The sequence below is a fragment of the Mustela lutreola genome, chromosome 7 (genome assembly GCF_030435805.1).
Source record: "Mustela lutreola isolate mMusLut2 chromosome 7, mMusLut2.pri, whole genome shotgun sequence".
Classification (NCBI taxonomy): domain Eukaryota; kingdom Metazoa; phylum Chordata; class Mammalia; order Carnivora; family Mustelidae; genus Mustela; species Mustela lutreola.
The window spans coordinates 145,323,473-145,467,651 of record NC_081296.1 but is presented as its reverse complement, the minus strand read 5'-3'; the positions used below and the strand labels follow the sequence as shown (position 1 = coordinate 145,467,651).

Below are 144,179 nucleotides of genomic sequence, written 5' to 3'. Positions count from 1 at the left end.
TCCGGATTTTGAAAGGAGGGAACAAAAATATCCTGGGAACCTCAGAGAAAATAAATCACAGGATGGGCTCCTTCCCACAGATTTGTTGCTCTGGATACCTGACCAGATGCTCCCCAGACGAATTTCAGGCCAAAGAGAAGGCAGCGTCCCAGGAGGCAGCGTGGTCCCAGTTTGAATCCATTCTGCAACACTTATTGGTTCTGACCTGGAGCAAGTCACTTAACCTAGCTGCGCTTAGATCTTCATCTGTGAAGTGAGGACGAAATGCCCACTTCACTGGGCTGCTGTGAGTTCCTGGCACAGAACAAACGTGCAGTAAAGATTTTGGAGGAGGTCCCAGGAGAAGTGGAACTTGGTGTGAGAGCATCAAGAAGCTAGGAACCTGGCAGAGGCCAAAATGGGCAGTGAGTCCTTTCCAGCCAGCAAAGTAGAACGGGCATCATCCAAGGTCCAGGCAACAGTGGCTGCTTAGAACTCCCCACCGAGGGGCACCTGGATGGTTCAGTCTTTAAGCATCTGCCTTCAGCTCGGGTCATGTTTCCAGGGTCCTGGGATCCAGTCCCCCACTGGGATCCCTGCTCAGTGGGGAGCCTGCTTCTCCCTCTCCCGCTCCTTCTGCTTGTGTTCCCTCTCTCGCTGTGTCTCTGTCAAATAAATAAATAAATAAAATATTTTTTAAAAAAATAAAAGAAAAAAGAACTCCCACCAAAATTAAAAAAAAAAAAAGAAGAGAAAAGAAAAGGGGGAAAAAAAGGAAAGGAAAAGAAAGGAAAGAAAACCATTGACTTAATTGAAAAGACTTGAGTCACAGTTGTACCATGGCAGGGTCCTGGGGCCTTGGAAAGACTTCCAGCCACTCCATGTGCCTCAGGTTTCCAGTTTGGTCAGGCAAAGAGAAGCCTCACAGGAGGAGTCTACAGGGCAGATAAATGGATCAGGGTGGTCACACGCTGTGGCAGTTGCTGGTGGACCTGCATGGGCTATTCTCTTTAATGCAGGTGGACGAGTAGATACGGAGAGGATTACTCCGGGGCCTGAGCAGGTCAATAGTACTGGGGAGGCACTTATCCACCCAGTACACATCTTCTGAGCCTTTGGTCTGTTCAGCACCAATGCTCATGTTTGGGGCACAGAGATTTAAAAAAAAAAAAAAAAGCCAGCCCCCTGCTAGGCACATTGTCACAATAGAAAGTGACAAGAAATTTAAGTAAACATTTTTAGGAAGCATAAGACAGAATGATCAGCTCTTCCTGAATGCAGGGAGAGCTTTCTGGGGACTTTCAGGCTGGGCTTCGAAGGATGAATCAGCCTGACTGGAACATGAGGGCCTCATGTCAGGCGGGGGTTCAGGAGAACAGTCCTGGACACGATGTACAGCATGTGAGTGACCTACTGGGAGCAGCACAGTTCCCCTTAATTCTGAGAGAGAGGGAGAGAGAACTGTCTTGGCAACTGCAATCATAGGAAAGGCAGCTTTCTCTGCCTCACATTTCTTTGTGGTTAGACTACTCCAGCAGCCGCTGCCCAGCTGTCTCCCTGTCTTGACACCCTGCTTCTCTGCCTTTCCACCAGGCTAGAAATTCCTGAGAGTTGGGTCAGAAGTCACCAGCAATGAGAGACACCTAGGGCTGGTGATGGGTCAGTACCATGGACAGAGACATGGGGCACACCGCCTGCCCCTGCACCACCACCGCCCACCCTCCCGCCCCACCCCAGACCTTCCTTGGCCCCTTGGGCTTCTGTGAATTGTCTTCCTTATCCATGTACACAGGATATTCAGATCCACTTTCCCCGTTTATGACATTTTGCCTACGGTTAACAAACCAGGGTGTGAATTTTGCTGGAATTCATTTGAATTTACAGGTGTGCCTTTGGAGACTTTCCTGGTGCCATTTTATTTTTTTAAAATTTTTTTTTTTTTATTATCGTGTTTTTTTTTTTTTAAGATTTTATTTATTTTATTTGACAGAGAGAGAGATCACAAGTAGGCAGAGAGGCAGGCACAGACAGAGGGGGAAGCAGACTCCCTGCTGAGCAGAGAGCCCGATGCGGGGCTCAATCCCAGGACACCGAGATCATGACCTGAGCCGAAGGCAGCGGCTTAATCCACTGAGCCACCCAGGCGCCCCATCCTGGTGCCATTTTAGATCAAAACTGGCAGAAGCTTCACAGATGAAAGTGCGCTCTAGCATCCTCTGTGGGTGTGGGAGTGGAAGGTGGAGCGCACCAGCACTCTGAGCCCGGGGCCAGCAGGGGAGGAGAGGAAAGGGGCAGGTGTCTAATTGAAGGCAAGGATCTTGGGACTCCCCTGGGCCTCAGTCCCAGGGTGACACTGCATATAATCTCCCCATTATAGCACGGAAGCCCAAGGGGCCTTTCTCCGTCATCTCTGACTCCTTCCTGCCCCTGGGGAGCTTCTCCCGAGACTGACTCTCAAGCCATGGCTGACATGGCTGCAGAGAAAGTCCCGAAGGAAGGCCACAAGCAAGGTGATTCCACAGAAGAATCCAAGTCCACTAGTGACAACTCAAAGTCAGCCTGAGGAAGAAAGATGAGCCGACACCCTGAAACACCAATCAATCTTGCCTGAGCCAGACACCTGGTTAGGTATAGCCAACAGGAAACGGTGGGGTTCTGCACTGAAACCAAGATTTCGCTGGCAGCCCTGGATTCCTGCTGATGAGCAGGGCCCCCTTCAAGAATCACCAGGCCGGAAGAGAGAGCAGGAAAAGCCAGTCTGAGGCTGCGGGAATCCCTAAAATTCTACTGCTGCCAGGATGGAGCTCAAGGGGTCCAGAGTGGTTCAGTTGAGCCTTCCCAGGCACAGAGGCTAAGACCTCATGAAGTCACCACTGGCTGAAGAGTCAGAGCCCTGGTGCTCATTCTACTGGTGCCACTTTCCTGATAACCCATTGCCACTCCGTAAGACACTCTGAGACCTTAATGCATTGGACTCATAAACAGAATGTGAAACCTTACTGACCCTACACCTCACTTCCCTATCTCCTTGTGCCTCGTGAGAAAAAGGAGCCCATCACCCTCTCAAGACTCTCCTTACACAACCACTTGTCTTTAATTTGGCCACTGGCAGAGCTTCCAGGAAATAGTATCTAATTATAACACCAGCTATGTGCCAGGCACTGCCCTAAATGCTGAGGCCATAGTGGTGGATACAGGACTCCCAGACAGTCATTTATCAAATGCTTACAATTTATCACAAATGTCTGATGACCCATCCACCCCACCCAGTAGACAGTGGCTTTTCGGTGTTCCCACCCCACAGCATAGCATGATCAACACACCTTAGGTGTTCCATCTTCGCTAAATGAAGACAATGAAAACTATTTTGAAAATACTCTAAAGTGGGGCACCTGGGTGGCTCAGTTGGTTTCAGCTCAGGTCATGGTCTCATGGGTCATGGGACTGAGCCCTTCGTTGGACTCCACTCTCAACGGAGAGTCTGCTTGAGGCTCGCCCTCCGGCCCTCCTCCCACTTGTATGCTCCCTCTCTCTTTCTAAAATGAATAAATAAATTCTTTTTTAAAAGGAAATGTTCTATGGTGCCTGGGTGGCTCAGTGGTTAAGTGTCTGTCTTCAGCTCAGGTCATGATCCCAGAGTCCTGGAATCGAGTCCTGGCATCAGGATCCCTGCTCAGCGGGGAGCCTGCTTCTCTCTCTCTCTCTCTGTCTGCCTCTCCACCTACTTGTGATCTCTCTCTGTCAAATAAATAAGTAAAATCTTTTTTAAAAAAGAAAAAAAAAAAGAAAGTACTCTTAAGCACTATAAGAATGTAAGTCGTTATTAACAGAAACAATACAACATGTCCTAGCCATTCGGCCAGAGGTGAAAACCAGAAAAAAACAACAGAAAGGGAAGATGGGGGACACCTGTATGTTCCGGTTAATGGAGGGAGAGGCATCCTGACAACAAGGAAAAGCCTCATACAAGACTTTGAAGGGCTATGGGACTGGGGGGAGGAAGAGATTCTTTTTAGCCGGGTTAGTCAGTGGAGGGGGCATTGCAGCGTGGAGATGGGGTGATGGGCTGAGTGGTGGCAAAGGGAACACCAGGGGAACAGGGCTTGAGCCGCCCAGCTGGTCTTGGGTCCACAACATGAGATCACGCGGGCTCTTCTTAGCGAGCGGGCTCCCAGACGCCTCCAGAATCAGGACCCACAGGGAGCAGGCTCGTGAATGTCTGGCCAATTCCCGCTCAGGTTTCAGCTGCAGAAGCAGACCTCTGGCGGGTTCATGAAGAGAAGGGAGAGCAGGGGGTCAAGGACAGACCACGGCGGTCCTTAAACACTGGACTCCAGTCTGAAGGCATGAGGGAGCCACAGAAGGCTTTAGAGTGAAGGCAACATGCCACTGAGATGAATACGGAGGAAGGCTGGGAAGGGGAACTGGAAACGGGAAGTCCTCCTGCGGAGCTGCTGCGATAATCCTGGCACAAAGTATGACAGCCCAGGCGGCAGTGACGGAAAGAAGGGAATTAGAAGCCTGGAGTAGAGGTGACAGGACTTGGCAACCGACTGGATGAGGGGGAAGGAGAGGAGGTCAAAGGTGGCTTACTCCAGATGCTCCAGGTGCCTTTGGTGTTTTTAATAGAAGATAGAAAAAGAAACACAAAGATCTTATATTCTCTAATACTTATCTGATTTGAAGAAACAGCTCCCTTTCTCTCAGCTCCTGAGGACTTACAGTGGCCTGAGACAATATTAATAATGATGTATTTTATAGTGTATGAACTCTGCCCTCTGTGGTGCGGGCATCAAGAAGTCAATATGAGTAAATTGACAAGCTTGTCAATGAATGAAATTAATTTTCTTTTTCTGTTGCATCACTAAACATAATTTCAGAATGTCATGTCCATTATCGTGGCCACGTGATCGAGCGACGGGCAAGTTAAAATATGGGAAGAAAGGCGCTCTGGTAGTGTCGAATGCCCAGGGGCACACATCGCAGCTGTAACGGGCATGTGTTTCGGTGGGCACGCGGTCCCCCAGTATCTTCTCTCAGAGGGTGTCACATTTGCAGCTGGGACACCACTGCCCTTTGAGCGTGAGAAAATGGGTTTTAACACATTGCCCAGATTAACCTAAACCCAAGTGTTCTCTAAGCGGAACAGATGGTCAGGCCAAGGAAGAGGTCATAGTGGATCAGAAAGTCCAGGCTCCTTGCTCAAAAACACTGGAAGAGAGAGGTTTATAGAAGATGCCACTCAGCCAGGCCAAGACTAGCTCCCAAGGCTTCCAACTCGCAATCCTGCCATAATGGTGGGCCCCGCGGGGGCAAAGGAGATAGGAGGAGGTCCTGAGAGCAGCAGTAGATACCGTGCTGAGGGGTCGCCACTGACCCACGGAAAGAAGGCAAAGACCCTTGGTCGGTCAACAACGTGCAGGAAAGATGCCAGTTCATCCATCCAGTCCCCGGACAGCTCATCAGGGAGCCCCGACCATGCCGAGCGCTCTGTGAGCCTCGTGGATGCCGCAGAGAAGCAAGCGCGCACCGCCTTGCCCTCGCTGGGAGAAGCCACGGTGCGCAGTGAACAAACGAACAAGGGAAGTATCATTACCCCGAAGGTAATAAGTCGGGCGGTGGGGAGAGGACAGCTGGGGAGGGCGGCCTGGTGTGGATGAGGGGCCCCTCTCCAAGGAGGGGCTCCCAGGTTGGAGTCCCTTGAGCCATTCTTTCCAAATCAACAGAGAAGGAAGAGACAGCCACCATTTTCAGGCTGCTTCTTGGGTTCCCTTTGCTGAACAAAAGCTTGTTTAGAACTCACACATCCCCCCCACACACCAAAAAAAAGAAGAAGGAAAAAAAAAAGAATTCACACATCCCAACAGGGCAGGTCCTGCTACCCCAACTGTGCTCGGAGAAGACCTGTGACAGTCCAAGTGGGTCCAGGGTCCACCGCCAGCCGACCGGGTCCCAGAGCCTCTGTCCTGGCCCTGCCTCACTCAGTCAGCTTTGCTGATGAGTTCACATCCCTTTGGGGTGTGCTTTCCTCCTGGCCCTCAGCCTTCCAGAACACGGGCTTCCTGAAGTGTAGCTCCCGAGCCTGCATGGAACATCAGAATCAGTGGGGGGCGGGTGGGGTGCCTCAGAACCTGGCAAAACCACCACTGTGGCCTCCTGATGTGAAGACCGAGGCTAGCGGGACAAGTCTTGAGTGAATCCATGGCCCTTACTGGGTCTCACTCCCTTCACCTCTGAGATGGGAATCATGGGCTCTTGGGACAATGGAATGGATAGGAAAGTGTATCAGAATGGCAGCCTTCCATGACTTTGGTCACAGCGTATCCTCTTGGGGTGTGTGTATGTGGATTCACCTGTGTATAGTAAGTGCCAATAGGACACCAGCCACTAAAAGCATCCATGTCCCTGTTCTGAAGATGGGCATGTGGGGACCCAGAATGGCTAACAGACTTGCCTGGGCTATCGTCAAAGGTCAAAGCTCTACCTCCCCCAGGAGAAAAACCCCTTCTCCGGCCAAGGCAAGAACCCCCAGTGCCACCTCTGCCACAGACGATGGGGGAAGTCAGCCTCCCCCAGGTGCCAGCGGGGGCTTCCTCAGAGTGCTGGGGCAGAACAAAAGCAGGAACCCACAGGCAAAACGCTTAGATGACGTGGCTTAGTCCACAACTGGGGTCCCACGGCTTCCCACACTGCACCAAAAGGCATCCAGAGCTGGGGCACACTCAACGGACTTTTTCTCTTCCTTGTTGAGGGAAGAAATTGCCTCGTGAAAGCCAGTGGCTTTTTTGATTTTCTCTAAATGGTTGGAAGGGGTTTTCTGCCTTCTGGTTGACACCGTGGATGACTAAGATGGATTTCCAGAGAAAATATTCGTGTTGTTTGTGACCGTGTTTGTGCAGCAGAGAGCAGGCAGCTGGATAATGGAGCCCCTTTGGGAGAGGGGCTGAGAACTGTGTTTTTTGCACCTTGGTCCTTTTGGGCCATGCCACTAATTGGAACTTACTGTCCCATTAATGAGTTCTCTCTCCAGAGATTCATCTGGCCATTTTGACTCTCGAGTCCCTACCTAATGGACTATTGAACAACAGAAAACCCACACAGCTTTGTCTCAGAAGCTCTCCATTAAATATACAGCAGTCCCCAATTAACCCCAGGCTTAAAAAACAGAGTGGCAAAGCAACTCTCAGGCCAGCTCGGAAAGCTAAATTGGCATGATGCAATTGCTCTCCCTCCCTGGAAAAGGCCAGTGTGGCCACCATCTGAGCAGTGGACACCAGGTCCCTCAGCGGCCAAGAATCAATTTCCATCCTCAAGATGCCACCTGTCCCTTCCAAGTCACTCAGGGTACTGTTGGTGACCCTGGAGGCTGAGGCTTACAGGACCATGTCTTCAAACAGTCTGCTGGCTGGCTGGAAAATGGGTCCATGGTAAGAGGGCGGCCAAGCCGAAAAGGGATCCCTAGGGATGCCCACGGGCATTTGCAAAGAAATAAGCCCCTCCCAGCTGGGCTGGGATAAGGGTTACTTCTCCAAAACATTCTGGTTTCATCATGAGTGCAGTGCAACAATTCCTAAGACCTCTCAGTCTAGCATAATGCACAACAGATGGCAGCCCGCCATGCTCACAGTCCTTCGATGGCTCCCTACTGCCCTTAGCATAAAACTCAAGCTCCTCTGGTGGTAATAGAGACCTCAGGCTGCACATCCATTCTCAGCATCCCCACGTGCCTCCTCAGACTTGATCTCAGGAAATGCCGAGCTGGGGTGGTCCCCCTATCCCTTCCCCATTCAAGACTCGGCCACACCCTCTCTCATATCCTTCTGCTCCTTCCTCCCCAGGCCTGAGGTCTCACGCCCTTAAAGAAAGCTTCCCCCATTGAGCCCTCTGCTCCCCCAGTGCAGCCAGGCCAGGGTCTAAGTCCCCTTCACTCTGTCCCCACAATAGCTCATATTGGCACCATGTCCGCTGCAGAGACCTGACCTCGTTTGTTGTGGCGTCTCTCTAGCGGGAACGGAGTTTCTCCATCTTGACTCTACTGACATTTTGGGCTGCATGTTCCTTTGTTTTGAGTGTGCTTCCCGGGCATTATGACAACAAAAATGTCCCCCTCCATTGCCACATGTCCCCGAGGGCCCGAATGGCTCCTGAACGAGCACTGCTGGGCTAGACTGTCAGCATCTTGAGGGTGCTCCCAGCAAGGGCAGAAGACTATGGGGCCAGAGGCATGAGGGTGAGATACTCACTGCCCTCCTTGCCAGCTGAGTGTGCCCCCAAGCAAGCTGCTTCTCCTCCTGAGCCTCCGTTTCTTCACCTGTGAAATGAGATGATGGCGTAGAGCTCGCCTAGCAGTTTGCTACGGTGTTTGATGTTGGCAACCAATACCTATTGTTCTACCATTTGACTGGACATCATATAAATACAGAGAAGACTTAGGGTTAGAGTCTGGCTCCCCAACTAGCCCTGAGCTCTGCCACATACCGGGTTCTAGGCCATGGGCACCCTCCCATTCAGCTCCCACCATGATTATTTTCATCATTCTACAGATATGGAAACCAAGTGCTTAATGTCAGCCGACCCACTCAGGATCAGATACCTATTAGAGTTCAGGCCGGAAGGCTGTCTTCTGTCTGCAAGGTTGTCAGGGGCCCTTTCCTCTCCAGAACCTGTTAGACGCTCTCCTCTCCGCCCGCCAAGCTCCCAGCCCAGCCTGTCTTGTGGCCCCTGTGCGTCCTGAGGCTTCAGTTCCATGTCAGTTACGCTAGGATTTTGTGCCCACAGCGTCTGCATTTCTTATTATGACACCATCACACACCTCCACGAGGCTGTAGGCTCCAAGGAGGCTCAGTTAGTGCCTGAGCGCCAACCACTTTATCCAGTGCCTAACACAGCATTGGCACTTTCTATGTGATGAAGGAATGAATGAAGGCGTGATGAGTAAAAAAATAGTTTTAAAAGGTAAGCTCATAGGACTGAACAAGTAGGAACGTGGCAGCCAGGAGACCAGGGAGAGCCTCTTAGCTCTTGAATGGTCTTTTTCCTTGCAGGTGTCTCCAACTTCTTCCATGGACATTGCTTCTTTATAATGAACCCAACACGCCACATAAAATGGGGACCATCATATACAGGTGATATCAGAGCCTGCATTTTTTTAGATTGTGGCTCAGGCCCATTGACATCTAGTCAAGAAGAGGTCAGTGCCATTGGCAGAGCCTCCCACAGCCTGTAAAGTCAGCGATATGGAGGAGCTTCGTCTGAACGCCTGGTCCCTCTTATCTCATCCAGTTCCTCCACGACCCCTGTGGACACCTAGCACCTAGCCTTGACTTTTACTGTTCCAGCTTACCCCAAACACCTGCAGTCATTTTCATACATCTGTGCTCTCCTATGCTTGAAGTCTCCACCTAGATGCGGCTTCCAGGTAATGCCACCCTACCCTTCCACTGACTTGGTTCCCATAATGCCTTGCACTTCCCTGGCATCAGCCTCCTTCATCTGCTCCACTCCAAATAACACTAACCTTACTCAGTTCTCAGCCCTTTCCTACAGTGTCCCTAGCACTCTGCACTGCACAGGGGCTCACTATTTGATGCATCAGCAAATGCATTTTGCACAGGTGCGTGCACTCGGGCTATGGTGCTCTGGTACCACCGGACATTGAATTTCTGTAGGTCCCTTGCTTGGTTCCATGATCACCAAACAACCCTCTGATGATGATTCTGCCTCTCCCGTGAAGTCTTCCCATAAGAAAGAACACCTTGGTGAGAACCCAAGAATTCTGACCCGCATCACTGTTTATAATACTTACTGTAAACTAGCAAATTGGATTCTGGCTTCATAAAAACAGAACCAAGCACAGAGGGACTCCCTCGCAGGGCGTTGTCTCCTTGTTTGCCCGCTGTGATCCTCACTCCCAGGACAAACACGGAAGTGGTTCTCCCATTGTCTCCTCCCACTCCCAAGAAAGGCAGGCAAGGCGGGAAGGGGAGAACATCTGTACCAGCCTTCCATCGCATTCTCATCTCTTTGCAAAAGGAAAGCCATGTTTTAAAATATGGTACAAAAGAATCTCTTCCCACAGGGAAGAAAATACAATCATCTCTTTTGGGGAAAAAAAAAAAAAAAAAAAACAGCTCCTTAAAAACCCAACCATACTCTGCATATGTTCTGTTTAGATGCATTTTGTTAAGTTTTATACCACTTAATGATGGCTTAAAGAAGCACTACATAAACAATAGTATTTTAGTGTAAGAGGGTTGGAATATTTCTAATTCAAGCCAGTAAAACCTCACTCCTCTGTGGTTTATAAGACTCGAGTACGTTGATGTGGCAGCACTCAATTAATGTCAGGCCGTATGGATTTCAATCTGGCCTGAAATATATTTAAACAAATGAAGTAGATACAAATGTTGGCTCTTTGGCCAGGCAGAGCTAAAAAAATCCATTTTCTATCTCATTTATAATAAGAACTAATTTTAATGTAATTTATCTAAAGCACAATGTTTCCTAATTTTTACATGCAACCATTACTTATAGTTTAAGTAATAGTTATATCCATGGATCTTAGTGCACTTAATTGAAAATGCATGTTATTAAAACGCAGGACTTAATCCTTCAAAAATAAAAGCATTATCCTAAGGAATAATGGAATACTCAGTCTCAGAGCAAGAGAGAAGAGGGGGCAAAAAGCTTTAAAAAAAAAAAAAACCCTCCCCTTTAAATACAGCACTTCTCTCTCTTTACGTGGTATTAGAATTATGTCAGAGTGAAATTAGCCACTCTCGACCCGTTATTTCAATTCAGATTACTACTGCCTCTCATCCGAGTGTCAGACTTGGCATCAGAGTCAAATCCGTCTGCCGAGGAGTGACATGTCAAGGGTGACAGTGACAAATTGTCACTAAGTGAGGAATAACACATGACAGGGCATGTGTCCGTAATGAGGCATATGCATGCCAGTAAGCCTCGGGACGCGCGAGGCTGAGGGCGGAATGCTGGGAGCACTCCTGATGCTGTGAGTTCTCATTAGGGCTCCTCGGATGGGGTTTTCCATCATTAAAATAAATAAATAATAAATAAGCTTGAAATAAAATAAGGCCTTCCTTTCTGACCTCTTCTTCCCCCACTCACGGTTTGTTTGTTCCTTTTTTAACTTCACCGAGATCAAGGAAACCCGCACTCCAGAATAAAATGATTCTGCCTCTGTGTGTTTGTACAAATATTTCTATGAGCACTTTGAGAGACGGTCCAATTTACCAAGAGGAGGCCATCACACAGACATTTCACAAGAGCACCAAAAGAGCAGATTTCATATTGGTCTCCAGTGCAAATGACTGTATTTTTACCCCAAGCAAAATGCAAACAGCTAGAGAGAGAGAGTGGGTAAGAGGTATCATTATGAAAAATTAACTCAAGAGGCCACAAAAATAGGAAACATTAAGAAAGGGAGAGAGAATCCCTTATTGCTTTGTTTTGTTGTCTTTAATTTCACATATGGGATCTCCAGGATTGTTTGTCCAGATGAAAAGTGATGTTTTTATACCCCAAGTCAGGTGGATACATAAAGACATGTTATTGGATTTTATTGGATAGTTGGATAGATGGGGGGGGATGTGGATGGATGGGGTTATGGGGGATGGATGGGTGAGGGGATGAGGGAGTGGACGGGAGGATGGGTGGGGAAATGAATGGATCGGGGATGGATGGATGGTTGGATGGATGGATGGATGGGGGATGGATGGGTGGGGAGATGACTGGATGAGGGATGGATGTGTGGGGGAATGGATGGATAGGTGGAAGATGGATGGGTGGGGTATGGGGGATGGGGGATGGATGGGTGTGGAGATGGAGGGATGTGGGATAGATGGGTAGGGGGATGGATGGGTGGGGGGATGGATGGATGGATGGAGAGATGGATGGATGGATGGATGGATGGGTGTGGGATGGATGGGTGAGGGATGGATGGATGGAGAGATAGATGGATGGATGGATGGGTGTGGGATGGATGGGTGAGGGATGGATGGATGGATGGAGAGAGTGATGGGTGGGGCAATGGATAGATGGAGGATAGGTAGTTGGGTCAGGGGATGGATGGGGAGATAGACGGATGGGAGATGGATGGGTAGGGGATGGATGGATGGATGGGGGATGGATGGATGGGGGATGGATGGGGGATGGGGAGATGGGTGGGGGGATGGATGGAGAGTAGATGGATGGAGGATGGAAAGGTGGAAGATAGAGGCGAGGGTGGGGGAATGGATGGGTCAGGGACAGATGGATGGGGGTCGATGGATAGTGGGATGATGGGGGATAGATGGGTGGGCACAGAAGTAAGACAAGAAGTGATGAGTCCACAGGTGTGGCGGGGGCAGCTCAAATCCCATGTAAGAGCTTGGAATGTCCAAGGTGGTCAATAACTACTGGAAGGTTTCAACTGAGAGTGAGTGATCAGGTCTGCACAGGAGCATCAGTGTGTGCGACCGATGGGGCCGATGAGAGTGGAGGCTAGTGACCAGGGAGGAGGCTGCTGCAGTCTTCCAGGCATGAAATGGTTAAGGATGGGCCAAGACAAGGTGCTGAAAGTGATCCAGAGCAAGAACAGATAGAAGGGACGTTAGAAACAATAAGCAAAGAAATTGGTTAACTGTTAATTTATTAAACAGAGAGACCCTGGATGATTCCCAGGGTCTGGTGGAATGGTGGAACCAAGGTAGCAGCACAGAGAACGAGCAGGTGTGAGAAGGCAGTGATCACGTGACCATTGGGCAGATACTGAAACCTTACCAAGGAGCCCGGGTGGAGAGCCCTCAGAGCATTGGTGGGAATTGAAGCTGCAAGAGAGGAAGGAAACTGTAATCAAAGACCGTATTCCAGCAAAACTGGAGAGGACCCCGGGGGCAGGGTTCGCACGTTTCTACAGGACACATTTTCTACACGCAGATCTCTATTGGTAAGTGGGATTACACGTTAAGTACTAGTTTGTAATAAAAATATCATGGACCGGTTCTTTTATTTTTTTTTCTTTGACCTCATTTTTAGTGGCTGTTTCAACTCATGTCATAAATTACTGACTATATTCTCTATTGTGGGCATTTAGGCTATTTCTGGATTTTCACGATTATATATTCCCTCCTGTGATGTTTGACTCTACTACAGCTGCTCTTGGCAAGGGCCCAAGCTCCACTGTGATCAAAGAGAGGGAGCAGAAGAGGACAGGGATGCCCAACACCTAGGTGCTCTCAGTGAGGCTGGGGACGAGAGGTCATTCGGGGACCGTACTCCACCTTGGGTGACAGGTAGTTGCAGATACCCAGAGCAACTCTAAGAACTCCTGTCTGCACCCGCAACTCCACGGGTTCCAGGGAGCCCCTCCAGGAAACTTCTTGTAAACCATTCATTTAAAAGTCACTTATTAAATTCAATGTCACAAATACCTGTATATTGATCCTTGCTGTGACTGAGATAGGCAAAAGCCAACCACCTAAATGCCTAGTGTCTGATTTTGCTCATGAAAACATCATCATGCTTGCTGTAGGTCTGCAGGAGACTCTGCTCCACAGGGTCCCTCAGGGACCCAGGCTGGCAGAGGTTCAACCCTCGTGTCGTTTTGCCACCTGGAACATTCGGCCTTTTCAGCCACCATGATGGAGGGAAAGAGATTAGGGAATCCCATGTGGGCTTTCCAGGGCTCCTGTTCCCAGTCGTGCACTTGGCTCTACTCACAGCCCCTGGGACAGGATGGTCACATGACCACACCCGCTGCAGGGGAGCTGGGGCAGAGGTGGGGGAAAGCCCCCGGATGGTTAGGTGAGCTTCTCTGACCCTGCCACAGCTCACCCCGCAATGACAAAATAAAGTCACTCTTCCGCTCCCTGCCCACTGTATCACGACATCAGACGAGAAACAACCAAAATGTTGCAACAGGAGCAGATGAAGTCGATTGCCAGACTCACCGAGAGATTCTATTTTGATCTGGAGAAAAGAGAACGCACTGGCACGTCCATATGAGAGGTCATCACCAAACAGAAGACGGAGAGAGGAAAGCCTGGAGCAGAAGGTGCAGGGCACGGCGTCAGGAAGGAGGGCTCACATACAGCTGACTGTGTATTCGCCATGTTCGACACGCTCCTGCCGCGGGAAGCGGGGGCCACTGCTCGTCTTTAAGGAGAGGCTGTGCGGCTGACAAGCAAGGGAGGGGAAGGCAAACTTCCCTGCCGCCCTTCACCTCTTGAATGTGGGACCACCGGAAACACGTGACCAGTTCCAATAAAACACCTCTCAATTATTTTGTAAAAACCTTCATTAGCGGGGCGCTTGGGTGGCTCAGTGGTTAAGCCGCTGCCTTCGGCTCAGGTCATGATCTCAGGGTCCTGGGATTGAGCCCCGCATCGGGCTCTCTGCTCAGCGGGGAGCCTGCTTCCCCCTCTCTCTCTGCTGCCTCTCTGCCTGCTTATGATCTCTGTCTGTCAAATAAATAAATAAAATCTTTTAAAAAAAAAATCTTCATTAAAATCGACATTGAGCCTGCACATACTCACTCAGGAACTTGTACACACACACACACACACACACACACACGCCACAAGCACACCCCAGCATTTCTGACAAGCTCTCAGCTGCTGTGTCATGCCTCTTTGGGGCTCCCGGAAAACCACCACGTCACAGCTGTGGCTGCCAGTAGCATCAAGGAGGTCACTTTCCTCCAGGCAAACTTTCCCCCTGGTGGTCACTGCTCACAGTGTCCTCAGTCTCGGGGATGGGGTCCTGTCTTGATTCCATCTGACTACAGCTAATTCCAGGTTTTTGGCTCTTTCGAGGGGGCAGGAAAGCCCCAGGCGAAACAGAGATAACTGAAGATCTGCTATGAGCTGGTGGGACCTTTGTGCCACCGACCTTGCTGAGTGCAAGCCCCGGGGGCCGCCCGGCCCACACTGGGGGAGAGCAAGCCACCCCTCCAAGCCCAGCCCCACCTCTCAGAAAGCCCAGGGAGAGCAAAGACCTCAGTGGGCAGCACAGCTCTCCAGCCCTCCTGTCCTCTCCAAGGTGTGTGTGTGTGGGGGGGGCTCTCTGCGGGATGTCTAACAGCGGGAACAGCCGCTCCCACCAGGGACACAGCCCTGCCCTCTGGCCCCAGAAAGACAGGAGCCCAGAACCGCCTGACTGCTGTGCATTTGGCAGGTACAGGTGTCCAGGAGCCCTTCGCGGGAGGAGAGCGGCGAGGGGCAGGCAGAGGCATGAGACAGACCAGGGCAGCGCGAGGACCCGGGGCTCCTGCCATAGGCTTGCCAAACTCAGCCCTGGCAGGGGTGAGACTCCAGCCGAGAGGGGCTTCCAGAGGCTCTGGTCCACCTAATTAATTTCAAGTGTTTGGGGAAACCAGAGAAAATTTGCTGAAGACAAATCCCAGACCTCCCATTGGACAACTGTTCCCCCTGCTCATTTCCCCTCATGCCTAGTTCGCATGCAAATGTACCCCCAGCCAGCCGACCTCCTCCTGGGGTGGGGGGGCACGCAATCTCCCCTCCCTGCCACCAGCCTGCCACTGGAGGAGGTCTCCCCTGTCAGGCCTCAGCCGTGAAAAGCACGGGGCCCCAGGCTGCCCGTTCCTCCCGCTCGGGAACAAGTGGGTTGACGTATTTCAGTTGTGTGCCCGGGTATGGGACGAGATGTGCTGGCTTGGAGGATGAGAACCCTGCAGGACACAGGGGTGCAGGGCTGCTCCTGGGCAGCGGGTGCCAGTGGTGGTGGCGGGGGTGTGGCTTGCCGGGACCCCAGGGCAGACACTGGCTGCATGCAGGGCACTGTTCTGGGCACTGGGGAAAGAGTAGGGGGCAGACAAAATGGTCCCTTGTCCTGGAGTGGGTGGAGGAGACACGCCGTGGCAAACAGGTAACAAGTGACATTAATCACAAGGATGGTGACAAACTACGATGACATAGAAGCCGGGAGTCACAGGGCGGGGCAGGGGAGGGCTGCAGCGGAGGGTGAAGGGCAGAGTGGGTTGGGAAGAGGGAGTGGGCAGAGGTGAGCTCCCAGGAGGGGCAGATCCAGGGGAGGAGGGAGCTGGGAGGAAGGTGGGGTTGAAGAGGGGTGCGCTGTGCGGGGGCCATAGGTGAAAGCGACCTGGGGCGTCCAGCAACGGAACACCCCAGCGTGCCCGGGGCACAGTGAGCCTCGAGGAGGGAGGAACCAGAGAGCTGGGAGGGCTGGGGAAGAGTCGGGGTGGCGGGCTTTAGCACGGGCACGACCTGATCGCGGGGGCAAGTGCCGGAAGAAGGAGCCCAGCCTGAGCTCGGTGTTGACGTCGCCGGCCGGCCGAACGCGAGAAGACAGGACAGGTTGGGAGACAGTATTTGCCCCACGTATGACCAAAGGAGAAAATCAGAACATATATAAAGAACATCTACAAATCAGTGAGGAAAAGACAGAAAGGATGCAGGAAGGAAGACTTTGAACCGGCTCTCCCAGAAGAAGAAACACCAAGAGGCCACACGCTTATAAAAAGATGCTCTGCTTCGCCAATCATGAGGAGATGCAAATATGGTGCCCACGGGGCTTGGCACATGGTGTGGGGCACGACGGGGCACACAGTCCCAAAGGAGGTGTTTGCGATTCTTTAAGAATAAGATAAGAATATATATTTTTAAAATTGATATGTATTATTTCTTTCAGATGGTCACTAAGCCATTAGGACATGAATATGTACCAGGTCGTCTGGACCTAATACTTCATAAACAGAACCATCGGGTATTCCTTTTGGCAGAAGAGTTTGTGAGGGAGTCCTGAGACATGGAAGGTGCCATCGGCGGAGGCAGTCTGGGGACCTCAGGGTGAGAGAACACTGGGCTGTCCTGGAAAAAGTCTAAGTGGCCCCTGTGTGGTGGCCTAGATTGTGTCCCCAAACGGATGTCTGAGTCTTAAGCCTCAGAACCCATGAGTGGGAACTTACTTAGAATTGGGGGTCTTCAGAGATGTAATTAGGTTGAGGCTGTCAATGTGAGGAGATCCTGAATTTGGGGGCCCTAAATCCAGGACTGGAGTCCTTATAAGAGAAAGGCTGAGGGAAAGACCTGATAATCATCAAGGCACAGGGAGAGAAACAGGCTGCAGAGACACCGTCCTAGGCTGGGGAAGGCCAGAGTCTGGAAAACGCGAAGTGGCGTCCCCCAGAGCCTTCACAGGGAGCCTGGACCCTGCTGACACCTTGATTTAGGGCTTCTAGCCCCAGGTCTGTGAGAACAAATTCTCATTGTTTTAAACCACCAAGTCTGTGGCAGAAGCCACGGGCAATGAATACGCCCTGTCAAGCCACTGCAGCCGGCCCGCCGACATGGGACCCACCTGCCCCCCAGAAGTGGGGACTGGGCTTTGCCCACTATTCAGAGCAGCTGTCACATCGTAACCGCCAGGAACAAGCAAACCTGTTTGCCGGGCCATCTGTTTCTTTTTTTTTTTTTTTTTTTTAATTTATTTTAATAAACATATAATGTATTTTTATCCCCAGGGGTACAGATCTGTGAATCGCCAGGTTTACACACTTCACAGCACTCACCATAGCACATACCCTCCCCAATGTCCATAACCCCACCTCCCTCTCCCAAGCCCCCTCCCCCCAGCAACCCTCAGTTTGTTTTGTGAGATTAAGAGTCACTTATGGTTTGTCTCCCTCCCAATCCCATCTTGTTTCATTTATTCTTCTCCTGCCCCCCAAAAGCCCCCATGCTGCATCTCCACTTGCTCATATCAGGGAGATCATATGATAGTTGTCTTTCTCCAATTGACTTATTTCGCTAAGCATGATACGCTCTAGTTCCATCCATGTTGTTGCAAATGGCAATATTTTGTTTCTTTTGATGGCTGCATAGTATTCCATTGTGTATATACACCACATCTTCTTTGTCCATTCATCTGTTGATGGACATCTAGGTTCTTGCCATAGTTTGGCTATTGTGGACGTCGCTGCTATAAACATTCAGGTGCATGTGCCCTTCAGATCACTACGTTTGTATCTTTAGGGTAAATACCCAGTAGAGCAATTGCTGGGTCATAGGGCAGTTCTATTTTCAACATTTTGAGGAACCTCCATGTTTTCCAGAGTGGCTGCACCAGCTTGCATTCCCACCAACAGTGTAAGAGGGTTCCCCTTTCTCCGCATCATCGCCAGCATCTGTCATTTCCTGACTTGTTAACTTTAGCCATTCTGACTGGTGTGAGGTGATATCTCATTGTGGTTTTGATTTGTATTTCCCTGATTCCGAGTGATGTGGAGCACTTTTCATGTGTCTGTTGGCCATCTGGATGTCTGCTTTGCAGAAATGTCTGTTCATGTCTTCTGCCCATTTCTTGATTGGATTATTTGTTCTTTGGGTGTTGAGTTTGCTAAGTTCTTTATAGATTTTGGACACTAGCCCTTTATCTGTTATGTCAGGGCCAGCTGTTTCTGAGCACCACCGGCTACTCTGGCCTGGGCACAGTGGCCTCCCCGTGCGGCGTCCCCCGCAGGAGGAAGGAAGGAGCAGAGCACAGCCTGTGAGACACAGGAGATGAACATCGGCCACTGGGGAGAATGAGGCTGGTTCCCACCCGGGTCCCCCCATTCTGGGCTGGGCTGGCATGGGTCTGTCATTTCCCCTCTGGGTGTCCACGGGCCCACGTGCCATGCATCTTGTTGAGAAATCAGTTTAGCGTTGGGCCCTTAAAAGCCATCCACCAAGGGCCGTGTGTGTGTGTGTGTGTGTGTGTGTGTGTGTTAGACAAGATGCTCTGAGTCGAGTCACCACGGTGACGTTTCCCTTCTTGGTAGGTGGGGCAGGTCCCGGCAGGTGCTGGCCAGTTAGCACTGTTCTAGTCAAGTCCCACACTGCAGCTTCAACAACGGAATGTATCGTCTCCAGTCCCAGAGGCCAGAGGTTGGAGATTCAGGTGTCAGTAGGGCTGGTTCCTTCCACAAGTGGTGGAGGGAGAAAGTGTTCCAGGCCTCTCTCCCAGCTTCTGGAAGCCTCCAGCCCTTGGTGTGTGGACAGCCATCTTCATGTATCTTTACATTGCTTTTCCTCTGGGGACATCTCTCAATTCAAGCTTCTCCTTTTTATAAGAGACTCCCATCATATGGGTTGAGGGGCCTCCCTCAGGACCCCCTTAGCTCAGTTACCTCTGTAAAGACCCCATCACCTGCTGAGGTCCTGGAGGTTCAGACTCGGGGGGACACAATTCAACCCACACACTGGAACAACAACCGGAGGGCATGGATCCTTCCAGAAGCCACTCAACCATTCATTGTTGGGGAGGTGGGTGCGGGATCAAGCAGAATCGGGGGTGGCATTTGTTGGCTTACCGTGGTGGGAGGTCAAGTGGATGGACACTCTGCCAGGGGTTGAAGCACCAGCTTTGTCCTCTACTGACTCTGAACTTAGGGAATTTTCTTAGCCCCTGTAAGCCCTGGTGGTTTCTTCTGTAAAATGAGAATAAAATCTCCGTACTTGGCCCGCGACGTATCCACGCCAATTAAAGGAGAGGAGCCTGTGAAGTGTGCGCGTGCGCCCTCAGCAAGCAGCGCGAGTCATGACTGTCCTAGGTCCCCACCGTCTGGCCCATCGTGGACGTTTAACTCATGTGTGGGAGTAAGTGAGAGAATCAGAATATATAAAAACAAACCAATCCGTGAGCATAATTTGGACAGGCTTAGGAAAAACCCCTAAGATTTCCCCTTTGGGAAGAAAACCAAAGTGTCCAGTGAGTTGCAAAGACAGCCCACGTCCCTACGTGTCCCCAGCTGGGTGTCTTCTGTGGGAGAAGACAGCTTCGCGGTTTCTCCCACTGTCGAGACTGGTAAATGTTTTATACTTATTTACAAGGCAGAGCAATTATGTATAATTATTCCATAATGCAAACACATTATGAATACTTACAGCACCATTTTCCCCCTCCTCCTAAGGAATCTGGCGGAACTGTGTGTTAAAGATATTTTGTGTAATTGGAATTTGGAACAGGTGTGGGAAGGGGAAAAAAGAGCCTTCCTGACAGAGGTGAGGGAAAGTGCCAGACGCGCTCTTGTTAGATTAAGAAAGCCCTTCCAGGAAGGACTGGGGACGGGCTCTGCTGTGGGAGGTCCCGCAGATTAGAGCATCAGACTTCCGAGAAGAGGCCAGGTGCCAGCCCTCTCTAACCTCTTCTCACCTCTTCTTACCCACCATCGCACTCACCACCTCCAACTGTCCTCCCCCGCTCACCTGTCCATGGCCTGCCTCCCCCCGGAAGGGGAGAATTTGGGGTCTTGTGCACCAGTGGGGCACACAGTTGGCACTCAGCAAATTCCTCTCAAATAAGCAAGTGCAGATGTGAAGAAGTCAGTCCCAAGGGGAAGGAGTGGGAGGGAAAGGAATTAGAATTCAATGAGCACTTACTATCTGGGACAGTCCCAGGACAGCACTTAGCCTTCAGGATCTCACGGGGCTCGGGGCTCGGAGCTTTACCCCCGAGGCCCAGACAGCGAGATCGGGCAGGGACAGAGCTGCTGGGACGAGCTTCTCATGCGGGCCCCGCTCCCACCCCTCCAGGACAGACACCGTCTTCCACATCTAACACCGGCCCCTGATAAAAGGAGCATTTTGTATGGGCAGCCAGTGGATCATAAATCACCCAACTGAAGAGAGCTGCTGGGATCAGACACAGAACTGTTCTTAAAAATGAAAAGGGAACCCAGTGGCCGGAGGCGGGGGGGCCCTTTAGTAAGCATGCTCATTTTTCCCGACAGCTGAATGGAAACTTGAACCGCGGTCTCTCAACCTGAACTTCGACTTGGCCTAATTCCATATCAAGTGACAAGTTTGCCACCTGTCCTGGGTCTGGCCCATGGAAGACCCAAAGGGCAGCTCTCCCCTCACTTGGCCTTGACGTACAGATCCTATCTGTTCTTAGTGAAGAAACAATAACAGCCTTTATGCCCCGTCCCCTCACAGATGGCTGGACAACTGCCTGCTCCCGTGTCTGCCCCCCATCTGGGAGGGTCAGCAGCATCGGGGACGGCCACTTTAATGGGCCGTGGGGTTGACAAAACCACCTGCAGGCAGAGAAACCACTTTAATGGGGGCAACAGATGAAACTCGCCCACCTTGGCCCTAAGTGTCAACTTGAGGACACGACATGAACCCGGAGTCAGACAGACGGTGGTCAGGACCCTAGTCCCTCACATACTTGCTGTGTGACCTTGGGCAGGTCACTGAACTTTTCCACTTGGCTGTCTTAGCATAAAAAGAATCCCTTTCCTGGGGAGTGACTATGACGGTTTAACTAAATGGGCAAGCGTATGTAGATCACTGCAGATCTGACACAAAACGAGCTTCTCAGACAGGAGGCATCATTCTTAGATTACTGAAACTCTCGGCAAATGTCTCCTGAACCAACCAAGTCTCCAGGAACACAGCTGCAAAATCTGGTTCCCTATTGAACTCACTCCTTCCCAGAGCTCATCTGGAAAGATCTGTGAGAGAACTAACACATCATTTGATGTGCCCATTTTACTGATAAGGACACCAAGTCCCCCCAGAGGAGAAAAGAATTGGCCAAGGTCAACCAGGGAGGTGGTGGCAGAGCCAGGAACAGAACCCCAGATTGCCAAGTGTTTGCCCTTAGCTCCTCTTACTCCATATGTTCTGTGTAGGTTAGTGTTGCTGTGTAACAAACCCCCAGAACATAGCAGCCTAAAACAATGATGATTGCCTTCTTGTCTCTGTTGGTTTGCTCAGGCTGCTGTAGCCCCCCATAGCCTGAGAGCAACTTAACCAACAGAAATTGATTTCTCACAGTCCTGGAGAGTAGAAGTCCAAGATCAAGGTGCTGGCAAGGTTGGTTTTTCCCAAGTCCTCTCCTTGGCCCACAGACAGCTGCCCTCTCTCTGCAATGGCCTTTCTCCTGTGCATCTGCATCCCTGGTGTCTCTCCCCTTCTTACCAAGAAACCAGCCAGATTGGGTTAGGGCCCACCACCCTTAGGATCTCATTTAACCTTAATTTTCTCTTTAAAACCCTTAACCCCAAAGATCACCACATTCTAAAGTACTGGGGGTCAGGGCTGCCACATACACATTTGGAGGAAGAGGCCAAACTCAACCCCTGACCTTGTCTGCCACTGGTTCCACAGACTGGGAATTTGGGAATGCTCGGCTGGACAGTCAGGCTAAGGGTCTCTCTTGCAGGTGCATTCAGATGGTGGCAGCTGGACTCAGATTGGTGGAGGGCTGGAACCAGCAGGGCATTTCTCTCTGTCTTCATAGTCTCAAGACTTCTCTGGGAAATCTGTCCACGTGGGTGGGTCTGGGCTGGTGCAGACACTGGGGCTACTCCCAGGACAGCACGGAGCTCCAGCACGTGCGATCCAGCTAACATGTCAGCCACTGGGCAAGCAGGCAGAGAGAGCATCACTCCCACCACCTTCTTTGAGTCACAAGCTGTACCGGATTGAAGAGGGTCCCCATAAAAGCCAGGTAGACCCAGAGCCTCAGAAGCTCCTTTTATTTAGAAATAGGTTTGTTGCAGAATCAGTTAAATGAGGTCATATATGAGTAGGTTGGGCCCTCAGGCCAGTATGACTGGTATCTGTGAATGAGAAGGACAATCAGACCCAGGGGCAGAGGAGACACAGTGGGAGAAGGCCACATGAACATGGAGGCAGAGCCTCGAGCAAGGCAGCTACACAGAAGGTCAAGGACTGCTGGCAGCCACCAGAAGCTAGGGAGAGGCAAGAAAGGCTCCACCCTGAGCCCCACAGAGGGAGCACGGTCCTGCCAACCTCGAGCAATGAGGGAATAAACTTCTGTTGTTTTAAGTCTCCTGGTTCATGGTAATTTTGATGGTAGCTCTAGAAAACTAAGACATAAGCCCAGCCAGATTCAAGGGGAAGGGAATCAGACTTCATCTCCAGAATGAAGGTAGAAATGTTCTAGAAGACAGAGACTGGAGAAACTGCAGTGACCACCTTTGAAAAAGGCCATCTGTCACCAACTCTGAGGTGAGAGAAGAGGGACCTGAAGTCACTGGTCTGCAGACCCTCCCAAGCTAATCCGTGCCCTCTGGGGTTGACCAGCTCAGCCTGGAGAGCCCCTGAAGAGTTTAAGATGAGCCCGACCTACAGCAGGAATGGAGCTGGCTCAGATGGCCCGAGAAGCTGGGGAGGAATGGCCCCTGCACCAGCAGGAAGCAAAGTGAGATCCATCACCCTTGAAGCCTGAATAGGGATGCTTACGAGGCAATGCCAGGAAGCCATCTGAGCTTTAGGGAAGTTTTGTGTTTCCTGGGTTGACTGGGGCTTGAGGGCACAGTCTTTTTTTTTTCTTTTTTTTTTTTTTTTAAAGATATTACTTATTTATGGGGTGCCTGGGTGGCTCAGTGGGTTAAAGCCTCTGCCTTCGGCTCAGGTCATGATCCCAGGGTCCTGGGATCAAGCCCCATGTCGGGATCCCTGCTCAGCAGGAAGCCTGCTTCCCCTCCTCTCTCTGCCTGCTTTTCTGCCTACTTGTGATCTCTGTCTGTCAAATAAATAAATAAAAATCTTTAAAAAAAAAAAAAAAGATTTTACTTATTTATTTGTTTATTTGAGAGAAAGAAAGAACAAGCAAGCACGCACACGATTGGGAGTAGGAGGGACAGAGGGAGAGGGAGCGAATCTCAAGCAGACTCCCCACTAAGCGTGGAGCTCGGGAAACCAAGAGTCGCTGCTTAATCAACTGAGCCATGCATGTGACCCAAGGGTACAGTCCTTCTGATTCTGGAGGCACTCTGACAGCTGCCCCTCCAGCTACTCCAGGCCACCTGGCCCAAGCCTAGGGTCCTGCACTCCCATGGCCACACCCTTCACTGAGACCACAAGGACTTACGTTTTGCTTTTCAAATACCAACCTCGAATCAGAGAGTTGGGGTCAGGGTGGAGGGAGGGTGGTGGGAGACCTCTGGTTTCCCAGGACTGCTCACTAAGATCGCTCCCCAAGGGTCTTAATGGAAGATCCTAGAAATCCAACCACTTGGGATGCTAATGGTTGCATTAAACCAAAGCTCCATTTTGAATGGCCTTAATCCCAAAGGTAAACTCCAGGAAGACTCTATTAGTTAAAGAAATCCTAGCAGCAAACAAAAGCAAACCCACAGTGACTCATGGATCCAAGTGTAATAGAGGCTTATTGTTTAGTCCTGTAAAGTCCACAGCAAGCTTCTGGCTGGCAGATGTCTCCTCTCCGAAGTGTGACTTGGGGACTCAGGCTCCTTCCACACTGGGGCTATTCTGCCCTCAATGTGAGTCTTCCAATGTTTCCATGTTCAACTGTGTCACATTTGCCGAAAGGGGAATATCTCAGATGATGGGTGTAGGTGAAGGGGTTGCTTATTTCCCATCGCCCCTACAAGGACACATGCAAGTTCCATAAGGACAGAAATTTAGGAGGCATGAATCCCCAAGTGTGGGATTCAGCACACTCAGTGAATTGGCTTTTGTTTTTAGAATTATTCCTCATGGTTGCAAAATGGCTGCCATAGCCCCAACCATTACATCTTCATACTGCAGCAGCCATAGCAAGAAGCCAAAAAGGAGACTCTAGCAAAAGGAACTCCTCATATATACCTCCCTCTTCATGTCAGACAGGAAAATCTTTCCCAGAAGCTTTCTTGTCCATCTCATAATCCCAAACTGGAACATAGAACTACTCCATTACATACAACACAAGGGAGTCTGGCAAAGGGAATAACGGGATTTTTGAGCCTCTAGCATGGAAGGTAAGCAAGGGTGAGGGAAGTATAGAATAGGCTTTCCACATAGCCTTACTCAAAACCAACCCTGAAGTGGGATATCCTGGAGGCTGCATGATGGAGATGTCCAGGCCCACCTCAGAGGGGCGCCAGGTAAGGACAGAAGGGACATGTGCAGCATGAGGCTTATAGAGAACTAGAAATGGGCCCTGCGTACCAGCTTCCCACACCACAAGAGAGTATCTCTGGCTCAGCCACATGGGGAGTGAGCTGGAAGGTCCCAGAGCCAGCCCAGGAGGTCAGATTAGAGATGCTCCCCTCGCCATCGGAAGAAGTGCGAGGACGGAAGTAAAGCAGATGCCTGTGAAGAACCGTCCCTCAGGTCAAACCCTGCATTTCTGCAGTGGCTTCTGTCTGAAGTCAGCAGCACACTGACCCAGGCACAGGGCTCAGGAGAAGACGGCATGCATGCTAAACTCCAAGCTGTCTGACTTCTCAGAAGGGAAAACTAGCATGGGATGGAGTTCATTCTTTCTCCTAGGTTTGTGCTCAGACCTTCTGAACCCCCAGTTCTCCTCTGCTCACATGCCTAAGGGGAACAGGTCCCCCAGGGGCCAGAGCGCAGGCTCAGTCTTCACGGTTATCCCAAGTGTTGGGTCTCGGGGCCTGTGTGTGCTCAGGTTCAGGACAGACAGGGTGTGGTGACCCTGAACCCTCAGCACCAGATGAAGAGAAGGCCTGCTCAGGGGTTTGGTGACTCTGGACCTTCAGACCCATTGAAGAGAAGGCCTGCTCTGGCCAAGAGAGTAGGGGTCACTCCAGCACCCCAGCGAGTCTGGGGGTGCGTGCAGAGAGTATATTTTCTTTTTCTTTTTTTCTTTTTTTAAAGATTTTATTTATTTATTTGACAGAGAGAGATCACAAGTAGGCAGAGAGGCAGGCAGAGAGAGATGAGGAAGCAGGCTCCCTGCCGAGCAGAGAGCCCGATGCGGGGCTCGAACCCAGGACCCTGAGACCGTGACCTGAGCCGCAGGCAGAGGCTTTAACCCACTGAGCCAACCAGGTGCCCCGAGAGTATATTTTCTGAGTGAGTGACCTTAGGAAAGTCACTGATCTCAAGAGAGCCCCAGTGAGACTCAGCTCGATCTTTGCAGAATCATCTCCAAGGGCTGGGTGTGGGCCTCCGTCTCTCCTGTCCTTGTGCTTGGCCACCTCTAAAGGGTAAGGCTCTCTCTACATGGGAGTCATGGTTGACCTTCAGAAGAAGCAGAACTACCCAACGTGCTCACTGCCCTCAGGACATTACAGTTTGGGAAGGAAGAAAGTCGAGAAATGCCTCTGATCCTCTAGGCACCATCCCAATTCTGTCTCCTCCAGGAAGCCTTCCTGGTCTCCCCAGCCCTGCTCTGTCCCCTGGGGGCACGTGATGAGCAGCTTCTCTCACATTTTTCTTTGTGGATCTGTAAGCTTTAGTTATGCCTGAGCCCCCCCTCCTTTGTCCCTGAAAGCCCAGAGCCTAATTTCTACTCGAAGATGCTCAGAAAATAGTGACTTGATTGAGACAGCCGGGGGTACAGACAAAGGTAATTGTGCAGTTAGGTGGCATTGGTCTCTGCAGCTGCAAGTGGGTCTCATGAGTATTTCCTCAAAACACAGCACCTGGAAGAGCTGATTCAGAGGAAGGTGAGGTGCACTGAAGGGCCAGGCCATGGCCAAGTGGTCATTCGGAAAGCTGAGTGTCATCATTTCAATGTGACAGTGAAGACCTCTAATTGACCAGGCACAACCACCATTTCCAAAGAGCTCCAGGGCACAGGGGGCACACTATGTTCCTAAGGTCTAGCCTGGAATGGGTTAGCAGTGAGAACGTGCAAGAGATTCCTACAGATCAAGAAGAAAAAGAGAGCAGACCTAATAGAAAATCGGGCAAAAAGAAAGAACAGGCAATGTACAGAGGAAGAAAAGAAAGGGACCAGCAAGTATGTGAAAAGATGTTGGAACATAGTAGTCATCTGAGAAGTGCTATTTAAAACAGCACATAGCACATACTGGACTGGTAAAAATTAGAATGCTGAGTCACACCAGGTGTTGGCAAAGATGGGGCTGTGGCAGATTATAAGCCCCACAACACAAACACACCCTGCAAGGGCACCCGCCGCAGCCTTACAGTATTTTCCCGAAGCCAAGTGTCACGGTACTCCGAGGAGCACCAACCAGTCTTGGGTCTCTCTAAGAACCGGCAAATGGCCGCCATTGATGACAAAATGCTTTCTTATTAGTTAGGAATTTTATACTCATCGAAAGGGTTCTTTTTGATTTGTTTAGACACAGCTCTTTTTAAGAAAACATTTTCTGCTTGTAGGCTCACAGAAGAAAGAGAGGATTCGTAGTCTAGAACTAGTCTTCCTAGTTCTCCTTCCCGCCGGGGCCCAGTAATCATGTGCCAGGTTTTGGCGTTTGGCAGTGCTCATCTTTCCTAAACAGCGTTACCTTTACAGCAATAATCATGAGCGTTTCTTGAAAGAGCGCTTGGCCTTCAGCCCCCAACGTTCTCCCAGGCCACAGCCGCCCACACAGGTGGTCCCAGCACCCGTGCTGTGACGTCCACGGCAGGCGGGCGGGGGCACCGTGTCAGTGGCCAACAGCAGGCACAAGGGACCAGTCAACTTCACGATTTAGAATAACTAAGAACATGCCTGTTAGGGTCCCTCAGACGGTATTTGAGGACTGGGAGCCCATCTGGGAGCAACAGGAAGACCGAGACACAGGCACCACGGAGAGCCACGTGCCTAGGAACATCAGACAGGGTGTGCACACGCACCTGCTTATGTAAATCAAGGCAGTGTTCTTGTTACATTGTGGGAATGGTTGTCCACGCGGAGGGAAGGACAAAGGGAGTGGGGAAAAGTGGAGCAGCTCGCTAAATATGCAACGTGAGCTAGAGTGGGAAAGCCAGCGGGCCTCGCACACACTGAGACGTCGGCTGTTGAGCTCATTTAGTCCTCATAGCTCTGACCACTGCCAGGAGGCTCTGAGAAAGTGGGAAGGAGAATGGGGTTGGGGAGAGGGGGTACTCCCATTTATTTATAGTGTGTACCCAGCACTCGCTGGACCTCATGACGACCTGCCAAGGCAGGCATGATTGCCCTTGCTTTGCAGATGCAAAAGCCAAGGTTCAGAGAGGGAGCTCTCTAGCTTGGGGAAACACAGCTCAGAAGGACCAGGCTGAGACTCCAGAACTTTGTCTTCCCACACTTTGCCTGTTTCCCCCACATGCCCCTGAAAGTCTCCATCCAAGAGAGGGAGGCAGAAGAAATTCGGAAGACTTGGAGCCCAAAGCCAAGCCAGCTCTGTACCTTGTCGAGGAGGGGACAGGGGAGCACCTGCCAGGGAAGAGGCAAATTTCTTCTCACACCGCGAAGCTCTGAGCTGTCGGATGGTGGCACTCGCCTGGACGAAGCAGGAATGACCACAAGGGCAGGCTTGGTACCCAGACCAGCAAGAGAGTCTTTCCCACGTTCTTCCTCCGCCTGGACCTCCAGGCGAGGTTCCGAGCATCCGTCCCCGAACCCTCATCCGCCCTTCCTTCCGGCCTCCTAGACCCGCATCTGTGCCCAGTCTAGGGAGAGAGATGGGGCAGAATAGCCCCTGCGGCAAAGGTGGTGTCCCAAAGGGAAGCGGGCTGGGAGAACCGCAGACCTCCCTCCGGCTGGAACTCGGAGGGAGAGGGTGGAAATGAGGCCATGGCTGGGCCGGGCTGTGTTCACGGCTCTGGTAAGGCCCCCCACCCGCCCCGCGGGAACCGCAGCCCTTCTCCCCTCCTGGCGTCTCCTGCTCCACTTGCAGCGATGAGGGGGTGAGGTTCCCACTCCCTCCGTGAAACCAAGTGACGAGCAGACAGCTTTGCAGGCCCTTGGCACGTCTCTCCTTCCAACCTACTCTTCGCTCCGCCCCAGCCGAATGTAACCTCCACGGGGGCGGGGGCTTTGCCCGCGTTATTCTCTCCTGCACCCCGGTACCCAGAACGGTGCATGCATCCCGCAGACCCCAGTAAAAGCTTTGCTGGACGAATGAAATCAAGAACGTCTTCCATCCCACGCCAAGGAGTGCAGTGGCTTCCTCCCTGAGCTGGCGAGTCTGAGCCGGGCTGTGACAGGCTCCGGGTCTGCAGAGGAGCAGCCGCAGGCCGGCTGTGCAATCCCGCGTGAGCCACTTAGCCTCGCCGCCCTCGTGCAGAATACGGGGATGACAGTAGCACGTCCTTCACAGGGTTTTGAGGATGAAAGGAGCTCATGCCTGCGGTGTTTAGAACAGTGCCCAGAACAGAATAACTGCTATGTGTTAGCCCCGTACCAGTTAGTTTCCACTGCATAACAAAGCCACCACAATTAGGGACTTAAAGTGGCAGTCACTGGTCCGGCCGACGATTCTGTCCTTTGGCAGTTTGGGCTGACCCCCGCTACAGGGTCTTCTGGTCTGGGCTGGCCTCACTCTTGTGTGTGCTGGTGGTCCATGACCTCGCTCATGTGCCAGTTAGCTGGATGTCGCCGGGGTGACAGGGGTACGGGCACCACGAGTTCCCCTCCTCTCTGCAGGCCAGCTCGGATCTGTTTGCACTGGTGGCAGTTGCAGTGACCCCAAAAGCGAGAGTGAAAGCAACCCCCGACGAGCAAGCACCACCAAGCTTTGGCCTGCTTCATTCTGCTCATATCCTACTGGCCACAACTGGCCACGCTGCCAACCCCACTTCAAGGAGAGAGGTGGACTCCCCCCTTGATGAGAGGGGAAGAATTTGTGGCCATTTGCACAACCTACCACGGCCCTGGAGTTTTTCAGAAATGCTAAAGACATCGCACAGGAATTCAGAAAGCCTGTGCTGATGGCCAGATTTGCCAAAAGGCTAGAAGCCCTCCTGGGGTGAGTAACGGAAAACCAGCCTGCCCCATCCCGTGTTCCTGCTTCCAGCCCTCGCTGACAAAAACCAGTCATTTCGAGCAGGAAGTGAGACGATGCCAGACATTCCATCTCCAATGGTCCTTGAACTTTTGAGGATGGGGAGGGAGCCCCGGCTTAGGGCCGACTTCTTCAGGAGGCGGGCAGAGCTCTGCCCGCGGCATCCTTCTGAGTGTGGCGTTCCCACCCCTCAGACCTCACAGTCCTGGCGGTGAAAGCCTGGTCTCCCCGGCTGCCTTCTCAAACAATAATTCGAAATCAACGAATTCTGCTCCGACGTCCTCCTCCTCCATGATTACGGAGCTCCAGACACGGGGAAACAGACATTTCTCAACTGAGCCCTCGATCCGTGATTACCATTATTGCATAATTGGGGACATCAGAAGCAAGAGTGCCGCGAGCTGCCAGGCCCAAGCCCCCGCTCAAATGACACTCCAAGTTCAGCTGCTGGAAGACGGGGAAATGTGGCTAATTGAGACTAAAGACTGTTCTGCATAGCTTTCTAATTTTCCACGGTTAGTTCTTTTTTATTCTGCAGTGGTATCCTTTTGGTAATTGACTTTCAAATACTACTTGTTACATATCGCACTTAAATGGGACTATTTCTGGCAGGGTTGAGCTGCACATCAAATCTAGAGGTGGATTTCATTAGGGGAACCAGCTCTGTAGATCTAGGGCACCCCCAACAGTGCCTGCCACACATCAGTGCTCAAGAAACACAAGCCCATGGGATACACTCACACAAGTATCAGTGTAAAGCAATCACAGGGTCCCGTGCGTGTACACGCAGCAACCACGCCCATAATCACACAATTCCCACAGCTTTTCTCTCATTCTACAAGATCCTGCAAGTTTAGAAGGACACGTGATAAATGAGGCAATGGGTTCACCAAAGTTGGAGCGGCCATTCAGAAAGCATTTTATTGCACATCTGCTACAGGCCAAGCATTGGAAATACAGGTGTAAGTAAGGCAACCGCCACCTGCCTTCAGATGGGCCCGGTCTGGGGGCGGGCGTTCGGGAAGACAAAACGCAAACAAACTTTAACAATGCACTGGGAGAGTCTACAAAATGGAGATGTACACAAATGCGAAATGAGGCAGAGAGTGGACTATGCAGGGATAGTCAAGTTGAGTCTTTTTTTTTTTTTTTAAAGATTTTATTCACTTATTTGACAGACAGAGATCACAGGTAGGCAGAGAAGCAGGCAGAGAAAGAGGGAAACAGGCTCCCTGCCGAGCAGAGAGCCCGATGCGGGGCTCGATCTCAGGACCCTGGGATCATGACCTGAGCCAAAGGCAGAGGCTTTAACCCACTGAGCCACCCAGGCGCCCCAGTCAAGTTGAGTCTTGAAGGATGTCTAGGAGCCAACCTGGTGGCCAAGGGGGTAAAACGCACCCGACTTAGAGCAGCAAAAAGTGCCTGCTGCAGGGGAGGAAGAGATTCTCCAGGACCATGTACCCGGGGCATGGCAGAGTGTAGACTGACCGCAAGACCCTGGCCTTGATTCAACATCCGTCATTTCTGTGGTTGTGGGCTACCTAATCGCTTGGCAAATACATCCCCCTCTGTGCCTGCCTGGGACCTTTTAGTATGTCCCCTGGAGAAGCCACATACTCACAGTTTGATTGGGACTGTCACTGCTCCAACCTCATTTGGATTCTTATTTTAGAATTGCCACTGGAGCCCATTTGTAAAGCATATAATGGCTTTGTTTTTATGGCCATACATTGTTTTTGATTTTCCAGCGCTGAACTCCTCAGCGCCACTGCCCATTCCATTGCTAGATCTGCCTCCAGAGCGTCTGAACTATCTCCAAAAGTCAAATCTGGCCCCAAAGGTTGGGGATGGCCTCTGCACTGTGTTCAAAGAGACCCACTCTTGTAGATAAGACGTCCCTCTGTGGGTCACCCTTTTCACCCTTGCCTGGGGGGAGGAATCTCTGTCTGACCCTTGGCTCCAGGACACGGGCTGGGCAACTCTGGGCAGAGAACCAGGAGCCCAGAGGCCAAGGACCCTGAAAACCCATGGGTAGCACCCTGTCTGCAAACCCACCACGGACCCTGAGATTTGGAATGTAGAAGGCTCCGCTGGGGCACCTGGGTGGCTCAGTCGGTTAACCATCTGCCTTTGGCTCAGGTCATGATCCCGGCGTCCTGGGATCGAGCTCTATGTCGGGCTCCCAGCTTGGTGGGGAGCCTGCTTCTTTTCCCGCTGCCCCTCCCCCTGCTCATGTGCGTGCACGCTCGCTCTTTCGCTCTCTCTCCCTCTCTTGCTCACTCTAACAAAATTTTTAAAATTAAAAAAAAGGCTCCGCTTGTTTTGAGAGACAACATACTCATTAAGATACAAACAATGTGGAATGTTTGTTTCAAAACTTCTGATGATTAATTAAAAGCCATACCTCGCACGCAGTCAATGCTAGGAGGGTAGCAAAGCATTTTCCATTAGAAATGTCGGCAAAATCTTTTTCAAGGGAGCATGACTCTGAACCCAGACAGATGATGGGAACGGAGAGCCCATTTCACAGACCAGAACGCTAGTCACAGTGTTCTCCTTCAGGGCCTGTCCTCATGCGCAGGGCACCCCCCCGCGGGCTGTGGTGGGGGTCCCCGGCCCAGATCCATCACCTCAAGGAGGACGCCGCGGTCCTACGGCATCCACCTCGGCTCTTGGAATTACATGCTGTGAACTATTGAAAACAAAACCCCGGGCCCGCACAGGGCATCCGAGAGAAGGACTGGCATTTCTGGGCTGGGAATTAGAGATGGAGGTGCCCTGGCGGGGTCTGTGGCTCCTGCTCCTGAGGGCGACCAGGGCGGCTGGCTGCCCTGCTTTCCCCGGGAGCTGGCGAGCAGTGCGACACCGTCACTCACCGAGAAAAGTTCACTTCCCAAAATACCACATGCTGCAGGTAAACGGGAGAAAGGTCAGAATGATGTAGGTGTGCATGTTATAAACCACCTCGTACATAAAAATTGCCTAATTACTGGGAAGATATGGAAGAGCATATATTGCTCTGAGCAGCTAACCCGAGGGCTGCACACAAGGGGGAGCACACCGCGGAGCTGTGTAGACCCGCCAGACCTCGGCTAGCTCCAGCTGCATAGGAAAGAGCAAAACCTTTAGCCCCCACCCCCACCACATTATTACCTATAAGGCCGCCTCCGTAAAAATAGCATGAAAACGTCATTTGTATTAGAATCTTTTGTATTCCTTTCATACTTAAATAATGTGACTAATCATTGTTTTTTACTCTTTGTCCTTGAATTTCATTATGAAAATTCAGGAGGTATAACTTTCACCCATTAGGCTTGGAAGCATACATAGTGTGTTATTTGAATGAATTATATTTTGTTGACTTCTATTTCAGCCAGATATTGAAATAAGAGATGGGGGAACATCACGCCCGCCATCATGTCCTCCTGAGTTCCTGGTATCCAGTCTCTCTGTGCCCCAAACTTTGCAAATAGGGGTTTTTATCATTCGAGGATCAAATGCCTTTGGAAGCAAGACAACTACAATTCCCTTAAAATAACCGTAATTCGTTTACCCCAGTAAAAATTATTTTGTTGGGAGTCCCTTATGTTCCAGACATTGTGCATTAAGGATCAAGTCAGCAGACAATTACTGCTTCAGTATTTCTGTAAGCTTTTAGAAAAAGACAACCTATAGATATAAATATAAAAATAGCTGTTTAATAGACAATGAACCAGCAGGATATTTAAACCAGGTTAGTGGTATCAGGGAAGGCTTCCAGGAGGAAGCAGAACCCACTCTTAAAGGATTAATAGGAAGTAGTTAAAGGGGAAAGAGGAGAAAGGGCTTTTGGAGCAGAGGCAGTTTCGGGTGCAAAGACAGGGAGGCAGGACAGGGCAGCTCACTGGAGGACCTGCGCTGTGCTCCTCCACGATGCCGGCACCAACACGGACCAGGACGAGCCAGCCCTTCGCTTCAGCTTGGTTTTCCTCTACAATAAATAGGACACCTCCTCAGGTCTTCCTTCTTTTTCTCTCGGTAGGACCATGAATCAGTGCCGTAAGTCTATACTTTTTTAGAAGAGAGCCAGTAGGAGAGAGAAATCCCTAAGCCAGGGTGACAGAGATTTCTGAAGAGACGGCTGGGAGTGAGGGCCGTGAGGCTCTCGGACATCCCGGTGAAACGCGGGTCCGCAGGCCGCAGGAAGCGCCTCTGACCGCCACAGGCAGAAATGGTAGACTCAAGTCCACCTCTACAAAGGGCTCTGTTCTGCCCTCCCGCCGCCCCGCAGGCGTGCGCCTACGCACAGGTGCCCCACGCACACAAAACCAGAGGCTGTCTGGGACGGCTCCGGGCCACTTATTCGGGTGGATGGAACCGGCAGTAGTGACTGAGGGGCCTGGGTGAGAAAACCCAGAAATAAAGGCAGACGCTTGGTCAGAAAGGAGTGACCGCAGAGCCAGAGTCGTCTGCGTCCCATGAATCACCAGTCACAGATTCAAGAGAATCCTCCAGACCCCCCGTGTCCACTCAGGAGGGACAGGGTCTGTGGCTGTGGGGGAGCAGACGACTTCGACCTCTTGCAGCCTTCCAGAAACGCTGCTTCTCTGCAGTTCCCCCAACACAACACACAACGCAATTTCCCTCCAGGGCTTTTTCCACTCCCTGGAATCCCGTAACCCTGTAGGAACGTGGAGCTGTTTTCTTAACTTCTTAATTTCCCAATCTTTTTCCAAAGTGAAATATAAAACCAGAATGCTTCCAAAAAGTCAAGTTGCCCAAGGGCAATTCCTGATCCAGTAAATTGATCGTGCCAAGGCCCTGGTTCCCAGACTCACCCAGTCTCTCCTGAGAGCAAGCACTGCTAGGGAGGCGAGCTGCTCTGTGGCTCCCAGGAGAAGCAGAGGGCTCGGGTTTGGGCCAGGGTCTCACAGTCTCCTGTGGGAGAACAAGATTTCGCACACAAGAGTCAAGAGCACGTAACAGAATCCAGCCAGGAGCCTGTGCTCAACAGATCTCGTCAGCAGACCTTTACTGAACATTCACTGGCTCACACGTTCCCCCATCTCTCGTCATCCAGTGCTCGCCAAGCACTAGCCACATGTCCCAAAATGTGGGGGGGAACAGGGGAATCAGAAGCCAGGTGTTTCTTGCCAACGAACGGTAAGAAGAACGTTGGACGTGACTGCCACCCAGCCTTGGAATTCACGAGGGCCACAGGTGAGGTGCTGTGGATTGCTCTTCGGAGCACCGTGGGCAGCCCAAACCCAGTAGCAGGCAGAAGTGGGAGAAGGGCGGACAGAGGCACAGCCCTTCACCTGAGTGTGGGACCACCCTGCAGGATGGTCCCGCTTCCCTCCATGGTGCCTGCACCACAGTGGAACGTCCCCTCTGCCCCGTCAGTGTCCATCTCTTCCCCCGCAGGCTGCCAGGAGCCAGTCTTAGGCAACTTGGCCGTCAGGGCAGCTTGGTAATGAGGAATCAGCCACCGTAGAAAAACGGACACCATGGAATTGGCAAACCACAAGACAGGACTCTTCCCCACCAAGAAATTGTTAGGAAACACTCACCAGCGCAGCACACGGCTGCCCATGCGACCGGCCCCGCGACATGCTTCATTGAGCTTCCTGAGCTCAAGACTCCTCCCCATGTCAGGGTCTGTTTCTTGGGGACCCAACTGAAGGCGCCAGCTGACCTCAGGCGGGGCCCCTCTTTAAACCAGCCCTGCCTCCACCTCAGGGACTGGGGTATTTCACCTAATCTCACTGAGCCTTAGTTTCTGCATCTCAAGTGAGAGGCTTGGCCTACATATGTGAGTCTGGACCGTGCTACGTGGAATGTGGAGATCATCTCAGGTTGTCACAAGGAATAAATGAGACCAGTGAACAAAAGGTTCCAAGCTGGCACCCAGCCTGAGATAGTCTCTCTGCACACAAGCGGAGAGTTCCCGGACGGTGCTCCCACGAGAGCAGGGTTCCTTACTCACCCGGACCTGGTGGCTCAACAGTGTGTCCAGTGATCACACAGCATGGACAGAAAGGCCAGCCAGCTACCCCACGCACCAGTCTCCTCGGCTGCCGCCAGAAACAGAAGACAATCGAGAATTCTAGGAGCGGCTTGTAACGGACAGATAGTTAAATCAGACCTCATCTTTAGAACCCCTCTGTTGTGTGTCCCACCGTTAGGCTGCTGGCTGTTCCGTTAGGAAGGGTCTTGGGTTTCGGTGTCACACTCTGGCTTCGTAAAAGATTCGTTCTGCCCCCTCTACCCTCGTCCAGCTTCCGGGGAGGGCTGATCATCACCTCGCCGTGCGTTTGCTACAGAGTTCCCTCCTTGGGGAGGGTCAGCAGGGGGATTTCCAGTAACCCAAGACATAGACTCATGCCTTCTTGGAAGCAGATGAAAGCCACTTGTCTTCAGCATTCTTTCGTGTGCCTTACCAATACTCAAACCACGTGTACCGGGAATGAAGTCGGAGACACTGCATCCGTGTAGCTCTTTGGCAATGTGCTTGCCTGAATGGTCTCGGAGTATTTAAGAATTAGCAGCACTTGTGTTTCGGGTGGGGTTTAGCAAGCAGAACACAGAACACCCAGTTACACTTGAATTTCAGATAAATAATGAAAAATGATTTTAGGAAAAGCACACGCCAGGCAGTATTTGGGACAGATTTATACTACAAAATTATTTGTTTATGTGGAATTCAAATTTCATTGGGCACCCTGTTTTACCTGGCAACCCAAATTTTAGGGAACTTTCAGAAATCAAGAAGAGTAAGAGAAATCTGTGAGCTTCAACACAAAGCTGTGCCCATCCGTCCCCTTATTTTATGTCACCGGAGATGTGTGTCATCGTCGACGGTCCCCCTGGCCCACCGGAACCCCTGCACCTGCGGCCAGTGGGAGGAGACGGAGTACAGCAATATTCTCAACTCGGAATTGAACTTCCCAGCTCCGAATCATAAATTCTGGAGGAATCACGGAGCAGTGGGGAATAAACAAAGGAAAGCGTGCCCCAAACCGCTCACTGAACACAGCATGGGCCGTCTGGAATGCCCTCTAACTGACCTCAGTTCCTGACCCAGGAGTGGTTAGCCCGAGCCCTGCCCCTAGGTGCACCCTCTCCACGCCCTTCGGAGAATGGAGGGGGCCTGAGTCAAGATGAGAACTTCTGTCCCTCCACAAGGCAGTTTATTTCTGGGTTTGGTGCCTTCCTTTCGGAGCACCATAGGACTAAGCCACACCTGGGCAGGCGGGGGGAGGGAAAGCGGAAACCCAGTGGAGCACAGGACTTGCCCTCCGCGGCAGACGGAAAATGCCTTGATTCCTCCAGTGTTCTCAGACCAAATTGCAGGGGAGAGGCTGGGTGCAGACGGGAGTCTGCACACCTCTGCCGACTACATGAGCCGCCAACGCCTACACCGCAGGCAGCTGCTGAAGGAGAGTCCCCACAGGCCCTTTGTACCGACAAAACCACAAGCTCCCCTTCCAGGAGCCTCACGTCAAGTCTCATTACGTGATATTCGTGACCTTTAGGTCGCGCTCTGACACCAATCATTTGTTATTTTTAACTTCCTATTGGCCAAAGTGAGAGCCTCTGTCGGTCACCAAGTATTTCCAGATATCCTTTCCAGGGCAGCCTGGGCCCTAAAACATGGGAAAGGACAAATCCCTGTGATTTTTAAGGCCCTGGGATTCCAGAACGGTTTGCTGCTGCAGAATGACCTCTGCCGCACTGCCTGACACAAGCAGGGTTGAAAATATTTGGGGGCCGCAAGGCCAGGGCACAATGGCTGAGCATGGGGCATCGGGTCACTCACAGAGATGCTGGCCACCGGGGGCCGTAGCAGAAAGGGTAGCTCTGGACAAGGTTCGCCTCATACCCCATTGTACTAGTCCTGCTTGTGCCTCTGGGAGCCGCCTGACCTCAGCATCGAACTCCTGGAAAGTGGCAGCACCGGTCATGGGCTCTTTACGAAGATTACAGGGTAATGACGCCGTACACAGAACACGGGAGGCGCTCAGTGAAAGTGAGCTGTTAGTATGTCTTCATATTTATCCTTTCGAGACGAGGGTCTGACAGTACCCTCCCCCACGCACTACATTTGGCAGGCGCGACGGGAAGCCGCCAGGGGCTGCTGGTGCTCTTTGGACCGCGTCCCTCGGTCACCTCTCTGCCCGCGGCCAGCTCCCTTTAACTCCCGCCTCCTCAGGCCCTCGTTCTGCTTCTCTGGCGACTCAGTTGGCGACTCAGTGAAGTCTTATTCTCTCACAGCACAGACTTTCACATGTTCGCACACACGGACCTTCTCCTCCACATCCAGTGACCACTTCTATTGTCTTCTCCAGAGTGAACAGTCCTGGCTTTTCCAGCGATTCCTCACGGACCCTCTCTTGGAAGCCCCCCGATCTGTCCAGGGCCACGCAGGTTGGGGCACCAAGATATGCTACCGCGTGCAGACTAGTGGGTCATAAGGGAGCCTCCCAGTGGCCATCCCGCTCTGCTGACCTCACCTAGGGGATGGCGATCAACCAAACCCCCTGCCCTTCCCCCGGCATCTGCTACTGGGCCATGTCTCCTTCGTGCTGCTCCTAGGTAACGGGTACTTGCTCCCCTTAATACAAATGCCTGCTGGATTAATTTCACTTCCCGGTTTTCCTTGTCCTCCAACCACTCATTCATTCGTTCAGCAAATATCCATCCCCCATCGGCCATGTGCCAAACACTGTGCTCGGCACGGGGGCTACAATGACCACGACGACAAGATGCTCCCCGGCGGCTGCGGGGACTCCTCAGCAATCAGCAGTACTGCCCCGACTCTTTACACTCTTGGAATCATCCAAAGTATAAACTGCTAGTCCTAGTCAACTATTTTATCTGCAAATACAATAAGCAGATTTTTATGTCTTTATATAAAACACAATTAGAATGTGGAGAGAAGGACTGAGAATCACAGCAGGATGGAGGGGACTCCGGCTGAGCTCCGTCGGCCCGCCAGGACTCCTTCTGACAGTGTAAGGCCCATCTTCCTGCACTTTTCCCAGGACCTTCTCCCTTGCTAAAATAGAGCTTCCCTCTGTTTTTCCTTCCAGCGGCCAAGGAAGGAGGAGGGAACAAAGGACAGAAAGCAAACTTGCTTCAAAACAGAAGAGGTTAGCACCAACAATCTGAATAACTAGATCCAAATTTGGAGAATCGCCCATTCCAACTCTCTGACGTTTTTCACTTTTTCCATTTCTCAAAAAATCACCAACATTGGTTCTGCCACACACACTAGGACATCCTCACTGCCCACTGGGGGACAACAGGGCAGTGCCTGGGATTCATCTGGGGTGTACGCCTCGCAAGTCCGTACTTCTCTTCAGCGTGGCGCATCCCTTAGGAAAAGTTTCCACCAGGAAAACTGAAACGAATTAACACACTAATAGTTCTGTTTATGCTTTCATTGGAAAAGACAGTGGGTATGAAACAAGCATTTGTTAAGTAAGTGAAGTTTTTGAAGAGGGGATGAAAGGCGGTAACTGAGCCAGCAGAGCAGAGGCCCCCCTGCTCAGCACAGGACCCCCATTCCCAGGGGCTGCGAGGGAAGGGGCAGGGCTGGAAACAAGGGCGCTCACGGGGACCCTGGCCTGCCTTCCCCACTCCGCATGGCCTAACAGCTCCCCCCAGATTTAAAGACATCTCTCAACATGTTGAAGTTTAAAACAAATTTCTCAAAATAAAGACAAAAAAAAATAAGATAAAACAGAGGTCTAACAGAAGTAAGGGCTAAGAGGTTCAGAAACAACAGAACAGAAATCAGGAGGGAAGAAACAAATCGACGATGCACGAACATTTCTCGGAAGTGAGAAACAAAGTCCTCTGGTCTGAAAGGGCCACCAGGCCGTGCCGCGCGGAAATCCGGGACAGTCCACTCCTGCTCCTCTCCGGCCTGTCCTCCCAGCACAGCTGGGGTCTTGTAAAGGCCAAAATGGAGCCCACGGCCCTTTCCCAGGCTTCTCCCTGCAAACCGGACAGAATCCTTATTCCTTCCACCGTCCTGAACACGAGCTGTGGCTTCTGCTGTGGCTTCTGCGGATCTCGGCGACTTCACTTTGCAACCCTGCTTCCTCTGTGCACACCTTCCTGGCCACACTCCACACCCGCTCCTCCTCCGAGGGCCTCTGCGCTAGCTTGTGCCTCTGCCTGGAACTGCTCCCCGGGGGGCTTCCTCCTCGCCCTCCACTCCTCAGCGCCAACATCACCTCTTCATGGAGAGCCTCCCTGGGCCCCGACGTAGCACGCACTGCCCAACAGACCTCCTCCGATATCGCTTTTCTGTGTTGTATTCTTCATTGTACTTGTCGCTATCTGAAATTATTGAGCTATTTTCCCATTTCTTATCTTTACCCCCTGCTGGATTATAAGCTCTGCCCACTGCGAAGCTCCAGCAACAGCACCTGGGACAAAGTAATAGTCAATTATTTGACAAACATCTGGGTTCCCAGTATAACAAATGACAAGAAGCCTCACCAAGGCAAGGATAACGAGAAGATCCTGAGTTTCAGAGAGCAAAGGGCATCAGGATGCCTTACGCTTGCTCTCAGCAGTCATCAAATGCTAGCGGATACTGGTCCAACACTAAAAAAATCTGAAAGGAAAGAATTTTCAACCCAGACTTCTATACCGAGCCAAACTTTCTCTCAGATGGGACAGTAGACTAAAGATGACATTTTCAGACAGGCAAGGATTAAAAAATTAAGAACCTCCCATGCACGTTTTTAAGGAAGCTCCTGGAGGATATACTAGTGGGAAGCAAAAGAGGAAATAAAGAAAGAAGCTACAGAAGTAAGGCACAGGAGACACAACACAGTCAAGTGGTAAAGAGGAGCAAGTGGTGCAGGGAGAGGAGCTCTGGGTGGGGGGCAGTGCGGGACCAGGACTCACTGACATTCGAGGGAGCAGGAAGGAAGCCTCCAATATAAAAAAGGAAAATAAAGAAAATTGATGGATTTTCTGGTATGACTGAGCATAGAAGAGAAAACAACCAGTGACAGATCTTAAGTGTAAAGGATCAAAACTATGTAGAAATGTTTGAAAATAACAAAATTTAGAGAGGTCCTTTTTAATGCCAACAGAGACAACAAGTTTTACAAAAGAAAGAGGAACTATCCCAGTACATTGAAACAAATAATAGCTACCTCGCCAAAATAATATAAACACCAAGTACCAATTCATGTAACAACGCAACTGTGTTGAGAGGATGGAAGAGGGAAAAGACCTAAGAGCTCCTCTACCATAACAAGAACACAATACAAGAGTGTTAAGTTTGACAGTAAGCTCTTCAATGTCACAAGATTCAGGATGAACGCACAAAACTCAATCGTGTTTCTTTATACTCACCATAAACATGTGGAAACCAAAAGTAAATACACACCAACATTTACAACTGCTTCAGGGAAGTGGGGGGAAAGCCCCAGGTATACACTTAAAGAAAGTAGAGGATATGTATTCTAGATCTGAAGGAAAAATCAAGACTTAAGTAAATGGAGAGACATATGGTGTTGACAGATCAGAAGACTCAACAAACCAGAGACAGCAATTCTCCCAAATTGATCTATGGTTTTAATGCAATTTCTATCAAAATCTCAGCACGTTGTTTTTGAAGATACATGAGTTTATTCTGAAATTTACAGGGGTCCTGGCTGGTTCAGGCAATCGGGCATCCAACTCTTGGGTTTCGGCTCAGGTCATGATCCCATGGGTTGCAGGACTGAGACCCACAACGGGCTCCTTACTGCGTGAGTGAAGAGTCTGTTTGAGGATTCTCTCCCTCTGCCCCTTCCCAACCTGTCCGCAGTCGCTCTTGCTCTCTCTGATAAATAAATCTTTAATACATAAATTTTACACAAAAAGGCAAAAGTTCTATAATAACTAAAACAATCTTTAAAAAAAAGGGGGGGGGAGAAAGTGGAAGGAATCACTCTACCTAAAGTGAAGGCGGACATATAGCTACAAGAATCCCAGCTGCAAAGGGACGGCCACACAGATTAACTGAACAGAAAATCCTTACACAGAGGACCTACATATGTGTCCAACTGATTTCTGACATAAGTGCAAAAGCAATTTAATGGGAAAAGGGTGGCCTTTTCAAAAAATTGTCCTGGAACAAATGGACATCTATTGGCAAAAAAATTGAAACCTGACTTAAGTGTCAGACCTTAAACAAAAATTAACAAAATGGATGGCAGATGTACATTAAAAAAAAAAAAAAAACTATAAAACTTTTAGGAAAAATGGAAAATCTTTTCAATGTAGGGCTGAGTTCTTAGACTTGACACCAATGGCACAATGCATTCAAGGCAAAAATGGATACACTGGATGGGTGTTAAGAGTGAATGTTTGTGTCCCCCAGATTCATGTTGGAACTCTGGCACACAAATCTCACGGGCCCTTAATTACCCCCACTGAAATGTATCTCACGGCACCCAGTGTGTAGTACCAGGAGGTGGGGCCTTTGGGAGGAAACGAGCGCGAGATGAAGTCAAGGGTAGAACCTTCAGGAATGGGATTAGCGCCCTTGTAAGAGCTGTGAGACAGATTGCTTATTTCCCCTCCCTGCTTGCAACTATGGGAGGATAGTAGTCAGCAGCCTACAACCCAGAACCCTTACCAGGACCATCCTGGCCCGCCGATCCCGGACTTCCCGCCTCCAGAACTATGACAAGTACATTTGTGGTGTTTATAAGCCACTGAGGTCTATTACATTTTTGTCACAGCAGCCTCAGGTAAGACAGTTTGGCTCTCTTAACACTTCAACCTTCTGAGCAAGGGACAGGAAGAATCTTCTCCAGAGAACCTTGACCAGTCCAAGGGCAAAGACTAAGATAATCAGATGGCAGGGCATGGGGTCCCTCTTGTGTTGCTTCAAATCCTCTCATTCCAGCCCAAGCTCCAGGCATGGACTCTGCACAGGCTTCCAATGGCTCCCGGGGAGAACCTGATAGCCCCTCTTGTTTCCTTCTCTGGAATTTGCAGGGAACACCTCCAGGCACAGTGGGCATTCCACCTATGCAACTCAGAATTGTGGGAAGTTAGCACCCAAAGAAAGGCTGTGAGAAGCATTTCACCACATTATTTAGAAGGTCCTACGAAGTCTGAGTGCCAGTCACTCTGTGTTCACAGCCAGCCCGATGATGTATCCCTGTACCTGGGCTCCCTTCCTGCCTATCCCTCACCGCTCCCAGGGACCACATTCACAATGAACCACCTGCACAGAAGTCCTTCTCTTGGGGTGGCTTTCTGAAGGTACCATGTTAAGAAACAGGGTTCTTCTAAAAACAACCCACGCTACAGGGAAGCCAAAAATAAATGACAGCTCCAAACCCCTCCCCATCACACAGACTCGGACTCCCAATAACCTTTTTAGTGGCTCTATATGAACAGACAACCAAGAAAACCAGACATTTGAGAAAACCATCTCAAACGAAAGACAAAGACCAAAACAAACAAACAAGGGGAGTGGGAATGCAACTTGGGAGAACAAGAGACTAGGTAAGGACAAGAAAGCTTCCAGATCTTATAATTAGTGTCCTCAGAGTCAGAAGATCCTGCATCTATAAACTAAGACCAGACATTTTAAAGAAAGTAGGATGACTAAGGAGTGCCTGGAAAAAATTTAAGAACTAGAAGAATAGAAGAAAAGATTGAAGAAATCTCCCAGGGAGTAGAGGAAAAAAGACAAAAGCGACAGAAAGCAGGTGAGGGGGAGGGAGGGCATGTGGAGAAGAAACGGGCTGAGATCAGCCCAGGATTCCCAACATCTGCAGAACAGAACTTCCAGAAGGACAAGACAGGTGCTCAACAGCAATCCTGGAACCCAGAAATCATCAGAGTGATGCCTTCAACACACCAAAGGAAAATGATTTCCAATCTGTAATTCTATGTGAGTCAAACTATCAGTCAAGAGGAAGGAGAGAACAAAGACATTTCTAGACCTGAAGATTTCAAAACAATTACCGCCCACACATCTTCTTCCTCAAGCGACTAATGGAGGAAGTGCTCCACCAGCTAAGAGGAGTAAACCCAGAAAGAGGAACACGCTGGACCAGGAAACAGGAGATCCCACACACAGAATGTGCAAAGGAAGCCCCAGGTAGGGGAGAAGGTGACCAGGAAGACTTGTGCAGACCGACATGGTGGCTCTGCGACTCTCTGCCCATGGTTTGCACTGGGCTCCAGAGCCAGAGCCATTTGTGTGACAGTGTGAACAGGCCAAGCCAGTCACCTCTGTTGACAGGTCATTAAGAGATCTTCAAAGATAATGATGTAAAACTGAGACCAAATGATGAGACAATTATGTCCCCTAACATCACGGGGAGTTACATTAAAATCTGGCATTTGGCCCTATACCCTGACTCAAAGGCTTTCTCCAATAAACCACTATATAGAAAATATAAGAACTTTTCATCTACCCCAACCCTGCCTCTCTCCCTCTGTCTCGGTCTGTCTCTCTCTCATACACACACACAGATATATGGACTGTGGCTTTGGAAAACTATCCAAGCCTGTAACAGAGGGCAGCTGGTCCTAGGAGGAAGGAAAAGGTCTTGATTTTTCTGCCATAGATTCTTTCACAGTTTTTAATGCAACAAGTAAGACAGGATTATTCTCCATCCAGACCCCTTGGAGCGCCATGATCTTCAACGGAAGATGTCTATTTGCTCTCTCCCTACTGATTTCTGTATCAGGTGTACATGTATCACATACATGTACTACCTATTCCAAAAATGGGAATTTCCTAATGATTAGTTTCAAATGATGTATGGGCAGGTGAGGTCCAACATACATTCCAGACATTCGCTTAAAGCCCTCAAAGTTCACCCATAAATAGCAAGAGGAGTTCCTGAAAAGCCAGCAGCAGGGCTGGTCCTGACCTCAGTCTTCCAAGGGAGAGGCCCTTGGGCCCTGACCTTTTAGAGCGTTTGTGATCTAATCTTCAGAGCCAGTTCCATCTTTATTAAAGGCTAATTAGTCACATACACCTTTTGAACAGTGTGTTAATTTTCACTTCAACACATAATCTAACGCCGGACAAAATGGCCTCTCTTGCCTTCTTCCATCAGCTTCTGGCAGAGAACAAAAACCACCGGAGAGGCCCTCCAGCATTTCCAGCTTGTCCTTTGCTCGGACAAGTGGAGCTCTTCACTTTGTCACTGAGGCCACACTTCCACGGAGGGCCCCCCGGCCACCGTGCCAAAGGCTGGAGAAGCAGGTCAGGACAAAAGCGGCTATGTGAGGCGGGCCACTGGGGCTTCTCACCCGGAAACCCAAGTATGAGGAGCAGTTGGCCTTCGCTAGAATCTGCCTGCCAGGCGGCCTCCGGTGAGGACGGCGGCACCAGCCAAGCGGAAGCCGGACAGTAGTCCTGAGGGCCGCAGAGAGCCAAGGAGAATGGCCAGACACTGCGAAATGGAGTTCTCAAACCCACTCACTGCTTTAAAAAATTTAAAGCTAAACTACAACTCCCCATACCTTCTGAACGGCCGCTATTTGGAGTTGTTGGGGTTTTTTTTTCTTAATACATGTTTTTGAAGCAGAAAAACTACCTGTTCATTTCAAACCAGGACACTGGCCGAACGGGCGGGGTGGGGGTGGAGAAGCGCATCCGGCGCACTTGGCTCAGTCAAGGTGACAGACTCATTTGCCTGTTGGTTTCTCCCCAGATCTTCGTTTCTGGGGTTCCAAGGATTCAGAGACGAAATGTCAACTGAACACGCCCCATACTAGTCTAATTCCTCTTAACAGCCTGCCTCACAAATTATACACATCTTTGAAACCAAGCATCTTTGAACACGGAACACAGACCCACCATTCCGATCTGAAAGGAGGAAGATTCCATGTAGAAACCAAAATCACCATAAACTCCTCTGCGAAGGGTGGGCTGTAAGGGTTAGAAATGGTCCTCTGAATTTAAAAATAATGACAATGGGGACTATCAATTAGGCAACGGGCGCTCGGAGCCTATGTGCTGGCTCGGCTACAATTTTTTTTTTTTAATGTCTGGCAGAATGTTTTACAAACTAAACCCAGCAAGACTACAATTCTACCAGAAGGTGCCTCAGATGGTTTTGCTAATAATTTTGATCAGCTGAAATGGAAAAAAACACCATTTCAATTATTCACTTTCAAAAACTGTCAATTTTAAGTTGCAATACAAAATGCCCCCTTTTTCCCCCTCTGTCGCCAGCCTCCAAGCAAAGAAAGCCCAACCCCCAAAGAACCCTCACAATAAGGAACCGGGTATGAGTGGTGACATTTTTGAATACGTGAACGTAACACAAATGTTGTCGACATTAATTTCTTGCCACTTGCAAGTTCAGTCCAGCTTGTGCGTAACTTCGCTCGAGGAGAATTCCTTCAGAGAAGGCGCGGGAGGCTGGCATTGCTGCGGCTGCAGAGATGGAAATGTGAACCACCATATATTGGCTTTTGCTTTAATAGCCTTTTAACCAACTTTGTTAATGGACTGAATGCAATTTAGATATGGAACTTGGCTAAAACGTAGCTTCAATTGGCTATTAAAATTTAAGAGCCAACTAAGATAGCTAATTACAAAAAAAAGCTCCAGTGATAATGCTAAGCAGAATTAGTAATAGCAAATGACAGTCTGTCTAGTCTTATTCCCATAGGGAAAGAAACTCTTAACTGAGAAGTCAACCAGACAATGTGCAGCAAACCTAATTGCATTACTGGTATTACAGCATACAAATCTGGCAGCTCCCTGGGACAAAACCGGGAGTAAAGTCTGTCCAACTTGAGGCAGAAAGCAACTGACCCTCTCTTACATCCCAGTTAGAGCAGATTCCGCGAAATTTTTTTTTTTTATTATTCACACTTGACGGGTAAGTGCCGTTTCACTGAGGAAAGTTCCTGTATAGCCCCAGCAGGGACTGAGGACGGAGGATGAAGGCAGAGGCCCTCCAAAAAGCACAGTTCGAAAGGAAAAGATCTTTCGTCAACCCAGAAGGAGAGTCTTCCTGTAGATGGCTAGGTCTGAAAAAGACAACAATAAATATGACTGCTAAAAAGTTGAGCTTAAGGGAAAAAAAAAAAAACCGTTCTACTTCTTTGCTTCATTACAGATACCCTCATTATGGCATCAGTTGAAGTGCAGACTAGCTCTCCTGTGAAGATTTATCATGTGTGGTGGCCACTTTGAATCGGAGGTACTGGAGTCTTTAACATTCCCTAGTCAAGTGTCTCCCTGCTGTGCCTGTAAATGTCAGTCCAGTTTTTTCACGGCTGTGCGCACAGATTAGAAACAGCGGGAGAGCTTGGGAGTATGACTACAATACCAGTAAGGACACTTGTCTTCGTGGCACTGCTCAAGTGATTCTTGGAATGTAGGACCCTGCTGTTTTCTAATATTTACACACAACTGGAGTCATCAAGAGCAGTAAATGCAGTCTAAAGGCAGCTTGCTTCTTTTGTTAGGGACTTTACATTCAAATACGGATATCAACAATAACACCAAAAAAATAAAAAATAAGCCACCATTTTAAAAAGTTTCATATTTCCCACCAATTTTGCTGCTAAAAGACCAACCAGGTATTATCATGACTGTTCACTTAGCTCGACCCTTGCTTCCAAACATTTTCTGTGTGCATCACACAGTTCACTGCGAACAGCAGGGCTCTGGGCTTCCTGACCTCGAATTGTGTTCCTGCAGGCTGTGCTTTCTCTGACCTCTACAGGAACAGACAGGGCCTTGGAACCATTTTCATGTAATTTCAGCCACCTTTGCTTTCTGAACACTTTGCATGGCAGAGCAAAAAGACTTATTTGGGGGCTGTAGCACCTGGAATACAGACAACTTCTTTCAAAAACCTGGTTAGGAACTTTTTTAAAAAGGGGGGGGGGGAGCCCACCACAACTATGTATGTATCTTAAGAAATGTCTAAATGATTCTTCTTTAAATTACAAATGGTAGGACAAATTACGTATCTTTGTCCTAAGCTCTTCAATCTCTGCCAAGGATTTCTGAACTAGAAGCCTAAAGAAGCAGGGGCCGGGGAGACAAGATCACACAGCTTTGCAACTAGTGTTAAACCCACTGGGATGTGCACAATACTTCTCCAGCTCAATGGGCTCATGCCTTAGCCCCAAAATGTTCTGTATAGTTAACGAAATAAAAGAAGACAAAAGAACACAACTTCCTTACCCCACTTTGGGGGGCGATGAGCTCTCCTTAGGGTCTTAGGCACATCTCTCTATCTAGGGAAGTACAAGAACTCTTCCTCTCTTTTCACTGGGCAATGGAACAGAATCAACAGAATCAGTATGTACTACCCAACCGTAACCTTCCCTGTGATCTATTACCCTGGAACTTTCCAGTGTTCAGTTAGCAGACCCTTCAGTGGCTCCACTCGGACATTTAGACAGTACTCTCACCAAATGGACTCATGAAGAAAGTTTGCGAGATCATGTCGGGGCATTGCTCCCATATCAGAAATATACCAAGAAGGATCAATGTGAACTTCTGTACTAAGAGTCTTGTCTCAAGTTCAGAAAGAATACTGAATGAGCAATTTTTCAGTTTTTAAAAAAACTAGCCTGAATGTTAAAAAGCTTTCATGTATATAACTATGATCACTCCTCACTCACTTCTAAAAGGTACTAGCAGCAGAAAGACAACCTACAGAAAAGCAGAAACAGATTCAGAGCACTGTCCCCTCTCCTCCCCGTGCAAACTCTGAACTGGCCTTTAGAACTTCTTCCCACTGCCGAGCACCAGGCACAAAAGTTACCTTACAGATCATCTCCAGTCATCCTTCTGACAATTCAGACTTCTAATGAGTGCTGCACTTTATATCAAAAAGAGGAAAGAATTTTTCAAAGATCATTTATGGTGGCTTACTTAAATAAAACAAAAATTTGCTCAATGCAGAAAGATTATAGGTTAACTTGAGCCAAAATGAGAAAAATTCAGGAACACTACTCATAAATTGCACAACTTCTGTCATAATAAGAGAAGACTCACCACTTTATGAATAACACACTTAGTATAGTGGAAATGGTAAGCATTTTATTTGCAAGATCACACCCAAGGAATACGGAGTTGCCTAAACCATCCGGTCAGCGGTACACTGCAAAGATCCCTGATCCAATGAGCGAGGCCGCGGCATGTGTACCCCGAGCCCCTTCTCCAGTACTGAGTCTTCAGAGTGCCTTATCCTCATTACGCAAAGCTTAATGAATGAGGGGCATAGAATACCCGTGGAAATTTAAAAGAAACCAAAACTCACAAAACCTCATCTATTCAACTGTTGTAATTGTGAGAAATAACAAAGGCATGATAGCAGGACTTAAAAAATACCATAGCCAAAGAACGAGTCTGATTTCTGTAGTGCAGTAAGCTCGTAAGTGAATTTTTTCTTTCATTTTGATTTCTGTTATGCAACCTGGGAAACAGTAAGAATTAATAAGTAAAATAGCATTAAATAAAATAAATAAGTAAAATGGCATTAATTAAATCAGGGTGGTGCTGGCATAAGGACAGACAGATCAATAAAATCGAACAGACAGTGCAGAAACCGACCCTGGTAAAATAACTTAATATAGAATAAGGCAGGCATCATAAACCAGGGTATAAGGGGCCGGGGAAGAAGATTTATTTAACAACGGTACTGGAGCTACCGGTTAGCTACCTGGAAAAAAAATAAATTGTGATCCTCACCTCTTGGAATACATGTGCCAAAATTAATTCCATATGGATGAAAAATTTAGGAGCATTAAGACAAAAAGCCTAGAAAAAGTCATGGTAAATGCTTCTGATTTCAGGATGGGGAATATTTTTTAAAAAGTAGTAGAAATTACAATGAAAAAGATCAAAAGATTAAAACCATAAATATTAAATTTCACAAAAATAAAAAACATTACCATCAACAAAAAACGAATGGGAAAAAGTCAGCAACAAACATAACCAAGGATTAAGATCATCACTACACAAACAGTACAAACAAATACACCAGGGAGAAAACACAGTGATTTGTTTATAAATAAAAAATTGCTTTGGTTCACTAACAATTAAAAAAAAAAATTTACCTTATCAAATTATAAAAATTAGTAATACTCAAGGATGACAAATCTAAGCTGTGTACTCTGATTTCTGGGCAAAGAGCTGGCTGGTGGGTTTTTGCAAAGCAACTTGTTAATCTGCATCAGTAATCTTCCATTTTCATAGTCTTTGACCCAGTGGTTGCCTTCTGAAAATCTAAGGAAATATTCGCCCATGTGGACAAAGACTCCTGCCTAGTTTAATCAAGAATATTACTTATAGGAGCTCCTGGCTGGCTCAGCTGGCAGAGCAGGCAACTCTTGATCATGGGGTCATGAGTTCAAGCCCTATGCTGGGTGTAGAGATTACCTGAATGAACTTTAAAAAAAAAAAATTTTTTTTTAATTTAAAAAATTACTTGTAATCAATACCAAAGACAACTTAAATGTCCAAATGACCATTAGGGAGATGGTCAGGAAAGTGTCATAAAGCCACAAGACAAAATATTACAGAAATATAAAAATTATATCCATAAAGTATCTATACTAACATGGAAAGTATTTAATTCTAGCTTTAAAAAGCAATTTATGAAGTTTTATATAAAGTATAATAATTATTTTAAGATAAAAACGCATAGAAAAGCCTGGGAGAAAATGTGTCAAAACATTCACAGTGGTTTCCTGTGAGTGGGAGTAATATGGCTAGTTTGTCTTTTCATACTTTTCTGTGTGTTGCAAATTTCCTACAGTGACCAGGTATTATGAATAAACTTTGGTAATCACAAGAATATGGCCAACAAAACAGCATTTTAAGGGATAATCAAGCACAGATTGCTCCACCACATATAAACACATACACATAAATACATATAATTTATTTGTATTTCCACCACTAATTTACTGCCATGTAACTTGGGCCTTTATATGCACATTTAATTTAGTAATTCGAAAAAATAACTGGAGTTTTATAGCTCTGGTCTATTAGCATTTTATTTGTCTTATGAGATCACCACTGAAGACTACCTAGAAGCTATTTTACTTCAGGGCTCAGTTGGTTACCAAAGATGTATCGGTTGCTTTCTAGAACATCTAGAGCACATACTGCCCGACAGTGTGAAGGACAAGAGCCTGGCACAGGTGTCGATCCTCAAGAGACCAGACCATCTCAGCTCACTAACGACCGAGGAAAACGGCAGAGAAGGCAGGACCGCGTGGTGCCAGGAACACCTGTCACAACGTGGACGCTGGGTTATGAAGGAACAGAGACTGGCCAAGTCCTCTGAAACACGGACTGGAAAGGAAACAGAAATGATGCAAAATAAAAATAGTAAGTACAAAACTGAAAATGGCCAGAAAAAAAAAAAGCAGAACTCCGAATGACAAGGCCATTCGATCACTGGTTTAAACAAAGGGAGCCTACAAAGCCTAGTGTAGGTAGGAAGGAGAAGAGCAGCGGAATCAGGAGATGCAGCCAATGAATCCAACTGGCTACTCTGGCTACTAGTTTTTAATTTCTGCAGCCCTGCCAACAGAGTAACATTCGCGAAGATGCCAGCACTTATTAAAAACAATATGTGAGGAAATGTTTGTTTTCTTAATATTTAACCAACAGGTTTTGCTATGTTTTTGTGTTCTGAAAAATAAAAAAGGCTAAGGCATATACACAAAAACACACCACACACATTTTATCCTATTTTAAGCATCAATGTGTTTGAAACAGAACTTGAGAGTTGATTTAGGTGTTACAAATAAACTTGGGACCATAACACTGATGAGCACAGAAATCCAACATTCTACAGAAAACAGGAGGAGGCTCTGCCCAAAATCTAGTTCTCGCTTCTGCAAAGACACACGCTCGAGAACTTCAGGAGGCTTTTAAGGATGAACTTTCAAAGGGAAGTCTGCAGATCTGGTCTGCACTTTTCAGCATCTGAACACGGCAGTGACACGTGTTCCATGCACGTGACACCTAAACACCCGCACTAGGGGCCAAAGTTTTCGAGTCCCAGTGTTGGCTCAGAGCTGCTCAAACATGGCACCACCTTGACAAATTTGGGGTATTTCGACGTCCCACCTGCACTATTACTTACCATTTTCTTTAAATCAACGCATTTTTTTAAAAACAGAAATACCTACTTGAGGCTTGTCCTAAGCAAAAGAGAAATCACTAGTTTCCTGTACTACTTGGGTTCTGAATACATATTAGAAGACATGCTTAATGCTTAAATACTGAAATAAAAGTGCGTCTCTACACCATCTACAAACATGGAACATGCCATTAAGCGGTGAGATGGGATGGCCCTTTAGAAAATCCAACCCAATTTCAATTTCTGTAACAAAGTAAACCTTGAAATTGTTCAAAAAGGTTTAAATCCAAAGCTTTTATTGTCAGGCAACATAAAAAGTCCAAATCTAAAAATGTCTGATCACTAAAACTCTCGAGTGCTTGGTTTACTGCACAGACATCATATGCCACAAAAAGCCAACACTTCTAATAACCTCCTGTGAATGAGCAGTGAGCTCGCTTTGTTTTACTTGTTTCACGGGATCGCCTTAAACGAAGCCAGTCTATAAATCCGCACTCACACTGACCCCCAACACCTTATCACCTGTTTTCATCTCATGCCACTTGCACGCTTACGTGGTCCTTCTACAATACCTGGGTCTGCTCTCCCACGGACCTACTCACTACCTACTTACTACCCCGCTTTTGCCTTCTTAACCCTTTCCCTTCTTTGTTCCTCTTGCTTCATACAGCAAGTGCCCAGTAAATGCTTGTGGAACTGACCAGAACCAATGCAATCCAAATCTTATGGCCTCAACAAATGGTGTATTTGTATCACACAAAAAGAGACTTTTATTTTAAGGTTTGTATATCTGCTTAAAGGTGTGGAATTTGCCAAGCATTTCTAAACACTCGGGACAACGGACAGTGATCAGAAAGTAACACCATGGTGGTTTTTCTTGTAGCTACTGCAGAGCCTCAAACACATACAGCTCAGGATAAGCTTAAAGAGTATGATCTAAAGATATTTCAATTTTATAAATTAGCCTTTAATAAATTGTACACAGTATTTACTTAATAAAAAAAAAGTTTATATTTTTCAAAGACATAGTTATTTCATGGTCAGCCCCATCCTCAAAGACTCACATGAAAATATAACATTTAAAATAGGAAAAGAGGAGTAAGTCAAATGACAGGAAGAAAAGTCGATTTACAGCATTTGATTTACTTCTGGACTCTCTTTCTGGCTTTTGAACCTTGAAGAGAAAAAACAAAGAAATTCCAATCATTAACTTACAAAAGCTAAAGAAGAAAAATATAAGGATTTCCATATATATTTATTTGTATTTAAAAATCTAATTAACTATGATGATTGGTAGAGATAAAATTCACACACAAAGGTAAGGGTTAATAGCCTGAAAATCTTTGGAAATTGTGTCAATTTTTTAATATGTCAAAAAATATGCTAACATCTACCTTTCAGTCTTAAGTCACAACAGAACTCTACCAAAGGTGAAAAACACATCCAATTTACAAGGGCACTGAAATATTTCTCCCCCAAATTTTTATTTGCAATTTAAAACAGTAAGTCCTAATGTAACCTATAGCAACAAGACAGGCATTCATTTCTGGGAGGAAAGTGATGAAGTAATGCATATTTCTGAGAAGCAAGGAATAAAATGTGTTGCTTTTTAAAGCCTGTTACCTATACTCTTTAGGCAGGACAGCACTGGGCCATTCCAAGACATGAAGTCTTTCCACTAGGAGTTAAAGAGACCCCAACTGAGTAGCCTTCTAAAGGAACATCACACCTGATCCTGGTCTAAGTACCTTACGACAGTTTCTATCCAAGTACTCCTGAGTTGGAATAAATCAGTGCTTCTTCACTGGGGACAGAGCTCTGAATGGGGATTCCACACGGGAATTCTACCTCACCAGGGAGACTGTTCCGACCCAGCACCCCCACTTGACCTCAAGGCAAGCACAGCAGTCGGAAGAGTATGTGTAAGCCTGATCACGGCTACCCGCGCTGGCAAACAGTGTGCCTTCCCACCGCCTCATGACTCCCTTGGTCAGGAAAAGAGCAACAGTACCAGGGTGAGGTCGCCCATAATTAATCAATGAATGCACTAAACAACGGATCAATACTTCTTTCCTGAAACGTACAAAACATTCTTTGAATCTAGGACAAAATACTTACCGTACATCTAATAATAAATTCTAAAGGTTTCCTGTTTACAGACTTAGTTACATTGTGGAAGATCAGTTTAAAAATTAGTGTTTTTATATTTTTCCAAGTTCCAGTTTTTATTTAATTGCCATATACTTCAATTAAAGCAAACTTAAAATTTACATGGATATTTTTTTTCCTGCCATTGATATGCATAGCCTATACTATGGTTTAAACTTTTGAGCTTTTTTTTCAATTTTTGTGATAGATAAAAATATATCCCAAGGTAGACTTCTAATTTTTTATTTCAAGAATTTTGAAATTAATTTTGCACAGAAAAAAACTAGGAATGTTGTGGTGGCCTAAGATGGGGTGTAGTAGGGTATCACAAATTCCAGATCAGTAATCAGTACTATAATACATCTTCCTTTCAATAAAATTTGAAATCTATCGTCACATTACAAAGGACACTTAACAATAGCTATCACTATGTTCAAGGAGTATTATTCTCATTAACATCCTAATTTGTCATTTTACTCTTAAATAACACTGCTGCTTATACCTTGCAATCTAGATTTAAAATGTTTCACTGCAACTAAAAACACTACCTGGAATTTATTATATAATCAGGATTCTACAATGTGGAGTCTTTGCTGCAGGTATCAATTCAGTATTTTCTCTAATAATTCTAACTGTGGCAGAAAAAATATTTTTCCTCTTCTCGTGTTATGAAAATGTACCCATTTCATAAATGTAAAATGTACCCATTTCAAAAATGTAAAAGACTAATGTGTAAAATTTAAAATCTGAAAAAGGAAAAGTATAAGTCTGGATGCTCTTGTATAATTTTATTAATGCAAAAATTTAGAACAAGTGGGAAGTGTCTTTGTAGTGTGCCCTTAAAAAGATCCCTTTTTTGACCGGATCATAGATCTTCGAGAGGTAACTGTCAATTCTGCTTCCCTCAGATTTCTCAAGAATGGACCAAAATTCAAGATTGTTCAAATATAACATTAACAAGAGAAGGCTGTGGATTACTGTCCATTTTATGAATGGGAGGGACAAAGCAGCTAGCCATAAATATCATGGCTACATTAACTAATTTTTAGTACAATTCTGAAGTACTGGGACAGTTCTGAAATGCCAGAATATGCATGGTTTTTAAGGCTTATCATTTTGTGGGGGAAAAAATTACTTGCAGCAAATAACCAAATTTTCTCAATTGGTAAAAATTATGCCTTGCATAAAAATAAAAGGATTAGAGGCCTCTGTTCTTCTTGAAAACCACCCCGTCACCCCCTCTCTTTCTTTGAGAAAACCTACACAATACACATTTTGAAAGCTTTCAGAATGTGTTCTTACACAATAGACCCCCAACTAGTCAAAATGAGTTTAGGTGTATCAAGAAAATTATACGCGTTTTTAAAATGGTCTAAATAGATATTAAAGGAAAGTTGCTCCCATTTTGCCAGGCACAGCATTCTGAAAGATCACACAGTGAGAAAAATCTCTTACCATATTGTAAACCATAAATTGTGTTTGAAAATAAAATTGTTAATGAAGAAACTGACATTTCTAAAGCTGCTGCTGTTAGAGGTAACCATTCTTGAAACACGTTTATGACACAAAATCTTAAAGCTCTAGAACACAGAAGTCACTGAATTGTATTATACATTTCCTTAAAACAAAATTCAAACATAATAATGTGCCTCCTCCTTCAAGTTACTTTAAAATGATGAATACAAATATAAATTTCATGAACACTGGCCTTTTTTTTTTCCCCCAGAAGCAGTAACATTTTACCATCTCAGGTAATATTTCTCTCATTTACGAATATTTAGACAGTAAAATACTTTAACTAGCCCTGAACTTTAGGAGAAAGGAAAAATTATAATAAGAAGAGAAACAGCATTTAAGTAGAGCAATTTGGAGTTTATATGAATAAGGGAGAATTCAATTATTCTCTATCTTCTTTTTGTTTAAATTGAAACAAAAAATCTGGATTGTTCTCCTTAAATATGCAATGGGGTCCACACTCTTCTTTTGTTATTAATAAATAAAATGGAAATACTAATATATTTTTTCCCCGTAAAAACCAGCAATGTAAGGACCTTAAATTAAAATTTTAAGTATAAAAAGCATTTTTTCATAATTATAGTCCAGTTTTAAAATCACTGATGTATCAAAACAAATAACTGATGCTCACTAAAGCAAAGTTCAGGTAACAAATGACCTTCAGGCATCAAAAGAAGCATGAGTCTTCTCCATGCACAGCTGTAAATTCACTCTGATCTAAATGGGTATCAACCTTACTACCACAATGTGGGCTTTTTGCTGAAATAAAACTGCCCTTTTTAAAATATAAGGGATTTTTTTTTAAGTAAGAATATTGCTCTATCTTTACAAATGCTCCTTAATTTTGCTCCCACTCACTGTCATAGCTGCTGCTGCTAGCCTCTGGCTGAGACAGGCTTCCATGCACTGCTCCTCGGGACTCCTCACTTCCTAGTAACAAAACGGACAAGAAGGGAGGCGGGAGAACCGTGGGGCTCGGGAAATGGCTGCAGGAGAGAAAAAGGAACTTCTTCAAAACCTTCAGCCTCCCGGGGAAAGTTCGATCCTCCCTCTCTAGATACCCCCAGGATTCTCTGCGGTGAATTCATATAAACCTAAGGATGTTCTAGTCATACTATACAAGAAAGACAACACTAACAGAATTGAGTGCAGAAGATTCTCTTTGAAAGTCAAATGTTAGTCTTCCACAAACATGCACAGGTGACACGATCAAAGGAAAGGGAAAATACCTTCCTAGCCTGATTCAACAGGGCACTTGGGCTTTAATGAAACTTTTACCAAAAATGAGCCGTCTCTATTACAAAGTGGGAAATGTTTCATAAATAAACAAAAAGGCAGCGAGATAGAAAAGAAATCTGGAAAAAGAAAAACATGGTACTGCAGCCCGCACCGAATCTCTTCATTACGCCAAAGAAATAATTTCCTAGGAAACCTGGCAACTGTTTTCCCTTTTCTGAGCCACCCAAAAGTGCACCTACACGTCCCGCACTGGCCATCTCCTAAGAGGAGCACACACACGGCAGGAAGCCCAGCCCCAGCCCCGCTGTGGCCTTCGCAGATGTGGCCCTACTGATGTCAATGCCACCTCGGCTCCGTACTGTAAGAGGCTTCACCACCAGTTTACGAGCCATCTCATAAATTACTTTATACTCTGCTTTTTACTTCAAGGGCTTGGAAAAGTGATGATTGAGGCTTTAATTCCTTGAGTCCCAACTTGCTGAGAGAAAAGAAGAGGTTGCAGACTCAGTGGGGAGCACTGGGGTGGCTCAGGCCAGTAGAACCGGCAGCTACATAAGCCCAGATACTACTCGCCTGATCCGAACCTTCCCTCAGATCCTGTCAAGTGGATCAATGTGCAGAAACGGAGAGACGGCAGCCTGAGAGGTTAAGAGCTCCGGCTCTGCCATTTAAGGGCTCTGTGTCTTGGGCTCCCTCAATGCAAGATCAGAGTAGCTCCCCACCCCAACTTTGTGATTACTGTGAATAGTAAACAGTGCAATGTATGTACAAAGAACATGTGATGATACTATAAAATAGAAGATTTTCTTGTAGGATATTTTATTATAAAATCAAAATGTTATGACTATAAGCTAACCTCTTACTTAGTAGAAGGAAATGTAATGTGTGTTTATATATGGAAAAAGCTAATAGGCAAGACTGTTCAGCTTACGGGTTTTTGTGGCCTCTTCTGTCTGTGTACTGGAGCAGTCCATATCTTCGACACTGGATTTGGTGCTCTCCTCAATTCCTTTCTTGCGCTTGTTACACAGAGATTTTTTAAAAGAGAAAGAGAGATACGGGCTGATGGTCAGATACTAGTATATTTGCAAATCTGTCAAGGGGTGGGTATAACAAAACATACCGTCAGAATACACACGACCACAGTGCGGTAGTTACCTTAGGGGAAGGGACTGTGGATGAAGAAAATGGGATAAAGAGAGTCTTCAACTGTACAGTTAGTCTGAACATCAGCTTGTTCGTTACAATCACCTCAAACTTTTTTCCCTTCTTATAGTTCATCATGGACAGCCTAACCAGCAGAACTGATGATACAGAAACTCTCTTTTAAAAGCAAACCATGTAACAAACTTGGTTTCACCGCTCAGGCCAATGACACTCACTCTCCCCATTTTACAATGTGTGTGGCATATGCGGGGGGAGGCGTGGTAATCCACTTGATAGTGGGAAAATATACACCTTGTCCATATAGTGTATCACTGGTTATACCCTATCAATCAGTGGTAAAATTCTACACATGAATCAATAAAGACAAACTTCCAATAAATGTCTTCGTTGGGTATACTTCTCATTAAAAGTTTAAGGGGGGGGGGGGGGACACCTTCCTGTAAAGGAAGAGTCTTAAAAGTACACAGCTCTCCTAAAATCTCAAAAACAGGTTGGGTTTTCCACCATCCCCTCAAGCTTTTCCAACTTTCTATTTATTTTTCTAGTGAAGGGCTACTTAGGAGTTAATGCTTATAGTCTGTCACCAGCCAGCCTTCCCAAGCGTTCGTTCAGTTTCTTTTCATTATTTTCTACCACTACGACATTTTCTAACTAATTCAGTCCTGTGTGAAGTTTTTAAATTACTCAACACATCTACATGTAGGAATGACTACGGAAGAACTCAGTAATAACTTTACAACTTTGCATTTCTCCTATTATAGCTTTATCCCACATAGTCTCAAATTTAAATGTGTTAAAATCCAAATGATAACTCAAAGCTTCCCTGGGTTGCCCAGATTTCATTTAGGAAATCCTCTCATCTGTCCCAAATTTCAGATTCACAATGCACCAGAAAGTCCTCGCTTCTATTTCTAACAATTGATATTAAGTTGAACTTCATCTGCGACTCTCCCTTGCTTCAGGCCATTCTGCACACTGCCTGCTGACCGCGCACCACTCTCCTGCCTGATGGCAACCGCGGATTCTGTTCCACAGAGAGCTGCAAGGAAAAGCTCCACTCTACTCAAACCGCATTACCTTAAAACCCCCAAATGGTCAGAACTGTTATTATCTACATATTACAAATAATCCCACTGTTTCAAAATATGCTTAAGGTGGCTGTGGAAAGACCAGAACTCCGAGATCCCCGCCATGCTCCTTAAGAAAACGCTTCACCCAGACAAAAATAACTTGACTAACCCTTAAGAAACCTTCAAAGGCATTCATTTAGCAGATTTGTATATGGAGGTATTGCCTCTCAATAGCTGTTCGGAGTGGCTGTAACTTCATATAACTGATGAGAGAAGGGGAGAGTGCCTTACATCTTTCTTTTCCAAAGTGTTGCTTCATGATTACCATCTAGACCCTGCTGGGCTGAACAGATTGGTTCGATAATTACATACAATAACTGCAGTGGGCAGGTAACCCTCAGCTGGCACAGGGCAGCTCCCCTGTGAGAACTTCCATATGCAAACTGCACTGATGGAGTGCATTAGGTACATCTTTCCTGCCGGTGCACAGGCCTGATTAACGCCAGCCAAGACTCCAAGGTTAGCATGTCAGCAGATTTGTGATGCATTAGGCAGGAATAAACACAGACACTTTTGTTCATTCGGACCAAAATTAAGGAGGACTATTTCACTACTATATTGCTTTCCATACAGGAAAGAATGCATTTTCCGATTTTAAGGAGGCAGATTTTTAAATGCTTATTATAAAGGGAGCTCTCCAATACATTCTACCTAAGAACCTAGTGCATTCATCTTGTTCTCAAGCTTATTTAATAAAAAAGAGCTATCTTAATCTCCATGCAAGTAAATTACATAGGAATGAAAATCAGCCAGTATTCAACCAACCAAAACAACAACAACAACAACAACAACAAAACACCTGTATTTTAAGCATCCATGCAATAGGTAAAGCACTGAATTTCATTAGACCACACTCCAGCTGGGTATCTCCTGCCCAACTTTTCTAAGAATGTATTTAGTTTTGACAAAAGGGGCCCATGTCTATAGGAAAAGACCAGTTTAAAAAAACAAAACAAAACAAAAAAACCCTTCATGTTTAAAAGCATCTAAGTGTGCTACTGATTCTATAAGGCAATGAGTAAAATTCCAAACAATCCACTGGCAGGTTCTTTCTCCTGATTATCTCCTAATGTTTCATTTTGTTATTTGTCAACATCTTGGGCTTCAGATCGTGCATATTTTGGTTCTTTCTTAACAGAAAACGGCTTCAGAAAAGGACTACGTGAATCTGACTCTGTCATGTTCCACACCAGGTCCCACAAAGTGCCTCTACATTTATAAATGAAATCAAAACATTATACGACACACCAGAATGACTTATAAACTTACAATAGAGTTTTCTTTTAATTCAGCACAGCTAAAATATCTGCAGAAAATGAGGTTTATTTCAAAGGGTATTAGCGTATGTATTACACATTGTATTTCTGAAGTGTTCAGATATGCTAGGCTAAAATTTAGTTAATTAGCAGCTTCTCACTTCCAGCTTAGAAACAGGAAGACAAATCAGCTAGATGCATTTGGACTGATAATTTACTAATAGTCTAAACACTGACTAGAGACCACTTAGAGACTTAAAGCTGTTTTAACAGGACAAAGAATAAAAATCTTGTGAAGCAAAAACCAAAGACCCATTCATTCTTTGCTTCCCAGGTCACACATCAAAAGATCACCTCTAGATGCTTTCAACAGCCTCTAAGAAAAGCCAATCAGATCCACGGCTATATCAAAGGTGAGTAGTATTTAGGACTGTTGTTGGTTTTTAACTCTTTATTTAAAAAATCACAAATGTTTATTATAGAAACTTTGAGTATACAGCCTAAAATTTCTAAATGTTTGGTACTGTACGTGTGTCAATGAACAGAGAACTCTAAATACAATTACTTAGAGACTGACTGCACCAGTTTGTCTTATTTATTTACTTAAGGCCACCTGAAGTCACCGTGCAAACAGTACATACTTTATAAACTAATAGCATTATTTACTTCAGTTCCTACATTCATTAATAGCAACCAAAAAACCATTATTTGTTACTCGACAGTAACTAAAAAAGCACAGAACACATATCTTCTATGAAAGCAGAGCAGACACGTGTGTTACACGGTACTAACAAAACCAGTGGAGCTAGTTAGAATTCACAATGGAGGCAGAAAACGCCGAGGCTGGAGACAGCAGGAGCCTAAGAGAACCGGCTCAGTGTTTCTCAGCTGCGGTGGGAGAGACCAGGACTCAGAGTCCTCCGCTCCTGCCCCAGGGGCCATCTCAGCCCGATGCCGCCCCCTTACAGTTCCTGGCGGCTGTGCTCTCACGGTAGTGCCTCGCTTCCGAAAGAGGGAGAGTCCACAGAGCAGAGCCTCGTCCGCACTCTTGCTTCCCAATTCTGCACGGGCTCCCAGCCGGCAGGGAGACAGCTCCTCCTCTGTGCAGCTCCCATGGGGCCTAACATGGTAGTTTACACAGAAATACCTACGGGGCTGCAGCTGCCGAGCAACCATTCGACTAGTGTTGTAACAATGAAGAGATGACTTCCTATTTCGCACCAAGCCTTCTACAGCCTGTGTGACGTTTAAGTGCACATGACGTCATTACAGATATATTTTGAGAAAAAGCAGGAAAAGGTCAGACATAATCAGAAAAAGGAGAAATGAAAAGATGGGAAGCGGGTCAGGAAGTGAGTTTCTTAAAAAGAAGAGCAGATTAATTTGGAGAATAATCTAAAAATATTCTGCTAGAATGCATTAAAGTGATTTATTATTTTAAATGAGTTCTAGTGATAAAGGCTGTAACAAGAATCATGACTATTACAACTTCCTTCCGCAGTGACACAGGCCTTCACGTTGCCAGGGCAGAGAACCCACCACATATTTACTAAGCACCTACTGTGTGCCTGGCAAGGTCACGGGCTGCATTCTCAAGCTGAAAAATACATGCTTAAAAAACAGATTCAAGCAAAAGAGTAATCTTAGTTTTTATCAAAATATTAAACACACACACGTCAAGTTTCTACACTGTTAAGTCCTGGAAGAAATCACTTCAGGCTTCTGCAAATCACCATACGGAAGCGTCCAAGGGAAGCCCACGTCCACGAACGCCATGTGGTGCAGCATCGATGCACCGTAAATGGAGCCCATGCGGGACTTCGTTTTATCTGCAGTTGCTGTTGCTATTTGCTTACGTTCAGATGTCCTGTCAACAGTGTAGCTCGTCTACTCCGGAGGTAGGGAAGCAAGCACAACTCGTGAATTCCGCTGACTGTTAACAGGTCTGGGCAAAGGGTTTAGCCAAAGACAATGTTTCCACATGTAACTAACAAAGTTTGGAACACGTTGTTCTTCACTGGTTCAAGTTCTCCACTCCTAAGATACCACGAGGAATGAAGAATTTACTGTTGTTATCCGACAATGAATTAATGCTAGCACGTGTACAAAAGTGAACTGCCAGGGGACTGTAATGTGGGAGACGGTCTATGAGGAGCTGAGAAGGTGACAGTACAAACACGCGCGGTCTTTTGTGGGGGAAGGGCATAGATTCCAGTGGCCCCGATGTCACACCCACAAACAAGCTAAACTGTGTGTAAAAATAAGGGACATCTGGGGGCTAGTATTTCAACCTCTGCCTCACCTAAACTCTGAAGAAATGAACACAAAATAACAAGTAATATTTCAGCAGCAACAGTGACAGAGCCTCTCACCATTACCATTGGGAACTGGTGGCCAAGAAGAGTCAGACACTGCTAGAAAGCAACATGGGGCTCCTACGCACCCCTGAACCATACTGGGGAAAAGAACATGAGCAAACACCATTCAGAAATTTTTCACCACTGACCTTCAATTTACAGAATGTAAACAGGAAGCTTGAAAAGAAAGACTGGACGAGCCCCTGGAAAAGACCTTCCCTATGCCCACACCGTCCCTCTGCGAAACCAGAACCTGTGATTCCATTTCTTCCCTGGAGCAGAAGCCTGGAGAAAGAGGGCCAAATAACCACAATCATTCAAGACTAATTATTTTCAGCAATAAACAATGATTTACCAAAATAGATTACAAAAGAGAAAATGAGTAAAGCATAGCTAAGAGAAGAATCCCCAACGGGGTTTCTCTTACTTTGGGTTTAGATTTTACCAAATTTTGGCATCGTCTGGCCAGGAAGGAAATGCAGCAGGTACTGAGGAAAGACACGTAATCTGACCTGCAGTACCAGTTGAGCCATGGCTCTCCAGATCCTCCCAGAGTATGAACTACAGGCAAGGAAAGTCCCTTAGCAATGCCAAACCCTCAAACCCAATCTCTGAAGAAAAACAAAACAGTTTCATCAAATGGCAAACCCAAGGATTCACAAATACAATAATCTGTTAAGCCCACGTAAAGCATACAATAGTATTCAATATTAATACAATCCAGAGAAGAAGCATGCCAACAAAGTCAGAATCCTTGGGGACAAAAAGAGAAGATGAAATAAATGGTCATAGCATGCAAAAGACAGCTGAAGATTCCACTCTGAAAGAAAACACAATAGCCCCAAAAGAAGAAAATCTTATAACACGCACTGGAGGCTTAAAAAAAAAAAAAGAAAAAGAAAAAGATTTTAAAAACTGAGTAAATGAGAAATGACAATTTAAAAAAGAAAATGAAGAGGTTACAAGGAAACTGCACAGCCAATAAATAGAATAATAATCAATACAGAACTCATAAATATATTAGAAACATCAAAAAACAGCAGACAGAGCTGACGACCAAATGACATGAAGGGAAGTTCTGTGGTAATTACAGATAATACAAAAGAATTAAGCACTTACAAGAAAATAGCCATGGAAGATGCGTATGATCTTTACACAGCCAGGGACAACTGCAAACATGACTGAGATACATGAAAGACCACCTAAATAAACAGCCAGGTGTACCATATTCATGGACAGAAAAGAATATTGTGAAGATGCCAATTCTTCCCAAATTGATAGAGTCAATACAATCTCCATCAAAATCCCAGAACTATTTGTATAGAAATTAATAGGCTGAGTCTGATATTTATATGGAAAGCTGAAGGGCCAAGAATAGCTAAGACAAAAAGAAGAACAGGGGCACCTGGGTGGCTCAGTGGGTTAAGCCTCTGCCTTCAACTCAGGTCATGATCCCAGGGTCCTCAGCAGGGAGCCTGCTTCCTCCTCTCTTTCTGCCTGCCCCTCTCTCTACTTGTGATCTCTGTCAAATAAATAAATAAAATATTAAAAAAAAAAAAAAAAAAGGGAAGAATAAAGTTGGAGGACTTACACCATCATCATGGTATCATTATGAAGCCAGTAGTTCAAAAAGTGCAGCTTGGCAAAAAAGATAAGTGGGCCAGTGGCACAGAACAGAGGTTCTAAAAGCAGACCCAAACACATATGGTTACCTGAAAGTCTGCTACCTGTTGTGGGGACATTACAGACTTTTTAATAAATGGTTCAAATCAACTGGTTATCCATAGGAGGTAAATAAACATAGACTTATACCATGCACAAAATCAGCTGCTGTGAAATTACAGACTTGAATACAAAAGATAATATTTCTTGATAATAACAGAATATCTTTACGATCTTGGTAGACAAAATTTTCCCAAGATAGAATACAAAATACTAACCATAAACAAGACTGATAAATCAGGCTTCACTAAATCAAAGAACTTTCTGTTCATCAAGAGATATTACCACATTAACAGAATGAAAAGATAAACTACCAACTGTAAAAAAATATATATATGTATAATACACAGATTATATATATACAAAGTAGTCAAGTCTGGCAAATCAAAAGAGAACTGACAACCTCCCCCTTTTTAATGAACAAAAGAATTGAAATGCACCTTACAGAGAAAGGGCGATGGAGACGGGGAGGCATATGAAAAGGTATTCAAAATCAATATTATAAAGGAGATTAAATTAAAACCACAAAGAAACACAAGTGCACATCTATCAAAATGGATAAAATTAAATATAATGCAACATCTAGTGTTGACAAGCAATGAACCTCTCATAAGCTGGTGGTGAGAGCATCAAGTAGGACAGCTGCTGGGAGAAACTGCTTGCAGCACCTACGAAAGCTACACATAAGTAAGCCCTCTACCCCAGTACTTCTGTCACGGATATAGCCCACCTGAAATAAATACATGCAGTTCCCAAAAGAAATTAAAAGAATGTTCTTAACCAGCACTACGACAATGTCAGAAACCAGAACCAGTATAAACATCCACCAACAGAAGAGATAAAGGAATTATGCCATACTCACATAATGGAGTGCCATACTAAACAGTAACAAGACATAGAAAACTTCTGTTGCACACAACAGCATGGAAATTCAGACATATAATGAATAAAAACCAGACCCAATAGAAGTACACATTGTATGGTGCTACCACTATGAATTTTCTTTAAATGGCAAAATTAATTTACAGTGTTGTAAGTTAAAACACTAGTTATTCTTAATGAAGGGATAAGACCAAGAGGGGGCCTGAGAGAGGCTTCTGGGGCTCTTGATCTGGGGGATGTTTAAATGTGTACGCTCACTTTGTAAAGTTCAAACTGCACACTTATTTGTACATTTTTCTTACATATGTCATAATCTTACTTAAAAATATAGAGAAAAGGGACACCTGGGTGGCTTGGTCAGATGAGCATCTGCCTTTGGCTCAGGTCATGATTGTGGGGGCCTGGGATCAAGTCCCACATCAAGCTTCTTGCTTAGCAGGGAGCCTGCTTCCCCCCTCTGCCTGCTGCTCCCCCCGCTTAAGCTTTCTCTCTCTCTCTGACAAATAAATAAAATCTTTCAAAATATATATATACATAGAGGAAAAAAGACACCTGACAAAATCCAGCCAAATAAAACAAGCTTTAAAATAGAGAGCTCAAGCGTGCTAACCAAGTTAGATTTTCACCAAATTCGTAAGGTTTATCTGGAGCTATCTAAGTGAAACTACCGGCTGCATGGGGTGCCGTCTCCTCAAGAGACAGGAAGCTGTCCACCAGAGCAGCTGCGGGCCACTGGTTGGCAAGGGAAGGCCTTTACTATTACTTGTCTCTTTGTACCATGTTCCAGGCTGAGTGCCAGCAGGGATTTATTTAATGGTTAATCATTTTTCAGAGAAACTCTAGGAAGGCCAACTAGCATAATATAACTTAAAAGAACTAAAAAATGTGGGAGTGGAAAGAAGGGTATGTGCGAGTCATTCATAGGAAACAACAGTATATACTGTCTGAAAATAAAAAATGCAAATCGCAGGGCCACACTCCAGACCTACTCAATGAATCTCCAGGGATGAGACTCGAGAAATTCTAATGAACAGCCCTTTTTGTTGGCTTGGGCAAGCAACTTAATCAAAACCTTACAAGAAAATAGCTAATGGAGGTATTAATGTCCTTTTAACTTGCTGAGTTCTTTCCAGTAAATTAAGCTGTTCTTAACCCAGATGGGACAGGGAGGAATTCTTTAAGGATGGAACTACATGCTATTGATCTTTATAGCCCCAGGGACCTAGCCTAGACCAGGTACATAAATTAGACCTTTATATTGTTGAATGTTGGTTTAAGAGTACACACTGAATCCAATAACTGCTGGAACTAGACTGCCCAATTCTAATGCAAGTGTTCAGTTCTAATCAACAATGAAAATCTTTGGCTATGTACTTCCCAAGGGTAGACTGATACTTAGTTTTTTTCTACTTCAGCCTTATGTCATCCCAAGATCCTGTGCTTTAAATAAAACTCTTGGGCTACTGAGGCTGAAAATATTCTCAAGTTGTAAATTCGTAGTTCACTCTAGTTCCCAAATTTACTGTACCATAAGCAAGCATGGCTATTTAAAAATGGATAGAAACCTTGTTTCAGTCCACTGCTAATTAATTCTCATAGGTTTTCACCATAATGGACAACACTCAGAAACATAAAGAGAAATAATTATTGAACTGATTAAAACTATCCCTCCTTTCTGAAAGAGATTTGAGTGTCATAAATACAAAGAACATGTACTTAGAAAGTTTTAAGAAATCATAACAAAAGGAAAGGAGAATATATGCTAATTATAAAGATTAATACAATTTCTGATTAAGCATCATAATGAACGGAGCTTCCTAGCAACCAGAGCAAAAAACGACATCTTGATTATTTTCCCCTTGTTTAAAAAAAAAAGAGAGAGAGAGAGAGGAAATACTAACTTATCAAAGGAAAAGCTTTTCCTTGCAGAGAGCCCCTGACTTCTCAGTTGGTGGAGCTCTGCTTTTACCTGCTTTAAATGTGGAGTATTTACAATTTATTCGAAGAAAATGTTCTGGGGCTTTTGGAAAAAAAAAAAAAAAGAAGAAGAAAAAAAAGAAACAAACAAACAAACAAAATCTTAAAAATGAAAACTGGCCTGGTCCAACTCTTCCACATTAAAATGCAAGACAAAAGGCCACCAAATTACCAACTCACCACCAGTTACATAACCATCAAGCAGCTTCATGATCTTACCTGATCTTAACTTTTATCAACTTTTTTTTAATACAAAGAATAGCCCTGTGTCAGCTATGGGGGGAGGGCAGTAAACTAATAAAGGAAATTTAATAGTTCACTTGTTATTTATTTTTCCCCCTCTAAATAAAGCTTTATACACATAGGGGATGATCCAGCAGGAAATTTTCAGCCTTCTGAACTACCCAAGGACACAGGAGAATTGTAAGGTCACAGATGTTAGCTCTGCAGCAGACTGACCTATTCAGCTATAAAGTCAGCCAAGCTGCAGAAACCAAATTTTCTCCAGCATGTAAGTCCAAATAACAGTGATCTGCAAAGTAAGGGGGTATGGCACTGGACAAGTTCTCACTGCAACAGAGATCTTCACAGCTCAATCAGCAAAATTTTAAAGGAAAACACCACAAAAGCTATCTATAAATATTAATGCACAGAAGTCTGTCCTGAGCACGAAGACCCATGCTGTATGTTTATACATACATGCAAACTCTAAGTCCACTACCTTACTGAAAAGTTCCACTCGGGCTGCCATTTTATCCTCTTCATTTCAGAGCTGGATGTGGCTCTCAGCACACTTGTTGACCACAAAAATGGAGCGATGCAATTAAGACAAAACTTACAAAAGAAAAAAAAAATGTATATGTAGATGTATGTGTCTAATTCAGATTTTGGAGCGAAACTACAAAAATACCTATTATTTGCCAAAAAGTAAAATTCAAAATACAATTTCAAAATTCCGATCTCCTTTCTAAGTTAAAAAGAATTATAGAAACATTTTAATAATGCTGCCTCTTATTTTAAAGACAGAAAATTTGTTTTTAAACCTTTTTTCTCATAGTTCAGAATACAAGATTTCCAAAGGAATCTACTGGAATTTACAAAGTCAATGACAGTAAAAATAGTCAATATTGTAGAAAAAATATTTTTCTGGGGCACTTGGGTGGCTCAGTTGGTCTTCCTCATACCATGATCTCAGGATCCTGGGATTGAGCCCCGCATCAGCAGGGAGCCTGTTTCTCCCTCTCCCTCTGCAGTTCCCCCTGCTTGTGCTCTCTCTCATACTGCCACTCTCAAATAAATAAATGAAATCTTTAAAATATATATATTTTTTTCTTCTAAAAGTAGTTCTTTCCCATTTAAAAGCAGATAGCATGTTTTATCAATAATTTCAGACTATCAAGGAAATCTCTGAGTTAATCAATAATTTAACTATTAATAATAACCAATAAGTTAATGCATACCTGTAAAATCTAAATTTTAAAGGATACCAGGAGTTATTTACACCTGCACCATAATTTGCCCATAAAGTTCAGTTAACCTATCTCTCCGATAAATTAACCTCTTTATATGCAGATACAAAGCTTTATATAATAGTTCTATAAAGAGCAAAATAACGTTCAAATGGTAAACACCACCAAACAAGGAAACCTTTGAATGTTAATTTTCACACAGTAACTTTCAAACACTAGCTTTCAAATAGTAACTTTCAAATACCAATTTTCAAATGCTAAACGCTCTGAGCCCACCAACAAAGGAGGAAGAGGTAAGAGACAAGACCATCCCTTCTAGGTCGCCTGGGAGGAAAAATTACCCACGCTATGAATCGAGTGCCCTATCCAATTCGCCCTGCCAGATGTCAGTATGCCAAGTTAGACTCCTCCAGGAATTTACAAACTTGCTACCAGACAAAAGAAAAAGATATCTATTTATTCTTCTACAATCGTCTACATCTTTCATGTCTCATAAAGAATGTTCCTTTACCTAACGGTGACAGATATGTAACTGCCAAGCAATCTGCCACACTTTTCTTTACTCATTTATTTCCCTAAAATTAGTGTTTGCTGCAATTACCATCACAGGAAGCCAAAGGATAACTGAGGGACAAAATTCACCTTCGTTATTGACTTTGTTCTCAAGCCTCCATTCTCCACGAGGCTGAGGTCCAGCTTGCCATCATCTTTGCTTCCTATAGCTCTCAGTCCTTGCAGAAGAATGTCTCGCAAGTTCTGATAAAGAGGTTTCTCGGCATAGTCCAGTAATTTCACTGTTTCCATGTATTTAGCAATCTCATCTAAAAGAGTAACACAATTATTCTGTAATTTTTTAATTTATCTCTTTGAAGAAAATAACTCACGGTTATAGCAACATTAGAATGCAAATGTGTATCCTATTAGACCATGTTTTTTACATAAATCACTTCTTCAATGGAAAGTATGCTTTTGAAGTCAGGAATTGTCAGGTAAGTGAAATAAGAAACTTATTTGGAGATATAACGTAAAAGGGACAAAAGATAAGATATAAGAGATATTATGTAAAAGGGACAAAAGATAAGAGACATACTAGAATTTAAACAGGCACGAAATAACTGCTGTACTTTTAAGGGTACAAAAACAAAACAGGAAAGGACCTCAAATAGATTATAAAGTAAAAGATACTAAAGTACAAGGAATATCACAGTCCATTTTTTTTTTTTTTGCCATGAAAGCCATTAGTTCTATAGAAAACAGCTGTATTCTTTGTATAAATGGGAAATAAAACATACCAAAACCAGGTTGAAAAAGGAAGAAAGAAGCAAGACCTAGTTTTCCCATAAAAGAGAAAAATCAGCTTCTGAATGATGAAAGGCCCACTGTACACGGAGGCAGGACCACTCCCCTAAAAAGAAATCTTACTAGTCATGATCGATTCTCCTGGACACCAGAAATCCATGCTTGGGCTAACAACTCCTACACTCCCCAGCCTCCCCCTTCCACCAGCCTCTAGGAACTTGTGCGCCCATGGCCTCAGACACGGACTCCTGGATCTCTAACTGTCCTCTGGAATCCCAACAGATGCAAATCCAAACTCCTGACCTCCCCCTAAACCTGCTCCCCTGTGGTTTCCCCTACCCCAGTTACTGAGAATTCCATTCTTCCGGCTCCTCAAACCAGAAATCTCCCCCCACACCCCACATGCAATAAACCAAGAGATCGTGTCAGTGCTACATACACACACACACACACACACCTCCATTCATTCACTGACTAGCACTTACTCAGCAGCAGGCACAATTCTAGGTACTTGAGAAAGATGAGGGAAAAAAGAAATGAGAATCCCTCCCTTTAGCTTTCTTAACCTGATAAGGGGGAATCTATGGAAAACCTAAAGCAAACATCACCTTATGTGGTCTCATATGGAAAAGTCTCCTTCTGAGAGGGAAGCATATCCACATTCACCACTTCCATTCAGTGTAATAGTCAGTACAGTAAGACAAGAAAAGAAAGCAAGAGAGGGCATAAAGAGTGGAATGGTGTATTCAAAACACAGCAATGTATGCAGAAAATCCTAAGGAATCCATAAAAAACTAGTGGGAATAATAGGTAAATTTACCAGGGTCACAGGATACAAAGTAAACATTAAAATACTGTTTTCTAGGTACTAGCAACAAGCAATTGGAAAATAAAATTTAAAAAAAAAATTCTGGGGCACCTGAGTAGCTCAGTTAAAGCCCCGACTCTTGGGTGCCTGGGTGGCTCAGTGGGTTAAGCCGCTACCTTCGGCTCAGGTCATGATCTCAGGGTCCTGGGATCGAGTCCCGCATCGGGCTCTCTGCTCAGCAGGGAGCCTACTTCCTCCTCTCTCTCTCTGCCTGCCTCTCTGCCTACTTGTGATCTCTCTCTGTCAAATAAATAAAATCTTAAAAAAAAAAAAAAAGCCCCAACTCCTGGTTCAGCTGGGGTCATGATCTCGGCATCATGAGATCCATCCAGCCCCACAGCAGGCTCCACACTCAGCAGGGAGTCTGCTCCCCTCCCCCTCTGTCCCACCTTTCACTCATGCGCATGCACTCTCTAATAAAATAAAATCTTAAAATAAAATAACAGATCATTTACAATGGCATGAAAAACCATCAAATACCTGGCAACTAATACAATGAAAACGGGCAAGATTTTTTTGCGGACAAAATTACGAAACGCAGTGAAAGAAATGAAGTGGAGAATATGCCCCATTAGTGAATCAGAAGACTCAACAGCGTAAGGACGTCAGCCAATCTAGTCAGTGCAACCCCACTCAAAATTCCAGCAACCCGGAAAGGGACGGCATGTGCGTGGAAAATGTATACAGATACTCAAAGGGTTAAGATTTGCAAAACAGCAAAGTCAAGTTAAAAGAACAACAGTCCTGGAGGACTTACATGACCAGAGGTCAAGACTCACGGTAAAGCTAGAGTCATTCTGACACTGCAGCCCAAGAAGGGACAAAAATAATAACAGTAAGAAAGGAGTCCAGAAACCAATCCACAGATCCACAGCTGATTTAAGACAAAGGTAGCACCATATGGAAAGAGCGGGTTTTTGTTTTTGTTTCTTTCAAGAAAAGCTACTGGGTCAACTGTTTATAAATAATGGAACTGTTTATAAACAACTGTTTATAAATATGGGGATGGGGAAGAAATCTGGCCCCTCTTCATGTAAGGCGTGATAATCAGTTATGGGGGGAACTATACACTTATATGTGTAACTGGTGGTCTGTGATTGCCAAAAACTGGAAACAGCCAACAACAGAATAGGTAATAAGATATAAATACAACAGAATACTATTAGAAATGAGAACGAACTCATCCCTGTTAAACGTGCAACAACATGGTCCCAGGAGGACCCAGTGCACAGCATGGGGACTACAGTTCATAATTTGGTACTGCAGACTGGACAGCGGCTGAGAACAGATCTTGAGCGTTCTCACCACACACACACACACACACACACACACACACACTCACACTCACACACAAACACAAAGCTAACTGTAAGATAACAGAAGTGTTAATTATCTTGATCTTGTGAATCATTCTACGATATAAATGTAAGTCAAATCACACTGTACACTTTAAATGTATACAATTATATTCATCAGTAAAGTTAAAAAAAATAAATAGAAGTATTTTTTTTAAAAAGCCATGCAACAATGGGAATGAATTTCACAAATACAATACTGAGTAAAAGAAACAGGACTCTAACAGAGCTAGAAGTTAATGTCACGAGGACAGGGATTCTTTTCTATGTTGTTCACTCTATGATTCCATTTTTACATAGCTCAAAAACAAATCTTTGGGGTTGGGAGTTAGGCTGGTGATTTATTAAGCCAGCGGGAAAGGCCTGTGATTGGGAGAAGGCACAAGGGGGGACTCTGGGAAGCCTAATACGGTTCCATTTCTTGTGTGGGTGGCAGGACTGTAATCTTAAACAGCACGAGGTCAGGGTGGACTTCCCTGAAAAGGAGACAAATGAGCAAAGGCTTAAAAACACATTGAAAATCTGCCAAGTGACCACTTCTTGAGACCCCCAGTGCTACTCCCCTTGCCTGGAATACTGGGGGGCCCTCTGAGCCTGCTCTTATTCATACCTGCCTTCCTCCCTTGGCAGTCTATGCTCGGGACAGGAGATTGAGATTTTGCTTAAAGGCAGACATCGACACCACTCTTCTATTCCAAACCTTACACTCCTGCTCAAAGTAAAAACCAAAGCTCTTCTGATGGATGCCCTAAAAGAAGGCACCCCGCAAGCACACCAGGAACCTATATGCCGTCTGTCTCCAACACTGTTCCCCAGACTTCCACACAGCTCACTCCCGATCTCCGACTGCTCAAAAGTCACCTCCTCAGTAAGGCCATCCTGGCCACTGTATTTAAAACTCCAACTCCCTCCCACTCTATTCCTCACTTCATCCCCACACCCCACTAACTCTAACCCCTGCTTTCTTTTTTTTCCGTAGCACTAACCACATAACATGCTTTACGATTCACTCACATGTTTACTGTCCCTCGCTCCCAACTAGAGCACAAGCTTCATAAAGACAGGCATTTTGCTTTATTTTGCGCACTGGTCTATCTCTAGTGCCTAGAATGCTCCCTGGCACACAATCAAGCCTCAACAAAAAAAATCATTGAATGAATGAAAGAAATCTGGTTTCTCTCCTGAAAGCTGAATAATAATTTAAGGAAGTTCAAGGACCCCTTTAGCCCAACTCTGGAAAGGGAACTGCTGTGGTGATGAGAACAGCTCCACTACAATGATCACACTTGCAAATACCTAAGCTTTCACATTATAGGAAATGCTGTAGACATCATGACTTTTAGTCTTTTTTTCACAGAAAATGAAACCCGTATGAGCATTTAAGAAGTCCTACCTGGCTTGTTTCTCTCGGGAAAACATCTGTCCATCAAATCTGCAATATTTTCTCTGTATCTGTTAAAAGTTAAAGAATGAGTCACTGTTTCAAAGTTTACTCCATGGAAATTTATTAATATTTAATAACAGTAAATAGCACAATAAACAGTGCTGTGTTACCTCCTAAATCTGCTTACAGACTTTCTTCTAAAACAAACTGAACAGAAGACCAAAGACTCTTCCTATGTAGCAAGTACTTTCTTATTTCTACATTAGGAGCAGTTAAAACTATAGTATCCATCAAGAAATTCTGCCTTAAATACATGTACCTTATCAAGATTTTGCCCAAAATAATCTATTAAAGTTTTCCTTTACCTAATTTTGGAATCTCTAACATAGTTAGGATCTTTCAAATTATCCTCCCAAGGAAGATGGCCACTAAGCCACTGGATCATGCAATAACCAAGGATTTCCAAATCACCACGTCTTGACGGGGCTATGAATATAAAAGAAACGGGTTAAACACCAAAATCACTTTGAGGTATAGTCTCAAATATATATAAACCAATAAGGTAAAAGAGTCAATCTTACAGTCTTGTTTTCCATCAAAACTTATCACTGTATTTAATAAAAGTATTGAATAAATATTGGGCAATATGAAAATATGAATTTACATCCAACTAACAACTTACTTTAAAATCCAACTAGCAAACTCTAGAGTTGCAAACTAAGACTATTGGTCTAGGAAATAAATTATTATACAGAGACACATTTAATACTGTCCTTGGAAAGCTCAAAGACACCAAAATGCTATAAGCTACAGAGAAGCCCAGAGAGCTGGGGGTCTTGGCTCCTCCACAGTGCTGGGCACAGAAAGGCAAAACACCTGCTAAAGGAACAGGCTGACTTCAGAGGTGACAAAGTCAGTCTGTCTGCTACAAAACTGTGGCTGCATAAGAAACTGACAGACTTTTAAGGGGGGAAAAAAAACACCCTCCATTTGACTAAGCTAAACAGAACCAAAAAGAAATCCTCAGTGAGCTGACCGAGCCACCTTTCCTGCTACAGGCGAGGACAGAAGACCACCAGGGAAAGGCCCTGTTGGCCCTATTACGCAACTCCAGGAGTCCAGCCTCCTGCCCCCACCCTTGCCCCACCCTATCCTGCCTCTGCAACTCTGATTTATCTGCTTGTTTGTTTGTACAAAATTAAGAACTATGTAGGACTTCAAGGGAAATGTTAGCCTATTTCTTGGTCAGGCACTGTTGACATACCGACACCCTTGTGTGCGTCGATGCTGGTGAATTCAATAGTGCCATCGTGACATCTTTTGGGGTCTTCTTTGTATTCTTTATGAATTCCTTCTGGGCAATACCGGTAAGCAAGGCCGTAATCTACCAAGTACACCTACAAATGTCCAAGCACCAAGAAAAATCAAAGTCAAAATGATTGCACATACACTCCTTTATGGCCCAGAGACAAAATACTCTCGTTCAAGGGTGGATTCCTCTGCAGGACCACAACATTGTACCCCGAACAAGTGAAATCCAATATGCTAAAAATAGCAAATACTTAATCCTGAAAGACTTTCTTTTTTTTAAGATTTATTTATTTATTTTTAGGGTGAGAAAGAGTGGGTGCATGAGTGCCTAGGCAGGGAGGGGCGCAGGGAGAGAGAGTCTTAAGCAGACCCCATGCTGAGTGCAGAGCCCAATGCAGGGCTTGATCTCAGGACCCTGAGATCATGACCTGAGCCAAAACCAAGATCAGACAATTAACTGACTTTGCCACGCACGTGCCCCAATTCTGAAAAACCTTTTATTTCAAGAAAAATGCTGAATGCCCACATCACTACAGTCCAGATAATATCACCTGACTCTGTATACTTCTTTAAGGTAAATATATTATACTTGTAATTAATCCCGTTTCCTTAACTTGAGCAAAGACTAAAAATCTTATACTTTTTTCTTCAGAGTCCAAAACACAATTGAGCACAGAGGAAACCAATACTTGTTGCAAAACAACAGCCCCACACTAAGTATAAGACTACTGACTTAGATGACACATGATACATTAATTATTTTCTATTCTTCTGCTCCTCCACTTATGAAGTAATCAGTTTACCAATTCATTTCACAAAAATATCTCAGACAACATAATGATCTGAATAACCTTCAGCTAAGGCTCTTATCTCCATTTAAATATTATATATTAAAGTCAAGTTTCGGGTGCCTGGGTGGCTCAGTGGGTTAAGCTTCTGCCTTTGGCTCGGGTCATGATTCCTGGGTCCTGGGATCAAGGCCCACATTGGGCTCTCTACTCAGTGGTGAGCCTGCTTCTCCCTCTCTCTCTCTGCCTGCTGCTCTGCCTACTTGTGATATCTCTCTCTCTCTCTCTGTCTCTCTGTCAAATAAATAAATAAATAATTTTTTTTAAAAAAGTCAAGTTTCATAATTGAAACTAAATTTTAATATTTAATAGCACATATTTGTGGGCATGTACGTGTGGGTCTGATGAGCATACAAAGCCAGTAAATTTGGCTTTCTTCAACTCCATAGTCACATACCACATCTCCAATTCTGGGTAACTGTCTCAGAAATGTATGCATGTGATCACAAGAGGAAACTGAAGTAAAAATATGGGGACGGATCTAGCACACACATCTAACACCAGAAAAATAATCCCATCCAAAGCATATGCCCGAAAGATAACAGAGCTGCAAAAATATTTTCCTATAAACAAGAGGCAGCATATTTTAGCTAACTGCAAACTGAACTATATTTTTATTTATTACATTGTATACCTCCAGTTCATTTCAATTAATGGAATCCTGGTTCAGGTTCTCAGTGTGTCCTGTTTGCTCGCTCGCTTTTAACCTTTTTAAAAACATCTACCACAAGATATCTGGGAGTCCTCTGAGCGCCTGTAAGATTTCCCTGTGAGCATGCTAGAGGTAAGCAACTTTCCTCTGTTGTACACGGAGATCCTGACCGCCAGCATGACAGAGACAGGGGATGGGGCAATACTTGAGACGGCAGGATGAAAGGGAAGGCGAAGGAAAAAGGGCAAGCTGGGCGAGACAAAGTTAAAGACTGGTTTGAGGGAAAAAAATAAAATGGAATGTCAACATAAACACACTTAAAATATGTAGACAACCCTTTCTTATACAGCATCAATAAGACGCAAGAACACACATGGGAGCGATCCCATGCAGTGGCCTGACCAGGAGTGCCAACCAAACCTTACTTTAACCAAAATTGTGCAAACAGCTTCAAGAAAATTGTATAAACCCCTCTATTCCAACTCAACTGATCTGAATAAAGGTATAATAACACTAGCTTTTCTCTTTTCCTTAAAAAGTAAAAATTACAAAGTGAATGCAATAAACTAAAAAAAAATGCACATTTGAATTCTAAACACTAAGGGTATACAAATTTAGACAGCTAAGATATTTCTGTAAACCAATTGATTTGAATAATCAACATGTTAAACACCAAATTTTCCAAGTAACAGAACACTTATATTTGATGGATTTCTTGAACAAAGGAAATAAAAAAATGACAAAGCAGACAGGCAAACATAATTCATCGGTGCACTATATAATTTTAAGCTTCCACCCCCAAATAGCTATTTGAAATTCATTTTGTATCACAAGCACTTCTTCTGAATATTATTTAGGGCAAAATAGCCAACTTGATAAAGTGCCAACAAATCGCATCAAAAGTGTAGAATGTTAACTAGATAAAAGTGTCAAGAAGAAATATTATTATTACCATATCTACTCCAAAAAGTAAAACTTCTGCACAAGTTCAAAAGTTCAAAGCAACCATATTTGTTTTCAAACAAGAGCTTTTAAATAGTAGAAATTAAAGTTAATAAAACTACCTGGTCAGGATTCTTGTAGCTCAAAAGAAGATTTGAGGCCTTGATATCTCCATGTACATACTCATGCTCATGAATATATTCCAGAATATCCAGCTATGAAAGCATCATATAGAATAAATTAATGCAGTACCTAGCACCAGCCAGCAGAGGACCGAGCTTCAACACAACTCGCCTTTACTGGATTAAAACAAGAGGAATGTAGCTCACATACAATTCTCAAGCTTAGCTGCAAGACAGTTTTCCGAGAAAACCTTCTGGCATTTGCTTCATATATTTTCTGAAGGTCACTCCCAAAGCGATCCATTATCATAAACCTGTAACTAAAGACAAACAAGAAAAGTCAACGAACTAAAAAGAACTCGAAAAAACCTACTTTGCGGTGACCAGTCTCCCTTGACAGTAATTTTTCCAAGGCCATGTTTAGTGGGAGAGCAGAATGAAAGGGAAAGAAAGGAGAGAGAAGGAAAGAAGACAAATGTTTGAAACCCCTTCTTCCAACTAGAAAGCTCAAGAGTTGGGAGTGTTTCCCGGTGCTGCCTGGAGGGCCTCCTCCTGGTGGCAGCCAGGGAGCTTCCTGAGACACTGGTCAACAGGAGGTGATCAGTCCACAGACAAGACGCTGGCAGATTCATTCACAGGAAAGATAAAACAATCCGTGGAAGACTGGTATCACAGATTTTCCCCAAACCAAAGTTAATTTGTTTCTGTATTTAGCTCGTTGTCTGTGACTGTTTTTCTTTACTTTTAGGGTACATTTTGGCAGTACTAACATTTTACTAAAATTGAGACTATAAAGAGATGCCGTCACAATAACTCAATTCCATAAAATTATGTAAAAGGTATAAAGGGGCTGTATGTTAAATACTCAAAGGAAGAAGAACAAATATCCTGGGGAAACGGGCAAATTTCTGCTTTTGCCACAAACCCACTATGTCACCTTGGCCGAGTCACATTACTTCTGTAAGCCCCAATTCCCATAGGTACTGAATGACAGCGTGGGGCCTCATGCGTGCTGAGGTCTTTTCTGGCACTCAAATTCCAACATTCGACAATCATAAGTGCCATTTCTATGAGTATCCGAAGAGCAACACCTCACTCCAGTAACACAGTTCACTGTATGCTCTGAGGATCACTTTTATCTCTATCTGGTTTTCCAGATTCTGACTCGTCTGGTTAAATCACTCCATAAATCAGTAAAAACTAAGACCACATTCATAATGTCCCTTCCAGCTGGGCTAAGATGAGTGATGACCATCATAACAACAGTGAGCATGGACTGAAGCCTTCTGTACACAGCACTATTCTAATTACTTCGGATGTAGAACCCCTGCTATATGTGTAATTATTCCCAGTTCTATCCTACTTCTCCAAAAATTTTCATAAAAACTATAGAGACTTGTCCCAGCAAAACCATATGTAAAAAAAAGCTGTCATTTCAGTAAATTCATCCTATTTCCTAAGAGATACAAATACAGGATAAGAACTTCCAAACATAAAATAGCGTGGGCTGCCCACCCAGCAACTACCTCTCCTCTCCACCCCTTCCAACGGAGCAGCAACTGCACCCAAGCAGTCCATCCTCTGCCACACGGCCACGTGCTTCACCGTGCCAGTCACTTGATCGCTCAACCCCTGCCCGTGGCAGGTTTAACAATGAGCACCGATAAAACCCAGACCAAGAAACATGAGAAGGGAAGTTCCTTTGCCAGGAAAGGAAAACACACAACAAGCAATACCTCCTACTGCCGTGGGCTGCTGTGTCTGTCTGCATGTGATGCCCAGAAATGGGGCAGCCACCTGAGGCCACACAGTGGAGAATTAATACAGCACCAAGCCAAGAGGAGGAGGGCAAAAGGGCAAGGAACCTGGGCCCCCGAGAGTCCCATCAGAGAGCAGAATCAAAGTTTTCCTTTACTTACAGCTGAAAGCACCCTAACCAATACACCCCCAGGGCCGAACTAAATCTACTCCTCGGACGGCTGCCAGCCTTACTCCAGGAAGTTCCATTCATTCATGCAAGTATTTTTAAAAATGTCAATCATGCACCAAAGCACGGGAGGTTTTCTCCAACTCAGCAGTGCCAGCAATGTTCTCTCTCCAATCTCAGAACTCCTAAGACATGAACAAATCAGAGTCACCGAGTTTAGTAGCACTTCGTGGCTGTAATTGTCTCATACGTGTTTTGTTTTCTCTCACCAGCTACACTGAAACATCACAAAGAGGACGCTGCTGTGGGCAGATCGTGTATCTAATACAAAAGGCCAAACTGAAGCCTGAAGGGCTCCCTTTCCCATACATAAATGACATGGGAGTTCTTGTCTGCTTGCTTGCTTATTTGTAAGAGGAGAAAATGCAGGGTGTATCTGCTCTGTTCCTGCTCGTCAGCTGGGCTCCAGGCAGGTGCCAGTGCTCCACACAAGTCCTCCGGACTAGGGCTCATGTCCTGTTCGTCTCTGCCAAGTGCGTGCCCCACAGCCCAGAGGGAGACCCAGCAGAAACGCAGGTGCTTAGTAAACCGTGGACAGTGAGTGCTCAAAAGAGGGAGAAGAAACATAAAGCATGCAAATTTTTACCTCTTTCCGTTTTTATCATGTAGGCCAGACCCCCAATACTTAGGAACACCCAGGTACTTCAGTTTATGGGTACGAATCCACTTCTGAACTACAAGTTAAAAACACAGGCCTGTGATTTCACTTTTCTTCTACATGATTTTTTAAATCATTAAGAGCAGAATGTACTTGTACATGTAATAAGATTTCATCTTTTTTTCATAAAAACGTGAACAATACATTATAATAACAAATAACAAGTACCTTTCAATCAAAGCATTTTTATTAACACATAAAATTTTATCGTGCTCTAAACATTGTCTTTAAAATGAAAAATCTCCGATAGACATTTAAAAAAAAGAAAATCCAACCACAGCATGCCAGTTGTCGATACAAGCTCTAATGATGTAAATGGCTACTCACTTCTCCAGAAAGACTTACTTTTTACCTAACCTAGAAGCTGTTTACCTCATTTCTAAAGGTCAGTAACCGGGAAATGATGCTCAAGAGGTGGTAGGAGCTTGAAGAGGTCCTGCCCTCCTCCCTGTGGGCTGTTCTAAGTCATGGATTACAGCATCTCCCCTCCACCCAGGTTAGGTTCTCCAAAGTTTAGAAAAAATTCTTAAAAAGACTGGGAGTCCCGTGCATGAATTAGGATTATTTCTCAATTTTTTATGATATTTCCTAAATCCTATATCCTATAACTAACTTTATTCTATATCAACATACATGAAATCTTATCATATCAAACCCAATAAGAGATCAAAATTCTTTCATACAAATCTCATTAAAATGAAATTTACTTAAAAAGTGAAAAATAAATATAACAAAGCATCATAATATCAGATCCAGTGCTCTTGTCTTGACTTCACACAACAAGTAGCAGTCACTTGAACAAGGTAGACATATGTGTGCTGTGTTCCTTACTTTGCTCTGGTTTGGCAGCTCGCTGGTAGAACTTCAGTTCAGTAAAGAGAGGTCCGTTGTCACTGGGCTCCTTAAAACATAAGAGGTTATTGGCGCTAGCAGTCATTAACATTATGGAGTCATTTTCAATGAAACTTCAAAGAACACTAACGTCAATGTTTCTTTCCAATGTAATTGTGATACTTAAGTTTGTAACTATATTTATGGCACACACTCTTTCAAAACATTTTAGATATTCTCAGAAGAGTCCGTGAATCTTATATTTTTCTCAAAGTCCATTTCTGTAAGTGATAACATGTTCAAAATCAGATAAACAGCTCCGTCTTTGCAGAAGTTTAAGAAAAATCTTTAAACTCATTTTCATCTTTGTTAAAGCAATGATTGGCAACCATGTGAACCAAGGGGCTACCAGATGTTTCTGAGATCCAATAAAATTCCAATACCTGACTTAGCCAATTGGTGGCAAAATCCAACGCTATTCCCTGTTTCTCAGTACAGTTGTATCTAGTTGATCAGGACTGGCAGACACCAACCTGGTCACAAAGGGAATCTTCTGGAACTCCAGAGCCCCAAGCAAGCACCGTGCACTTAGTGGCATCTCTTTCTTGCTGACGCTGATTCCTGCCTTCTTCAAACTAAGGAGCCCCACGATTACCTTCCCACGTGAGAATTCAAAGACAAGAGGAAACCAGGGCTCGGTAATAACTGTTTCCCACCAACTTTACCGGACTACATTCATTTTACATTTTAAAGGCTACTAACAGTTAAAATGATTTGTAAAGAATTATATATATAGCACAAAAAGGCATGGACAAACAAGAAATATCAGCCTGCTGGGAGTTTTGCGCCTTGTTAAATAGACATGGAAAGATAAAAAAGATATTACAATTTTGTGGACTTCTTAAATAGTAAATTGTATCTGAATCAAAAATGGTTTGTGGGCACCTGGGTAGCTCAGTGGGTTAAAACCTCTGCCTTCGGCTCAGATCATGATCCCAAGGTCCTGGGATCAAGCCCCACATTGCATCCGGCTCTCTGCTCAGCAGGGAGCCTGTTTCCCTTCCCCCTCTCTCTGCCTGCCTCTCTGCCTACCTATGATCTCGGTCTGTCAAATAAATAAATAAAATCTTTAAAAAAAAAAAAAAGTGGTTTGTATGTCACGTTGATCATTTCTGTTGGTATTATCTTGTTTATCAAGAACCCAAGGAAAATTCTGAAAAGCAGTGAAACCTTTGAACGAGGAAGCTAACATTTCTAAACTAATTATAGGACTGCTTTTCCTTTAGGAAATATAGGAAGAAAGTTATCTTGGACAGAAGAGCCGTGTAGCTGGAGTTGCAAGGTCAGCAGAACGTTAGAAGAAATGACCATGAGGCCCACTAGCTTCAGGAATCCCCAGTTAAAGTGCATATAGGAAGACGGGTCAGCCAATCTGCAAGGAACCGGGCAGCAACTAGCTAAGAAAAAGCAGTCAACAGCAAACAGGCAACATGCATAACCAACACATGGACCAGAACCTGAAAATAAACGTGCCTTGTTCCAGGTGAGTATACTTGTCAGCCCAGCCTTGAAACAGAATGGTACACAGGGCTTGGCATCTCACCACCTCTTAAGAAATAGAAACTAACCAACACATAAGCTATGAATGCAAGTCCCTCATCTTTGGACTCAGTACCTCAAGCTTCACCATAACCTGTGGCTCATTCCTTGGCATCGATGCTCTCTGGACAGACACCTGCTCCTGCTCAGGACCCAAAGCAGGCCTTCAGCAGGAGCAGCAATCTCAGTGAAAGAAATGAAGAAAGTAGTGGAAATTCAAGAGAAGACGTTTTGGTGAAGTTACTCTCCAAAGGCTAACTTTTAGAATAGCTTATTCATATAATTCAGGTTTGAAAGAGGTTTTCCTAAGACAAATCCTGGCTTATTACCATCAGTATAAAATTCTGATTCATTCCCTTTCAACCTATGTCATATCAACTTTAATTTCCAAGCTTCCCTTTGGGCAATAATTTATTAAACTTATAATAATAAGAATCAACCTATATAAATCAGACTATTATAATGAAAGCCCCACTACAATGAAGGCTCTTTGAGCTCATTTCATACTTTTTTCTAATCCAATAAGGTTCCATTATAACAAAATAAAGGAGCTACTTCCTTGGCATTGCACTCTGGCCAAAGCTCGCTATTTCTGTGGAAGAAAAATACCTTAACTCATAACTAAAATTTTATTAACATATTTCAAATCTAAAATACTTTGCCAACTCTATAATAGCCAAGATTTAGAAAAGAAATTGGGACTGACATTTTAACTAGAATATCACTAAACGTTTCTTTAAGACTTCTAAGTGTCAAAATGAAGATGACAACAGAAAAAAATTAAAATGTGATATATTTCAATGGCACCCTCTAAAAGCAACTGGCTGCCATTTAAAAATGAAGCTGTATAAAGTTTCCCCTTCCTACCAAAAAATTATGATATATGAATTGAAAATTCAGGTCACTTCTCATAAAGTCAGTGAAAGAAATTAAACATCAGTCTGCAAACTTCTTGCCAGGGAACTTTGAAATAAAGACTTTATGTCCATTCAAAGTGACCACAATATAAAGAACTGTTGGGGTACAAGACCCAAAAGTCCGCCCTCCCCCTCAGTTCTGCTCTGAGCTCACTGACATGACTGCAAAAGGAGAGTATAACTGAAAACTAATTTGTTATCAAGGCTGTTAACAAGAAAACACAAGAGTATTTTTTTCTTCTTGCATTATCCAACTTATTACCAATTTCCCATTTCTCGGGGCACATCATCTTTCCTGAGAGAAAATACAGACAGGGTGTCTCAGTTATCTAAAGGCAAAGTATACAAGTTTACCATCTCTGGTGACCTTAGCACCATGGCTCTGAGGCTGCTCCCTAAGTCAACACAGACTAAGGCCCTAAGCAAAACCAGAGTGGTCATTTGGTAGGAGAAAGAAAATACTTAGTATGTACCTAAACATCTATCTTGAATATGTCTGTCATCACTTCATTTCCAGACCAAATGTAGGAATCTGCAGGTTAACCATCCGAGGTTCTTTCACAGAGCAGGGACCCGTATTAGCAGCACCACGTCTTCTGACAAATCTTCCACCTGAAGGGGAAGCCCTAACAGAAGCACAGGCTACCTGCCATCTCCACTGAAAAGAAAGGATCCCCAAAGGTACACAGGAGCACGCATGATTCCACGGAAAATAATTAAGGTGCTCTGTGCACCACACTCTACCAGCGGTTCTCAACCTTGAGGCACAAAAGAATCCCCTGGGGAGCTTTACTAAAAATACCAATAACCAGGCTCTGCATTCAGAGATTCTGATTATAGCGCACTACCACTGCGGTATACACTCTACTTCTCAGTAGAGAACCACTGTTTGATTTGATATGCCACTGCATTATTAAGTCTAATTTCACATTAAAAATCAACGTGCCTTCAACTATTTTTTTAAGATTTATTTATTTATTTATCTGGGAGAGAGAGAGAGAGAGAGAGAGAGAACACGCATGCACCAAAGGAGAGGGAGAAGCAGACTCCCAGTTGAGCAGGAAGGCTTATCTGGGCTCCTTCCCAGGACCCCGAGATCATGACCTGAGCTGAAGGCAAACACTTAACCAAATGAGCCACCCAGGTGCCCCAGTCTTCCATTATTTTTAAAATAACATTTGCTAAGGTGATTTTCCTCCAAAGATAATATATGTGCTTATGCTAGAAAATTTGGAAATATTTTGACATATTTTCTTCACATATATGGCTATTTTATAAAATTACCTCCATACTACATATAGTTTTGTATTTTGCTTTTTTTTCCCAGTACTCACTTATGAAATGTCCCCAAAGAGTAGTACCCGTTCTTTGTAAACATGATTTTTAATAGACCCTAATGTTTCAAATGACAAATGTTCATAAGCAGTTGATTTTCATCCTGGAAAGAACTGACACTCATTTTACAGGTTTGTGTTTGACAAACCATTTCCACCTTTAATATTATAAAGCTCTGAGAGCAAAGACTTACAGAGTAGTTGTGGACAGAGCTAAGTCACAGCACGTCACAAGTGAAGGCAAATGATGCTACTTGAAAAGACACAGACCACAGATGAAAGTGGGTGGCCCCATGAAATCAAAAGGTGCTGGGAAATTACAGTTACAAAGCTTTCAGAATTAAGCAGGCATTTATAAACGTCATAAAGAAAACAAGTTTACAACAAGAACAATAAAATAAGTTCACAAAACAAAACAACTTGAAATCCAGCTAAGGAAAAAAACACAAGATTAAAAGCAACTGTGGGTCTGGGAAGGATATCAACATCTGAAATGGCAAAAATAAACGTGAACAGAATGAACGCTACTGGAGTTTCAAGGCGTTCAGAGGGGATGAGGGTCCGGAAAGGACTCAGCACTAGCAGCTACTGGCTCTCCCTGAGAGAGAAAAGGAAGCGTCAGTAACACTGATTTGTTTATGGCATTCTTCCAGGATCACAGACAAACTACCGCACTGAAAATGTTACTGAGATATTAAATGCAAAAGAGAAATTGACTGAATATTTATCATTGTCCTCGTTACAAAGAGGAGGAGTAATACCAGCCAATGGAAACAGAACTAAATTAGGAGACAGGAGAGATGCAGAGCGCTAAACTAGGTTTGATAACAAAAGCCTTTAAAATTAGAAATAGAGAGTAATTTACTACCTTATTAAGCAGTTAGAAAATACTTGTCCCTACCCATTTTTTTCATAACTCTGTAAGACAGGTAGTACAAGTGACGTTACATTAAATAACAACTAAGAAATTTAGAATGACCCATAATAAAGAAGAGCATCATCATTCTAAACCAAACCATGGCTGGGAGAACCTCAGGCTCTCCAGAACAAAGACCGTGCCCCACCAGTCCTACCCATAAGGTGCGGCCCTGGGGAGGGCAGCGCAGGTTAGCCAGCTGAAGGTGGTCACAGCCAGCCACATGTTTTGAACCTCGAGATTATGAGAAGTCATTGATATCTAAGTGGACTTGCTCTCTTCTCACAATGGAAACTTCTTAAAAATCCTAAGAAGAACGTGGTCTTGCCCCTAGATTTTAATTTTAATCTGTCATATCAAAGGCAAATGCAGATAACATTCTGCATTTCCATATAAACAATCCAATTTAATAGTAAGAATTTTCCTTCCTCTGATAGAGCAGCAAGTAAATATTTCAAAAGAAATATTAGTCCATAAAGAGAAAGAAAAATCCAAAATGAAAGGGCTTAAAGAAAAGCAAAATGCCAGGACACACCCATCAGGGCCTGACAGAGTAACTGGGAGCCAATTAGCCCCCTGCTGTAAACAAATGTAAAAATTGGACAAAACAGATGGAATCATTCCTTTCAGACATTAGACAGAACAGGCAGTAGAGACTGTGACCTCTAAAAATTGGGAAACAGGGACGCCTGGGTGGCTCAGTTGGTTAAGCAGCTGCCTTCGACTCAGGTCATGATCCCAGCGTCCTGGGATCGAGTCCCACATCGGGCTCCTTGCTCTGCAGGGAGCCTGCCTCTCTGTCTGCCTGTGCTCGCTTTCCCTCTCTCTTTCTCTGACAAATAAATAAATAAAATATTTTTTAAAATTAAATAAATAAAAATAAAAAATAAAATAAAAATTGGGAAACCAATCAGCGCATGTGGGTGGCCCAGACAGTTGAGCAGCCGACTCTTGGTTTCAGCTCAGGTCGCAATCTCAGGGTCCCGACACTGGGCCCGGAGTCAGGCTCTGCGCTCAGCAAAGAGTCTGCTTGAGACTCTCTCCCTCTGGCCCTGCCTCCCGCTTGCACACACACTCTCTCTTGCTCTTTAAATAAATAAATAACATCTTAAAAAGGCAGGGGGAACCAACACAGTGAGCCCCAGACCAGCCTCTGCTTTCCTCACAGAGGCACAAGGAGTCAAAAGGAGGTGATTCAGGGTTCTACAGGGCAAAAAGGAGACCAGGCGCCAATAACCCTGATGCCAAAACCAAACAATGAGATTGGACATTTTTAAAATTTAGAAATATTAGATAAAACAAAGACCAATATCCCTCACGATCGAAAAATGGAAAATTCCTTAACAAAATACTGGCAATTCAATGCCAGCGTTACGTATAAAGTATCAGACATCAGAACTCAGTGGTGTGTATATTAAGAATACAAGTCTTACACTCAAATTACCAGTCGATATTACTGCCACATTAATGGAATGAAGGAGAGAAATCCTATGATCAACCTCAAAAGGTGCACAAAAAGCATTCAACCAACAAACACGCAAACAACAAACGGGGAGAAAATATTCACAATGCACACATCTGGAATAGGACCCACATCCAGAACAACTTTCTTACTACTCAATTATAACAAGTAAAACTACCTAGGTCTTTCAAGCAAACAAAAACTGAGGAGGCACTTCACAAAGGAAAATACATGAATGGCCAATATGCACAATTACTTGGAAAAACTAATCAAAGTGAGCCATCAGGTAAAACTCTGAGACCTTACTACACACACAACATCATGGCGGCTAAACATTCCAACCCAGCGGACAACCACACACTCCAGAGAATCTGAGCAACCAGATCTCTCCTCCGTCAGTGGCGGAGGTACAAAATGGCACAACCACTTGGGAAATCTGTCTGGTACTTTCTTATAGATTTAAATATACACCTTCCCTATAAACCAGCAATTCTTCTTCCAGGTATTTATCCAAGAAAAATAAAAACCCTGTACAAAAACTTTCATAAAAGCTTTATTTATAATAGCCAAAAACTGACAATCAACAGGAAATGGAGAAAAAAAAACTATGTCTATATAATATTCTGACAAGTAAGACTGAATGAGTGACTGATATACCAACCATACCAATGAGCCTATTAAACATTCTGCAGAGCATGAGAAGTCAGAAACAAAAGAGTATACCCTGTATAATACTATTTATATGATGTGATCTTCTAGACAAGAATAACTAATCCACAGCACAGAAAAAAAAACAAAACAAAACCCTCAAAGTGTCCCTGAAATAGGGGTCTGACCAAAAAAGGATATAAGAAATCTTTCTGGGTTGACAGAAATGCTGTACATTTTGATACAGGTGGAAGCTGTACAGGTATATGCACCTGTCAAAAGTATTCAAATTATTTAATATCTATTATGGTTTTCCTTGTAAAATGTATGGCTTAATAAAAAAAGTATTAAAAACAATCACTAAAACAATTCAGATCCAAAAGAGTTAATTCACAAGGGATCAAATATATTCCTCATTTAAAAGAATGTGAAATAAAACAAACCAACACACAAAACTTCAGGATAATTCTGACTTATGTAGTTCTTAGAAAAAAAGGGCAAATGGGGAACTTACGATAGTAATTTGCCCCAATAACAGACCCTGTTCTCTCTCCTATTATTTAACAAAAACATGTTCTTCACACAAGAACTTTGAGAGAAGAGTTAGAAATGGAAGTTTGTAAGCAGAAAGATGCATAATATATTCTTAACAAAAAACAGTAGTTAAAATGCCTTTTAGCGCACCAGTGTCTAAGCTGTGTAAGTGTGTAAGTATGCTCACATCAGATGGGATGCTGTTAACCTTACTCATTACAAACCAATTTCAACATTAGTTGAGCAAAAAGAAGGTTCAAAGTGATCACAATTAAATATATAATTCACTAAAATGGATGTAAAAGGGAAGAAAACTGGGAATAAAATGAAAAAAGATTGACCGAGTGGAAGTTCAGAAGCAAATGCTAGATAAAATACAGTAAAGTTTCATTAAAGTAGTAGGGTCTTGTGGGATGTAAGTAAGAAAGTATCTCACCTATTGTAAATACAGTTGAAATGGTAAGAATGAGCTGAATATTTTTATTCTACATTGGTACACCTCCATACTTACGTTCATTTTTTTTTCCCCAAATACTAGGGTCACTCTAATTTAAAAGAGAGGAAATGAACTTTTTGAATTCAAATTATTTAAAACTATTAAGATACTTCTGTGTCTTATTAAACACTGTTAAAAATGTAGTACCGTATGTTTAATTAATTCTAGTTATCAAAAAGGATATAAAATATCCTTTATCCTTATAAAATAAACACTACACCCATTCAACAAAAAAGAAAGTCAGCTAAAATATTTTCTTACCACTTTTACAACACAAGGTGCATCGCTGCCCACCGATTTTGAAGAATTCATATCAGCTGTTTGAAAAAGTGACATACGTAATATCAGAACAAGAAGTAGCATTACTTTGATTAGTCTGTTACTAACCCTTTGTTAATCTTTAGGTTTGTATATCTACAACTCCTTGATAGAATAAATTTCAGTTCCCAAGTATGTGTCTCAGCATATCATTACAGTATATTTCATCAATTTGAAGACTTTTTTTTTTTTCATGATTTAACATGTCTGAAATTGGAATGCATTTTTATAATTGCTGGTATCTTCAATCCGATCATCAATTAAGTATGGAAAACTCTGAGTTAAAGATTTCCTTAATTTAAACGTACTCATGGCTTTTGATATGCTAATGTAGGTTGTGAAGTCCAAAGAGGATGGTAACTGATGACATTTCTTAAATTTCACAAACCAGGGAACTTTTCTAAGAAGGGCGGGGCAGGGGGGAGGTAAAAGGGAGCTAAAGTTCCAGAAGCACTAATTTGGGAGAGGAAATTCAATAGTTCAGGATGTATCAATAGTTCAGGATGTTGGCACTAGAACTCTGAAGTGCCCACCATAACTGTCACATGGCTGTCATTTTATTTCACACAAATAAAGCACAGGTGCTCTGGAATCAGTATTCCCAGTCAGTAACGTAAGACTGCCCACATTCATAAAACACGTATTTTTACCAAGTACTTATGATATGCCAGTTTCTAGGAAACTGACTTAGTAACGAGCAAGGAGATATAATTACTACTCTTATGAAGCTAACATTTCAGTGGTAGGACACAGACCACAATTAAAATATAAAGAATGCTTGATGGTGTAGTAAGTGCTACAGCAGGAAAACGAGGCCGGAAGATGTGCTGCAAGCTCCGAAGAGAAATGTAACAGGGTGTCCCTGGAGCTGACACCCTGTGACAGTGAGGTGACAATGAGGGAATAAGCCACATAAATACCTGGGAAGAACATTCCAGGCAAACCAGCACAAACACCCTGACATGGAAGCCTCTGCAAGTCTGAGGAAAGCAAGGAGGCCAAAGCAGCTGGAGAAAAGTGAGTGAGGTGGAAAGTAACAAGAGACAGATCAGAAAAGCAGCAGGGACCAAGCACCAGCATGACAGGTGACATAAGCCTGTCACTATGACTGAGCTGGAGAGCCACAGGAAGGTTCTAAGAAGAGAACTGGCAAGACGAGACTTTGATTTAAGAATTCCTCAGGCTTCTTAGTGGAGAACGGAGTGCAGAGGGCAAGGGCAGAAGCAAGGAGGTCAGCCAGGCCCTGACGAGACATGGGAGCAGTCAAGGTGGTGGGAAGTGGTCACACTGTGGACATATGTTCAAAGAAGAGCCAACAGAATTTGTTGATAAACTGGATAGGAGGGCAAAAGGTAGAAAGGGGGTAAGGAGGGCTCCAGGTTTACAGCCTAAGCACCTGGAAAGAGGAAGTTGCTACTTACTAAGATGGAGGAAGCTGCAGGAAGAGCTGGTGCTTTGGCGAGCCTTACGTCTGAAATGCTTGGTAAACATCCAAGTTCACGTGCAAAAGAGGCAGTTGATATACAAGTCTTGAGTTCAGAAGAACGGCCCAAGTTGGAGAAATAAGTTTGAGAGTCACTGACATGGAAACACTAGTCATTTAAAGCCATGACTCTGGAAGAGCCCCTAGGGCGTGAGTGTACCAGAGAAAAGAAGACAGGCTAGGCCCGAGCCCTAAGGCATTCTCCATTAGATGTGGAGAGACGGAGAACGGCAAAGGAAAACAAGAAACCACCAACCAACTGCGAACAGAAGGGTTTTGAAGAAATGGCAGCTACAGTAGTTCAGAGAGAAGAAGGAAGACCAAGTCGCAAAAACAACTACCATGGGCAAATGGAAAGGTGTGAGCTCCAAGACACATCGTTCAGAGGCTGATTAGTAACACAGCAAGATTAGAACTTTTTAAATAAGCATTTAGAGTACAAAATAAGGAGAGTATCCCAATAACACTCCACAGTTCAAATGAGGAAAGGGGTAAAAGGAAGCTTGATAATTCATTCAAACGTCATGTTATAAAATACGTCAGCACAAGGAACACAGTAAGAAGAGATGTCCTACTGCTGAGACGGAAAAGTCACTTCAGCACAGCGTGGAAAGGACTGTGAAAGGGCTGACACGAAGGGCCTATAAACTGACAGTCCCTGCCCTGGCCTGAGCTTGGGAAAAATGAGACCAGAGAAGCATCACGTATGGAGATCAAGAGGCAAAGGGCAGCAGAACAGCCAAAGCGCAGACCCTGAGGGAATGTGAGGGACCAACGAGAGGGGGGGTCTCTATGCCATTCTCCTGTGTCTGCCACTTGATCCCCAGGGCCGGGGGGCGGGGGAGGAGCCATTCCGGAAATTCAACTAGGCTAGGTCACTCAAGCCACAGCGTGGACAACGGGATGCAAAGGGACAAGACCCAGCAGAGAAGAGTCTCTGCCGCGGTGAGGATCCAAATGAGCCTGAAAATGAGCGGCACCAGGACAGGTTTACACAATATCTTTAAAATCTAAAGCACAATACTGCAGATACATCACCTTCTTTTTCTACTGTGACTCAATCAACTAACTTTTTGGCCACTCCTGTGTCATTGATACATTTTTGCCAAATCATACAATATTAAGTTGAATGTAGATCATTAGGAACCTCTCCCAACTGAGAAACTACTTCGAGAATTGGTTACGCTTACCAAGATATATACAACCGAAGCCGCCCTGGCCAACGGGAGCGCCCAGCTTCCACTCCTTCTTCGCCATGTCAGTGATCACCTCCCCAGGGGCAAAGTTTTCCGCAAGTCGTCTCTTTCCAGGGCCCTGTCTTCCAGCTTGAGCGGCTTTTACACGAGGCATTTTCACTATAAAACGAAAGAAAGCGACACTCAGAATTACAATCCTCGAAGTGCTTGAAAACACTAAGGAAAGCTCTGTGCCGCGAAGGCACTGTTCAAATGTGGAAGAGGCCGGACGACACAAGAGCAGCTACTCTATACACAGCCCCCGAGCCACCTCACACCTCCGTGAAGATCACATCATCATCCCACCTCACAGATGAGGAAATGAAGACTCGGCAGAGCTTAGCAAGCTGTCCGAGGCTCTGTGCCTAGAAGGTGGCAAAGCAACAGTAATCTGCTCTGAGGACTAACCTGACTCCACAGGCTCAACGCCACGGGCCACCGTTACAAGTCACCACAGCGGAGGAGAGGACAGCGACAAGGGAATGGTGGCTGTCTGGTCATTTGGCTTCACAGAAAAGGCAAAGCTGGCGACACCCGGCGCTCCAGGCTTCCCTTCTCACCCCTACGCTTTTGGCGGTGAATCTGGGTTCACCTTTCTCACTCACAGCCAAGCTGAACGTAACATTGAGAGAAAGCAGTGCTTTGTAGTGAAAACTGCCCCAGGCTAGAATCAAAAGCCCCAGATTCCAGGGCAGCTATGACACCAGTTAGTCTGGTGACCGTAACCAAGTCACTTCTCTCTGGGCTTTAACTGCCCTGAGCCGTAGCTTACCTCACTGAGAGAAAACACTGGGGGGTGGGCGAGGGGGGCTCAAACTCTCAGCTCTACAACTACTAAATGAAAAAGATTTAAAACAAATACACTCTCGAGGACACCTGGGTGGCTCAGACGATTATGCACCTGCCTTTGGCACAGGTCATAATCCCAGGGTCCTGGGGATAGGCTCTCTGCTCAGGAGGGAGCCTGCTTCTCTCTGTGCCTCTGCCCCTTCCCCCTCTCGCGCTGTCTCTCACTCTCTCTTTCTCTCTCAAATAAATAATTTGAAACAAATACTTTCTCAGAGGCTATAGCCTGCAACACGTGAAATGGCTCTTCAGGTGAAAGACAGGTTTGTTAAGACCAGACAACTTACAATATGTAAGGTGGTTTGCTTTGGAGCCTGGATACCCTAAGTACATACACACAATACCAGATGCGGATTTTTGTTAGCAAATATCCACCCGCTATCACACCACATACATAAACTCCATACATGCAAATGCTCTTTATTAACTTATTGGGGATTTTTAAATTTAATTTTTCCTATAGAATGCCAATCCTCTTTCATTGTTGAAATCTTCTCTAACAATAATAAATAATAAATAACAAATCTCCAAAATAAATGAGTATGGCTATTATTTCTTCCTATCAAACAGTTCTCTTAATGTGTATTTTTAATCACTGTAAAATCTTCCTGAATGGAGTTTCAGTGTAAACCACAACAGACCAGACTCAATACACCAGACAAGGTGAGTTTTATAGCTATGGTTGTAGACTGAGTGCAAGAAATGACGAAGACCAGAAAAAGAAGAAGAAGAAGAAGAAAAGAACAAACCAAGGCATAGCACTTCTAAATATAAAACGGATGCCTTCTGAATTTACCCCACTGTAGCAAATCATCAGAGTAATCTCCTATTTGATGATTTCCTTATAGAAGCCAAGACAATTTAAAATGCGTTTAAAAAAAGAAAAGAAAAAAAACTTTTCCCTCTTTCTGTAACTCAAGAGAGTGACCATACTATCTTTTGGGTTTTACCGGAATTTCTTTCCCAAAGTGACCATATTTCAAGAAATATGCTAGCTCACCTTCCACTCAATATAAACTATAGTCAAGAAAAAGTGTGTTTTTCCTCCAAATTAAGTGGTTACCTTTTACTCTGAGTTTTATTGCTACAGCCTACTTGTTACAATTAATGCAGTCTGGAAAACCTGTTCCTTCTTCCTGAAAGCAGCCCCACAGAGTCGGCCCTCACTGTGAGTCTGCCGAATCCCTGAACACACCACTGCGTCCAAAATCTCGCTGCCACTGAAGATGGTAGGGCTGGCTTTTCCCACGTCTAATCTCCCTAGATTTCCCCCATAAAGCCAAACAGGACGACTGGAGAGCAGGATTCAAACCCAATGGACAGCAACCACAACAAAACTAGGCGACACTATTCCCTACAAAACTGCAAAATGGGAGTGGGTGAAGAGGTCGCAGAGAGCAAGATGACCTATGTGCTACCGGCAGCGGTGAGGGAAGCAGCAGAAGCAAGGGTGGTGTCTCTGGTGAATTTGAGAATCTCCAAGTGACCCCAAGTCACTTCTCGGAAGCACAGAGAGAACGTAGGAACAGTAGCCAAAGCCAGGAAGGGCCGTGCACATCCAGCCGTGAGTTCTCCAGCTGAGCTTGTGTGGAGGGGCTGGAGCAGGCTGGAGGGGCTGGAGCAGGCTGCCCTCTATTGCTCGCAGGACCAACCAGTGGAAAAGCTCTCAGGTCAAAACCTCCCCGGGTGGGTGAGAAAGGGCTGGGATCAGAATCCAAAATGAAAATCACAAAGATAACACAAAGAAAGGAAAAAGAAGGTTCAAATACAAAGGTAGATATGTCAAGTTAGCCTCCATGTTTTGGAACACTACACCAAAACAAAACAGAAGAGGAGGCTCTAGAAAATGGCATAAAGTCAACTTGAACTATACCATCTAGAACGAATTGCACATAAAAGAAAAATAACTGCTTGAAGAACTCAGCAACAGAAAAGGAACAAAACCTAGTCCCGTGCAAACTAAATTTTTTTAAAAGTTCCTGCAGAAAAATACATGAAACAGGCTTGCCAAAAAGTTGAGAGCTCTGAACCAATAATTCAATACAAGCTTAAATTTTTTATATAGAAAGATTAACAGATCAGAATTAGAAAAACTCAGAGACTAAACGGTAAAAGGAAATAACTAGTCACAATCATTTAAGAGAGGAAAACTAAACTAGAAAGAACATCAGACTGAAGGCAACTGAAACAGTGACTTAACAGAAATAGAAAGTGAAAAGGAAAAAACTCTAAAAATCAAAAAGGGTGGAAAAAGATAAACATTTCAAGAGAAAATCATAGATTCAGAAAGCAGAAAAAGAAAAGCCAGTGAACACATAACAAAGAAAATCAAAGCAAGAGAACAAAATACTAAAAATGCTTTAATCTAAGAAGACTTTCCTAAACTTAAAAAACAAAATAAAAAAGTAAAACTACAAAATGAAAGCTCAAATCTCACACCATACACAGAGAAATCAGCCCAGGACAACCCATGCTCTGATACCACCTTGTAAAATTACAGAACTCCAGGGAAAAGAAGTATTCTTTGAGCATCCAGGCCAAAACCAGATCTTTTATAAGGAAAATAAATCTGACTGTCATCACTCTGACAGCAACACTTATGCCAGAAAAGAAAGGGGAAGTAACATAGTTAAGACAAAGAAAACAAGAACCGGAAGATTTTATACGCAGTCAAATTTCAAGTATAAAGACCAGAGCATTCTCAACATAGAAAAAGGGAATTAAGAATACATCAGAGAACAAGCCTTAGATATCCAAAATGCCTAAAGAAACGTCACCATGAGAACTGGTAGTGGGCAGTAAGCAGACACTGGTTTGTAGAATCAGACTCAACAAGGACTCTAAGAGGACAGAACACATCATGGGTAGATGCTCTGATGAAGTAGATACAGTACGACTGTAAAAAATGGGAGAACATATGCCCAAAAAACCCAGCTCTCCAATAATCACACTGTAAGTGATACTTGGTTTTGTAAACTAAGGGTACTGTACACATATCTGTGCAATAATACAAGTGAATAATTCCGTGATATTTTAATTCAGGCACCCCCTCGTATCCTTAGAAATCGAGATTCAAATACAAAAGAAAGGGGAAAGAAATGAAAGAAGAGTTAAAGCTAAAAATGTTTTATTCGGAAATATTTTTAATTCAGAAGTTATTTTATCTTTTAAAAAAGCACACATGCACATGCACGCCACGCACACGTGCACACACACACCACTTTCATTTCCTAGCCCGAACCACAAAAAAAGCTTAGAAACAACCAACCAACCTAGTAGTAATGAGTACCTCTAGTAACAAAGTGTATTCTTAAAACTACAGTTTCTTGTAAAAGAAACCAGACTCCTTGAAGAGAGGACTGATTCCAGATGTGAAACCAGAAACGTACAAGACAGACTTGGAACATCTTGTCATTTCTAGGTGTCAAGGAAGCTATCAAAAACTACTAGAGTGATGTCAGATATGTCTAAGAAGCCAACTTAGGTGTTTCCAGTGACCAAAGATGGGCCAATTTGAGTCAATAAAAATAATAACCACTATGGATTAAAACACATAAAATGGACGTAAATCCAAGAGTTTATAATAGCCAGAAAACCTAAGTGGTCACCACTAGAGAATAATAGGAAACCACTCAATTTTGAAAGCTGCTTTAAAAAAAAAAAAAAGAAAAGAAAAAAGGAAGGAAAAGAGTCAAGCACTTACCCTCTTTCTTACATGAATTGTACCACTGGGTAACCAAATATTAGACGAAGAGAAAAATCTCCTTATGGAAAAATTTCAGCTAATAAATGAATAAGGATGGTTTTAGGTTAACACATTTCCCCCTCCTAATGAATTAGTGGACCTAGACACTGAGCACTGATAGTTACTAACATCAAAATATGAGAGATGTCCAGACATCATACGTCTCCTGATAAAAGACCATGCCATTACCTATGAAGTAATCTTGCCAAAAAAGAAAAATAAAAAATTAATAGACTCTGAATCTGATCAAGCCTGGTCCTGATTCACAGGATATGAAAAGAACAGTAGAACATGATAAACTATGGCACAGGAATGCAGTCAGCGAAGCCCCAAGGGTGAGAACCGCTGGAGTACACAGAATCCCATTTCTTCAACAGATAAAGGGAAAAAAAGAAGAGATGGGGGAGAAGAGGGCCCGATGCGGAAAGACTGGAAAGAACACAGCCCAAACAGAACAAAATCAGGCAAATGTGTACCACGGTGTTTCGGGATGCACATTTGCGTGGTAAACCAATAAAAAAAAGGAAGTGATTGCTGTAAAAGACAAGTTACTTTCAGGAAGTAAAAGAAGTTGTGATGAGGACAGGCCAGTGGTTCTATTTCATGACATGGGTGGTGGCTCTAACAGTACCTTATAATTCATTAAGTCTGTATCTGCTTAATAAGGTCTTCTGTATTGTGAAATATTTTACAGTTTTAAGCATTAAAAAACTGCCTTTCCTATAATTAACAATCATCAAGGGACCAAAACTGAGAACCTTTTCATATTTTATGAGCTTGTCCAATCAGACAGACACACACACCCACACAGTCCTAAGTAAAATCTGTACCTCATTTTCTAAGAACTACCAGTTGCCTTTTGCTTCTTTATTTATAGGCACTTCTTATATATTCTCTAGTGAAGAAATTGGCTCTTGATATTGCAAATAGTCTTCCCTGTTTGTCTTTTGATATTGTTTTTTTTTTTTTTTTAAAGATTTTATTTATTTATTTGACAGAGAGAAATCACAAGTAGGCAGAGAGGCAGGCAGAGAGAGAGAGAGAGAGAGGAGGAAGCAGGCTCCCTGCTGAGCAGAGAGCCCGATGCGGGACTCGATCCCAGGACCCTGAGATCATGACCCGAGCCGAAGGCAGCGGCTTAATCCACTGAGCCACCCAGGCGCCCTTGATATTGTTTATTTTTAGCTTTTGGACTTTGTCATCCTTGGAAAGTCCCCACCCAAATTATTCTTTGCAAATATTATGTCTTCTTTTAGTTATTGTATGGTTTATTACGGTTTCGTTATTTTGCACTTTATTTCATATTTTGCTGGTAAAATTTTGATTTGTTTACACTTATACTGTATAAGATGATCAGAGGTAGGAATCCTGGATTTTCCAAATGGTTATCCAGTTTCTTTTCTTTTCCTCGGTCACACATGCACATTAGGGAGATCCACAGGGTTCGAGGCACTTAAAAATACCACACGGCCAAAGTAAACTAAGGACAAAAAAAGCACATACACAGTTATTGTTTTTTTCTTTCTCTTTTTTTCATATAAAGTTGTTCTGCCAACACCCATTTCCTGTTCTTCTAAACAAAGGCTTACTGGTTGTGCCTCAACCGGTTGTATTCCACTCACTCTGAAGAACACCCCTCTACCGCCCGCTTGGTCCAAGATCTGGGTCTCATCAGCCCCAAGGGCACCCCCTTTCCACATCCTGCCACACCCGCATTTGACTGGCACAGCGTTTGGCCACCCCTCTGATTTCCTGCTTCAGGGTCACAGAAGTCTCTTAGTTTCAGAGAATATGAGAGCTGTGTTTCTCAATCTCCTTGTTCCTTTTAAGGTGATTTCTGAAAAGAAGAGAGTTTTAGGTATTAAAACCAGACGCCCCTGCTCAAAAACTATTAAGTTTTACAACCATAAGCATTTGCCTCAGCTCCTCAGTGACTTTCCTGAAGAACTTACAACACGAATGTGAATTCTACAATCACCTCAATACGTTACAGGTTCCTTCTAATGATGCAGCCCGCACCTACATTAGGTTTCTATTAAACAACTCGCTGAAGGGCACAAACCTCAACCAGACTCAACCCTTCGGCATCACTTCTGCCCACTCAGAACAGAGCAAATCCACTACCCTGGTAGCTTACAGGAGGTTTCAAAGAAAAGGAAAACTTCACTGTCACAAAATCCATTACATAATCTGACCGTTTCTCTTCCCAGTGATAGTAAATGAAATGCAGATGCAAGTGAAAAGCACATCAAGATGCAAATCAGCCCTGCCCTTTGCTGAAATCACTGCCGCATTCTGTATTAGCATATTCACCAAAATTTAATTGTAAACAGAGTAATTATGGTACTAAAGTTATTAAATACACAAAGCAAGCTTGGAACTATACATATTCAAATAGAATTTTCAGTGGAAGATCAACTTTTATATCTGAAACAATACCCTAATTAATAGTCAGCTCTGATAATAAAATGGTCCTGTTTCTCAGATAACATTCCCAAAAAAGTTCTGCTGTGAATATTAAAATAAAGTTTTGTGAAGAGATTTTTTTTTTAATTTCAATAGCTATATTTATCACAATATAGTACTGTATTTAGACAACTGACATTTTTCAAGTCCTGGATTCCAATCTGGAATTTTCAAGACAGAAAAAAAGCTCGAATGGATGGAAAAGTACCGCTTACACCTGATGAGCTCGACAAATTCATCCGATCCAAACTGCGAACTGACGGTGCAGCAACAGAGCCTGCCATACATGGACAACTAGTCATTCGTCCCCTTACAACAGATATGCACAGAAGCTCCCCTGGAGCGTTGGCAGGGGGAGGGTGTCACACACTTTTACGGAACCTTCTCTAAATGATAAGTTTCTCTGATATGTTTCTAAACGGCACAGAGACACACTGACTCAGGGGTAATTCTGCACAAACTGGACTATTCACTATTCCGTCCATTAACGCGGTACCTAAGGACTCTTCTCTCCACTCAGCAGCGGAAAGCTCTTCCTCACCCTCCCCCATTGACACTGACTCAAGTCTTTTCCAAACCCAAAGAGCTCTCTCTTCTTCAATCAGATCTGATCTCTGAAGTTTCAGGACTGTTGTCACCTCTTCTTTTTTGTAATAAATGTTCTGCAAGTTTCTAAGTTCCCTAGGTACAAGAACTATCTTCCAACACATGCAGTAGGTAAAATTCAATAAATGTGTCAAATTAAACAGCAAAAAGGGTTTTTCTTCTCAAGTATCTGATGTCTAACTTTATGCCTACTGTACCTCCCTCAACGGCAATGGACACTGCCCCCCTCTCACAAGCCTGGCAGCAGACATCTCTTCCCACTCCCTACAATGACTATGCCAACACTGCTTATGTTCCTCATAACCATCTCTCCCTTTCTGAACTCGTGAATTTCAACAGACGACCTCATCTCCCAGTTCCGAGAGAAAACTGAAGCTTTGAGTGGGAATTCTTTCATCTTTCTAAGACCAAAACCTGCCTACCACCTGCCCCCACATCAGGCCTACCCGGGCATTCCTCTGTATCTTCCGTCCCCCCATCGCAACTCAGGGAAGCTCTGTTCCTCTGCCAAACATCAGGCCCTTCACCTCGGTCTTGTATCCCATGGCCTCCAACCTTCTCAGGATTTACACTATTAACTAGTCTCTCCCCATTATCACCCTAACTTTCCTCTTCCTCTCACGCAAATGTCTCAGTGATCATGCGGCCCTACTACCCCATCTCTGTTCTCCTCCCTGGGGCAAAACTTCCATCCCTGCCGACTGTGTCCTCAGGATCTGCTCCTACTTCTTGCTAAGGGCACTGAGTGCAAATGACAGGACACCCTCCCATGTGCCTGCTCAGGAGGTGTGACACTGTTATTCATCCTTTCCTTCCGGAAACCATCTCTTCCTTTGCTTCACAACACAATACTATCCTGGGGCTCGTTCTATGGTTTAGGCCACTCACAGTCTAGGTAGTTTGGGAACCACAACAATGAGTAACAGCCTGTTTTTTCAGGGAGTTTGTCCTGCTTTTTGACATAGTTTTCCAGGAGGAATCGTGTTATAAAAGCGGACCACCTACACTTCCCTACCTTACACCAAAGTACACATTTTACAATGTGAATGTAAATTACATAAAAGAAAAAACATGTTATTCAATAAACTGAAGATCTTTTTTTTTTAAGATTTTATTTATTTATTTGACAGAGAGAAATCACAAGTAGGCAGAGAGGCAGGCAGAGAGAGAGAGGGAAGCAGGCTCCCTGCTGAGCAGAGAGCCTGATGCGGGACTCGATCCCAGGACCCTGAGATCATGACCTGAGCCGAAGGCAGTGGCTTAACCCACTGAGCCACCCAGGCGCCCAATAAACTGAAGATCTTAGAAATAAAATTAAGGCTTTGAAATACAAAAACAGAACTGGTTGATAGGCCTTTCCTATAAGCTAACAGATCTCAAGAAAACACTTCATAGTCTCAAAGAGAGTTGCACACCCCTGCTCACAGCAGCACTACTGACAAGATCTACAAGGTGGAAGCAACCCAAGTGTCTGTGGGCAGGTGAATAAACAAGATGTGGTGTATACATGCATTGTGGTATTATTCCGCCTTAAAAAGGAAGGACATTCTGACACCTGCTACAGTAAGGGTGAAATCTTGAAGGCATTATGCTAAGTGAAATAAGCCCGTCCCCAAAAGACAAATATTGTAGGATTCCACTAATATGAGGTATCTTACAGAAATCAAATGTAAAGAAACAGAAAATAGAATGGTTGCCAGGGCTGAGGGAGGGGAAAGAAGGGAGCTATAGTTTAATGGGTACAGTTTCCAATCTGCAAGATAGAGTTCGGGAGACTGGTTACACAAGAGTGTGAACATACCTAACACTACTGAACTGTACACTAAAAAATAGGACGGTAAATTTTGTGATTCTATGTTGTTATTTTCCTCCCACAATTAAAAAAAAGAATGAAGAGTTTATAGACACAAAAGGTAAAACAGACATAGTCCAACCCCAATATATTCTTGGAGACTATGAAATCACCCTTCCTCTGCACGTGCACACTCAGAATTGGAAAGCATTACAAGTGGTGTGATTTCAAAGGTTGTCCTTACAGATGCTAATTATAGGCCTATCGCCCTTTACTGCACTTTGCTTTATTACATTTCAGGGATACTGTGTTTCTTTACAAACTGAAGGTTTGTGGCAACCATCGGCAGAGCAAGTCTATTTGCACCATTTTTCCAACAGCATTTCCTCACTTCATGTCTCCTGTGTAATCCTGGAATTTTCACAGTATTTCAAACTTTTTCATTATTATTTTACTTATTATCTGTGATCAGTGATTACAACTCACTGAAAGTTCAGATGATAGTATTTTTTAGCAATAAGATTTTTTAATTAAAGTATGTAATTGTTTTTTTTATCCATAATGCTATTGCACACTTAAAACACTACAGAACAGTGTAAATGTAGCATTCATATTTGCACTAAGAAACCAAGATACTCATTTGACTTGCTTTACCACAATACTCACTTGACTGTGGTGGTCTAGCACCGAACCTACAGTATTTCCATGGTATGCCTATAGCGAAATCTACTAGCTACCACAATAGTAAATAAAGGCTAACTGGGAATCATATGAATTTGTCCTATGAATTGCATTAATTCATTCACTCACTTAACGATTATTTATTGAATATATGCCATGTGCCAAGCACTGTTCTCGATGTTTACTTGACCTCAAGGAACAAAACAAAGGTCCTGCTCTTTTTTTTTTTGGACACAGAGAGAGATCACAATCAGGCAGAGAGAGAGAAGGCAGCAGGCTCCCCGCTGAGCAGAGAGCCCAACACAAGAGCTCACCCATGACCTGAGCTGAAGGCAAAGGCTTTAAACCCACTGAACCACCCAGGCGCCCCAGAGGTCCTGTTCTTTTGACACATATTCTAGCAGAAGGACAGACAGACAGAAAGAAAGGGAAAGGAAGACAGACAGACATGATGGGTAAACTATATAGTATTTTATAAAATGTAGGTGCTGTGCTTTAGAGGGAAAAGGGACGGGGAGTAAGAGAGATCAGGAGGGTAGAGGACGGGAGGGCAGGAGGCAGGGGCACGGGAGCCTCGCTCGGAAGGCAGGGAGATCCGAGCAGACTCACAGGAGCTATGACTGGGAGGATACAGTGGGCAGAGGGACAGGCAGGGCCAAGATCTTAAGGTAAGAGCAGGCCACACGAACACAGAAGGGTTCTGGTGTGGCTTACGCGGGAACAGGGGAGGAGGTGGGAGGAGGGATAGCCCGGTATCCCGGGAGCAACGCTTCCAACACAGCCCTGCAGTCCACTTCAGGACTCCGACTTGAGCAAAAGGGGAAACGTACTTCTTCAAGATCTGGGGACATGTATTATGCTTGCACTTTAATTCACAATACTTCAATCAAAATAAAAATCACATTCTGAACACAAGTCAAGAATTCTCTCATTGACCTATTTCTCACCGAAGTTTTCATGTTTGATAGTTTTTGCTAATGTATGTTATTCCATTCTCAGAATCCACTCTATCCATAGGCTAAACTATGTAAGCCCGATATAAATTCAAAATCTTAGTGCCTTTGTCACTAATGTCACCTCAAGGTAGGAATGGGTTCCTATAAAGTAGAGCCTAGGACAAAGCCCTAGTTTCCCCTTACCTTTAACATTAAGTAACTTACTAGTGCTATTAGAGTCAATGGTTTGTAACTTTCTGACAGGAAATACAAAAATTTTTACCATGCTACACCTCCTAATTTCAAATAAAAATAATACTGAGTTCCATGCAATTCTGTATTATTCTAATGCATAGTGCCTGCTTCATTAATTCATCTGGTTGACAAATATTTATGTTGAGCATACTCTATGTGCCAGGAACTGTTTTAGAACACAAGGATAAAGCAGTGAACAAAACAGATAAAAATTCCTGCCCTCGGGGTGCCTGGGTGGCTCAGAGGGGTAAGCCTCTGTCTTCAGCTCAGGTCATGATCTCGGGGTCCTGGGATCGAGCCCTGCATCAGGCTCTCTGCTCGGCAGGGAGCCTGCTTCCCCCTCTCTCTCTGTCTGCCTCTCTACCTACTTGTGATGTCTCTCTGTCAAATAAATAAATAAAATCTTTTTTTAAAAATTCAGCCCTCATTAAGCTTTTTAAAATTTAAGATAACTTGTTAAAAATTAAAACATGCTCAGTGTCCAATGGTAATAAGTGCTAAGGAAAAAAAATAAAGTAAGGAGAGGGGATGAGAGAGAGGAGTGAAATTTAAAAGATGATCTGGTAAACCCTTAGGAGAAAATGACACTTGGGCAAAGACCTGCAACACAGTGAGGGAAGCTGGCCATGCAGTGATCTAGAGGAAGAGCACCCCACACAGAGGGAGCAGCAAGTGCAAAGGCCCTGAGGCAAGAGTATGACTAGCTTGTTCTGGAAGCCAAAGTAGCAGGGAGGTGGGGGCAGCTGCAGAAGAATCCACCAGGGGGGAGCATTAGCTGATGTCACAGATATACAAGGGCACAGTGTTGGCGGTCACACACAACACACAGGTCACTCACTGTAACGACACCCACTTTAGCTCTCAGGGAGATGCAAAATCCAGGGAAGGTTTTGCACAGAGAAGTGGCATGCTCTGGCTTACGTTTTCCAAAGGCTCACTCTGGTGAATCCAACAAACCGATAGGGAGGGGGCAAAGCAGAAACATCTACCACTTATTACAATGGTTTGCTACTGGAAAAACCAATGACTGCATTAATCCTTCCTGGATAATAAGGATGTCAATTTTTTAAACACTGCACTGACTTTTAACCACCAAACAGAGGGGTCCAGAATAACCTAGGACATTTTTTGGATTTTTTTAAACTTTACACCAGCAATCACCCCCCAACCCCCAAACAAGTCTTCAGTGCCAAGTAGAAACAATTGATATTAGTGACAGATGGTCTAGGAAACATGCTAATCATCTCTTACTCTAGATTTTCTATGCTCGATCTTTACAACAAAGTAGTTCACCAGAATATCAAATATCTGAACTCCTTTATTCCAAAGGCATTTACAAAACACCTCCAAAACTGATGTGTGGAGCTAGAAATGCACATGGATAAAATGCAACCTTTGGCTTCAAGAAGCTGCACTTAGTTTCATGCAGAAACACCTTCATACAGTTAGGATTTTTATATCAGCTTCAAACAAGGATCAATAAAAAGCCCTCCGGGTAAAGAATGTTTCTGAATCCTGTGATAAAACTATTTATTAGAGACAGTGAGCAGTCATAGACATCTACAGAACCAAACTCTGTTGGTTTCAGGGCAGGGAGAAAGTACCTCTTCCAGTAGGGTCCAAGTTTTTAAGACAGTAAGAGCTCTGAAACCTGTTTTCTCATTTTTTCAACTAGTGCCAGCAAGTTCAGAGTAAAATTATCAACTCAAACTACGTAAGTATCACGGTCTGAGGGAGTAGCTCTCAGTCCTGGCTGCGCATGGTAATTACCAGCAGAACTCTGAAACCAGAAAGGCCCTCTTCCTCGAGAGCCCTTGTGAGTCCGTGAGTTGAAATGCCACCCAGAAGAGGTGAAGCACAGACTGGACCACCGATCTAGATACGCCAGCACATGTTCCTTTCTTCATTCAGTCACTCATTTTCAACATACTAGCTCTGTTACACACAACTCTACCGAATTAGAGGATGTCAATAAAGGCTCCCTCTAGTCATTTCAGACGTTGGAAAAAAAATACAAATTAGTGAATGAAGGGCTCAAGAGGAGCTCCCCAAAAGACCACCCTTTTCCCCTCCCATCACATCCCAAATCAAAGATCACTCATTTACACTTCAAACTTAGTTGGGATTAAAAAGTAATTACATGTTTTGGTATAAATGGCTTCCCACCAAACTACAGTAAGTCAAAGAATAAAAGCAAACAGATAATCAGTCAACAAAGAACTTCATCACCTCTTTTGCTAAATTACTTCAGGAACAATTTCAAAGCAATCTATTTAAAGACAATTCTCTTACAAATGAGCCAGCTAATCAGAAGTTGATTAATACATTTGATTACCATGAAGAAATCATCTAAAAACTAAAATACAGCATCTTGAGTTTATATAGCCCCTTCCCAATCATATGGTCTTCATATACTTACTTTTTTTATTTCCACAAATCCTATGGCTGAGACTGAATTGGAAGGATATCCATGGAATAAAATTATACTTATTACCAACACCACTTAACATAAAAACCTGTGACAAAGAAAAGCTCATTGTTGAGTTCCTATTAGGGACACTCAGTCAATCAGTCCCCAGGTCTCACTCTGAAAACAAGGCATATCAACTTAAGTTGCAAAAGGATTCACCGCTGTATGGTATCTGTAAGGACATTAACAAAACAAGAGTCAACTACAGCACAACAATCCATGAGCATACAGAAGTGAACCTCCAGAGATAATGATCCTATAAATTCATAGACTTATTCCTGAAAAACATTAAGCTAAACTCAAACTGTGACACCATCTTTGGAAGCAATTGTCACACTAGTCAGGTTTTCACACCTACGCTGGAAAGAACTAGGTGAAGACTCACGCTTCTAATTCTGAGAAAGAAAGTGGGTATTTTCAGAGAAGAAAAATTTCTTCCTAGTCAGAATGTTTTCTACTTGTATTGTGAAACTGATTTACATTACACTATAGCATTTTTTGGTATAGCAAATGTTTAAAATACAGTATATCAAGTGTACTTCCTCAACTTTTATTTCCTTTAAATGATTTCTAGAAGTTCTAAAAGAGGAGCACGAACTGCAGAATTAATTTTCAAGTGAGAATACACAGGACGGTCCAATTTCAAACACAAGTTCAGGAAGCCTTGCTGTCAACACTTACCCGGAAAAGTAAAGGATCTGGTGAGGTCTCGCTGTGTACCTCTCTTTCTGACTTTAGATGTGCTGGTTAGAAGATCCATCCCTGGGAGTCCTAAAAGGTCTCCAGGAACCAATCATGAAGAAGACTTTACAGTAATATTCGTTCATCCTACAGAGAGCAGATGCTGGGAACGTCCTGCTCTGCCCATAATAAAGCACAGCATCTAAGAGGGGAGCAAGTGTGAAGATGCTGACTTCAAAGGTAGGTGACCCATAGGCCCTAAGAAAGGAACTAAAAGGAATGCTTCCATATGTTAAGCCAACACTGAAACTGTTCTAAAATTGGAACTGTTGAACTATATAGTGTTTATGTTTATACAGCATTTAGCATGTTTGGGAATTTTGTAAATGATAGATTTCCCATTAGTTCTCTGGTCTGGGGGCAAAATTAACAACCAAGCTTTGTTTAGAGTTAATTTACTGGATGTTCACATTTAAATCTACACTGGATAGCAACTGCACAACATTTTTCCTTATATATTCTTGCAGCAGGGCTTAAGGGGAGAATAGCTCTAAATACTCAGAAAGGAAATTAGGATGACCAAATAGTACAAGCATCTCAGAAGTGTAGTCCAGTCATTTAAAAAGTCTTCATGAAAACATGAAAGAAAAACTTTAAAGACTCCCAGAGACAAGAAGATTTTCTGAGACAACAAAATAAAACAGTCAAGCCATAAAGAAAATTTATATATTTGACAAAATAAAAATACTCCACAGGTTAAAAATAGCATAAACAAACCTGAAAGACATATGAAATCTGTAAAACATGAAAAAAGGCTAACTTTCCTAGTATTTAAAGATTATTTTCTAAGGAAGAATAAAAAAGACAAAAATCCAAGAGAAAAATGGAGAAGTGAGGTGCAGACAGAAATTCACAGAAAAACAAATACAAAAGACTTCTAGAAACTCCTTACTATGAGAATTTTCAAATTCATACAAAGCAGAGAAGGGGTATGATAAACTCCCGCATACACGTCACCTAGTTTCAACAACTAAACCCACACAGCCAATCTGTTTCTTCCCTTTACCCAATCCACTCGCCCCTCCAAACAGTTTCAAAGTAAACCCCACACATTACATCATTTCATACGCAAATTCTTCTAACTTACTTTTTAAAAATATAGTCAATAAATATCATCACACCTAACAAAATTAACAATCATTCTGTAATATGATCTACTACCAAGTTCAGACTCTCTAATTGTCTCAAGAAGTCTTTTTTTTTTTAAAGATTTATTTATTTGACAGACAGGGATAAGAAGTAGGCAGAGAGGCGGGGGGGGGGGGGGGGAGCAGGCTCCCCACTAAGCAGAGAGCCCGATGCGGGGCTCGATCCCAGGACCCTAAGATCATGACCTGAGCCGAAGGCAGAGGCTTAACCCACTGAGCCACCCAGGTGCCCCAAGAAGTGTCTTCGTATAGCTATTTTTTACTTGCCACATCTGGCAAACGAGTCTTTCAATCTCCTTAATGGACAAATGCCACCTCCCTCTTTTCTTTTCTTTTCTTTTCCTTCCCTTGTCATTTGTTTTGTAAAATTTCCCCCTTTGTGAATTTTGCTAACTAGGTCCCTCTACTGTCACTGAATGTGTTCCCCCTCTCCTTTGTTACTGTCTTTGCACAAACTGCTCTGCCATCTATTTGATGTCAGAGCCCCTCCGTAAAAGAACACCAGGAACACACCTAGAGTGAAACAAGGTGAGAGAACACATTCCACAGGGAACACCAGGCTGGCTCAGTAAGATTATGTTATAAAGAAACCTACGATCATAGGGGAAGAGAGGAAAAAATGAAACAAGATAAAACCAGAAAGGGAGACAAACCGTAAGCCTCAATCTCAGGAAACAAACTGACGGCTGCTGTAGTAGAGCGGGGTGGGAGGGATGGAGTGACTGGGTGACGGACACGGGGGAGGGTACGTGCTGTGCTGGGCGCTGTGCATTGCGGCAGACTGACCTGTACCCCTAAAACAAATAATATATTATATGTTAATAATTTTTAAAAAAGAATCTATTATAGGATTCAGGCTTTGGTTGGGTAATTTGGGGAAGGATATGAGGAAGCAGGAGTTTCCCTAAATTAGATGTCAGAAAGTGGGGTAATTCTATGAAAGGTATCTCCATAAATCCTATGTCATGGAGGGGACACTAGAATGAAGATAAGGCTGTAAGTGGTAAAGAGGTAGCCATCACTCATTTTGGTCAAGAAGTTTGTGGATGACGCAGAGACCTTGGCTTTGTGCCTGGTTTCATTTTATCATAACGTGAGTGAAACCCTGTCTGAGGTATTCTGTGAGACTGCTTACATTTAATCCAAGGACAACATGGCCTGTCTGTGAATGTCGGGCAGCTTCTGCAGCCAGGGCTGCTCTTTCCTTTTTGCACTGAACAATGGAAGCCCTTTGGGCTGGCCACTGTACTCTTCTGATTCAACCCCAACGGTCCTGGATATTTTCCTTGCTTTCTAGAATAAGATGTTCCAGGTTCCTCATGCACATTTTCCTGTCCCAAACCTAAAATCAATCACTTCTACAAAAAGCCTGTCTCCTTTTAGTGGAAAATGGATTAGAGACCAAAATCTGGGCCCTACAATATTCATTGGTCTCAGGTTGTCATTATTTCTAGATCTTTTTAGTGGACTAAGCTAGAAGAACTCTTTTCAGCGAGAAAACACATCACAAGTTTATATTGATATATTCTATTCAAATTTAAGATTAAAGGGTTTTTGCATAACTTCTTTGTCTTTCTGTCTCTATTCTCATGTGTCAAAATTCTTCATTCCAAACATTAACCTAAATACTTAACTGATACACATTTCTTCCTTTCAAATTTTTGTTATTTTGTAAAACATTTACATTTCCAAAACTAAAACAACACAAGGTGTGTTCAGAAATCTTCTTCCATTCCCTCCATGTAACTGTTTTTATTAGTTTTTAGTTTATCCTTCATTTTTTCTTTTTAAGCAGCAAGTAAAATACAGTTATCTGTATCACCTGTGTCTTAGGTTAACAGACAAAATATTATATACCTTGTCTGCCATCATGATTTCTTTTACTAACACTATATCCTAAAGATCAATAGCAAATAGGCTCAGCTTCATTCATTAATAAAATGCAAAATAAAATTACAGTAAGACTTAATTTAGCACTAAAATCACATTGTTAAGCTATCAGATTAGCCAGATTCAAAGAGTTAGAAAATACACTGGGTTGACAAGAGGTATGAGGCCCATCCCTTTACAGCATTAGCTACCAAAATGTTACATACACAGCCCTATGGCTCAGTCCACTTCTAGCAATTCGTCCTATAGGTACACTCACATCCTGTCAAATGTGTGTGAAAATTAGTGAAGGGAAATCTCACTGAAGTGGAGTCAGGGGGTTAGAAGGGGAGCCATACCACTCAACACCAATTACTAGAAGAATTGTCCATGACAGAGCCAACAAAAGAATGGTCAACAGAAAAAACCATCAATTACAGACCCCACAGGAATAGACGTACATTATATCTCCCACAAGAAATAGTCACCAGCACAGTTCAGCCAATGAGGAACCTCAGTACCCAGAATCCTTGCTTCTCTCCAGCAGACTTTCATTCAGAACAACCTCTGCCAGCTTCCTCTTTCTTCTCCGTAAAATAATGTTCCTCTCCTTTGTGCAACTACCCTCTGGTTTTGCCATAGTTTGCTAGTCCTGAATTACAATTATTTCTGAAAGAATCCATTTCTGCTACTAAAATAAATGTTATTTTAAGGTTAACATGTACATGGATATTCACTGCAGCATAATATAACAAAAGACTAGAAACATCCTTAATTTACATCAGAAGGGAACTTATTAAGTGAATGATGTCATATCCACAGAATGAACATGCAACTTAAAAAATGAGGTAAACCTATATACATCAGTATGGAACAGCCTCCAAGATACAGTTAAGTGAAAAATGTATGCTGCATATGCTTGAATATATATGACCAGCACTCCCAGGATTGTGCAACAACGCACCATGCTTGGGGACAGCATATTACTGGTACCCTATATAATCAATAGGGGAAAGATGCTTTCATGGTAGGTTTAATTTCCATTCTTTATCCTCCTATATTGTCTAAATTTCTCATTCTCTGCATTTATTTTTCAATTAAAATATTTTTAAAGCATTCTTCATGAATAATGAAAGAACTTGTATTACATAAAATACCAAGTAGCTCTCTCTAGTGTTGTTACTTTGGAATCTACCTGTACTCAGATCTGCCTAAGTCAGCCTAGCCACGGCTTCAAATTAAAAACAGAGCAATCGACTATGTAGAGAAACAACTCTCAGTGCCTAAATTAGCAGACAAGACAATACCTTATGGTTTTGAGGTAAAGCCTAAGTCAGTCTTAAAGAGCAACACAATCTGAAAGACTACTGACTGAAAGTGAATACGGACATGAAGTTATTACATTAATATGATCATTTACTTTTGCCCAAGTAATCCTAAATGAGTAAAAATATAGATGACTGAATCTATACGAGAAAGAATTAACCATTAATTACAGTTCCTACATATGAATGAACTAACATGTAACAACAGCTTCCCTCAATATTAAGCACCTATATGGCAGGCTCTGTGTTGGCTAATTTAAATGCATGATCTCTGACTCTTAAAAAACCACAAAACAAAGGTGGCATTATCTTGACTGCATATAACAAAACTGGGAATAAGAAAAGTTAAATAATTTGTCCATGGCTTTTCAACCAATAAGTTAAGAGGGCCAACTGAGATTCAAAACACGTGTATGAAAAATAAAATTTTTGCAAAAATGCCTTTTAGTTACTTAACACAAGCATTAAAAGAGAGCACATACCACGGAATAAATCATTTGCAAAACAAAAAGTCTTAAGGTAGTAAAATATTTGCTTTAATATTACAACCGAATACTATTACAAACACCATCAAAACAATATAAAAAATTAAACAGAAATATATTCACATGTTACTATAAATACCCAGCCCAACTCTGAATAAAAAGAATGACTTCCAAAGATCAAAAGAACAAAAGTAGTAATGAAATAAATCACTGATGTAAAGATCTTCAAAAAGAAGTTTTTAGTTGTTGTTTTTAACATAAAATATTGACATAAACTCAGGGGGGAAAAAATGTTATAAACCACTGCAGAGTATTTGAAAAAAACAGTTAATGGTATATGTATAGAAACACTGTACTTGATGAGACTATCTTCAGGTTCCAGTGTAAAACCCAAAACATTCTAAAGTCCATTTCTCCCGCAAACTCAGCATCTGAATGACGGCCACTCTTGTTACCATTCTTTACTAGGTGGTCCAGACAAAATCAACAATTCAAAAATCTAATTTTACCTACATGCAAAGGAAAGTAAAATGCAAATTTCAGCACTGAGTGGTGTTAAGAGCACTAACCCCACATCTCACAGCACTATGATACTATATTACCATTAATTGCATATATGTCACGCTCTTTTGACATTTTTTGTGAGAATCTGGAAATTAAAGACCCTAGCCCTGGTATCCCAAGTCTAACATGAAGTGTCACCTTGTGAGAAACCAACAGATTTTTCTTAAGAACGGACTGAATTAAAGCTATGCTCCAGGTCTATCTGCTGTGAACCTAGACATGATCCAACTTCTCCAGGTCTTTTTTCCTCACCTATAAAATTACTTGGATTAAAATCTAAGCCAGGAGTTGTACCTACTGATTTGTACAGAAAGAAGCATGGTTCATTTTAGAACCAGTATGAACTATAAAGGATCTATTCCAATAATCAGGAGATGTACATTTTCCAGTCTAAGGTATTCCACAATTCTGTAGGTTGCCAAGGGAAGCTGCTGCCAAGAGAATGCAAAAGGCCTGAAAACCTTCTTAACGCTCTCCCCTTACTACAAAAAGAATGAATGGTCCCTTAACAAAATGAAAGAAAAACAAAGGAATAAAACCAAGGCAAAAGAATATTTCTAGTTGCAAATAAATCAAACTAAATGTTAAAAGGCTAACAAACTCAATAATAAAAAGACAACCCAATTTAAAAATGGGCAAAGGATTTAAACAGACATTTCTCCAAAACAGATGTTCAAATGGCCAAGAGCACACAAAAAGGGGCTGGACAATGGTAGTCATTAGGGAAATGAAAACCAAACTACAATGAGATACCACTTCATATTCACAAAGATTCTAACAAAAAGAGACAATATAACAAGCACTGGTGAGGATATGGAGATATCTGAACCCACCTACAGTGCTACTGAAAGTGTATAATGGTGCAGCTGACTTTGGAAAACAATCCGGCAGTTCTTCCGGCAGTTCTTCTGAAGATGTTAAACATAGAGTTATCTCATGACACTACATGTCTACTGGTAGGCACATAACTTAAAGGAAATAAAAACATACATCCACAAAAAAACTGTACATAAGTCTTCATAACAGTATTATCCATAATAGTCAAAACTCGGAAACAACTCCGATGTCCTTGGGTGGATGAATGAATAAACCAACGTGCTCCACCCATACAATGGGCTACTGCCCAGCAATAAAAAATGAAGCACGGACACCTGCTACAACATGGATGCGCCTTGAAAACATTATACGAAGTGAAAGAAGCCAGTTACAAAAGACCCCATATTTTACAACTCCAATTATGCAAGATTTCCAAAATAGGCATTACAGAGACAAAAGCAGATCAACAGTTTCCTAGGGCTGTGGGGAGCGAGGAGAGAATGGACTGACTGCTAATGGGTAGGAGGTTTCTTTAAAGGTTGATGAAAATATTGTACAATTAGATTATGACGATAGTTGCAGTCCTGGGGAGATGCTAAAAACCACTGAACAATACTCCTTAAATGAGGGAATCATAGGTTATGTGAACTACATCTCAATAAAGGTGTTTAAAGAAGTTAATGAGAAGAAAAATGCAGTATCAAGGATAATGAAGGAAGGAACAATATATCTATACTGGAGTTATACTGTTTTGTAGAAACAAAACTTGACCTCCTGAAAGAAGGGTAGAAGTTACCCCAAAGCAGGGCCCTAAGAACACAAAGGAATCAGCAAATGACAGATTTCCTGTTCTGTCATCCAGGTGGTTCTTGACTACTCTACTTAGGACACAATTACAGTGCGTAAACCTAACATTCAAAGGCACACCACTTTCCAGAAGCACATATGCAAGATGTTCGGAAGGGAGACTGTTGAGATTAGAACTCACCAGTCACAAATGACTTCTGATGATTCATGAAACTCTACACCATATCTGTGACTCTTAGAAGTTCAAGTAGAAACCGAAATAAGGGACAAGCACATAAGGAATAGTATATGCAAAAGGCTTTCAAAAATTGAACTCATGTCCTGAACCATGGCTTACTAAAACAGAATAATGAGTTCCTGGCAAGGGACAAAAAATACCAAGAAGATCAGAAGACCATGTCTGGGCAGTGACTTGCCAACATGATCAAAAATCTGTGTTTCATCGGTAGCTTAGATGAAGCTCTAAATGGCATACTCATCACTACTGGCAATAGCAGAAAGCTGGGAGTTACCAGGAACACATCAGATAGAATTCAGATCTAAGAGTCTAACAAGCCTAAATAAAACTGTAGAACTACACAGAATGATCTAATAAACCAGAGTCAGAACAAAAATCAGAACACGTTTCTTTCAAATCCTGCCTTTTACAGATGAAGCTAAGGCCAGAAGGGTTTAATAATAAGCCAGAGTTCAGAAGGTGTATGAAAGGTAGGTTAAGGCTAGGAATATAGAAACCCTAATTCCCAGCTGTGTCCACCTGACCCAATGCTACCGGCTACTACTTGTATGGTTAAATATACAGGGGGAGGAGGGTAGAGGATCCTGACCTCCCTAACTCATAACACACAAAAATCAATTCCTGGAGACTCAGATCTAAATATGAAAGGTAAAATAATAAAGCCAGTAGAGGATAACATAAAAAAAAAATCTTCGGAACCCCTGGGTGGCTTGGTCGTTAAGCCTCTGCCTTTGGCTAAGGTGATGATCCTGGAGTCCTGGGATCGAGCCCCCCATCGGGCTCCCTGCTCGGCAGGAAGCCTGCTTCTCCCTCTCCCATTCCCCAGCTTGTGTACCCTCTCTCACTTTGTCTCTCTCTGTCAAATAAATAAATAAAATCTTAAAAAAAAAAAATCTTCACGACTGTTGGGTGGCAAAAGTAAACAGGTCACAAAAAGCACAAACCACAAAAAAGAGACTGGTAAGATGGAACTGATTAAAATTTAGAATTTTAGTTCATCAAAAGACACATTACCAGAATGACATGGCAAGCCACAGGATGGGAAGAGATTTTTTACAATTCATGTATTCGACGCAGAATTTATATCCAGAACATATGCAAACTCCAATAGTTCAATAAGAAAATGACAACCCAACTTATCTAAAATGGGCAAAAGACTTGAACAGTCACTCTGCAACACAGAATAACCAAATGAGTAACAAGTATAGGAAAATTACGCAAAATGCCTATCAAGGAAATGCCAATTAAAATCACACTGAGATCTTCTACACAACCAAGGAACGGTTCAAAAAAGTTCTAAATGTTTAAATGACAATACCAAGTAGAGGCAAGACTGCACAGCAACTAGATCTCACATACATTATCAGTAGGAATATAAATAGGTACAACCGCCTTGGAAAACTGTCAGCAGTATATATTCATCAAAGCTGAAATACATACACACTATGGTCAATAACTCTGCTCTCACATACCCAACTAAAATGAATATATATGTGAACCCAAAGATATGAGTAAGAATTATTAAGACAGCATTATCCATAACTGCTCCAAAGTAGTCATTACTCAAATTCATCTGCAAAACGGTGGATAAACTGTAGTATATAATTTGTGATAACTTTTAGAAATGGCCACAATTTCAGACACCTCTCCCAGAAAGACACGAGGTCTATGTTCCCTCCTCTTGAATCCAGGCAGGCTTGTATCTAATTCAACCAATAGTACAGCAGAGTGACACTGTATGATTTTCAAGGATAAGTCACTTTCAGGAAGCTTCCTTTGGGAACCCAGCCGACATGCTGTGAAAACCCAAGGCCTGGTGGAGAATTCTATGTGCAGCTGTTGTGGTCAACAATCCCACATGAACCTCGTCTTTGAGACACCCCAGCCAAGGTACCATGCATGTCAGTGAAGGAGCTTCTAACATAGTGTATGCGCTTCTACTGCAGCGCATGGACAAGCTAGGCCCACCGAATTCCTAGCCCACAGAATCCGTGAGCCAACACAACGGCTGCTGTTTCACCCCACTAAGTTTGGAGTGGTGCATTACGCAGTAATCAAAAACCAAAACTAATGATTGTACAGTAAAAGATAACCAGAACAACAGAGCTATAAAACAACAAACTACACAGAGCAAAGATGAACCTCAGACACGGCGCTGCATGAAAAAAGCTTGGTAAAAAGGACTATATACAGTAAGATTTCCCTTAGCGGGCAAAACTAAGCTATAGTTACAGAAGTCAGACTACTGGTTTTGACTTGGGTGGGAGCAATTACTGGAAAGAGGCACAACGGGGGCATGAGGAGTGCTAGAAGAGTGCACGTCTTGCTCTGGGTGGTGGTGATTTTAGTATGTTCACTTTGTTTAAAAAAAAGGTCACTGAGCTAGGTCCTTAATATGTGTGCTTTTTCCAGTATGTATATTATACTTCAGGGGGAAAAAATTTCTTTTTAATCAGTAGAACTTAGTAACTCAAATAGATGCAAGAGTGTGAAGAAGAAATGAAGAATGAGTCTAATTTTCCAGCTATAACTGACTAGGTAATGCCATTAACTGAACAGTTAAATGACAGGGCAAATACCAATGCGCAGAGAAAGCAGACCACTCCTATTCATTTTGTATTCAAGTATCTATCACTGTCCTTCACACAGTCACTCCAGCCTCCAAGACACTCCTCTCATTTTCATCCTACCTTCTACCCACCTCTCCCTTGCTAGCCTTTTTTCCTTCCTTTCGCCCAGATGCCTCTTAGTATCAGGGTTCCCCAGGCTTCCATCTTAATCCCCTTTCAATCTCCATGCGCAAATGCACACACATGCGAACACAAAGACCCTGCTCCTGTATTTTCAATCTTAGTTGATGGCATCATCACCTACTTCCTTTTAAAAAAAAACTTCCAAGTCAACCAAGAATTAATACTGTAGTTAGCTAAATCCAATTGAAAAAAAAAAAAATTAACAGGATACACATAAGCTCCCGTGTTGGACCCCAAAACTAATGCCTGAGAAAAGGCTAAAGATACAGCTTAGATCTATCTACTCAACATCACCCAAGTTCGATGTATGATGTGGTCATCAAAGCTATTATATAGCTGATAATAAGAACACAGTATGTAGAAGAAAGGTATTATTCTTCCCCACAGTAATACAAGTTTATAGAAATGCTATATCCAAAACAAGAGATACGACTCTATTTTTACTGATCAAACCAGCCCCAGAGTACTGCATTCAATCCTATGCACTAGAGTCTAAAAATGGAATTAAATCAAAGGAAAGCCACCAATGGGGTGAAATGACACAAAAACATGCTTTGTAAGGAACAGCTAATGAACTAGAGATGTCTCAGCTCAAGAAGACTGAGAAAACCTGATGACCATCTTCAAGTATTTGAAAAGACATTACACAGAACAGAGACGCCACTTGTTCTAGTGTCTCCAAAAGACAGAATTGGGTAGCAGAAATCAGAAAGACGACTTCCACTCAATATAAGAAAAAGCTTGCTAACTTGATTAAAAACAGGGCAGTTTGGGGCACCTGCGTGGTTCAGTCTGTTGGGTGTCTGCCTTCGGCTCAGGTCATGATCCAGGAGTCGCGGGATTCAGTCCTGCGTTGGCTTCTCCCACTCCCACTCGGGGGGAGTCTTCTTCTCCCTCTGATCTTGTACTTCTGATTCCCATCTTGTACTTTCTCCCTCTCTCTTGCTCTCTCTCAAATAAATAAATAAAACCTTCAGAAAAACAAAACAAAAACAGGATAGGCTGTCTCTAGAGCAGGGATTCTCAACCTGGGATGATTTTGTCCCCATGGCAAGAGATGCTGCTAAACAGCCTACAATTCCAAGAACCCCTTGCCCCAACCAGGAATGACCCACCTAAAATGTCACTAATGCCGTGGGTGAATAACCTGCTCTAGAGGTAGTGAGTTCCCTGTCATTGGAAGCATTCCATTATAGACCAATCTACTAATATCCAATACATGACTTTAAAAAATGGTGGGAGATAAGCTGAAAAAAAGATTTCCTGTTTCCAAAAAATTCTCCAGAGAAATATTCCCTCAGGTATGTTAAAGCAACGATGATGGTAGTGATGATGAACACTGACTGAACACACACTGTGGGCCAGACCGTATACCAAGTAATTCAATTACACATCTCACAGTTCATGATCACAGCCAGGCTGAAATAGGTATTATTTTACCTTGATTTGATGGTAAAATCAGGTGGCCCTAATGTCATACAGGGTTAACATTTGAGCCCAGATCTACTTGACTTCAATCATATACCTTGCTGTCCAAAGCACAAATATTAAATGACTTTCAAAGCTTTTGTTCTCTAGAAAATAAATAAATAGCACATATTCTAGAAGTATAGGGACTGAACAGGTTTGTACTCACTGCAAACCTAGCTGGCCAGAAGAAAGAGGAAAGGATTATTTGTAGTAGTCCTATGATGAAGGAGAGAACAATTATCCTGATTGTCCCCAATTGCCTACTTCTGTAAGAGCCAAGAAGCTCTTATATACCCATGGAATCTCAGTCAGAAGCTGAAATTAATGATGACATCCCTTTATCCATAGGCGTGAAAGCGCAGGATGGACAGACGTTTGAACATCCCCGACTGGGAATCCTGCCCTTAACAAATACACTAGATGCAGATACATGTTTTCTTGGCTGCCTATACGCCCGCCCATCTGTCAGGATGGCAGTGTGCCTGCTCACATGTTGGTCAAACTGTCACTAGGGCATAGGTGCCAAGCAATGATAGTTTTAAATGGGCAGCTTGCATAGCACTGTAAGAGCTTGCTCTTCTGCAGAAAAAGGAGGAGGAAAAAAAAAAAAAAAAACCTCCATGACAATACTGAAGGGCTGCAATCACAAATGAAATATTCTTGGTCAATTTCAACACATCAATGGGAAAGAGATCTAGACTGGTAGAAAAAAATCAGACTAAAGAAATTAAATCAAACAGGAAAGGTACTCTGAAGACAAGCGGTTGCACCAAAGCTTTTCACACTGCCAATCGTTCATTAACACACGTCACAGTGATCTTTTAGGCAGTAAATTCTTGCTCAAGAAGTCATGGTTGTTTTAGAAAATGGGATGACATGCTTTTCCATGTTCTAAGTAAAAAAAAAGCAGAAATGCACTGATATTTGGCAATTTGCCTGAGATTAAGATTTATTTGTTGGGTGATTATTTTTTAAATGACAGAAGTCCAATCAATATCCAAGATAATCTTTTAAATGCAAGAAAGAAAGCAGAAACCAAAAGAGATTCCATCAGATGAATGGCAGGGGGTGGGGGGGTATAATTTGTTTAGATAAAGAAATCAAGAAAGGAAACGGGTGCTAAGAAACAGAAACTGAGTAATCTGGGTCACAAATTAACAAATGAGAACTCACGGCCTGTCCCTGTCACATCCTCCTGACTCAAGGAAAACGCTCCCGAAGTACAGGGAGGTTCCTATTCTGACCTTAAGGAGCTGTCGGGTCGCTTTTATGAAGTATCTAATGTTTTTAATCGTCTGGAAATTCTTCCAGATTCTGACCTATAACTCATCCTGATGCTGCAATTTGAAATGTGTCCTTGTTTAGCCTTCAGTAATTTAGGATTGCTGGCCCTCGTTCTCTGTAGAGCTCTTCATATACAAGCGGCAGGACACACTGACCAAATAAACCAAGTCTCCTCTCAGCCGTGATGAAATAAAGGCAGTGCCATTAGCTCTCCTCATTGGGCCAACTTATTAATAACTCTTTGTTTTCACCATTTCAGTTGCTCACCTCAAGGACCCTCAGGTTGATAAGAAATGTCAACCATGTCAACAATGAGTCAATAGAAACTACTCTTCCTCCCACGTTTACTGAAATGTACCGAAAGTAGCATTAATTTGAAAGAGTTTGGAAGTGCAGCAGAGTTCTGTTTGCCAAAGACAGTGGCAAAAGTCTGAAATCTACCAGGATTCTTCCAGAAAATACCAGGGACTTCATACTCTGACATTACACCACTTTTCGAGCTTTCCAGTAGACAGCTGTGACACAAAGCACTAAGCCAAGGGCCATGGTTATACCCTGTTCTTTGTGAACCTGTTATCGCCGCATAGGGTCTACAACAACCTCTATGCATGCCATTTCTGCTGTACCATTTTCCTGCTCAAGAACCCACAGGATCAAATGAAACCAGTTAGCGACACTATAATCTAGCCAACAGTTACATTCCTGAAAAACTATCCATTTCCTTCCTCCCCTTCACTTGCCTACTCCCGAAAACAGCCAGTTCTTATTTTTTCTAGGATTTGTCTTTGCTCATGCTATTCTCAGAGCGTTTTCCCACTCCTCTCAAACCTGTACATACTTAAGACTCAAGCCATGCCATACTTACATAAATCTGTATCAATTTTCATACTTCACTGCACACTCACTCCCTATCTTCATTTTGGTATAAAGCTTACTGTGTATGGCCAACTGATTTTTTTTCATAAAGGTAAAATATGATTCAATGGGGCAAGTGTAGTCTTTTCAACTCATGATTTGGGAACAGTTGGACATCCACAGGCAAAAGGAAAAGAAAAACAAAGACTAAAGTCATAAACCTCCTATTCTGTGCAAAAATTAATACAAAATGGATCACAGATCTAAATGTAAGACATCAAATTCCAAGTATCTCTCTGACCTAGGATTAAAGAGTTCTGACACATGCATGATGCCAAAAACACAATTCATATATCAATAAGTTGGAACTCATCAATTAAAATCTTTTGGACTACAAAAGACAATATTAATAGAGGAAAAGACAAGCCACAGACTGAGAGAGTAGATTTACAAATCACTTATCTGTCAAAGCACTCGTATTCAGAATATACAATATACAAAGGACACTCTAAAATCAACAATAAGGGGCACTTGGGTGGCTCAGTGGGTTAAGTCTCTGCCTTTGGCTCAGGTCATGATCCCAGGGTCCTGGGATCAAGTCCCGCATCGGGCTCTCTGCTCAGCAGGGAGCCTGTTTCCTCCTCTCTCTCTGACTGCCTCTCTGCCTACTTGTGATCTCTGTATGTCAAACAAATAAATAAAATCTTTTTTAAAAAATAAATTAATTAAATAAAATAAAATCAACAGTAAGAAAACAAACAATCCAAACAAAAAATGGGCAAAATATACGAACAGACAAGTCACCAAAAAAGCTAGATGTTCAACATCATTAGCCACTAGGAAATGCAAATTAAAGCCATGATGCGATAGTTCTGCACACCTATCATCATGGCTAACATAAAAAATACTGCCAACCCCAAATGCTGGCGAGAATGTGACAAAACTGCATCTCTCATAGAGTGATGATAGGACTGTAAAATGGTACAGCTATAGTGGAGACGTTTGGCAGTTTCTTAAGTTAAACACTCACTTACCCCACAACCCAACACTCGCACTCCCGGGCATTTATCCTAGAAGAATAAAAACTTAAATTCACACTAAAACCTGTACATGAATACACATTTCCAATTATGGAATGAATGAGTCACAGGAAGGCACATTGTAAGGAATATAGTTAATAATGTAACAGCGATGCATCCTGACAGATGGTAGCTATATGTGTGGTGCAGGCAGTGGAATCCATAATGTGTCCAACAACTTTTGTACACCTGAAACTAATGTAACGTTGTGTCAATTATACTCAAATAAATGGGGGGAGGGGGTGCAGACCAAACCCTGAACTTGTAAGTGCTCATAGCAGCTTTATCTGTAATTGTCAAAAACCAGAAACAATCCACAGCTCCTTCAGTGGGTTAACAGTTAAATGAAATGTGACTGAGCCATACACTGGACACACACAGTACTATTAGCAAAACCAGAAAATTGACATTGATACAGTATTAGTGATTAAACTACTTATTTGAATTTCAGTTTTCACATTCTTTTTCTGAGTGTATATATAGTCCTAGAACAGTTCATCATGTGTAAAGACTTTTGTAACCATCACAACAATCAGGATACAGAATTGTTACTACATAGAAACTCCTCTGTGCTACCTCTTCAGAGTTAACATACCACCCCACCAGCCTTGACCCCACAGACAATGATTTGTTCTCCATTTCTACAATTTTATCACTTCAAGAATACTATATAAACAGTGGTGCCTGGGTGGCTCAGTGGGTTAAGCCTCTGCCTTTGGCTCAGGTCACGGTCTCAGGGTCCTGGGATCGAGCCCCGCACCAGGTTCTCTGCTCAGTGGGGAGTCTGCTTCCCCCCACCCCCAGCCTGCCTCTCTGTCTGCTTGTGATCTCTGTCAAATAAATAAATAAAATCTTTTTTTAAAAAAATTTTTTAAAGAATACTATATAAACAAAATGATACAGTCACACACCCTTCTGAGGTTGGCTTTTTTTTTCTTTTAAGATTTTTTTTTTTTTTTTAAATTTGACAGAGAGACATCACAACTAGGCAGAGAGGCAGGCAGAGGGAGAGGAGGAAGCAGGCTCCCTGCTGAGCAGAGAGCCCGATGCGGGACTCGATCCCAGGACTCCGAGATCATGACCTGAGCCGAAGGCAGCGGCTCAACCCACTGAGCCACCCAGGCGCCCTAAGATTTTATTTATTTGACAGAGAGAGATCACAAGTAGAGAGAGAAAGGAGGAAGCAGGCTCCCTGCCTAGCAGAGAGCCTGATGAGGGACTCAGTCCCAGGACCCTGAGATCATGACCTGAGCTGCAGGCAGAGGCCCAACCCACTGAGCCACCCAGGCAGTCCTGAGATTGGCTTTTATCACTCAGTAGTACAATGCCCGTTGAGCTCCACCCAAACTGTCACATGTCGACAATATTGTTCCTTTTTTTTATTATGAGTGGGTGTTCCGTTATATGGCTAGACCACATTTTAATGAACCGTTTACCCACTGAAGGACAGGTGGACTTGTTCTCGGGTTCTGGCTATTATTTGAAAACCTGCTATGAACATTCATGTACAGGTCTTTGTGTGAAAAAGTTTTCATTTTTCTAGGATAAATACTTAAGAATGCAATTGTTAAGTGTATGTTTAGCTTCTTAAGAAACTGCCAAACTCATTTCCAGAGCGGCTGTACCATTTTACATTCCTACCAGCAGCATGAAAGGTAACATAAATTTGCAAAGTCACAGTTTCTAAAATACTTTCTAAAGGCCTGAAAAACCAGGAAGACTAAGCCTCTAAAGTGTCATAACCTGAGCTTAGTTTGTAAAAAATGAATTTTTAAAACTTTTATCTTGATTCCCAAATAAAAGGCTTTTCCTTACTACCTCTCACAAAAAAATTCATACTTAGATAAAATCCCTTTGTTGCTAGCAAGCTCTGTTGCCATATTATATAGTAAGCTGCAATAAGGAGTGAAAAAAAGGCGATATTGCCAACAGAAACAGTACAAGTTTGCTTCTATGTCTTCCAGACATAGCTTTTGAAGACTGAAGGTTTAAAAGCACTTTCCAACTCTTAGTATTGTGAAATGTGTTCACAATGCATTTATACATAGTATCATCAAACAATGGCACTTGTTCAGCTGTTACTTGGTAAAACAATTGAGAAAAAGCAATTAATCTGAAATAAAGCTAAAGTTATCTTAGCTGTAAAATTTCCAAATTCATGATTTTTTAAAATTTTAAATATAATTGACAAAGATGGATAATGGAGTCTCTTTTGGGTTCTTAAAACAAGGAGCTAGCTGCGGAGCAGACATCCACGTGCAAACAGCAGCAAGACAGCCAGCCTGCAAAGAGATGAAAAAAGTGCCCAGAAAGAACTCTAACTTCCCCTGAAAGAGTGGGAGATGGGGCGGGGGGGGGGGGGGGGGGCTGTTGTCCTTATTCCTAATGACTATCCAGTTCTTCAGTCCCTTGTGGGACCAACTAGATAGTGAGGTCCTAAGACAAATGTGCCTTTCCAATAAAGTGTATTATCTCTTTAAAAGGTAGAGGTTGGAACACTCCTAAACCTCCCACCTAAGAACCCTGCAATTTAATTATATGACTCCACCTACGACATCATCGCATTTAATGTATATGGCTTCATTGGTTAATATCTTGGTATGTGCGTATGTTTAATATTCCTCCTAAATATCAGCCAGTGTGAACAGTGTCAATCTTAATTTAATCCTAGAGTACTGGTTCCTATCCAATAGGCCAGAAACCCATGGAGAGACAGGAATTATTGCAAAGAATCATCAAAATCCATGTATCTACATGAAGACTAAAGAAACAATATGATTCACACTGTATTTTCCCAAGTTGAGAAAGATGCTGTGGCTAACAAATGTCTTAATAAATTTACTGGAGAATGCTACTATTAAGTAGTTTTTCTGTCATTAGTATTTACTGATGAATATTAAAAATCTAACTCCTACTGGGAGGGAAGGACACATCTCATCCTCTCTAGGCTCTCTAGAGAGCGTTCCTTTTTGAAGGAAGGGTAGTAAGTCCTAGAGCACCTGGGAGGCTCAGTCATTAAGCATCCGCCTTTGGCTCAGGTCATGCTCCCAGAGTCCTGGGATCAAGTCCACATCTAGTCCTATATCAAGTCCTGCTTGGCGGGAAGCCTGCTTCTCCCTCTCCTACTCCTTCTGCTTGTGTCTCCTCTCTCACTGGCACACGCGCTCTCTCTCTCTCTCTCTCTCTCTCTCTCCCTGTCAAGTAAATAAATAAATAATCTTTTAAAAAAAAAAAAGAATTGTAGTGGACTGTGCTTGGTTTGAGTGCGGAGATGAAAGACGACACTGGGAGAGGTGGGGCAGAAGGAATTGGGAAAGTGAATGAAATTACTTCAAAACAGCAAGCTCAATGCTAGGTAAACAGCATTCAGGAACCAAGCTGGGAAAAAATTAAAGGGTCTGGCCTTCTTCTCATATTTACAGTGCCAAGTAAGAACATATTCACAGGCGTTTCAGTCAAGGGGACAAACGTATTCTAGATTACAAACATAGCTAAGTGCTTTGTCAAGATTGCCACTTTCTAAACTAAAATTATATCCTTATTAAAAATTGCATATTTTCTAAATTTATCAATAAGAATGTAGTTTTTAAAATATGTCTTAAACATATAACTTCTTGTGTGCTGGATGCTAGACAACTGAAATGAAAAAATGACCTCTATTAACTTAAACAAACAATAAAGTGTTTAAACACAACTCTCCAATGACAAGAACAGACTGTTCCTAGCCCCGTTCTCGACATACAGTGAGCAGGTACGGGATGTCAGGTGAATTGATGAGTCCACTTCCGCTCACTCTGAAAAATAACCTCGGCAAGTGTGGAAAATACCCTACAACTCCAAAAACTACCCTCCAGTCCTATTCAGTTATCAATCCACTCTCATAACCCAAGAAGACCAATTTGCATGAAAGCCTCACCCACACCTAACTCCCATTAGGTTCACTGCCGGATATATGGTGTTATCAGCATTTGCACATTTGCATAAATTCAGGAATCACCCTTCATTTGATATAAGGTAAATTTAAAGCTTCCAGTAAGTTTTATTTTTCAAATCAAAAATCCTTTCAAAATTGTATTGTTCAATTCAAAATTCTATTCATAGTACACTGTTACTACGATGACTTTAAGGCAAAATACACAGTTGTCAAAATAAAAATCGTATTTTTTCTTTTCTAGACATTTAGGCATTCACTTATATATTCATTATTTCATATTAGTTCTCAAATACCCAAAAAAAAAGTGGCCTATTTAAGAAATGTTAGGGTCTGTCAACATTTGGAATGTACTGCTGGTTTTATTTATACACTTGCTTCCTGGAATAGAACGTAGCCTAAGCTTTCCACAGAACCATTTCCTGGGCACTTAGTAACTTATTCTATGCCAGGTTCTATGCTCCACACGTTACTCCATTATCCCATTTGTTTAACAAATACTCTCTCAGGGGCGCCTGGGTGGCTCAGTGGTTAAGCCGCTGCCTTCGGCTCAGGTCATGATCTCAGGGTCCTGGGATCGAGTCCCGCATGGGGCTCTCTGCTCAGCAGGGAGCCTGCTTCCTCCTCTCTCTCTGCCTGCCTCTCTGCCTACTTGTGATTTCTCTCTGTCAAATAAATAAATAAAATCTTTAAAAAAAAAAAAATACTCTCTCATAATTGCTGCAGTACTAAACAAGAAGCCACTACACTATGAACCTGGTATCTGTACCAGATACTAGCACGACATTTCCAGTGATACTTCACACAAGTTTTTTGTTATTAAATTCAAGTGGCTCTACTGTATTAAAACAGAACGGGATCAGCAATGTTTGAGATGCACAGAGAATAACCATCTGGGATCGCTTCAGCAGAGAAAGCTCTTATTAGGTGACTACTTAAGTCGCATTCCTTCTATGGGTGCATGAACATAACCTTATCTACCCAGAAATTTAATTCCTATCACTACACACCATTTTGAACAGCATAATCTAAATAAAATGATTACATAAAGAACCCTAGCTTTCCTCTGAAACTGCTTTAACGTTGTAGATTAAATTCTCCCCAAAGAGACGCTCAGCATATGGTAAAAAGGTGTCTTGATTCTGAACTCTGAAAAATAAATCATGACATTTTTTTTTCCCCCTCTTGTGCGTTCAGACTCAACAGACGAGCAATTCGGGGAGGAAGGGAGGGACGAGGGGGGAGGGAGGGAAGGAAGGAGGGGGAGTCGGGGAGAGAGGATGGGTGGGTGGGTGCGTGGGTGGATTACGGCCGTTCGACAGCTCCCTAAAACCGCCTCTCCAACAGCAAAACTGCTATTTCCAAGTTGCTGCAAGAAAGGGAGTTGGGGGGAGGAAAGGAAGAGTCGATACAAAGAAAGACAAAAAACGAGTGACTTGACAAAAAAAGAGGTTTAAAAAAATGGATGGCCTCAAGAGGAACCCAGTGTCTGCCTCTCTCTACCTCTCAGCCCAACGACTCTGGCACTGTCCGGGGGATTTAACTGCAGCACCGAAGCGCTCTGAGGCTAGAACCAAAAACCCTATTTCGGCGGTAGGAAACACTGTGGGGTGCCCTCGGATACAACCGCCTCAGTGAAGGCTGCCCCGGCTCAGCCAGGGCAGGAGGCCCACGAAATCCTTTAGAATGTAAACGACCCACCACCGAGCTCCACGCCCGGCCCCACGCCCCCCAGGCAAGCTCTTACCCGGCCTCCCCGGACCTTGACTGGGTGCTAAGGAGCCCGACCCCCACCCTGAGTGTCCCGAGCCTGGAACGCTCTCCTCAGGGGAACAGGCTCCTTCCCCCGCCCTCGGTTCTCCGGTCAAACCTCGGCTCCTCTGGGCTGCCCTTCCTCACCCCCACCACTCTGGCCTCCAATGGCCTGTCCTGGTTTCAAAGGAGATTCCGGGGTCTGCAAACTGCAGCGTTTGCTTCCATTCGGTGTTTCCCCTCCCGAATGTGAACTTCACGATGCCAGCGGGACCTCCTCGGTCCTTGCCGGCCCCTGGTCCCCGGCTCTGATCCCGGGCCCCCAGTGCCCAGGACGCGAGGCGGGTCTGAGCGCGCGAGAGCGAGCAAACAGGCGCGGAGCGGTGGAGTGGGAGAGGGCAGCCTGGCGGGTGCACGAAGCCGGGGCCGCCGCTGGGCCTGAGGGGAAGCGGCAGGAAGGGACGCCCGCGCGACGCCGCCCGAGGTCACGGACGCCCGGACGCCCCGCGCCGGCCCAGCCTCCGGCCGCCCCTCCGCGGCCCCCGCTCGGCGCCCGCGCTCTCGGACCCCGCCGCCCGCGGCCTCCCTACCCCGGGCCGGAGATGCGTCGCCTCCTGCACTGTACGAACTTCCCGCCGCTTTCGCCGACTTGCAACTCCACGGCGGCGTCGGCCCCGTCACACCCTGCAGTATAGAGCCTTCCCATTGGCTGAGGGCGAGCGGGAGAGGCGGGGCAGCCGCGGAGCGGGGCGGAGCCCGCGCCAGCCCGTGCCGCCTCCTCATGCATGCCGGGAGTTGTGGGCCGGCGCTCCCACTGTATGCTGGGAAATGGAGTCTTTCCCAGGCCCAAGGCGATCCGGGTCCCTTCGCGCGCCTGGGATTCCGGGAAGTGTGGTTTACAGCTTGGGAGTCAATCCTGATCAGATACTGTACCCTCCAATGCTGTTGGAATCGATATAAGTATTGCCAGTGTTCGCAGCTGCTTGATTTGTTAAGTAAGTGTGTTTGCAAAGGGTGGATGTAAAAGAAGCCCTATAGTCCCGTGGACTAAGGGTCTCCTCTGCCTACTTGCGCGCGTGTTTTCCCACCTTCTGCTCCAGCACCCTGGAAAACTCGTTCCCCGCCACCATCTCATCTCCCCAGCTTGGGTCAGTGCACCAGGGCCTGGATCTGGAAGAGGACAGCCCGCGCAATGCAAACCCTAGCTCTTTCACTTTGTAGCTTTGTGACCTAAGGCAAGTTACTTAACCCCTGTAAATCTCGCTTTCCTGTTTGTCAGGATTAAATTAAATGATCTATAGACATTATTTTGCACATAGTAGGTGCTCAATAAATAGTAGATAGTATTAATATTATTCTGCCCAGCGACTGTCAAACATCTAAATCCTGTCTTTCAAAGCCTACTTCAATGTCTACCTAACCTTCTGTATCATCTCATCTATAATTATCTTAGGCCATGGTTTCCTTTATATTTACAATAAATTGTCTAAACCTCCATCAACCATGCGGCTGTAAGCTCACTGCGGACTGGAACAATGCTCTAGCTCAAAATCACCAAAGCCATAGGCAGAAGGATATTGGTGAGGAGGTTTGTTGAGGAGGGTGGGTATTCCCCTGGATCCTTGTTGGCAAGGCACCTCCAGTTGGCTGGGTGCCTCAGTGGAAGGTCACTGATCCCCAGCCCTCCCCTCCAGCTTACAATGACAGCTTCTTCCCTCTGTACCTCAGATCTGCAGACAAGCACCACAACTATTCTGAGCCACAAGTTACTGTCCCACCCCTGTGGTTCCCACACCCACACTTTTGTTAATAGTCTCCTTGCAAATAAACCCTCCTCAGATCATCTTATCTCAAAGGTGTCATCTGCTTTCTGTTGAGACCCCAAAGGAAACACATGTACAAGGTGAGCACTCAAATATTTGTCACCAAAGAGGTCTCAAGATCACACATCTCATGAGTGTGGAATTCCCCAACAAGACAATATGTTCAGAATCTATTGAGAAAATTACACTCTACACACTCACATGCACACACACGCATATGCACTCCTCTGCTAAGACTTGGAAGAGGACTTATCTGTCACACTGTGACCATGTTCCCCTAACTTCAACATACACACACAGAAGGACTGTCCCTGCTTCCATGCTGGGTTCACAACTGGCTGGCCTTAAAGCACAGTTAGGCCAGCAGCAGTGTCTGGAGTGTTCCAAGGTGAGAATGGAATATATTTATTCTGGAGCTTGTAGTTACGTCACCCGAAGTTGGATGGCTTACTGTTAAATGCTACTCTAGTGCAGCTGTGTTCCAAGGCAGTTGCTAACACCTCCAACACCACCCACACATGCTGAGATGTCCTTCCAGTGCAGAGCGTGGCAAGGGAGCAGTCCAAGATGCCGTCATGGAGACAGTGTGTCTGAAATGCTGTAGATGGGGATACACCCCTGGGACATAGGTATCCCAGGGATACACTCCTGGGATATACCTCTATAGATGGGGATACACCCCTGGGACATCACTGAATTCTGAGGAGTTGGTAGCTTGGAAACAAGATCAGGGCTGCGCAGAAAGTCGACCCATGAGAACTTGGTATGGCTGGGTTTTAGAACTTCAGAACTGAACTAGAGAGGACAGATTCATGAATATAACCCTCCCATCTATGCAAAAATCATCTACAGTCCAAACAGATGCTTACTGAGCTCTTACTCTGAGCCAGGGTATGAGATAACCTCTGGGGACTCTAGGGATTCTGTTTTAACTAATGTTTAAGGAGCCTCTATCACCTGTTAGACACTGTGCTTTTTCACATCCATTATTTCAGTTCTTAAAGGGGGAAAAAATATCTCCAAGACTTTAAATTATTCCAGGTCCCCTGAATCTACTAAGTATTGTTTTCACTGCCTCCTTATGCACAGCCCCAGTATATATTAGGAAACTTCTTAGAAAGAAATATTTTCAATGCAGGAATAGAGATTTGTACAAAAAGCTGTCATAGTCAGTTAATAGGATTCCTGGCTCACAGATCATCATAGATAAAGCAGGGTGACCCATAAGTGGGCTCAGCTCAATGAATAAAAATTTTCCAGCGTCCTAGCAAAGGGAGACCAGCCAAAAATCTATGCATGGGATCTTTATTGATTTGCCAGATAGCCATGCCCCAGATTGCCCTTTTTTTTTTTTTTTTTTTTTTTTTTAATTTCCAGGAGACCTGCCAGCCCCTGTAACCCTGGTACAAAGGCATAGAAAGATAACAATAGAGCAGAGCACTTTGACAACGAGAGAGAACGTTGGTATTAGCTAGATCATGGTGGAAACGGTCTGCAAAGTTCAAACAAATATAGTCACCAAGAGGAAACATTGCCCTGGCAGGCTGCCCAGCAGTCGCTGGTTCTGCTCATGAGTCAGTTCATGAGTCCTGGTCCTTGTTGCTTTCATCTGTAGGATGGGAATAATCATCCTGGGCCAACCAGTTCTCTGCCTTCCCCAGTACTTTGAGAGGACTTTGATCTACTTGGAACAAAGCTGCTGGGGCATCATTAGTTAATATAGGCAACCTAACAACAACCCCAGGGAATATTACCTCCTGAGAGGAGGGGAAAGGGAGAAGAGGGAAGGGTAGAACGTGTATGAGGGTCTTCTGCGTCCCCTGCCCCTGGTTTCCATGTCTCCTTTCATCCCAGGTTCCCAGAGCCATTATTTCCATTTTATCAAGGGCTTTTGAACATCTACCATGTGCCAGGCACATGTTTCCTTAAAAAATTTATAATCCAGTGGGAAAGCCAGACATGTCTACAAATTCTAGGAGCCATGAGTCTTTATGAGCATGCATTATGTGTGGGAAAACTACCTCCCAATAACCCTGAGAGGTGCATAATACGATCCCCAGTGTCCAGGTGAGGAGACAAAGCCCCAGAAAAATGAACTGATTTGTTCAAGGTCACTGCTGCTGACCAATAGAGCGGTCTGACTCCATATTCATCCTGATAGCAGTTACAGCTGCTGGTACTGGAAAAGGTAATGATGTAAGGACGAACTACGGGTGGCACACAGACTCTGCAGGGAGAACCCAGAAGAAGGGCACGTTGTTCTGCCAAGCTCCATAAACAAGGTGACAGACACTGACCTAGTTACTCTACTGAACTAATCTGGTGAGTACCACAGTAGAAACAGGTCCTTTTGGATTTAATGACACAATAATTGATGATTATATATTATTCCAAGGTCAGAAGTGGACAAGGGAGCGTTTAAAGGCCTAGGAAATTGCTTCCTCCTCCTCCTTGTCTTTATCCTGATGATGATGACGATGGAGGTGATGGTGAGGATGACCGTTTCCATGCATTGTTTTGAGCATTTTCCAGGAATTGTGCTAATACTTTCCCAACCAAATTTTAAGCAATCTTCACAATAGCCCTTGGACGTTAGTATTACCCCTCCCTCCCCCACTGCAGAGATAAGGAAACTAAAGCTCAGAGAAGGAAAGCAACTGGCTCACGCTCACAGAGCTAGTGAGTGATGCAGCGGACTTTAAGCCAGGTTTCAACCAACTCAGAAGACTGGATGTTTAACCACCTCCCCTGCAGCGCACCAACCATTTATTATTCCATGTGCTTCTATCTCTTCAGCCAGTTTTCAAGACACCATAGTTATTTGTCTTCCCCAAGTTTTGAGAGATTAATGGTACAGGAGATTTTAATGTGTGCTGTTCTCAGTGTCCTGGTTCACCAGCTCTCAGTGGAGGACGCTGGTAGATGCGTTACTGTCTGCCTACTCGGGAGGAGTGACAAATAGGGTCACGGACATTCAGCAGACACATCTACCATCATCTGTGGCCCCTTCTTACTACAGAGGCTGCAAAGCTCAAACCTGCATTGCCCAACCCCCTAAGTGTTTAGGACTCGAAATGTGTATTAGGCTCTACCAGGCGAAACTCCTCAAGAAGGTTTGGAGGACAAGAGTGAGGCATCAACGCAGTCATGGAGTCTTGGGATTTCATGCCACTGCGTTCCAATCCCACGTGTCTTATTTCACAAGTGTCAGAAGGCGGTTGCTCTGGTGGCAGGAGCAGTTTCCTGATCCCTGGATGGCAGCTACAGTTCTGAGTATGTGTAGTAAAGAATTTAACCTTGCCCAAAAGAGCTCTGACCTTCATCCCAGCTTCCGGGAGGTGATCTTGAAGACCTTGAATTGCCACGTTTGATAGGAGTGTCTCTGTTTGCCTGGGAGCCTTGGGTCACCAGATGGTCCAACAATATGATTTAGGGTAGGGCCATGTTGGAAGTACCAACAACACAACTTACGGCAGGTGCCTTGGGTCATGCAATATCAGTCAACCCCCAGAAGGTTTAGAGACCGAGATCAGCCATGTGGGCCATCGATCACACTTTGGGGCCGAGCCCCAATAAGAACTCTGGACATTGAGACTTGGATGCCTGGTGGGCAAAACTAACAGTATGATCCCACATTGATGCTGGGAAGCCATGCTTTCCTAACCCCACGGGAAGAGGATGACTGATGCTCTACACTTGGAATCCTGGGCTCTGCTCGTTCCCTTGGCGATTTTGATCTGTATCCCACCCATGAGTATACCATGAATTGGCTAGAACTCTCACAACCTTATCTAAACTTGCAAGCCCCGATGGCATCTTCCTCATCCTTCCCCCTCTTCAACTGGCAAGGCAGTTCTGCAGAGTTCCAGCTAGTTCTGCTAGTCCACCCCTTCCAGAATCTTATAAAGCACTAATCTCTTGTATTAAATCAGTTTGAGCTGGGGCACCTGGGTGGCTCAGTTGGTTAAGCGATTGCCTTCGGCTCAGGTCATGATCTTGGAGTCTCGAGATCGAGTCCCATGTTGGGCTCCCAGCTCAGTGGAGAATCTGCTTCTCCCTCTGACCCTTCCCCTTCTTGTGCTTTCTCTCTCAAATAAATAAATAAAATCTTTTTTAAAAACCGCTTTGTGCTTAAAATACCTTGAATGGTTGTTGTGTCCTGTGTTAGACTTAAAGACAGGACAGGAGCTGGCCTTGGTAATGGGCCTCTCCTATCAATTCTAATATGAAGGCTTTTCACTATTTAACATCTCTGAAACCAGAATATGTCTCATGATCAATGCCAATTGTAGTTGGCAGTGATTTTCATCTTTTTCTTTACCAGTTCCATATAAAATAATGGGGCATGTTATGATTGGTGGATTTGAATAAATTCCAGGGTATCCGGCGCTTGCTTCATTAGAACTTCTCTCTAGATCACTCCACTTCCCACATCGCACACTAGATTTGACACTCTGAAACACTCAGGGGCATGAGCTTTCCTCCTTTCTCCACTCCACACTTTCTGAAAGTGAAGACAAATGTCCTTAGAGAAGCAGGGTGGTAAGATGATAGTAGCATGGGTGTTGTGATTGAGACAGAGCGGAGTCTGGAACCTCCTTCCGCCATTTAATTGCTGGGTGACCTTGTAGATATTATTAACCTCACTGAGCCTCTTTCTTCTGGAACTGCTTGTAGTTGTCAGGATTGAAGGAGACAGTGCCTGCCAAATTCATGTCTCCTTGGCCACTCGTTAAAAGTTGTTTTCCTTCTCCTGTTCATCCCTCTCTTACTTCTCTCCTTCTAAACATCAGGAGGTACACCTCCAGGAACCCCTGCCAGAGGCTGTCATCATTGATTGCCGGTGACTAGCCACAGACTCAAGTCCAATACACATACATGTTCATATCAGCTGCCAGGTTGCAAACTAGGAAAGGAAGGAGTGCTCTTCCAATACAAAAGCAAATTGTTGCTTTTCTTTTCAAACATCCAACTCTTATTATGTTTTGATTTCAGGGCTGCTCCAAGATTCCGGAACAAAAGACACTATTTGTGAGTATTGTTATGAGACTCAAAGGGGCCCTGAGCAAAACAAAATCATTTTATCACAAAAGAATTGGAGAGACTTGTTTCCCAATGTAGTCGTTGTCCGGAAAATGCATTTTTTCCCATTTTCTACACATCATCACCATCACCACCACCTTGCTTTAACTAAACCCATAGCCTGTCAATTAATCTATAGGCAAATATTTTTCAATAATATTAAGTGAAAGATGGGGTCCCTCGGAGGCTCAATCAATTGAGAAACCAACTCTTGATTTCGGCTCAGGTCATGATCTCGGGGTCCTGATCGAGCCCCGCATTGGGTTCTGTGCTCAGTGGGGAGCCTGCTTGAGATTCTCTCCTTCTCCCTCTGCTCCTCCCCCACTTGCACACACGCACACACGCATGTGCTCGCTCACTCTCTCTAAAATAAAATAGATAAATCCTTAAAAAAATAACTGAAAGATTTTAGCAGTTACCCTGTGCCAGGCATGGTCCTAAGTACACGATATATATCCATCTCATCTGGTCTTCCCAGGAGCTCTGGGAGGTAAGTACCATTATTAACCCATTTTGCAGGCAAGGAAGTTGAGTCTTGGAGAAAGAAGTTGGGCCACTTGCCCAAAGTCATATAGCTGGTAAGTGATGGAGGCACATTTGAACTCAGCTGTACAATGTCAATGCTTGTGCTTTTCCTGTATGTTAAAGGGAATGTGGGATCTCACAGTGTAGACTGGCACAGGGCCCCTGACCTTCAGAAATCTGGGATCTGGTCACTGAGGTAAATGTCAAGGTCAGCCGCAGGAGAAATCTGAGTGAGCCAGGGCTCTTTGAGAAGACCGAGTCCAGCGGGCTGGATGTTGTTAACATGAATTCCTTTCCCCCTCTTCCCTCCCCCCATTAATCTCTCTGTACCCACTGCCTCAGGGGCAGGAGGTCACAAGGAAGGGAGCCAGAGAACGGAGACAGCAATTCTCAGCTTTTTAATTTTAAAATTTTAACTTTTGAAACTCATGGCCGAGGCAATATAATTCAGAAAAGATTTGTGAGTTTCAAAAGGTTGGGTTTTTTAGTGTCAAAGGTCAAGGTCTCGGAGGTAAGACCAGCACTGAGGGTGGAGGAAGCAGAGAAGGCAGAGGGAAGCGAAAGGATGAGGTGCCGAGGTGTCCCCGAGAAGGGTCCTGTGCGTGCCCTGCCCCTTCCCAAGACCTGCCCCAGACAGTGAGTGTGTTAGAACCCCATGTGGGACAAATCTGATGTGCCTCAAAGCATGGGAGCCCACCTTGTCTCCCAAACCCTGGGATGCTTGTTGGATCTTGGACACTGCCTCCATGGTGCTCTGGGCTGGGCTGATTTGGGGGTCCCCCAAAAGTTTATATTTGGAAATCCTGACCCCTGGCATCTCGGAATATGCCTTTATTTATAGATAGGGTCTTTAAGAGGTGATTAAGTTAAAATAAGGTTATATGGGTGGGCCCTGACCCAATGTGACTGGTGTCCTCTTTTTCTTATAGATTTTATTTATTTGAGAGGGAGAAAGAGAGAGAGAGAGCAAGAGCATAAACAAGCTGGAGAAACAGCAGAGGGAGGGAGCGTAAACTCCATGCTTAGCAAGGAGCCCAACGTAGGGTTCAATCCCAGGACCCTGGGATCATGACCTGACCAAAGGCATACGCTTCACCCACTGAGCTACCCAGGCATCACGACTGGTGTTGTAAGAAGAGGAGGTTAGGACACAGACAAGCTCGGAAGGGCAACCACGTGAGGCCACAGGGAGAAGGGGGCCACCTACAAGCCAAGGAGGCAGGCGTCAGAAGAAAGCAGTCTTGTCATCACTTTAATCTTGAACCTGCAGTGAAAATACACTTCTTCTGTTGAAGCCCAGTCTGCAGTGTTTTGCTCCAGCAGCTCAAGCCAATGAATACACACTGTAACCAAGCCCTCGAGCTGCAGAGCTGGGCTGCCAATCCCGCAGCACCAGGGTACTTCTCCTGCCCGTTCCTGAGGTTCCAGGACCCGGCTCTGGGCTGAGCACTCTGTCTCTACTGGGCACCAGCAGGTGCAGCAACCCCGCTGACCACCAGCCCAAGCGCCCGTGCTTCTCCTGTTGCTCTGCGCCATATGTCTGTTAAGGGAGACTTTGAGAGGGTATTGACCTCTTGAATCCTTACTCTCCACCCTGAAAGGCAGGTGTGATTATCATAACCTGGCACATGAGGCACCGACCTGTTGACTGTGGCTGTAGCTAGTTAGTGACCGAATGGGGCTTTATACTCAGGACGGTCTGACTCCAGAACTATGGTAACTCCACACCGCCCACTGAAACGAGGTAAGTAGACTTTTTTCATCTCTTTTTCTGGCTGATGCCGTGAGAGAGATGAAGAATCAGCAGGTTGATAGATTATACTCACTTCAAGCAAACAAGCCAATCGTTTTGTGCCAGCAGGTGTGGTTTGATTGCAGACCATTAGTGACCATTAATAAAAGAAGCTCGGGCTGCAATCCACCAGTATGTTTGAATTTCCCCGGATTTGCATTTCACACCAGGGAGCTGAGCTCAGCCAGTATTTTCATAAGCTAACACCTGCAACAGAAGCATAAGGCATGACTTAACTGTGGTAACATTTATCTCTGGGAATGAAAATACAAGCCAAAGGATAATTTGTGAATGTGATCATTCTTCCCCCCCAACTGTCATTGGTCTTAGGTGAGCGCAATGATAAGGACTCAGGTGTTTTAAAAATTTGTCAAGCAGCTTTAAGAGGACTCAGGACATTTGGCGTCCATTTGTAGCATACCTTTGATGCAACTGCCTGCTTAATATTACACACGCATTGTTGAACAAAGTTTACTGAGCTCCTATTATGCCCTAGGCACAGTGTTGGTTCTCAGGATGGGGAGGAACAGAATGAGATTGTTGTCCCCAAGAAGCCATGCTCTGCTGGGGCAGATGGACACAAAGTGACTGTTACAGGACAGTGATGGCTACATTAGGAAATGAGGTTGCTATTCCTTCCCTCAAATTCCCACGAGGACAATTCCATCCCACATCCCAGGAAAAGCAGCAATAGGAAGGAATTTCAGCCCTCTCCCCAACTAACTCCTCGCAAATAAGAAGGGACTCATCGGGTGGGTAGACTGAGAAGTCGCTAAGCACGAAGATAGGGCTCGGGGCCTTTCTCTCTGATCTGACTGCTCCTGCCACCAATGAGGGAGAAGGTTCAGGTCCTAGCTGGCCTTGCCTTCTTGACTCAGGGCTGGAAGCACGAACCTCTCTGTTGAGGCTAACAGGTGTGGGCTAGAGACCACCCCCCCACCCCGGCATCTGGCTCTCTGCAGCTCAGCGAGCTCAAGCTAAGGTTTAGATTGGGGACCAAAGTCTCAAGGAAGCTCACAAGTCCCCAGGTGAAACCGCATTCTCCAGGGAAGCTTTACCAATTGTAAAGGTGGCACCCTGCTCTTCATCTGTTTGGTCCTAAGTCTATATTCTAATTTATTTCAGAAGAAAAGAGATGGGGCATTCGTTCACTAGATTCCTGAACTCCAGTAGTTGTGACCAGGGGTAAGCAAGGAGGAGCTGAAGGAGAATAAAAATGAATGAATGAATGAATGAATGAATGAATAGCAATATCTAACCAAGCAGGGAGAGTAGGAGAGCAGCCAAACCTGGATCCTTGAATGAAGTCTTGAAGGAGGTTTAGATATGAATCAAGCAGACAGTGCTGGGAAGGGCAGTTCCTGGCAGGGGAAGGACATATGCAAAGGCATGGGAGTATGAGGCTTGGTGCTTTTGAGAAACAGTCAAAAAGCTACTCTTGTCTTATGATGCTCCATGGGCTACACCTTCCTTACCTGTGGCCCTCTCTCTACATCTGTGTCTTTGCTCCTTCATCTCCTTTTTGACCCTCTCTCTGACCCTTCTCTGATGCCCTCTGCCTCCTTCATGCCACCAAAAGCATCCTGGTGATGGTCGCAATGACCCCATGTTACTAATCATGGTGACCATTGCTCAGGTCACTGGGCCTCCTCACAGCAGCGCTCCCATAGCTGCCATCTCCTCTTCTTGAGGCATTTTCTCCTCTTGGTGTCTAGAATACACTTCGGCCCTGGTTTCTGTTTCCTTTCCTGAAAACTTCTTTTCTGTGCCTTTTGCTAGCATTTCTTTGGCTCCAATTTCTGAGTCTTCCAGGAGATTCTGTTCAAATCCACACCGATTTCAGAGGGTGGAGATAAAAACTTGGAGGTCACCAGCACATAGTTGGCTCGTTAGAAATGAGAATGGGTTATTTGTGAGGACGGGGGAACTAACCTAAGGAGCGGGTAAAGACTGAAGGAAGTCAGACAGTCCTGCTGGTAATGGGGAGGAGCTTGTTGCATACTAACCTCCCGCGGGATGGCAGCCAAAGTACGCAGAAACTGAAGGGGATGTGATCCTGGAAAGAAAAGGAAGATCCGTGTTTATTTTCTGACCTTTCCGCTGAGGACATTCCCCGGTCTATACACCACGAGGTGGCTAGAACTCCAAAGGAAAGTTGCAATCTCACGAGCCCGAGGAGTCGGAAGATGGGATCTGGATGCTGGAGCACTTGGAAATGGGGAAGGACGGCAGAAGAGAGCCCCAGGGGCAGCCCGAAGACTCCCATACAAAGACCCCTGAAATCTTTGGCTGATTAATGAATTCCATCTGCAGGAGCAAGACTCCAAGAAGCCCAAGGCGGGGGGGGGGGGGGGGGGGCACAATTGGCAGGCTGGAAGAACAGGCAGGGATCTCAGCTGCTGCCTACCACAGGGGAGACTGAGTCAGGGGTTCCAGTCTTACCAAGCTGGCGGCATTTGATCAACATGTCAGACTGTCCCCCCACTGAAATTCACAAAAGACCGTGTCTTGAGAAGAAAGGCGAGGCTCAAGGACTGGAGAGCTAAGAAACAGAGACCCCACCGTGTCATTAGCTTGTCCAGGCAGGGCTGGGATTCAAACCCAGGGGCCCTGGCTCCAGAACTCAAGCCCTCCACCTCAACCACGCACTCAGCCCTCAACCCAAGCAGCCCACATCCTTCCTCTAAGGCACTCGTCACCAAATTCAACACCCGTTGACATTGCTAAGCATCCCTCACACGGAACCAAAGCTCCCTACAAGGCCAGACGCCTGACACACTGTCCAACACGTACCTGTGGAACACATAAATGACTCACCAAAGCCTGCATGTGTATAATGCATTAATATATTTGTTATTAGTGAAGACATATGATTAAAAATGCCTTCCTGCCATGTAATTTCACACACCCCCTTATGATCCTGGAGTGAATTAAATCACCAATAAACACTCTGGTTTGTAGCTGGGCTTATTTGTACATATCTGCTACCAATTATTTTTAAGCACAATCAGGAATTTCTAAGCGTAATAGGAATGACTCAGTATTTTGATTAATCAGCTCAGTAGGGAAAATTTCCATGGGTAATCAGACTGAACATAAAGATAGGGCATGCTGAGACTGAGTGGGGGGGAGACAGACAGAGATAAGAGTTTTTTTTTTTTGTTTTTTTTTTTTTTTGTTAGTCAGAAAGGCAGTTTGAGTCAATGCTACAGAACTTCCGAAGTTCCTGTTTTATCATAAACAGGTTGTGGCTGCCACGTGCATGACCACAAACTTGGTGACCTAAGAGACATTTATTCTCACACGGTTCTGAAGGCCCAAAGTCCAAAATCAAAGTGTGCGCAGGGTTGTGCTCCTGTCTGGGGGCTCCAGGGGAGAATCCTTCCTCGTCTCTAGCAGCTCCCAGTGCCCCAGTCATTTCCTGGCCTGCTGCTGCATAGACCCCATGTCTGCATCTGTCTTCATGGCCGCCTTCTCTCTGTGTCTACAAAATCGGCCTCTCCTTCCTCTTTAAAGGACACCAGTCATCAGACCTAGGGCCACCCTAAATCCAGGACGATCTCATCTTGAAATCTTTACCTTGGTAACACCTGCAAAAAGACCCTATGTCCAAACAAGGTCACAATCCCAGGAGGGGATTGGGACTTGGACATATCTTTGGGGCGAACACTGTTGAACCCACTACAACAGCCATGGCCAAGGTTGCTGCCATCAGTCCCTTTAATGGAATCAAGACAGGAGCCTGCTCTGACAATTGCCCACTGACCCCCAGGCACTTTGGGCATGTTCTGCTGCAACGCATCCTCCCCAAATTGGAGGGGCTCATGTACCTCCACTCTGCAAGGTCTCCACTCTCCACAGAAGGAAAGAGAGGCCAAATAGGTTAAATCAGCTGCTCCAGGTCACACACATGCTGAAGTCAAGGTTGACCTTAGGTATGTCCTCTCCAAAGCCAGCGAGATTCCATACCATACCACCTGAAACACTCCCATTATTAGAGAGTCACCCGACTCTTTTTTCTTTTTAAGATTTTATTTATTTATTTGAGAGAGAGAGAGAGAGAGAGACAGCATGAGCAGTGGGGAGGGGCACAGGGAGAAGGAGAAGCAGACCCCCCTGCTGAGCAGGGAGCCAGAAACGCAGGATTTAATTGCAAGACCCTGAGATCATGATCTGAGCTGAAGGCAGACCTTAACCGACTGAGCCATCGAGGCACCCTGAGAGTCGCCATATTCTTTAAACCCCTTTGCTAAAATGCAGACACTTCCTGACAGAGGTTACACAAGCCTTTGTAGAACCCCAGATTGTAGAGATGCATATTTCACCTCTTTAAGAACACAAGAGATCCCAGAGTGTGTATGTGGGGAGAGAGGTATTATGGAGGAGGGTAAGTTTGCAAATTGAGAGACCGATGCATAAAGAAGTTAAGTGACTTGAGCAAGAATACGCAGCAATTCAACAGCCTAACCGGAAACCACAGCCGGGAGTCCTGATTCTGCACAAGAAAACCTGGAAACATCATCCAGGTTGGCATATCCTGTGTTGGCTGTGCCAAAGGTTCGCTGTTGGTGGAAGGAAGTGGGAATAGCGAGGTCCTCGCCAGACTCGGCCAAAAGGCTCCCTTGGGCTGACCCTTCCCAGAAGGCCTCCCTCCCTGCAGAGTTCAGAGAGGAGAAGAGCAGGGAACTGAGGGTTAGAGACCTGAGTCTTAGGGATAGGCCTGCTACAAAAAAAAATCAAGTGACCTTGAGCAGGTCACGTCTTCCCTCAGTCTCCTCAAGTTGAAACAAAAATGTTGAATTTAATCATCTCAAAATTGCCTTGTTGTTCATCAGCTTCTAGAATGTGTGCAAGCCTCAGGGCCAAATAGACCTGGTTCAATCCCCCAGTAGATGTCTGGTGTTGGGTATGTCATCTTTCCACCCTTCCACTGAGAGCAGCCCCTCTCTCTTCCAAGGGGGAACTGCTCTCTGTAACTTTGACTTTACGGTGGGGAGGGACTGACCCCATTCCTGCTTCTGCCCCCGAGTGGGCCTGTGACCTAGGTCTGACCTCTCGGAGCAGTTTGCACCCTGAAAACGGGGAGCGGTTCAGGGACAGGAGTGTGGTTCTATCAGAGCCAGTAGATCCAATCCCAGGGTTGGATACTGAGAGAAAGAAGTTCTCCTTCTGCTGGTGTTGCCACGCGTGAGAATGTGAGCCTGACGCGAAGGGAGGGCAGCACAAGGTTGTGTGTCTGAGGAGCGGAGATGTCATGAGAGGGAGGGAAACCAAGTCCTGGGAAGCCTGTTGGAGCATCTGACACACCTTTGCCTGAACCCACAACACCTCCGAGATTCGTGGTTACAAGAGCTGCTTAGTCCCCACGTGGTGTCTGAAGCCACTTTAAGTTGTCATTGCAACTAAGTGTCCTGATTGATACAAAAGCCTTCATTTTAAGGATGAGGAATGGAAGCTGGGAGTGGAAAGTGGCTTTTCCTTGTAATCTGACAGCAGGAAGCACCTCAGGACCCATCAAGTCCAATTCCACTCTTTACAGATAAAGAAAATGGTATCCGGAATGAGACGTGTCTTGTTATGTGTATACAACACACACACACACACACACACACACACACACTGCTGTGTGAGTCGTCTTATTACAATGCTGAGAAACTCTGTTTATCATCAAACATTTCATACATCCTATTACACGTGAGAGAATTATTATCTAGCCCGGTGCCGTGAAATGCTTTTTCCCATAATGGAATTTTACTCTGGAAGTGTATTTTGGTATTAAAAGGCTCCACTTTATAATGTCGATGGTTCAATCTGTGATCTAAAAGGCACTTAAACGCTTTGAACAAGAGGCATAAAGAGCTTTTATTGCAAATGCCTTGCTGGATCCACCAATTTTGCCATTGATCCTTTTCCCCAGAAGACCACTCTGGAAGCAGCCCATGCGGTAGCAAATCCCATGGCGGAGCTGGACCTCCAGCTAGGGAGTGAGACACACTTCCCGTGCACCCGTTTGCAGATATTGAAGCCATTTTGGCTGGACCGTAATGAGCTTCTTCAAGCACAGTGCTCAAGCTAAAAACCCCCAGCCATACGGAATGCCCAGAGTTCCAGTTGTCAGTCCCCTTCACTCCCTGTGTTCACCGGGTCACTTCATCTACAAAGTAAGTTTAGCAGGACCAGCTCCCAGTGTCCCCGTGAAGGGTCAGTTGAGTACAGTTGCTAAGAAGCCTGGTACAGATAGGTGCTCTGTGAATGTGGGGTCCCTGTCCCGGTGGGTGTGATTCTTCAATAACTGAGGCTTTCTTCAACATCTAACCCTAACCCTAACCCTAGTCCCCCCCAGGAGCCGTGGTGTAGTGGGAAGAACCCCACACTTGGAGCCCAGAGACCAACCATCTCTCAGCTTTACCCTGGGCAGGTCATTCCCTTCTCTAAGCCCCCGCTTCCTTGTTGTAAAGGGACAGTCGAATATGTCACAGAATTGTGATGGTCACTCATGCTGTGCATGGGCCAATATGGCCACTTGCAACCATGACTCCATGAGAGCCTCCAGCTCAGTCACCTGCCATGGAAACGAGGAATATGATTAGTACTTCTCGGCCACTGACCGAGCTTTGCTAATAGCTGAGCACAAGGGACATTTGGCTCACTCCCTGGTTGTCAGGGGCTAAAGGCAGGGGTGTCCCCGAGAGGAGCTGTGGTCAGAGAGCAGCGAGAAGTCGGAGCAACTGAACAACATTTCCCGGAGAATGTAGCACGGACCAGTGGCCCTTTCAGGGTTCCAGGGTGAAATAAGTTTGGGAAGCATGGCATGCCATACTTTCTGTGAGATCTCCAATTAGCTTTTATAGTCAAAGGGAAAAAATTCATTTTGTTTAATATGGGCTTCCCAAACTCCACCATGGAACATCTGTCACCGATCCACAGCACTCATGGAGGGCAGAGCACACTTGGGGAACAAGGCTCCAAGATTTCAGGAGCAGAAACGGAATTTTCCTGCTATTTCTTAGTTGTGCTATCCCTGCCAATACTTCATTCAGGTATTTCGCAATGAAGCCATTCCTTGGGCCACACCACCCGTCCATTCCCAAAGCATTCTTTCACGCATGTATTCCATATTTACAGAGCATTCTCGGCTTCCCATGTGTCTCCGAGGCAAAGAGAACACCCTCCAAATTCAGCTCCTGGCTGCAAGGAACCCATTGTCTAAAAGGGAAGACAGACACCTGGACAGATAATTCAGAGTGACAAGGCCCAGGGATAAATGTGCACCTTGTGGGGTGGGATAGGGCGCAGGGCGGATGTCAGGAAAGTGCTGTTTGAACGAGTTGCTGCCCAAAGAAACAGTCAGAGGAGGCAGGAATACTGCACAGACAGCATGTGCAAAGGCCCAGGAGGAAGATAAAGGGATTTCTGGAATTACAAGTAATAAAATTAGGATGGAGAATAGAGGAGGAGGGGAAAGGAGTACAAAAGTGAGGAGGGGCCGGACCATGAAGAATTTTCTGAGCATGTGTGCCAGGGAGCGTGGGAATCCTTCAGAGGAAGTAAAGAGCTGCATATTTATGAGTGTGTGTGCTCGTGTGTGTGTGTGTGTGCGTGTGTGTGTGTGTGTGTGAAGGGGCAGGGGAACAGCATCATTAGATCTGTGATTAAGAACGATAGTTCTGGGGCACCTGGGTGGCTCAGTGGGTTGACTCTGCCTTCGGCTCAGGTCATGATCTCAGGGTCCTAGGATTGAGCCCCGCATTGGTGTCTCTGCTCGGCAGGGAGCCTGCTTCCTCCTCTCTCTCTCTGCCTACCTCTCTGCCTACTTGTGATCTCTGTCTGTCAAATAAATAAAATCTTAAAAAAAAAAAAAGATAGCTCTGAAACCCCATGGAGAAGGGCTTGGAAAGACAACTAAAGCATTGGACAATGGCTAACAGGCAGGGTGTGCTTGGATGGTTAAAGATGGCTGCAAATTCACTGTCGATCCTCTTACTGAGAGGTGGGGTGCATTTACATTCCTGAATCAGGACTGTCCGTAGTGACTTGTCGGCCAATAGAACATGGAAGAAGGGACAGCATGTGAATTCTAAGTCTAGGTCGTATAAGCCCTTGGGGTTTCCACTTAGCCTTCTTGGAATACTCACTCTGGAGGGAGACCAGCTGTCCAACTCCCCGAAGACAGCCATGCTGTAAGGAAGCCCAAGCTAGCCATGTGGGGAGCTGTGTGTTG

General features: G+C 44.3%; 1 protein-coding gene across 3 annotated transcripts; it reads right to left on the bottom strand.

Annotated features, from left to right (window-relative positions):
* Positions 1-52,508: 52,508 nt before the first annotated feature.
* Positions 52,509-127,448, bottom strand: VRK1 (VRK serine/threonine kinase 1). 3 transcript variants are annotated; one of them, XM_059183066.1, is made up of 13 exons: positions 127,327-127,448; positions 91,779-91,943; positions 89,049-89,104; positions 80,882-80,951; positions 79,979-80,066; positions 77,617-77,725; positions 77,406-77,498; positions 74,795-74,927; positions 73,896-74,016; positions 73,540-73,598; positions 69,267-69,445; positions 57,596-57,683; positions 52,509-52,936 (listed from the first exon to the last, which is right to left on the bottom strand). In XM_059183066.1, exons 2-13 carry the CDS (start codon positions 91,936-91,938, stop codon positions 52,905-52,907), a joined length of 1,188 nt encoding a protein of 395 aa, XP_059039049.1. In that variant the 5' UTR covers positions 91,939-91,943; positions 127,327-127,448; the 3' UTR covers positions 52,509-52,904. The 3 variants fall into 3 exon arrangements, with proteins under 3 accessions (XP_059039049.1, XP_059039048.1, XP_059039050.1); XM_059183065.1 differs by lacking the exon at positions 127,327-127,448 and adding an exon at positions 95,155-95,278; XM_059183067.1 differs by lacking the exons at positions 77,406-77,498; positions 127,327-127,448 and adding an exon at positions 95,155-95,278.
* Between the last annotated feature and the right edge of the window lie 16,731 nt (positions 127,449-144,179).

Coding starts and splice junctions, on each gene's coding strand:
- VRK1 (XM_059183066.1), bottom strand. CDS start 91,938: ATGCCTCGTGTAAAAGCCGCTCAAGCTGGAAGACAGGGCCCTGGAAAG. Junction 80,067..80,881: donor AGCTGCCAAACCAGAGCAAA/GTAAGGAACACA, acceptor TTTAACTTGTAG/TTCAGAAGTGGATTCGTACC. Junction 73,599..73,895: donor GTTAGAGATTCCAAAATTAG/GTAAAGGAAAAC, acceptor AACTTTTAACAG/ATACAGAGAAAATATTGCAG.